General features: G+C 37.3%; 1 protein-coding gene and 1 pseudogene across 4 annotated transcripts; both read left to right on the plus strand.

Moving 5' to 3' along the window:
• Window positions 1-1,396: 1,396 nt before the first annotated feature.
• LRRC69 (leucine rich repeat containing 69) lies at window positions 1,397-119,174 on the plus strand (the record flags this gene model as incomplete). 3 transcript variants are annotated; one of them, XM_081258807.1, is made up of 9 exons in its annotated part: window positions 1,397-1,579; window positions 24,387-24,513; window positions 26,019-26,091; window positions 28,782-28,977; window positions 31,348-31,419; window positions 81,957-82,058; window positions 88,050-88,229; window positions 114,189-114,304; window positions 119,132-119,174. In XM_081258807.1, the coding sequence occupies 8 exons, from the start codon at window positions 1,397-1,399 to the stop codon at window positions 114,297-114,299; spliced, it is 1,044 nt and encodes a 347-aa protein (XP_081114933.1). In that variant the 3' UTR covers window positions 114,300-114,304; window positions 119,132-119,174. The 3 variants fall into 3 exon arrangements, with proteins under 3 accessions (XP_081114933.1, XP_081114932.1, XP_081114934.1); XM_081258806.1 differs by lacking the exon at window positions 119,132-119,174 and having other exon boundaries at window positions 114,189-114,496; XM_081258808.1 differs by lacking the exons at window positions 24,387-24,513; window positions 26,019-26,091; window positions 28,782-28,977; window positions 31,348-31,419; window positions 119,132-119,174 and having other exon boundaries at window positions 114,189-114,496.
• Window positions 119,175-119,195: 21 nt separating this feature from the next.
• On the plus strand, window positions 119,196-119,661 carry LOC308630017 (small ribosomal subunit protein uS10-like; annotated as a pseudogene). The gene has a single exon. The product of its transcript is annotated as a small ribosomal subunit protein uS10-like (transcript).
• The last annotated feature ends 24,518 nt before the right edge of the window (window positions 119,662-144,179 follow it).

Raw genomic sequence — 144,179 nt, forward strand, 5'->3', positions numbered from 1 at the left:
TTCAAATATTATGCAAAATATAATAAGAATAGTATAATCAACCCCTATGTACCCATTACTGAGCATCAATAATTACCAATGTTTGGTCAATCTTATTTGATCTGTTTCTTCCACCCACGTTTCTGCCCTGCTTATTTAAAAAAAAATTCAAGACATCATGGCTTTTCACTTGAAAATTCAGATGCATTTCTAAATGTTAGGTACATTAAAAAAATACTACCACCATGTAATTATTACACATAACAGAATTAGCAATTCCTATCATCTAATACCCAGTCCATGATCAAATTTCCTCAGTCGACTTAGAAATATTTTTATTCAAATAAGGATCCAAACAAGATTCACAGATTGCATTTGACTGTTATTTTTCTTAAGTCTCATTTCATAACAGTTTCCCCTTCTTTTTATTAATGACATTGATTTGTTGGTTAAACATTGTGTCATTTGCCTTGCAGAATTTCCCATGTTCTAGATTTGGCTGACTGCTTGTCTGAGATTAATTTAGCTTGTTTTCTAGTCCTCATATTTTCTGTAAATGGTATTTAGATATAGAAGCATGATTAACTCAGATTCAGTTTTTAGGCAAGAATATTTTATAGGTGGCACTGTGTAATTTTTATTGTATGACATCATGAGACTTAAAAAAATATGTGATTGTCTCAATTTTAGTGGTGCTAAAATTGATTAGTAGGTTAAGTTATTAGCCTGATTTCTTACTTGCAAATTTCCTCATCAACCTTTCACCTAATGCTTTTAGCACCCAATTATGATCTTTACGTATATCCATTATTTTATTAGATTTACCAAAATGGTGATTTTTTCTAAATCTATTTTTTTTCTTCCTCATTTATTGGCTTCTATTTTTCTATGAGTAAGAACTTTATTAGGTTACACCAAAATGCAGTTTGTACTGGAAAAGCAGAATGAATGCTTCATTTTTTTTTCCTTTATCATTTTTCAGTCTTATGAGTTGGTTCCCTAGCAAGTCCCAAGATAGTCAATGGGTTTCTTTTATTTTTATAATACCATTATGAATTCATAGATTTTAATTATTTTGATGTTTCGGTCCACTCATCATTCTTTCTGATTCTCAAATATTCCCATTTTAGACTAGTGGGAGCCCTTAGAAGTGGCTTCTGTGTCCTTTGATGTAATCTCATTAGTCCTTGGTAACTTTTGTCTCTGGCACAAGATATTCTAGGCTCATCTTGTACATTTCCTGCCCCAAACCCGGAATCAGTTATTTTCCTTCCATACCTTATACACAGGAAACTATCTAATGCCTCCCACCTTCAACATGGTAGATCTCAGAATGTTTTTGTTTCCATGACACACCAATTCTGCAATTAGAGGTTCTAAAGATGCGTAATAAAGAAGGTATTTCTCTTCCAAGCCCATGGCTGAAAGGTTGTTAATAAGAGCACTGAAGGGCGATAAAAGCACTAAAATTGTTACCTTAAATGGAAAGAACATGACAAAGATGCCCTCAATGTTAGAAAAACTGCCTGGCTTGAAGACTCTAGACCTTCAGAACAACCGAATCCCCAGAGTGTGCCCAGAGATAAGCACCTTGACCCAGGTGAGGAACAGCATTATCTTTTTCAATTGAGGATGGAAAATAGGAAGAGAGAAAAGAGTTGAGAAAACAAGAAGCCTTCAATCTCTGGAGACTTAGCTCCCTGAAGACTTAAAGTGGATGGTTGCTGGAAAGGGATCAGCAGGTTTTCTCCCTTAGTGAATTACATATGGTAGGGAGAGAAGATGTTTCAACTTATCCATGTGTTCTGTGACCCACATTTGGAATCAGAGGGTTAGGTCTCTGCCACACTCATCTTTCTGGAGGCTGTCATCTGGAAAGGGGTTGGGAGCCTGGATCTACTTGTCTACCTTGGGGGTTCCATCTGGAAGTGGGTTTGAGGATCCTGGCGATGCTGTTCACCCTAGGGACTATCCTGAAGCTTTTGCATATGGAATGAGATATTTCTGATGTAAGAAAGGAGTTCTTTTCAATCTCCTAGAGCAGGCTGAACATTGAAATGGAGTGTTGGCAGGAAATGGGAAGGAGGGAACATTCATTTCTTCTGAAGTAGTCTTTAAAAGAAGGTTAGTATTTTAAATAAAGAATATCCTTAAAGAGCAACAGAATGAATCCCAGATGCTTGTGTTAAACATTTCTGCTGAACAATGTGAAACTCCAGCTGCTAAAATCTTGAGGTTGGGAGAAGGCAAGGGATATTAACTTTGCAGTTTTCTTTTTCTTCACTTCTAAACTGTCATCAGTGCTGCAACAACCTTATAACCAGCCAAGTCACTGTAGTTCATTACTCTTGAGTTCAGAGTTATATAAAAAAAAAACAAAAACAAAAAAACAAAACTATTTTCTTACCTTCACCAACCTCATTTCCTCTTAGGTTTACCAAAATTATTTGAGTTTGTAGTCTGTGGCCATATCTTTCCAAGAAATACGGTAATACTCAAAAAATCCCCCTTTAATAATAGCTTCCAAAAGTGCATTTGTAGAACAGATTTGGACTTTTTCTTCCCTGAATTTTATTTATTTATTTTTATACAGCAGGTTCTTATTAGTTATCTATTTTATACATATTAGTATATATATGTCAATCCCAATCTCCCACCACCACCACCACCCACTGCTTTCCCCCTTTGGTGTCCATAAGTTTGTTCTCTACATCTGTGTCTCTATTTCTGCCTTGCAAACCAGTTCACCATTACCATTTTTCTAGATTCCACATATACACGTTAATATATGATATTTGTTTTTCTCTTTCTGACTTACTTCACTCTGTATGACAGTCTCTACATCCATCCACGTCTCTACAAATGACCCAATTTCATTCCTTTTTATGGCTGAGTAATATTCCACTGTATATATGTACCACATCTTTATCCATTCATCTATTGATAGGCATTTAGGTTGCTTCCATGACCTGGCTATTGTAAATAGTGCTGCAATGAACATTGGGGTGCATGTGTCTTTTTGAATTATGTTTTTCTCAGGTTATATGCTCAGGGGTGGGATTGCTGGGTCATATGGTAGTTCTATTTTTAGTTTTTAAAGGAACTTCCATACTGTTCTACACAGTGGCTGTATTGGTTTACATTCCCATTAACAGTGCAAGAGGGTTCCCTTTTCTCCACACTGTCTCCAGCAATTAGTTTTACTAGATTTTTTGGTGATGGCCATTCTGACCTGTGTGAGGTGATACCTCATTGTAGTTTTGATTTGCATTTCTCTAAATATTAGTGATGTTGAGCAGCTTTTCATGTGCCTCTTGGGCATCTATATGTCTTCTTTGGAGAAATGTCTATTTAGGTCTTCTGCCCATTGTTTGATTGGGTTGTTTGTTTTTTTTGATATTGAGCAATGTGAGCTATTTATTTACTTTGGAGGTTAATCCTTTGTCTGTTGATTCATTAGCAAATATTTTCTCCCATTCTGAAGGTTGTATTTTCATATTGTTTATGGTTTTCTTTGCTGTGCAAAGCTTTTAAGTTTTATTAGGTCCCATTTGTTTATTTTTGTTTTTATTTCTGTTACCCTAGGCAGTGGGTCAAAAAAGATCTTGCATGATTTATGTCAAAGAGTGTTCTTCCTATGTTTTCCTCTAAGAGTTTTATAGTGTCCAGTCTTACATTTAGGTCTTACATTTAGGTCATTTTGAGTTTATTTTTGTGTACAGTGTTAGGGAGTGTTCTAATTTCATTCTTTCACATGTAGCTGTCCAGTTTTCCCAGCACCAATTATTGAAGAGACTGTCCTTTCTCCATTGTATATGCTTGCCTGCTTTGTCATAGATTAGTTGACCATAGGTGCATGGGTTTATCTCTGGGCTTTCTATCCTGTTCCATTGATCTATATTTCTGTTTTTGTACTGGTACCATATTGTCTTGATTACTGTAGCTTTGCAGTATAGTCTGAAGTCAGGGAGCCTGAGTCCTCCAGCTCCATTTTGTTCCCTCAAGATTGCTTTGGCTATTTGGAGTCTTTTCTGTCTCCATACAATCTTCAAGATATTTTTGTTCTAGTTCTGTAAAAAATGCCATTGGTAATTTGATAGGGATTGCACTGAAACTGTAGATTGCTTTGGGTAGAATAGTCATTTTCACAATATTGATTCTTCTAATCTAAGAGCATGGTATATCTCTCCATCTGTTTGTGTCATCTTTGATTTCTTTCATCAGTGTCTTATAGTTTTCTGAGTACAGGTCTTTTACCTCCTTAGGTAGGTTTATTCCTAGGTATTTTATTCTTTTTGCTGCAGTGGTGCATGGGATTGTTTCCTTAATTTCTCTTTCTGATCTTTCTTGGTTAGTGTATAGGAATGCATGAGATTTCTGTGCATTAATTTTGTATCCTGAAACTTTACCACATTCATTAATTATCTCTAGTAGTTTTCTGATGGCATCTTTAGGATTCTCTATGTATAGTATCATGTCATCTGAAAACAGTGACAGTTTTACTTCTTCTTTTCCAATTTGTATTCCTTTTATTTCTTTTTCTTTTCTGATTGCCGTGGCTAGGAGTTCCAAAACTATGTTGAATAATACTGGTAAGAGTGGACATCCTTGAGATATGGACTTTTCTAATGAGACAGAGGAGTTTCTTTGCAAAGGAATTTAAAATTTGACTGAACCAAGAGCCAATTCTCCACCTCTGCTTGAATTTTTTTTCCATTAAAATAACAGTGCATTGTTTTAAGAAAATCAAATAATATAAACGGTTTATAATAAAAAATAACTCTCTTCTGTTCCACTCCCCCTCACCCACAGTTTTGACCTTTATTTATAACCACTTTTAATTCTTTTGTTTTCTTGATTTGTCCATTTTCGATATCATGCTTCTTCATCTTCCAAATATATTTGTATTAATATGTTTAGTTTCTCCATAGTTATCTTTTGAATTTAATATTATTACACCTTTGTTTATTTTTTAAGTTAATTTTTATTGGAGTATAGTTGATTTACAATGTTGTATTATTTTCTGCTGACAGCAAAGTTAATCAGATATACACATGCCCACTCTTTTTTAGATTCTTTTCCCATCTAGGTAATTACAGAGTATCAAGTAGAGTTCCCTGTGCTATACTGTAGGTTTTTATTTCTTATCTGTTTTACATATAGTAGTGTGTATGTGTCAGTCCCAATCTCCCAACCTTTGTTTCTTTTTTCATCAACTACAATCTCTTTTTATTCCCCACTTAGTAAGATGGCAATGTTGGCATCTGTAATCCACTTTCAGCTCTCCTTCCCTCTTCCTCTTCACAAATTATAAACTTCTTACTTTTATGAGATGTATAGTATTTAGAATCTATTCAGTTATCACCATGATTAAATCTTTGTCTCATGGAGAATTCTAAAACGTATACTGTTAATAAGTAAATATCATTTATATGGAACCAATTAATGTACTATGATTATACTTTCTTCCTCATATACCATTTTTGTTCCCTTGAAGTTTCTAATTGTCTTTCACTTATTCCTGTGCCTTTTGCCTTTATCATGGCCTCATTTTATTTTAAACGTGATCATATTACATACCCTATCAAACGTGCTTTTTCCTTGAGTAACTTCCTTCCAGGAGCCTCTGTCTTCCTGCCCCAATTTAAGCTGATTACTATCTAGGTTTGCTGGATACTGTCAGCCCGGATATCCCTTTGCGGCTCCAGAATTGGACCCACTGTTTCCTGGAACCATGTTTTCCCTCTTTTTTGTTTTACTCACTTACTTTGTAGAAATAACTCTCCAGATAGCACCCTAGTCTAGATATGTGGTAATTAAATTTTTTGAACTCTTGCATATCTGAAAACATGTATCCTTCTCTCCTGTTTAATAGTCGTTTAGTAAAAAAGTTACAGATTGTAAAATATACTCCCTCAGGAAAAAAAGCCGAAGAGTCTGATCATTATAATTTTGTCTTCTTGTGGATACCCCATTACTCTCCTCCTCATCATTTGACTATTTAGAAGAGACCCTAAATTTTGACTTCCCAATTCAATTTCCTTAAACAGGGTGTTGGCACAGCTCAGCCCTTATTTTGAAAGAAGAAGTCACGTTTTACTTTTAAAGAATTCAACTGATTAGAAACTAGGCTTCTTGTGGTCTATCTTTAAAGTGCTTTACAAGTCAGACTCGGGCTAATGGCATTATTGTTTCACTGCTATGAACTAGCAATTTTTTTCATGTAGACTTTCTAATGTTGTGGAGTTTTGAAAAAAATCTGTTTTCCCTTTATAATGGGAGTTCTAGAAGCATCTTGAATAAAATGTGCTAGAAACACTCAAAAGATGGATAGAGATTATTTACACAGTTCAGAAATGCTGCTCATTCTCCCAGCTGCTAATAGAAAGGGAAGACAAAACTTTCAGAAAAGAGAGAGCTTAGAGAGCGGCAAAGAGCCCTGGAAGATTGTCTGCAAGTCCTGGTACTTCAACCTTTTCAGCCACTCACCAACTAAACAAGATATTTAATCTCACTGGGCCTCAATTTCTGCCTTCATTTATTCAAAGCCACACTTAAGTATTGAGCACCATCTGTGTCTCAGGTAATTTGGCAATTAAAAGAAAAAACAAATGAAAATACCTGCCTTCATGGAGCTATGTTCTAGTCAGAAGAGATGCAAGAAAGAAACATGCAAAACAAGTGGGATATGAGGTAGTATTAGTACTAAGGAGAAAAATATAGCAGATAAAGCAGGCAGGGTGCATTGTGGCATTCAGCTGAAATGCTGCCAAGTGTCCTTGTGGTCTTCATATCTTGGTGATACTTATGTCATACTTATGTCATGGTGATACATGATCATTCAAAGATGATCATGATTCTTGCTCTAACAATTTTCTATAAAATCCCCGAATGTGTTTTTTAAAAGTTAGTTTGAATTCTTTCTTGTGGTGCTACAGGTCGTGCTTTTAATAATGACTGAAACTCCCCCTATCTATTTTTTTTTTCCTTTTAGGTCTATACTGTGCTGGACTTTTGGTGTTAGTCTTTCTTTTATCATTATAGGAAGTCCAGTTTGCCCCCAATATACTGATTTTTTGGGTTATATTTGCCACAGAATGCACAGAATTAAAATAGTCTTGATATTTAACTTCCTAAAACAAAAGCAATACTTAGAAAATTTTTGCACTCACAAAATGGTATCAAATAGAATAACAGCATCCACCATACTCTGAGAGCTAGGCATAATGCTAGGAACTCTTTGTTCATTTTCAAGGAAGTTATAATTATCACTCTCATATGGTTAATAAAATTTATGATTCAGAAAAATTAAGTCATTTGCCAAGGTCAACCAGTGAATACAAGTATAAAATGCGGTCTCTTTTTTTTTTTTTTTTTTTGCGGTATGCGGGCCTCTCACTGTTGTGGCCTCTCCCATTGCGGAGCACAGGCTCCGGATGTGCAGGCTCAGTGGCCATGGCTCACGGGCCCAGCCACTCTGCAGCATCTCCGCCACTCTGTGGGATCTTCCCGGACTGGGGCACGAACCCGTGTCCCCTGCATCGGCAGGCGGACTCTTAACCACTGCGCCACCAGGGAAGTCCTGAGGTCTCTTTTGAGGTTATTTTCAGCTGTATTGTCTTATTATTCTATACACTTAGTGAAATTCACCAGGGTGTGTTGTTCAATTTATAGTTCCTAAAAACAAAACTTGGATTGCCTAAAGGTGGCAGGTTTGAACAATACATGAATTGTTCCCACTCTCCATTTGTTTACTATCCATTCTTTTGACAAATATTTACCATTCATCTTCTTGTGTCTATGGCGGTCCTGAGGACACAGATGTGAAAAAAAAGTAAGGTCTTTGTCTTCATTTGGGAATTAAATTAAATGTTAACATATGTAAGCTCAATGCCTGACATTGAAACTTTGAAATAAATTAGAGTTGCTATTGTGGTCTAACTAGTAACAATGATAAAATGGAAGGAGATTCTTTAGAGAATACAGATTCTATTCTTTTTTTCTTTGCTAATTTGACTAATGAAACTGGAAATTTTCAGTCACTTCTAATGACATGAAAAAAATGGATTAATGTCCTATAATTTATGGTGAATGCATTTGGCCTAGGACTAATGAAGTGCTGGTATATCAACAATTTTCAAAGATGCACTTTATTATAACTCTTGAGGGTGGAGACCTTGTCTTGTCCCTAGTGATCATGATAGGTTTAAAATCTCCAAAGAAACAAATAGCCATGATCTCTAATTGTGTACAACATTGTTGACATGCATCATAAAGTCCAATGGTAGTACAGCAATGTTCACCTTAAGTGGTTCACACATGTAGCTGCCCAGGACAAAGATGTGGTCTGCCATAGCTTTTTATTTGACCGTAAACAATTGACAGTAAACAAAGGCAACTCTAAGCAGAGTTGGGTAGTTTGTAAATTGTTATTGCGTCCCTAGTCTCTCCTTTTCATACTTTTACTGTCCTTTTGGATGACTCCCTAACCCAATCACCCCCCTCCCTTACTCCTTCCCTCCCTCCCTCCCCTCCTGCCTTCCTTCTTTTCTATGTTTAACAAATAGTTATTGTGCCTGCTAGGAGTAAACTAGCAGTCTGCTAGATGCTGATAATACAAAAAAGAATGAAAACATCATGTGTCCCTACTCTCAGGTTTAGTGGGGAAAGGTAATCAAATATACAAATATATGTAAAATTATAATTGTGAAAAGTGTCATGAAGAAGAATTATATTGTGTTATGAGGAGTTGTAGTCAGAGAAATCAGGGAAGGTAGACCTGAGAAGTGCAACTGAGGTAAGATCTGAAGGATGGGAGTTATACAGAGGAACACAAGAGGAAAAGCATATGCAGCAACTTTCCCCATCTCTCCCTCCTTGGGCATTCTGGGTCTCACTAAGTCTGGCAGAACAGAAAGGATCTGACATCGTTTGTACTGTTTGTCAGCATCAAGCCTGTCCTTTCTCCTGTCCCATCCATTGGAAATGTGCTCTTCCTCCATCAAGTAGGTAATGCCTCCTGTTTTCTAAGCCTGGCTTTGCTATAAAAACAGGGCTTTCTTATACTTGTTTATTGCATCCTGTCCTGGCACACAGGCACCTAGTGAATTCATTCTACACTACTTTCATTCCTCCTTTGCCTCTGCTTGTATGCCCAAGCTTGCATTAAGCCTCTTGAACCCCTACTGGAACTTTTGCTTCTTCCTCTAGCTGTCAGATGTCTAGAAGAGCCCCAACCCTGTTCTATCACTTGCCAACTGAGCACATAATCTCTCTGTGCCTCCCTTGATTTATCTCATATATAGTGTCTTAACCATGTTGGTTACTCAGAAAATTTTAGCCTCTACCCCGACTCAAACATACAAATGCGTAGTTCTTCCAAACACTTGAAAGTTTTACATTTTACTTGAATGAGTTTTGTGTTGCAATTCCCCTTTTCCAATATTTGGAACTCTTATACTTGCTTCTTTAGTCTTTCCTTCAGAAGATTCTGACAGGATGCTAAAGGGTAATGCCTTGTTAATGCTTCTGCTGTGAATGCCAGAGATTCCTTGTAATACTGTTGAGTAGGAAGTGCCAATTTCATGACACTGGGATTAATTTTGGGCTCTAAGGGAGCAGGTCTTAGAGGTCACAGGGATTCTCTAGAGATTAGTTGGACCTTGAAACTATTTCCAATGAAACTATAATTGTTTTGAGAAATCTGACTTGATGTATTGGGTTGGCCAAACAGCTCTTTCATTTTTTTTTTTTTTTCTGTAAGGTGACTCTAGTAGCACTTAGTTGTCTTTAACTTCATTCAAAACAACTTTGTTAGACTGTATTGTGACAGCTGTAATATCAGCGTGCATTAAAAAAAAATACTTATCAAAATTGGTGAATTTTTACCCTCAGAATGGGAGAAAATATTTGCAAACGAATCAATGGACAAAGGATTAATCTCCAAAATATATAAACAGCTCATGCAGCTCAATATTAAAAAAAACCAAATAACCCAATCAAAAAATGGGCAGAAGACCTAAATAGACATTTCCCCAAAGAAGACATACAGATGTCCAAGAGGCACATGAAAAGCTGCTCAACATCACTAATTATTAGGGAAATGCAAATCAAAACTACAATGAGGTATCACCTAACACCGGTTAGAATGGGCATCATCAGAAAATCTACAAACAACGAATGTTGGAGAGGGTGTGGAGAAAAGGGAATCCTCCTGCACTGTTAGTGGGAATGTAAATTGATACAGCCACTATGGAGAACAGTATGGAGGTTCCTTAAAAAAACTAAAAATAGAATTACCATATGACCCAGCAATCCCACTACTGGGCATATACCCAGAGAAAACCATAATTGTAAAAGAGTCATGTACCACAATGTTCATTGCAGCACTATTTACAATAGCCAGGTCATAGAAGCAACCATCGACAGACGAATAGATAAAGAAGATGTGGTACATATATACAATGGAATATTACTCAGCCATAAAAGGAATGAAATCGGAGCATTTGTAGAGACGTGGATGGACCTAGAGACTGTCATACAGAGTGAAGTAAGTCAGAAAGAGAAAAACAAATATCGTATATTAACGCATATATGTGGAATCTAGAAAAATGGTACAGATGAACTGGTTTGCAAGGCAGAAATAGAGACACAGATGTAGAGAACAAATGTATGGACATCAAAGGGGGAAAGCGGGGGTGGGGTGGTCGTGGTGGTGGTGGTGGGATGAATTGGGAGATTGGGATTGACATATATACACTAATATGTATAAAATAGATAAGTAATAAGAAAGTACTCTATACAAATATTAAATTAAATTTTAAAAATCGGTGAATTTTTGTATAGCTATTTTAATATTGAAGATGGAAGAAAAAAGCAACATTTTCAGCATAGTATGCTTTATTATTTCAAGAAAGGTAAAAATGAAACTGAAACACAAAAAAAGAAGTGTATGGTGAAGGTGATGTGACTGATCAAATGTGTCAAAAGTGGTTTGGTGAAGTTTCATGCTGGAGATTTCTTGATGATGCTCCACAGTCAGGTAGACTAGTTGAAGTTGATAGTGATCAAATCAAGACATTAATTGAGAACACTCAATGTTAAACAACATGGGAGATAGCCGACATACTCAAAATATCCAAATCAAGCGTTGAAGATCATTTGCACCAGCTTGGTTATGTTAATTGCTTTGATGTTTGGTTTCCACATAAGCAAAAACAACCTTCTTGACCATATTTTTGCATGCGATTTTCTACTTAAACATAACGAAAATATTCCGTTTTTAAAACAAATTGTGACGGGCGATGAAAAGTGGATACTATACAATAATGTGGAAAGGAAGAGATCGTGGGGCAAGTGAGATGAACCACCATCAACCACACCAAAGGCTGGTCTTCATCCAAAGAAGGTGATGTTGTGTATATGGTGGGATTGGAAGGGAGTCCTCTATTATGAGCTCCTTCCGGAAAACCAAACAAGTAATTCCAAGAACTGCTCCAAATTAGACCAACTGAAAGCAGCACTTGATGAAAAGCATCTGGAATTAGTAAACAGAAAATGCATAATCTTCCATCAGGAAACACAAGACTGCATGTGTCTTTGATGACCAGGCAAGAACTATTACAGCTTGGCTGGGAAGTTCTGATTCATCCGCTGTATTCACCAGTTATTGCACCTTCGGATTTCCATTTATTTCAGTCTTTACAAAATTCCTCTTATGGGAAAAAATTCAATTCCCTGGAGGACTGTAAAAGGTACCTGGAACAGTTCTTTGCTCAAAAAGATAAAAAAAAAGTTTTGGGAAGATGGAATTATGAAGTTGCCTGAAAAATGGAAGAAGGTAGTGGAATAAAACGATGAATATGTTGTTCAGTAAAGTGCTTGGTGAAAATGACAAATGTCTTTTATTTTTACTTAAAAACCGAAGGAACTTTTTGGCCAACCCAATATTAAGAATTAAGAAGTTACTGAAAAATTAGGGCTTCCCTGGTGGCGCAGTGGTTGAGAGTCCACCTGCCGATGCAGGGGACACGGGTTCGTGACCCAGTCCGGGAGGATCCCACATGCCGCGGAGTGGCTGGGCCCGTGAGCCATGGCCACTGAGCCTTCGCGTCCGGAGCCTGTGCTTCACAACGGGAGGGGCCACAGCAGTGAGAGGCCCGCGTACTGCAAAGAAGAAAAAAAGTTACTGAAAAATAATAGTTTTGAAATTAGCCAAGTTATTCAAATAAATTCTTTCAGGACCAGCTGGACTCAGAAGATGCATTTGGCAATTGTACTGCACTGCAGTGCTAGATTCCTAAAAAAAACGGTATTTATAAGAATAAGCATGTAGAAAACAAACTATGATTACCAGGGGGGAGGGGGGGAGGGATAAATTGGGAGATTAGGATTGACATATGCACACTACTATATATAAAATAGATAACAGGGAACTCTACTCAATACTCTGTAATGGCCTATATGGGAAAAGAATCTAAAAACGAGTGGATGTACATATATGTATAAGATTCACTTTGCTGTACACATGAAACTAACACAACATTGTAAATCAACTATACTCCAATAAAAGTTTTTAAAAAAATTGTCCATTAAAAAAAAAAAGAATTAGCAGAGTGAGCCCTAATGCTGCTCTGTCCCACATACCTTGGCCATATACATAACTAATTAAAAAATGTAAAAGTCTTATTTTTCTTTTATTAATTTGATTCAATTATTATTTTTTTTAACTAGTTTACAGAATGTGACACTGTGTTATATACTATTTAGGTACAGTGAATGGAAATATTCCCTGTCTTTTAAGGAACTTAAGGATTAATATTTCAAATACCAACTCAAACATATTTGTACATGTTACAGGTGAATGATTTAATAGTTTGTTCCAAAATGGTATCACCAAGCCATAATTTATTTTAGAAAGACTTCCCGATAAAAATGGACATTTGAGCTGGTATTTTTTACATAAAAAAAAATATCCAAGTTAGTCATGGAAATCATTTTAAAAATCAAAAAAGTAATTGAAAGATATAATAAATAGCATAGAGTTTTCTAGTGATAATTAATAGCTACAAGCACAGCATAATTAAATGTTAGGATAGGTTGCCTGGCTCAAGTTCTAGGCATCACATTGAATTGATTATAGGGGTTATTGAGAATGAGCAGATGGTTAGAATAAAGAAGGCATGCAGCCCATTAGAAGAAAGTGAATCCAGCTGGGTAGATTGGCAGTGACTGAGCTCAATAGATACTTGATTTTGAAAAAAGACAAATGATATGGAGCCATAATGAGTATCTTCATAGTTTGAACCATTAGCTTATTAAAGAAATGATCTAAGCAGACAGCATTCAACTAATATTTATTGAACAGCTATTGTATTCCAGACACTGTTTTTTTGTATGCTGGATGAATTACAGAGACCCTATCATTGCAAAATTTCCAAAGTTATAGTAAAGGTAAGATATATACATGAGTCACTATAATACACAGCAGAAGATAATAACTGGTCATAGAAAGTACACAGTGTTATGCAACAACAAAAGGAGGATGGCTTCCAGGAGAAGGTGATATATGACAAGGGGGAGCATTAAACACAGAAATCCATTATAATAATTGGAGAACCAAGGTATAGTGATAGTTTAATGGAAAGAGGATCCTGAGCACATTATCACTGTAGAAATAATTTTAAAAAATCCAGCAAAATTAACTGATTAACAGAAAGTCATTATTCCTGTGGCCAACAGAATAACAGAGGTAATTTTCTCTTTCCTGAAAATGTCATTCATAAGTGGCTGTGAATTTAGAAATCTTTGAAAAAGAGTTAGAAATCATTAAGAAAACAGGTTTAAAAATTGAAAACTGAGTCGAAGTGTCAACATATATACTATATGAAGCATTCCTAACATCATGTATGCCTAACATCTTGTTCCATGGTCTTCTCCTGAGTCTAAAAGATTATAGTTAGCATTTCATAATATGCACTATTTGCCAGGTACTTCATTATATTGTCTCTAATCCTTAAGGCAGCCCTGAAAAGTTGATGCTAGTATCTCCATTTAAAAAAAAAAAGAGACAGGAATTTGAGTGACTTTCTTGAGATCCCATAGTGAGTACATTGCATAGCAGATGGTCTCCAAAGCGTGTGCTTTTGCCTATTGCAAAATACTGACTAAATGGTATAACCCACAGAACAAGAATATTTAAAATGAGAAATCCATATATTGCATACAATTCTATTGTGTGTGTTAATGGGTGTATGTGTGTATGAATGAATGTATATATTATGTGCATATATATGGTCATTCTGAGCAACAATAAATTCTTTTTATAAATAGTTAAAAGTAAATAGTGTAATGTAGAAATTAGGAGTATAGGCCATTTAGTGAAGCTATGTTATTTCACCATAAATCACAGCCTGTACCTCAGATCCCTTTTCTGTAAATTAGGGGTACCTTGAAGTCCACCTGAGGCAATGTACAAGGTTGCATGGCACAGTATTTGGCACATATTATATTCTATTTAGATGTTAGTCATTAGTATTAATAAGTTAATCAGTATTTTTTCTTCTCAAACTTATTTTTTATTAGTTTCTGCTTTATAACAAAGTGAATCAGTCATACATATACATCTGTTCCCATATCCCTTCCCTCATGCATCTCCCTCCCTCACACCCTCCCTATCCCACCCCTCCAGGCGGTCACAAAGCACCGAGCTGATCTCCCTGTGCTCTGCGGCTGCTTCCCACTATCTATCTACCTTAAGTTTGGTAGTGTATATATGTCCATGCCTCTCTTTCGCTTTGTCACAGCTTACCCTTCCCCCTCCTCATATCCTCAAGTCCATTCTCAAGTAGGTCTGTGTCTTTATTCCCGTTTTACCCCTAGGTTCTTCATGACATTTTTTTTTTTAAATTCCGTATATATGTGTTAGCATACGGTATTTGTCTTTCTCTTTCTGACTTACTTCACTCTGTATGACAGACTCTAGGTCTATCCACCTCATTACAAATAGCTCAGTTTCGTTTCTTTTTATGGCTGAGTAATATTCCATTGTATATATGTGCCACATCTTCTTTATCCATTCATCCGATGATGGACACTTAGGTTGTTTCCAGCTCCGGGCTATTGTGAATAGAGCTGCAATGAACATTTTGGTACATGTCTCTTTTTGAATTATGGTTTTCTCAGGGTTTATGCCTAGTAGTGGGATTGCTGGGTCATATGGTAGTTCTATTTTTAGTTTTTTAAGGAACCTCCATACTGTTCTCCATAGTGGCTGTACCAATTCATATTCCCACCAGCAGTGCAAGAGTGTTCCCTTTTCTCCACACCCTCTCCAGCATTTATTGTTTCTAGATTTCTTGATGATGGCCATTCTGGCTGGTGTGAGACGATATCTCATTGTAGTTTGGATTTGCATTTCTCTAATGATTAATGATGTTGAGCATTCTTTCATGTGTTTGTTGGCAGTCTGTATATCTTCTTTGGAGAAATGCCTATTTAAGTCTTCTGCCCATTTTTGGATTAGGTTGTTTGTTTTTTTGCTATTGAGCTGCATGAGCTGTTTATAAATTTTGGAGATTAATCCTTTGTCAGTTGCTTCATTTGCAAATATTTTCTCCCATTCTGAGGGTTGTCTTTTGGTCTTCTTTATGGTTTCCTTGGCTGTGCAAAAGCTTTGAAGTTTCATTAGGTCCCATTTGTTTATCTGTGTTTTTATTTCCATTTCTCTAGGAGGTGGGTCCAAAAGGATCTTGCTGTGATTTATGTCATAGAGTGTTCTACCTATGTTTTCCTCTAAGAGTTTGAGAGTTTGTGGCCTTACATTTAAGTCTTTAATCCATTTTGAGCTTATTTTTGTGTATGGTGTTAGGGAATGATCTAATCTCAAACTTTTACATGTCCCTGTACAGTTTTCCCAGCACCACTTATTGAAGAGGCTGTCCTTTCTCCACTGTACATTCCTGCCTCCTTTATCAAAGATAAGTTGGCCATATGTGCGTGGCTTTATCTCCGGGCTTTCTATCCTGATCCACTGATCTATCTTTCTGTTTTTATGCCAGTACCACACTGTCTTAATTACTGTAGCTTTGTAGTATAGTCTGAAGTCAGGGAGCCTGATTCCTCCAGCTCCGTTTTTCGTTCTCAAGATTGCTTTGGCTATTCGGGGTCTTTTGTTTTTCCAAACAAATTTTGAAATTTTTTGTTCTAGTTCTATGAAAAATGCCAGTGGTAGTTTGATAGGGATTGCATTGAATCTGTAGATTGCTTTGGGTAGTAGAGTCATTTTCACAATATTGATTCTTCCAATCCAGGAGCATGGTAAATCTCTCCATCTATGTGTATCATCTTTAATTTCTTTCATCAGTGTCTTATAATTTTCTGCATACAGGTCTTTTCTCTCCTTAGGTAGGTTTATTCCTAGATATTTTATTCTTTTTGTTGCAATGGTAAATGGGAGTGTTTTCTTGATTTCATTTTCAGATTTTTCATCATTAGTGTACAGGAATGCCAGAGATTTCTGTACATTAATTTTGTATCCTGCTATTTTACCAAATTCATTGAATAGCTCTAGTAGTTTTTCGGTAGCATATTTAGGATTCTCTATGTATAGTGTCATGTCATCTGCAAACAGTGACAGCTTTACTTCTTCTTTTCCAATTTGGATTCCTTTTATTTCCTTTTCTTCTCTGATTGCTGTGGCTAAAACTTCCAAAACTATGTTGAATAAGAGTGGTGAGAGTGGGCAGCCTTGTCTTGCTCCTGATCTTAGTGGAAATGGTTTCACTTTTTCACCATTGAGGGCGATGTTGGCTGTGGGTTTGTCATATATGGCCTTTATTATGTTGAGGAAAGTTCCCTCTATGCCTACTTTCTGCAGGGTTTTTATCATAAATGGGTGTGGAATTTTGTCGAAAGCTTTCTCTGCATCTATTGAGATGATCATATGGTTTTTCTCCTTCAACTTGTTAATATGGTGTATCACGTTGATTGATTTGCGTATATTGAAGAATCCTTGCATTCCTGGAATAAACCCCACTTGATCATGGTGTATGATCCTTTTAATGTGCTGTTGGATTCTGTTTGCTAGTATTTTGTTGAGGATTTTTGCATCTATGTTCATCAGTGATATTGGCCTGTAGTTTTCTTTTTTTGTGCCATCCTTGCCTGGTTTTCGTATCAAGGTGATGGTGGCCTCGTAGAATGAGTCTGGGAATGTTCCTTCCTCTGATATTGTTTGGAAGAGTTTGAGAAGGATGGGTGTTAGCTCTTCCCTAAATGTTTGATAGAATTCGCCTGTGAAGCCATCTGGTCCTGGGCTTTTGTTTGATGGAAGATTTTTAATCACAGTTTCAATTTCAGTGCTTGTGATTGGTCTGTTCATATTTTCTATTTCTTCCTGATTCAGTCTTGGCAGGTTGTGCATTTCTAAGAATTTGTCCATTTCTTCCAGGTTGTCCATTTTATTGGCATAGAGTTGCTTGTAGTAATCTCTCATGATCTTTTGTACTTCTGCAGTGTCAGTTGTTACTTCTCCTTTTTCATTTCTAATTCTATTGATTTGAGTCTTCTCCCTTCTTTTCTTGATGAGTCTGGCTAATGGTTTATCAATTTCGTTTATCTTCTCAAAGGACCAGCTTTTAGTTTGGTTGATCTTTGCTATTGTTTCCTTCATTTCTTTTTCATTTATTTCTGATCTGATCTTTATGATTTCTTTCCTTCTGCTAACTTTGGGGGTTTTTTGTTCTTCTTTCTCTAATTCCTTTAGGTGCAGGATCAGGTTGTTTACTCGAGATGTTTTCTGTTTCTTAAGGTGGGATTGTATTGCTATAAACTTCCCCCTTAGAACAGCTTTTGCTGCGTCCCATAGGTTTTGGGTCGTCGTGTCTTCATTGTCATTTGTTTCTAGGTATTTTTAAATTTCCTCTTTGATTTCTTCAGTGATCGCTTCGTTATTGAGTAGTGTATTGTTTAGCCTCCATGTGTTTGTATTTTTTACAGATCTTTTCCTGTAATTGATGTCTAGTCTCATAGCATTGTGGTCGGAAAAGATACCTGATACAGTTTCAATTTTCTTAAATTTACCAAGGCTTGATTTGTGACCCAAGATATGATCTATCCTGGAGAATGTTCCATGAGCACTTGAGAAAAATGTGTATTCTGTTGTTTTTGGATGGAATGTCCTATAAATATCAATTAAGTCCATCTTGTTTAATGTATCATTTAAAGCTTGTGTTTCCTTATTTATTTTCATTTTGGATGATCTGTCCATTGGTGAAAGTGGGGTGTTAAAGTCCGCTATTATGATTGTGTTACTGTCGATTTCCCCTTTTAGGGCTGTTAGTATTTGCCTTATGTATTGAAGTGCTCCTATGTTGGGTGCATAAATATTTACAATTGTTATATCTTCTTCTTGGGTCGATCCCTTTATCGTTACGTAGTGTCCTTCTTTGTCTCTTCTAATAGTCTTTATTTTAAAGTCTATTTTGTCTGATATAAGAATTGCTACTCCAGCTTTCTTTTGATTTCCATTTGCATGGAATATCTTTTTCTATCACCTTACTTTCAATCTGTATGTGTCTCTAGGTCTGAAGTGGGTCTCTTGTAGACCGCATATATATGGGTCTTGTTTTTGTGTCCATTCAGCCACTCTGTGTCATTTGGTGGGAGCATTTAGTCCATTTACATTTAAGGTAATTATTGATATGTATGTTTTTATTCCCATTTCCTTAATTGCTTTGGGTTCGTTATTGTAGGTATACTCCTTCTGTTGTGTTTCTTGCCTAGAGAAGTTCCTTTAGCATTTGTTGTAAAGCTGGTTTGGTGGTGCTGAACTCTCTCAGCTTTTGCTTGTCTGTAAACGTTTTAATTTCTCCATCAAATCTGAATGAGATCCTTGCTGGGTAGAGTAATCTTGGTTGCAGGTTTCTCTCCTTCATCACTTTAATTATGTCCTGCCACTCCCTTCTGGCTTGTAGAATTTCTGCTGAGAGATCAGCTGTTAACCTGATGGGGATTCCCTTGTGTGTTATTTGTTGTTTTTGCCTTGCTGCTTTTAATATGATTTCTTTGTGTTTAATTTTTGACAGTTTGATTAATATGTGTCTTGGTGTATTTCTCCTTGGATTTATTCTGTATGGGACTCTCTGTGCCTCCTGGACTTGATTAACTATTTCCTTTCCCATATTAGGGAAGTTTTCAACTATAATCTCTTCAAATATTTTCTCAGTTCCTTTCTTTTTCTTTTCTTCTTCTGGAACCCCTATAATTCGAATGTTGGTGCGTTTAATGTTGTCCCAGAGGTCTCTGAGACTGTCCTCTGTTCTTTTCATTCTTTTTTCTTTATTTTGCTCTGCATCAGTTATTTCCACTATTTTATCTTCCACCTCACTTATCCGTTCTTCTGCCTCTGTTATTCTGCTATTGATCCCATCTAGAGTATTTTTCATTTCATTTATTGTGTTTTTAATCGATGCTTGATTCATCTTTAGTTCTTCTAGTTCCTTGTTAACTGTTTCTTGCATTTTGTCTATTCTATTTCCAAGATTATGGATCTTGGAAATAGAATCTTGGATCATCTTTACTATCATTATTCTGAATTCTTTTTCAGGTAGACTGCCTATTACCTCTTCATTTGTTACGTCTGGTAGGTTTTTATCTTGCTCCTTCTCCTGGTATGTGTTTTTCTGTCTTCTCATTTTGCTTATATTACTGTGTTTGGGGTCTCCTTTTTGCAGGCTGCAGATTCGAAGTTCCCGTTGTTTTTGGTGTCTGTCCCCAGTGGCTAAGGTTGTTTCAGTAGGTTGTGTAGGTTTCCTGGTGGGGGGGACTAATGCCTGTGTTCTGGTGGTTGAGGCTCGATCTTGTCTTTCTGGTGGACAGGTCCACGTCTGGTGGTGTGTTTTGTGGTGTCTGTGGCTTTATTATGTTTTTAGGTAGCCTCTCTACTAATGGGTGGGGTTGTGTTCCTGCCTTGCTAGGTGTTTGGCATAGGGTGACCAGCACTGTAGCTTGCTGGTCGTTGACTGAAGCTGGGTGCTGGTGTTGAGATGGAGATCTCTGGTAGATTTTCGCTGCTTGATATTATGTTGAGCTGGGAGGTCTCTTGTGGACCCGTGTCCTGAAGTTGGCTCTCCCACTTCAGAGGCACAGCACTGACTCCTGGCTGTAGCACCAAGAGCCTTTCATCCACCCGGCTCAGAATAACAGGGAGAAAAAGTAGACAGAAAGAATTAGTAGAAGAAAGAAAGAGAGAGGGAAAGAAAGGAAGAAGGGAAGAAAGGAAGGAAGGACGGAAGAAAGAAAGAAAGGAGGGAGGGAGTGAGGAATGAAAGCAAAAGGAAGAGTGAATGGAATAAGGGAGGGAGGGAGGAAGGAAATAAAGAAAGAAAGACAGGAGGGAGGGAGGGAGGAAGGCAAGAAAAAGAAAGTGGAAAGAAGAAGGGTGGGAGGGAGGGAGGGAGGGAGGAAAGAAAAAGAAAGAAGGAAAGGATGAGCGGAGGGAGGGAGGGAGGAAGGGAAGGTAGGAAAAAAAGAAAGAGCAGGTAAAGTAAAATAGAATAAAGTATGAAATATTGTAGCGTTATTAAAATTAAAAAGTAATTATTGAAAAAAAAAAAAACGGACCGATAGAATCCTGGGGCATATGGTGGAAGCAAAGCTATACAGAGAGAATCTTACACAGAAGATTACACATACACATTCACAAAAAGAGAGCAGGGGGAAAAATCAAAAATCTTGCTCTCCAAGTCCACCTCCTCAATTTGGGAGAATTCGTTGTAAAAAGAGGAAAAGGGCGAGAAGTCTGAAATCTTGCTCTCTAAGTCCATCTCCTTAATTTGGGATAATTCGTTGTAAAAAGAGGAAAAGGGGGGAAAGTCTTAAATCTTGTCCTCAAAGTCCACTTCCTCAATTTGGGATGATTCGCTGTCCATTCATGCACTCCACAGACGCAGGGCACATCAAATGGACTGTGGAGCTTTAATCCGCTGCCTCCGAGGCTGCACAGAAAGATTTCCTTGTCTGCGCTCACAGCTCTCGGGTCTCAGCCTTGGACCTGGCCCCGCCTCTGCGCGTAGGTCGCTGGAGGGCGTCTGTTCTTCGCTCAGACAGGACGGGTTTAAAGGAGCCGCTGATTCGGGGGCTCTGGCTCACTCAGGCAGAGGGGAGGGAGGGGCGCGCAGTGTGGGCCGGGCCTGCGGCGGCAGAGGCCGGCGTGACGTTGCAGCAGCCCGTGGCGCTCCGTGCGCTTTCCCGGGAAAGCCGTCCCCGGGTCCCGGGACCCCGGCAGTGGCGGGGTGCACAGGCCCCCCGGAAGGCGGGGCGGACAGTGACCCGCGCTCGCACACATGCCCCGTGGCGGCGGCGGCGCCGGCGGCGGCGGCGCCGGCGGCGGCGGCGCCGGCGCGCCGGCGGCGGCCCCAGCGTCCCACGCCCGTCTCCGAAGTCCGCGCCTTATCCGCGGCTCGCGCCTGTCTCCGGCGCTTCCCCAAGCAGCCCTCTTAATGCCCTCTCCTCGCGCACCAGGAAACAAAAGGGAAAAAAGTCTCTTGCCTCTTCGGCAGCTCCAGACCCTTTCCCCGGACTCCCTCCGGGCTAGCCGTGGTGCACTAACCCCTTCAGGCTCTCTTCCTGCCGCCAGCCCCAGTCCTCTCCCTGTCCTCCGACTGAAAGCCGATACCCGAGCCTCAGATCCCAGCCCCGCCCGCCCCGGCGGCCGAGCAGACAAGAATCTCGGGCTGGTGTGTGCCTGAGGGCACTGGTCCTCTGTGCCAGAATCTCTCCGCTTTGCCCTCCACACCCCTGTTGCTGTGCTCTCCTCCGCTACTCCGTAGCTTTCCCCCTCCACCACCTGCAGTCTCCGCCCGCGAAGGGGCTTGTAGTATTTAGAAACCTTCCCTCCTTCATGGCTCCCTCCCGCTGGTGCAGATCCTATCCTATTGTCTCTGTTTATTCTTTTTTTCTTTTGCCCTACCCAGGTATGTGGGGAGTTCCTTGCCTTTTGGGGGTTCTGAGGTCCTCTGTCAGCGTTCAGTAGGTGTTCTGTAGGAGTTGTTCCACGTGTAGATGAATTTCTGATGTATCTGTGGGGAGGAAGGTGATCTCCGCGTCTTACTCTTCCGCCATCTTCCTCCGGGGTCTTCTCAAACTTCTTATCCTCTTCTCTCTTTATCCAAAGATTGCTACACATTAAATCTAGAGCCTCTAACCCAAAGGCATCAATGGACACTGACATGCTTACCTCATATCCAAGATGTAAGAGGAAAGACACACATCCATTTCAAGGCAGGCTACGGACAGGTTATAACTTAGAAGTATGAGTAGGCCAATGCAATTAAATAAATCAAATCAAATTTAGGACGAGTTGCGATACACAGACCCTATTTGGGACAAGCATACAAAGATGTGGAAACGGCTACAGGGAGCCAAGAAACATTTAGGACATACTAAGTAGGGAAATTCCTTATGGACTGATTATTTGGGCAACTCTTTAGATATAATCCAGTAGGACAGGTAAAAGGAGTTTAAATGATAAAATAGCCCATTCTTTACATTCTTAAGTTAGGTAATGCTACAGGCAGCCAGTAATGAGGACTAGTGTTAGGGTAATTGCAATGAGAGTTGGAAAAGTTGCATCTAAGAGGCATTTTAAGAATAGGACTTGGTTACTGATTGAATTTAGGTGGCGAGAGAGAGAGAGAGAGAGAGAGAGAGAGAGAGAGAGAGAGAGAGAGAGAGAGAGAGAAGTTCTAGGTGATTCCAAAGTTTGGCTACCATATGATTATGAGAAAGATGAGTGCATTAGCCAAAGTGGGGAGGGGAAAAACAGATCTCATTTGTCCACTGACATTGTCTAGTTTAGATTCTGAACTTAGAGTGACAACATCACATCCACTTACATCTTTTGAGCCAAAACGAACAAGATGAAATTTTTACAGGGATAACTGTAAATTCCTACATTTAAGTTAAGAAAAGCATTCAATTGTACAGGTTCAGGATGTGAGTTATCTCCTTGACAGTAGGTTTTTCTTGGCCACAGACAAAATTAATTATGTACCAACCATGTGCCGCATTTCTGAAAGAGTGCATGTTGTAGCCATGTTAGGCTGCAACAGAAGTGTAGTCATCTGCCTGAGGCAGATTCCATGGTCCAAACGGATCTATGTTATGAGATCACATTTCCTGTCTCACTCTAGGTACCATGTTTCTAGAGAGGAGTACTTAGAAAAATTAGAGTGTAACCAGGATGGTAAAGGGTCTGGAAATTATGTCCTGAGGGAAATGGTTAAGGAAGAATGGAACAAATTCAAGGGGAAGTTCCTTCTCTCATCCAGGGCTATCACCCATTTGTATTTTGGATCCTATCATTGCTCGTCTACTAAAGGATTTTGATTCTGCAATTATCCCTGTCCTTGTATCATTAGTTTCTCACTATCTACAAGATTATTTTCATCAGCATATAAATAAGCTGTACTATATTTTATTTTAAACAAAATACAAACCCTCCAGCTCCCTCCTAATTTTCTAGTGTCCCTTCATAACAAAAGTTCTTTAAAGAATTGTATTTTAGTCATTGTCTTCACTTTCTCACATTTTCTCCACAGCATACTTCAGTTTCCTCCTCAGCACTTCACCCCTGTTATCAAGGTCACCAATAACTTTCTTGTTGCTAAGTCCAGTGGTTACTTGTATGTTTTTATTTTACTTAACCTTCCTTTAAGATTTGACTCGAATCTTCCTCCTTAAAATAGGGGTGTGTTGGGGACCCCTGGATTAGAGGATCTAGAGGATCTTTCTAACTCCTTTTATGTGTGGTCCTTCCTATGTCTGACCAATCTGATGTTAGTAGGTACATAGGGCAGATCTTCCCTACCCTACCATATCATGTCAATAGTTTCTCTTATGAACTTTGTGATCACAGAGTGATGTTAAAGGCCTCCCTCCCACCCCATCCCCATCCATGTATTATAGAAATCTTATTGGCCTAAGTGAAAAAGCTCATTTGGGATTAGTATGACAGAAGGACCTCAGATCTTCAGCTAATTTCTGATTTCAGGAAATTAGCCCCTTTGCTGAATTTTTAATGTTAGGATACTCCTGAGTTGCTCAAGTGACTTATGAATGGATCATTAATTATGTTTTTGAATACCCGTGAAATGGTTTGTAATACAATTTTAATGAAGTTAAGTACTTTAATTGAGAATTAAATTGTGCTTAAATTAACATAAAGTGTTTGAACATGAACTCAAATGACCTTTATTTATATAGATAATTTTAGGTACATGTGAAATAATTAAGATTATGTTGATTTTTTTAGGTTATATGTATCTCAGCAAAGGGGCTTAATTATTTCTTTTTTCTCATGTAAAGTGGATAATGTATGAGTTCATTAAATCTCTATATGTTTGCAGTTGACAGCACTAAATCTGGGAAACAACCTTTTGGAAGAAGTTCCAGAAGAGATGAAATACCTTACATCCTTGAAGAAGCTCCATTTATTTGGAAATAAGATTCATAGATTTGCATCTGGAGTATGTGGTTAGTCAAAGAACAGCATAATTATAGTGTCAAACTTAATTTCCTTATATTGAACAATTTGAAAGTAAAGTGAAAAAGGAATTTTACGTTTTAATCTTTTTTGCTTGGAGATATTTACACTTGAAATTAGGGAATTTGTGGAACAACTTTTTTTCTGACTACCATATTATATATTTCTTTACATATAGATTTAAGAAAATAAATAAGCATTAGTGTTAGTAAATTTTCCCCTTTTCAGAATCAGTGTACATTTAGACTCTCAAATCTGGGCACCCTTTCTCTGGGCCAGAGAGAAAACTAGTTGAAAATCAAATCAAGAAAAGCTCTACACAGCTCTCCTCGTTCTTTATACTTTTTACACTGTCTCAAACACTAAGTCACAATCTTTGATCAAGATGTTAAGCTTAAATCAACTTGGGGAGAATTTTAAAGAAAAGATATGAGATTCAATAAATGGCATTTTTTTCTTTGTGTTTCCCTTAAACTAATAATTTCTCCATTTAATATGACATTTTTCCTATTTAATATAGGTAGAGTATGCTTAAGGACAGAACACATGACAGAGATCCAGATAATTTTTATAGGTTCATTAACTCATGTAAGGCATTTTACTACTTTGTGTCCCCAATAGTAAAATTAGAACTATATAATGGAATTTATAAAGTTCTGTGAACTTTTGAGGCATGGGTGCTATATATCATCATTGTTATCATTGAGCAGCATTTATTAAGGGTATTATTTCATGGGTCCTCAGTTAGAGGTATATAGGAAAGAGCACAAGCAGATTCTGGTACTATCTCTTTAAAGTACTTTAAAATATTAGCTCATGTATCTTGCAGAAATATTTTTCCACAAAAAATGAAACTCAAGTGCATAGTCCCCTAGTACGTCGACTTTGTCTTGAGCTCCCTGCAGAAGCTGGTGACCCAAGAGGACCTCTTCCCCACTAAATACAGCAGAGAATTCCCGAACTCCGTCCAGTCTCCGGTGAAGAAGATCAGCAAGTAGCTGTTTCACGCACCAGCGCCCATATACTCCTTCCACTTCAAGGAGACTCTGGCTCTGGAATAGAGTTGAACACACTCTACGTCCACTTCACCCTCTTCGCCAGGGAGTTGTGGGCCGTGGTGTGTTGGGCTGGTTTCCCGTGTGGTTTTCCTATTTGGTGGATGAGTTCAGCTTGTCAGGAAGACCCTTTGGACGTCATTCATGCATTTCGCAAACATTTATGGGACTACGGTTCTGAGTTTCAAAAACAAAACTAAAACCCTAGGTTCCAGTGCCTTTTATAATAGTTTCTGGTTCCAGTTTGTGGGGAGTTTGGCTGTACCCTCTATCCTCAGGTGCCAAGACTTAGCTTTCTAACTGGGATAAATTATGCCTTTTTGATTAAGTTAATCTGAGAGGGTATCAGTTACCAGCAACCCAAAGAGCCTCGGCCAAGGCAAGAAACCAGAAGGAAAACAAAGGTGTACAGAAGAGTGACTAAAATTATTTTCTAACAGATGGCTTACAAAATTTGATCCTGCTTAATCTGAACAACAATCAGCTTACAAGGATTCCTCAAGATATCGGCAGGTAATTTTGTTTCTACTGAGAGCTGGTTACCACTACTCCCCCCCATGCCCTCCCCACCAAACTGCCATTTCTCCCCATCCTGGTCATTTGAACACGGTATGCCTAGCCTCAAGTCCTTGTGGGATTTATACATAACAAAGAGGCACCTGAAGGACTGAGGCAAGCCACTGATTTTAAGCAGATGATTCTTTAAACACTTCAGAGAAATGAGAAACAGCATGACTTGGTAGTCTAAGTATGAAAGTGAGGGTTTGAAACAAAGTTCTAAAGTTGATTGTGTTATTGATTTCCTAACTGGGGAGTTCTTGGAGCTTGCTCTGCTACAGAACTGGGGACATTAAACTTTACTGTAAAGCATTTTCAGCTTGATGGAAAAGGTAATATGAAAGCAAAGACTTTAAAACCAATATGTCGTTTTCATAAAAAAAACACATTTTATTATCATTAACAAAAACAAAAACAAAATGTTATTTTTCCTTACCCTGCACATTTGCACAGATGAGCTGCTGTTACAGTGACTCTCTGGAGCCAGCTGAGGGCCTTGTCCTTCTGCAGGCAAAACACCCTCTTGGGCTTTTCTTTTGACAGATGGAGACAGAACCCTACTCAGGTTTACTTTGGAGACTCTCTTTATTGCCTATCAAACAGAAACAGATGTATTACAACATAAGAACATCCAGATTTTTAAAGAATACAAAACTTGAATAGTTCTCAACAAAGGGCTTTCTGCAACACCTAAAGTTTATTCCAATTTACTTGTCTATAACTCTAGCTAATGTATTTTTCCCCAAATAGATTTTTACAGAAAAAGTAATGTTTTAAATCAGAGCAACTAGAAAAAATTTTGAAGCTATCTAATTTATGAAGAAGAGGAATATTTATGGTAATGAAAATGCCAATAGTTGTCTGCTTGCTTTTTCAATCATTCAGCTTATCAACTGATTTATGTGTTGGTCATGTAATGAAAAAAGGACACCTTGGAAGATCTGGTGAACTAGGTTCAGATCATAACTTTGTGCAACTAGCCTTATGACCTTGGCCAAGTAATTTAACTGTCTTGGACCTTGGTTTTCTCATCTCTAAAGGAAGAATTGTGAGGAGATGAACTTTGAAATTCTTGCAGCTATAACATGATTTCACAATTTAGTAAGCATAGAGCTCTGTTTGGAGAACAAAGTACAATATTGTCTTTTGTTAAATGTATTCTTAACTATTTTAAGTGTTTTTTTATGTTATTGTAAATGGAATTTTGAAAACTTTTATTTTCAGTTGTTAGTGGCTACAATATAGACATAAAATAGATGTTTTAATAGTGACTTTGTAGTCTGTGACCCTGCTTTTAGTTCTAGTAAGTTTGTTTGGTTTTTTTTGCAGTACCTCTCTTTAACATTTTAACATTTTTATTTTTAATTTTGAAATACTCTCCTCTCATACCTTTAGAAATTCCTTGTTAACCAGGTTCATCTATTTTTCTGCTCATGCCTTCTCTGGGTGCCTTTGGTTTTTGTTTGTTTGTTTGTTTGTTTGTCAGATGTTCATATTTCTCAAGAATCTTTCCATCTGCTTCCTCTCTATCTCCTTCTGTTCTTTTGTTGTTGTTATTCTTTCTTTCAGTCTCATGTATTCACATGGCTTCCACGATCGAGTTCATAGAATCTTCCCCCAAATCTCTTTCACTAGCACTGACTATTGTCATAAGCAACAGTCCCCCATTTTAAACTGTCTAGAAATGTCACCTCATTATGTTACTAATTTAACTTCAACAGCTTGAGAGCATTATAAATCTTGATTCTTAGCTTTGCAAGAAGACACATCTGCATTTGAATCTTTACATGGTTTTCTGATGTTTAAGTTGGGCAAGTTATTCACTGCTTCTGATCCTTTATTTTCCTCATTTCTGGATTAAGGGTAATAACTCCAGCCTTAGGGTTGTGCTGTAGATTAAATTTAATGCACAAGTACATAGTTGGTGCTCAGTAGTGCTAATTTGTTCCTGCTTCTTTATTCAAAATGCTAATATTTTCTCAGTTTGCTATGCCTTCCTGTTGCCCTAATTTTACAGGTTCTATTATTCAAGGCCAAGTTCAAAATGTTGGTTCTTCCAAAATGCTTGTGAGGGACCTCAGGTACTATATCTGCAATTATAGACTCAAATCTTAACCTTTTTCTCCTTGTTTGTTGGCATTTTCTATCCTCATTTTATGACTCTATCTAATATCTCCTTCTAGACAATGATATACATAAAGGGAGAATTTGTGGCTGATCTGTCTTTGCATCTTCCGCAGCAACTAAGTGGTACAGGATGTATAATCTATATCTAAATCTATACCTATCTATATCCATGTGTGTGTATATGTTCTCCTTTGTCCTCTGGCTTCCTCTTCAGTATAGCTACTGTATATGTACAAAGAATGAAGATAGAATTTTCTTTTTCTTAAATCTCAGTTTTGATTAGATAAAATTTTAACTTTTAACATAAACCATCTGATTATAAAATATCTTTAAAAGTTAAATTACAACAAAGTTTTTTATGCTCAAATGATTCATAGTAGTTGTGAACACTTGACTGAAGAAAAGCTCAGGTGAGCTACAAAAAATATGAATTGATACGTGGCTCTGATAAGTGGGGTCTGTACAGTGGGCTTTCTTATTCTTGTGAATTTCATTCATACATTTTGTTTATTTTTTAGATTAAAAAGCCTTACATATCTGAGTATAAATCATAACCAGCTAGCCAGCATTCCTAAAGAACTTTGTTTCCTTGAGAATCTTTCTGACCTTCAACTTAACCACAATCAGCTCATTTGCATACCCAAAGAGATTAATTTCTTGAAGAAGCTCCAGAAACTTCTTTTGGTCAGGAACAACATTGAATCTTTGCCAGAGGTAAGCAAAAGATGGAACCAAATTTTCTTTTGTTGGTGAAGAACTCATTACACCATGATAAGGAGCAGTTGTAGAATAGATTTGGGCATCTGAGTACAAGAGGGCATTTGCTTTCCGTCTGATTAGGTATAATCAGTTCCCAAATCCCTATGACAAAGGAAGGTTATAACTTGGATTTTTTCACAAAACTAGGGATGCCAGATTTAGTAAATAAAAATACAGAATGCTTAAATCTGAATTTCAGATTACCGATGAAGAAATATTTTTAGTATAAGTATGTTCCAAATATTGCATGGGACATTCTTATATGATTTAAAAATCTTATTTTTTTGTCTGAAATTTAAATTTAAGTGAGTGTCCTGTATTTTATCTGGCAACTCTATATACAGCACAAAATATTAGTACTTTTTGGTTTTCGAGTATGTGCTAGTTATCTTCCATTTTTTCTTTACATCCACTCTCCCTCCTTTTCCACCCTGCTCTGTGCCTGGGAGACTGACCCGTATGGGCATCAATGAGCTCCTTTGTCCTCAGGCTTCCTCTAGGATATGGCCAATGAGGGGCAATAGCAGGAGGTGAAAGGGCAGGGGGATATTGAGTACCATATAGTTTTCCCCTGGTGTTCTCTCTAATAGGGTGCTGTGAGTTACCTGCATGCTTTTCTGGAGGGTCATAGCAAATGTCAGGTGATCCTCAATGGACATTATTACATTCCCTTGACTCTTTAGGCCTGTGGTATTAAAGAACTCCCTGCTGTTGCTAGCTTTTGGGAAACTTGTGGTTTTAGGGAACTACCTTTCTTGGTTTAGGGAACCTCGTTGATTTCCCTGAACCCTGTCAAACTTTTATAAATAGTGGCTTTATTAAACTCTCCTCAAATTTCCCAGTTTAAAAGTACTGTTTCCTGTTAAGAACCTGTCAACTGAGCCCGTGTGCTCTGGAGACTGTGCGCCACAACTAGAGAGAAACCCGTGTGCTGCAATGAAGAGCCTGCACGGCAACTAAAGACCCGATGCAGCCAAATAAATGAATACATTTTTTAAAAAAGAATATATTCCCTTTAAAAAGTCTGTGCACCCTGTAATGTGATATGTAAAAATATACCAAGGTATAGGCTATAAATAAGTATATTTCAAAAATTCTATTATTATATTCCTTAAAAATTCGACTTACTATAAACAAGTAAGAAAATGTCTTGGAATTACAGATTAAACCTATTAAAAGCATGTCTCCCTTATTTGAGGGAAAAGCAATAACAGCAGCAATATGATCATCATGAAGCATTATATTACTTAGTGTTCATAACAACTTTATAATGTATCTCTTATTATATGCATTTTAGAATAAATATCAGAGAGGTTATGTGACTTGAACATAGTTTGCAAAAGTCAGGAAAATAGCTCAGATCCATGTCTGTCTAACTTAAACGTCCATATTTCAAATCAATAGTCTTACCACAATTTTATAAATCCAAGGCGTTTAGACTTTAAAAAATTTGCATGCTAGTAAGTCCTGTCCTGAATTATCATGTAAAGAATGCCTATAATCATTTATGTCCTAGTACATTTAATACGATTCAGTCTATCATTGTTCTTTTCAGTCTGAATTATAAATGATAAGGCATTACAGAAAATACTTATTATTTTTTGTTACTGAACATATTATGAATCATTTTCTGGTACATTATAAATTATGTGTATGTCTGCACACATGCATATGAAGGTATATACCCATCCAGTTACATTGGGCATGTGGCTAGACTAACAGATTTCCCTTATAAGGAAAGGGTTGTGTTAGCACAATGCCACACAAAAGGTGGATGTGAAATAAATGCCAGTGGAATTGTTGATAGAAATAGCTTTCTAAGATTACGTCTGTGCTCTGTCTCCCAAAGGTTCTTTCTGTTTTAATGATAGAAATGTCTACTAAGTGCTCACTATGTATTAAGCCCTTTAGTAAGCACTTTTGATTAGTAATTTATTTAATGCATTCAGCATCCATATTGAAGATAGTGGCTTCCATGAACATTTCCATGTTACAAATGGAGAAACTAAAGTACAAAGATTAAGAAATTTGCCTATAGATATATAGTAAGTGTTGGAGGTGAATTTGAACCTACAAATAGTTACTACAAATAGTCTAGTTCTTGGTCACCATGTTATGTTGCCCTGGAGTGGTCAGAGGAAATGGAGAATTGAAAGAATCTGGTGATCCAGACATAGTGATCTCCCTGGGGAGATATACTGAAGAATTGACCAGGTAATTAGGAAAGGTGGTCAACTGCATCAAGTTTAAACTTACAAGAAATGTTTGTGATTCTATATATTAGACTTTTAAAAAGCTCTCTCCCTCTTTTGTTTCCTGACACAGGGACTTTGTGATCTTTTCAACCTAAGAATCCTAGACATAGCTGGAAATGTTATTCAGATGTTTCCACCAGGAGTAAGTAGAGTCTACTTGAAATATAATTGAAAAATAATTTTGTTTATGCTATTGGGAATAGAAAAAATAGGCAACCAGTAAAACCTATAGTAATTGGAACCTTGAATTATACAGATAACTCAAATATTTGCTTTGTTCTAGAATTTCAAGACCTGTTCTTTCCCATTCCTTCCTTTGTGTTCTGTGCCTGCTGAACTTGTTTGAACTGAGTGAACTCTGACTGTTATCATAAATATTTTAATATATTAGTTATGGTTAAATGTTTTTTTAAATCATATACTGTTTTTGGTTACCTCAGACTTTTTGAAAATATTATGTTCCAGAGCATAAATTTTTATCCCTTGCAATTAATCCAAAAGAGACACTTCTATTAGTTGTTTTTAAGCCATAAACAATGAAAAATGAACTTTTTTTTTTCATTTGGAGATGAATTTTGACTTTGCTTTATTTCAAATAACTGAGAAGTAGTTGGTCTTAGCAACTTTTAACTTCTGGGAAAGAAATGGCAGTTTTTCATGTTGGGGTGAGCATGTTTCCACTGCAAAGTAATAATTAGAAGCCCATCAATCCACAAGGTATTCAATAAATAGTTGTCGATCCATTAATTACTTTTTATGATTGATCAACACAAAATTGAGATTTCAGTCCTTTTAACCCACTGAGCAATATTTTACACTGAAGATGACTCAAATAGGAAAAATGAGTGTAATTTCTGTGTTTTAGAAAAAATGTAGAGTTTTTTTGTGGTAAATTATACATAACATAAAATTTACCATTTTAACCATTTTTAAGTGTGGCACTATGTATATTCATGTTGTTGCACAACCATCATCACCACCTATCTCCAGAAGTTTTCTATCTTTTCAACTGAAACTGGACCCATTAAACACTATAACTTCCCATTCCTCCCTCCCTCTAACACCTGGCAACCACCATTCTACTTCTTGTCTCTAAGAATTTGAGCACTCTAGGAATCTCATATGAATAGGATCATACAATATTTGTCCTTTTGTGACTGGCATATTTCACATAGTATAATGTCTTCAAAGTCTGTCTATGTTATAGCCTGTGTCAGATTTCCCTCTTTTTTATGGCTGAATAATATTCCATTGTATGTATATGCCACATTTTGTATATTCATTCATCTGCCCATGGACAATTGGGTTGCTTCCTCCTTTTGGCTATTGAGAATAATGCTGCTGTGAACATGGGGTACAAATATCTGTTCAAGTCCCTCCTTTCACTTCTTTTGGGTATATACCCAGCAGTGGAATTGCTGAGTCATATGGTAATTCCATGTTTTAATTTTTTTAAGGAATTGCCAAACTGTTTTCCAAAAATACAGTTTTGAATGTTTAATAAGCACTGGATGTTGTTAATGTTGACCTGGTAAATTCTGCAATATTTTATTCATCCTGCTACAAGATATTATTTATGTCTTAGTTTAACTCTTTTTCTGCCCTATGATGTCTTCTCTGATTGCCAAAGCAGCCTTCTGATGCTAATTCTTCTCTGGTACCATTATAGTTTGTACATACCACAAAGTAGAGTAAGTCTTTTCAAGTCTGTCTTCCCATTAGACTGTAATCTTACAGAGGAAGGGAGTACTCTTTTTAACCTTTATACCTGCAGTGTCTTAAATTTCAATTGAATAAATGTAAAACAAATAAAAATAATGTTCTTAAACTACATTCAGTATTTGCCTTAGTAGTATCGTGAATTCACAGTTTCTTCTACAGTGATTCTGTACTTACAATTTTGATTAAAAAAAAAACATTATTTAGATCCCATTAATTTAGAGTAATTTTGGCAGAATCTGAGTTAGTATCACCTTTGTAACATCTATTTCAGAATTTTCTGAAAACTCTGAAGTAAGATATTCTGTGAATTCATCTGAGCTTTGGTCCAACTGGTTCAAGTTAATAAAATTTCCACATTTTATTAGATGGGACAACTAATGGGGAAATGATGAACACAGAGGATAAATGACTGGCTCTAGGTTATGCCATGATTATCAGTGAAAGAGAGTAAGTTTCAGAATAATGGTAGTGAGCTTTAAAAACAATTAGACCATCCTTTTCAGGAAGCAACATAGCATAGAAATGATGAAGAACATGGACTTTGGGGTCATATACACATGAGTTTAAAGTTCTAACTTTCTATTTTCTAAATTTGTAATCTCTAACAAGTGGCTTAACTTCTCTGAGTTGCCGTTTTGTTTGTCAAATATGTATATTAATACCAATAACTTTAGGAAGGTTGTTAAGTTACATAATGATTTAAAGCATTTTGTACAAAGTTGGCATTCAAGGAATGGAAGCTCTTATGATTATATGTTGTATGTACAATATATACCAAGAGTGAAATACTACTAATATGTATAATTATAGTGATCATCCACTGTCTACTAGCATTAATAGGAAGAATTAACCTTGTGAGGTACATGTTCTAAAAACTTATTTTTATTATAAAATTTTCAAACATACATAAAAACAGAGAGAAAAGCAAAAGGAAATTCCATATACTTATTGCCCTGAAGTGTAGTATTAACCCAAAGATTTGAAAATGTGCTCTGTAGAAGTGTCTTTAAGTGGCTTATTGCTTATTGCTTACAGCTATTGCTTTTTCTTTCTTTCTTTTCTTTTTTTTTAAATAGGGCTCTATTTAAATCTGTTGCTATTTTATGACCTGAAAGTTGGTATGCTATTTGGAAAATGCAGTTGTTTCACAGAAGTTTAGTTTTTATTCATATGGCTTTTAAATATTTGAAACTGAATTTTCACCAGGATTTTTATATAAGAGTATACATTAAATGGAGATCTGCAGTAAGACAATGGGACTGTTATAATTATTTGTTCATATGTGTTGAATCAAAAGAATTTCTAGATTATTAAGAAAAATGCCATCATGATCAGATAGTGAGTTAGCTGTATTAGAAATGCATTGGTTCTTTTATTACCATGTAGTCAGATCTAGCACATTGAGACTTTAATTTCTTTCCTTCGCTTTTTTTCTCTTCTTGACTTAAACTTAAAACTTTTTTTGAAAGTTGTACAAATTGTACATTCTTCTTAAAGTTTCAAACAACAAAGAAATACAGAATAATAATAAAAGTATCCATTCCAGGACCTCTGCATGTGTCTTCTTTAGAAAAGTCTGTTAAATTATATATATATATATATATATATATATATATATATATATATATATATATATTATTTTTTTTTTTTTTTTTAAGAATTTTAAGGGAGTTTATTGCCAGAAAGTGCCAGTGTCTGAAAAGAGAACCATAAATGCTCCTAAGCAAAGTAATCACCATCCTTTCAAAATATGCCAACAGGAAGAGAGGTGCCAAAGCAATGTAGTTCCAGAAAGGGAGTCTTCCTCCTGCTTCCTTGAGGTGTGGCAGGAAGGTCCTCAAAATCAGGCTGTCCCCTGAGGACTTCATTCTAATACAGAGCAGGAAGTCACTTCACCTCTCCATGCCCCTTCTCGTTCTCTATCTTTCAAATGGAAGGTCTTTTGGTTATAATTATATTGTTTATCCTTTCCTGTGTATTGTGAGCTTGTTGGGATGATCACATTCATCATTTCACTGGACCATTTACCATTTGCTGGGCCATGAGGAGCCACATTTGAAACCCACCAAGAGGAATTCACAGCCTACAGAGATCTTAAACTCAGAGCACAATTCAGAAACTGGACATGATTTTGGTATTTTTCTTTGAGAAGAGGATGATGCATTTTCAGTTGGGCATAGGTATTTGAATGAGATTAGATGTGCCATTTTTAGAATTAGATATATGGAAAAACGAAAGTGTGTAGATGTGGGCACTGAAGAAGGTGGTTAATAATGAATAATACGTTTTTCACATTATACTATGTCTGGATTGGTTTCATAATACTTAATTTCCCAGTATAAATTTTCTTATTTATTTATTTATTTATTTATTTATTTATTTATTTATTTATTTATTTATTTATGGCTGTGTTGGGTCTTAGTTGTGGCACACGGGATCTTTCATTGCAGCACACAGGCTAGTTGTGGTGCGTGGGCTTCTCTCCAGTTGTGGAATGTGGGCTTCTCTCTAGTTATGGTGTGTAGGCTCTCTAATTGTAGTGTGCAGACACCAGAGCACATGGGCCCTGTAGTGGCAGCACATGGGCTCTCTAGTTGTGGCATGCAGACTCAGTAGTTGAGGCACTCAGTCTTAGTTCCCCGGAACCCGTGTCCCCTGTTTTGGACAGCAGATTCTGAACCACTGGACCACCAGGGAAGTCCCTGAATTTTCTTTTTAACGAAGTACCATCTAAGTATGTAAAAGGTGTCATTGGTAGTAGAAAGATCAGTAGAGAGAAAGCAAAACTCTGGGGCTGATTTCTTGATTTGATATACCATTGCACAATTTGAGGAAGTTTTCAGTACCTCAGATAAAATTATTTGATATCCAATTCCTATCTAAGACATGTCAAACTTATTCATTTTAGTAGTTTGTAAAGTGTTCTGTGCTTCTTGGATGAATAGGGATTGTTAAGATATTTTTAAAGATAACTTTTTTTCTCCAATTTATTTCTCTTCTCTTCAAATAACCTGTGTAAATAGCATTTTTCTGATTATAGAAGTAATTAATTCATTGTAGAAAATCCATAAAATAAACAAGGATAGAAAGGGCCAAATACAAGGTATCTTTAGGTTTGCCTCCCAAAGAGTATTTATTGCTGTTTTTTTTTCTTCAAGTATCTTATTTTTATATGTGCACTTAAAAAATTGAAAGCATATTTCATAAGAAATATGTATCTTGTTTTTTCTTCTAACATTATATATTGAGCACTTTCCTTAAATGAAAGTTCTTCAAATATGTGATTTTTAAGGACTGGGTGTCCTTTTACCTTTTCTAATCATATCTTCCCTTTTTCTTACATTTTTTATTATATTGATGGAATTGGATGTGGATTTTGAATGAACAAGCCTTAGAGGAAAAGGATGATCTGAAACAAAATGTCTTTTATTTGTATCTCTTTTTGGGAGAGTAACAATTTTGAGACATGGCCTGTGATGGACAGTGAACCATAAGGAAACATTGCCAGTTGCTCAGATGGTGGGAGAAACAGTGATGCTTGGTTTACGAGTTTCCTAGTCCTGCTGTAATGAGGTACCACAAACTGGGCATTAAAATAACATGTCACATAACTCTGTTATCTTATAAGGACACCAGCCCTAGGATTAGGGCACACCCTAATCTAGTATACTCTTGTTTTTACAAATTACATCTGTAAAACCTCTTTCTAAATAAGGTCACATTCTGAAGTTCTAGATGGACATACATTTGGGGGTATGTCTCATTATATTTGGGTAGAACAACTCATTATATCTGGGTAAAACAACGAGTTTTAGTACTCTATCTAGCACCTGTATGTGTGAGAGATATAACTCTCCTAAGTGAGGCTTATATGACAATTCAGTTCAACCAAGCTAAACTCTCTTCTGTGTTTTGGTCATGAAGATTTGAAGAATTTCTATCCTCAGGAAATTCTGGGGAGACAAATAAACAAATATGAATGTTGTCCTCTAAGAACTTTGGATTTCATGTTTGAAGTGCACCTTAGGGAGATCATAAGAAAAATATAAAGACAGAAATTTAAAAGTAGAAAAATTAAAGAAAGTGGCATTAATTAGCTTGGAAAGAAAAGGGAGGTAGGTAGGTGCTAATTTCATTGTTGAGTTCATTATATGAAGGGAGACAGCAACCAGCTGCCTTAATAACTTTTTTTTAAAATAACTTTTAATGATGGAGAAAAAAAAACACACTGTGATTTTATGCAGAAAGGCTTTGGATTAAGATATTATAGAGGGATTTCTAGGAGGAACGTGTTACCAAACTCTCTCTAGATTCTAAAAGAAAGAATAGAAAACAGTCTGAAGTAGTTATGATACAGCCATTTCAAAAGGGAGAAAAGTAAGTCACTGAGTTTTTTAGTTACCTTGAAGCAATTATTTATATATATATTTTAATCTTTTTATTATTATTTTTATTTTTATTAGTTTCTGCTTTATAACAAAGTGAATCAGTCATACATATACATCTGTTCCCACATCCCTACCCTCTTGCGTCTCCCTCCCTCCCACCCTCCCCATCCCACCACTCCAGGCGGTCACAAAGCACCGAGCTGATCTCCCTGTGCTCTGCGGCTGCTTCCCACTATCTATCTACCTTACATTTGGTAGTGTATATATGTCCATGCCTCTCTTTCGCTTTCTCACATCTTACCCTTCCCCCTCCCCATATCCGCAAGTCCATTCTCAAGTAGGTCTGTGTCTTTATTCCTGTTTTATCCCTAGGTTCTTCATGACATTTATTTTTAAATTCCATATATATGTGTTACCATACGGTATTTGTCTTTCTCTTTCTGACTTACTTCACTCTGTATGACAGACTCTAGGTCTATCCACCTCATTACAAATAGCTCAGTTTCGTTTCTTTTTATGGCTGAGTAATATTCCATTGTATATATGTGCCACATCTTCTTTATCCATTCATCCAATGATGGACACTTAGGTTGTTTCCAGCTCCGGGCTATTGTGAATAGAGCTGCAATGAACATTTTGGTACATGTCTCTTTTTGAATTATGGTTTTCCCAGGGTATATGCCTAGTAGTGGGATTGCTGGGTCATATGGTAGTTCTATTTTTAGTTTTTTAAGGAACCTCCATACTGTTCTCCATAGTGGCTGTACCAATTCACATTCCCACCAGCAGTGCAAGAGTGTTCCCTTTTCTCCACACCCTCTCCAGCATTTATTGTTTCTAGATTTCTTGATGATGGCCATTCTGGCTGGTGTGAGACGATATCTCATTGTAGTTTTGATTTGCATTTCTCTAATGATTAATGATGTTGAGCATTCTTTCATGTGTTTGTTGGCAGTCTGTATATCTTCTATGGAGAAATGCCTATTTAAATCTTCTGCCCATTTTTGGATTGGGTTGTTTGTTTTTTTACTATTGAGCTGCATGAGCTGCTTATAAATTTTGGAGATTAATCCTTTGACAGTTGCTTCATTTGCAAATATTTTCTCCCATTCTGAGGGTTGTCTTTTGGTCTTGTTTATGGTTTCCTTTGCTGTGCAAAAGCTTTGAAGTTTCATTAGGTCCCATTTGTTTATCTTTGTTTTTATTTCCATTTCTCTAGGAGGTGGGTCCAAAAGGATCTTGCTGTGATTTATGTCATAGAGTGTTCTGCCTATGTTTTCCTCTAAGAGTTTGATAGTTTCTGGCCTTACATTTAGGTCTTTAATCCATTTTGAGCTTATCTTTGTGTATGGTGTTAGGGAATGATCTAATGTCATACTTTTACATGTCCCTGTCCAGTTTTCCCAGCACCACTTATTGAAGAGGCTGTCCTTTCTCCACTGTACATTCCTGCCTCCTTTATCAAAGATAAGTTGACCATATGTGCGTGGGTTTACCTCTGAGCTTTCTATCCTGTTCCATTGATCTATCTTTCTGTTTTTGTGTCAGTACCACACTGTCTTAATTACTATAGCTTTGTAGTATAGTCTGAAGTCAAGGAGCCTGATTCCTCCAGCTCCGTGTTTCTTTCTCAAGATTGCTTTGGCTACTCAGGGTCTTTTGTTTTTCCAAACAAATTTTGAATTTTTTTGTTCTAGTTCTGTGAAAAATGCCAGTGGTAGTTTGATAGGGATTGCAATGAATCTATAGATAGCTTTGGGTAGTAGAGTCATTTTCACAATATTGATTCTCCCAATCCAGGAGCATGGTATATCTCTCCATCTATTTGTATCATCTTTAATTTCTTTCATTAGTGTCTTACAATTTTCTGCATACAGGTCTTTTGTCTCCTTAGGTAGGTTTATTCCTAGATATTTTATTCTTTTTGCTGCAATGGTAAATGGGAGTGTTTTCTTGATTTCATTTTCAGATTTTTCATCATTAGTGTACAGGAAGGCCAGAGATTTCTGTGCATTAATTTTGTATCCTGCTACTTTAGCTTATTCATTGATTAGCTCTAGTAGTTTTCTGGAAACATCTTTAGGATTCTCTATGTATAGTATCATGTCATCTGCAAACAGTGACAGCTTTACTTCTTCTTTTCCAATTTGGATTCCTTTTATTTCCTTTTCTTCTCTGATTGCTGTGGCTAAAACTTCCAAAACTACGTTGAATAAGAGTGGTGAGAGTGGGCAGCCTTGTCTTGTTCCTGATCTTAGTGGAAATGGTTTCAGTTTTTCACGATTGAGGATGATGTTGGCTGTGGGTTTGTCATATATGGCCTTTATTATGTTGAGGAAAGTTCCCTCTATGCCTACTTTCTGCAGGGTTTTTATCATAAATGGTGTTGCATTTTGTCGAAAGCTTTCTCTGCATCTATTGAGATGATCATATGGTTTTTCTCTTTCAACTTGTTAATATGGTGTATCACATTCATTGATTTGCGTATATTGAAGAATCTTTGCATTCCTGATATAAACCCCACTTGATCATGGTGTATGATCCTTTTAATGTGCTGTTGGATTCTGTTTGCTAGTATTTTGTTGAGGATTTTTGCATCTATATTCAACAGTGATATTGGCCTGTAGTTTTCTTTCTTTGTGACATCCTTGCCTGGTTGTGGTATCAGGGTGATGGTGGTCTCATAGAATGAGTTTGGGAGTGTTCCTTCCTCTGAAATTGTTTGGAAGAGTTTGAGAAGGATGGGTGTTAGCTCTTCTCTAAATGTTTGATAGAATTCGCCTGTGAAGCCATCTGGTCCTGGGCTTTTGTTTGATGGAAGATTTTTAATCCAAGTTTCAATTTCAGTGCTTGTGATTGGTCTATTCATATTTTTTATTTCTTCCTGATTCAGTCTTGGCAGGTTGTGCATTTCTAAGAATTTGTCCATTTCCTCCAGGTTTTCCATCTTATTGGCATAGAGTTGCAGTAATCTCTCATGATCCTTTGTATTTCTGCAGTGTCAGTTGTTACTTCTCCTTTTTCATTTCTAATTCTATTGATTTGAGTCTTCTCCCTTTTTTTCTTGATGAGTCTGGCTAATGGTTTGTCTATTGTGTTTATCTTCTCAAAGGACCAGGTTTTAGTTTTATTGATCTTTGTTATCATTTCCTTCATTTCTTTTTCATTTATTTCTGATCTGATCTTTATGATTTCTTTCCTTCTGCTAACTTTGGGGATTTTTTGTTCTTCTTTCTCTAATTGCTTTAGGTGCAGGGTCAGGTGGCTTATTCGAGATGTTTCCTGTTTCTTAAGGTGGGATTGTATTGCTATAAACTTCCCCCTTAGAGCTGCTTTTGCTGCGTCCCATAGGTTTTGGGTCATCGTGTCTCCATTGTCATTGGTTTCTAGGTATTTTTTAATTTCCTCTTTGATTTCTTCAGTGATCACTTCGTTATTGAGTAGTGTATTGTTTAGCCTCCATGTGTTTGTATTTTTTACAGATCTTTTCCTGTAATTGATGTCTAGTCTCATAGCATTGTGGTTGGAAAAGATACGTGATACAGTTTCAATTTTCTTAAATTTACCAAGGCTTGATTTGTGACCCAAGATATAATCTATCCTGGAGAATGTTCCATGAGCACTTGAGAAAAATGTGTATTCTGTTGTTTTTGGATGGAATGTCCTATAAATATCAATTAAGTCCATCTTGTTTAATGTATCATTTAAAGCTTGTGTTTCCTTATTTATTTTCATTTTGGATGATCTGTCCATTGGTGAAAGTGGGGTGTTAAAGTCCCCTACTATGAGTGTGTTACTCTCGATTTCCCCTTTTATGGCTGTTAGTATTTGCCTTATGTATTGAGGTGCTCCTATGTTGGGTGCATAAATATTTACAATTGTTATATCTTCTTCTTGGATCGATCCCTTGATCATTAAGTAGTGTCCTTCTTTGTCTCTTCTAATAGTCTTTATTTTAAAGTCTATTTTGTCTGATATAAGAATTGCTACTCCAGCTTTCTTTTGATTTCCATTTGCATGGAATATCTTTTTCTATCCCCTTACTTTCAATCTGTATGTGTCTCTAGGTCTGAAGTGGGTCTCTTGTAGACCGCATATATATGGGTCTTGTTTTTGTGTCCATTCAGCCACTCTGTGTCTTTTGGTGGGAGCATTTAGTCCATTTACATTTAAGGTAATTATTGATATGTATGTTCCTTTTCCCATTTCCTTGTTTTGGGTTCGTTATTGTAGGTCTTTTCCTTCTGTTGTGTTTCTTGCCTAGAGAAGTTCCTTTAGCATTTGTTGTAAAGCTGGTTTGGTGGTGCTGAACTCTCTCAGCTTTTGCTTGTCTGTAAACGTTTTAATTTCTCCATCATTTCTGAATGAGATCCTTGCTGGTTAGAGTAATCTTGGTTGCAGATTTCTCTCCTTCATCACTTTAGTTATGTCCTGCCACTCCCTTCTGGCTTGTAGAGTTTCTGCTGAGAGATCAGCTGTTAACCGGATGCGGATTCCCTTGTGTGTTATTTGTTGCTTTTCCCTTACTGCTTTTAATATGATTTCTTTGTGTTTAATTTTTTACAGTTTGTTTAATATGTGTCTTGGTGTATTTCTCCTTGGATTTATTCTGTATGGGACTCTCTGTGCCTCCTGGACTTGATTAACTATTTCCTTTCCCATATTAGGGAAGTTTTCAACTATAATCTCTTCAAATATTTTCTCAGTCCCTTTCTTTTTCTCTTTTTCTGGAACTCCTATAATTCGAATTTGGTGCATTTAATGTTGTCCCAGAGGTCTCTGAGACTGTCCTCTGTTCTTTTCATTCTTTTTTCTTTATTTTGCTCTGCAGCAGTTATTTCCACTCTTTTATCTTCCACCTCACTTATCCGTTCTTCTGCCTCAGTTATTCTGCTATTGTTCCCTGCTAAAGTATTTTTCATTTCATTTATTGTGTTTTTAATCGATGCTTGATTCATCTTTAGTTCTTCTAGTTCCTTGTTAACTGTTTCTTGCATTTTGTCTATTCTATTTCCAAGATTTTGGATCTTGGAAATAGCATCTTGGATCATCTTTACTATCAGTATTCTGAATTCTTTTTCAGGTAGACTGCCTATTACCTCTTCATTTGTTACGTCTGGTTGGTTTTTATATTGCTCCTTTACCTGCTGTGTGTTTTTCTGTCTTCTCATTTTGCTTATCTTACTGTGTTTGGGGTCTCCTTTTTGCAGGCTTCAGATTCGTAGTTCCCATTGTTTTTGGTGTCTGTCCCCAGTGGCTAAGGTTGTTTCAGTAGGTTGTGTAGGTTTCCTGGTGGGGGGGACTATTGCTTGTGTTCTGGTGGTTGAGACTCGATCTTGTCTTTCTGGTGGACAGGTCCACGTCTGGTGGTGTGTTTTGGGGTGCCTGTGGCCTTATTATATTTTTAGGCAGCCTCTCTGCTAATGGGTTGTGTTGTGTTCCTGTCTTGCTAGTTGCTTGGCATAGGGTGACCAGCACTGTAGCTTGCTGCTCGTTGACTGAAGCTGGGTGTTGCTGTTGAGATGGAGATCTCTGGGAAATTTTCGCCACTTGATATTATGTTGAGCTGGGAGGTCTCTTGTGGACCCGTGTCCTGAAGTTGGCTCTCCCACTTCAGAGGCACAGCACTGACTCCTGGCTGCAGCACCAAGATCCTTTAATCTACCCGGCTCAGAATAAAAGGGAGAAAAAATAGAAAGAAAGAATTAGTAGAAGAAAGAAAGAGAGAGAGAAAGAAAGGAAGAAGGAAAGAAAGGAACGAAGGAAGGAAGGAAGGATGAAAGAAAGAAAGAAAGAAAGAAAGAAAGAAAGAAAGAAAGAAAGAAAGAAAGAAATGATGGAGGGAGGGAGGGAGAAAGGATGGAAGGAGGGAGGAAGGATGGAAAGAAAGAAAGAAAGAAAGAAAGAAAGGAGAGAGGGAGGAAGGATGGAAAGAAAGAAAGAAAGAAAGGAGGGAGGGAGGAAGGATAGAAAAAGAAAGAGTGAAAGGAAGAAGGCAGGGAGGGAGGGAGGAAGGAAAGAAAGAAAGAAAGGAAGAAATAAAAAAGAAAGAAAGATAGAAGGAAAGAAAGACAGGAGCGAGGGAGGGAGGGAGGAAGGAAAGAAAGAAAGAAAGGAGGGGCGGAGGAAGGGAGGGAGGAAGTGAAGGTAGGAAAAAAAGAAAGAGAGCAGATAAAGTAAAATACAATAATGTATAAAATATAGTAGTGTTATTAAAATTAAAAAGTAATTATTGAAAAAAATAAATGGACACATAGAACCCTGGGACATATGGTGGAAGCAAAGCTATACAGAGAAGATCTCACACAGAAGCATACACATATACATTCACGAAAAGAGAACAGGGGGGAAAAAATCGAAAATCTTGCTCTAAAAGTCCACCTCCTCAATTTGGGATAATTCGTTGTAAAAAGAGGAAAAGGGGAAAAAGTCTGAAATCTTGCTCTCAAAGTCCACCTCCTTAATTTGGGATAATTCGTTGTATAAAGAGGAAAAGGGGAAAAAATCTTAAATCTTGTCCTCAAAGTCCACCTCCTCAATTTGGGATGATTCGCTGTCCATTCATGCACTCCACAGACGCAGGGCACATCAAGCGGACCGTGGAGCTTTAATCCGCTGCCTCCGAGGCTACACAGAGAGATTTCTCTGTCTCTGCTCTCACAGCTCCCGGGTCTCAGCCTTGGACCTGGGCCTGCCTCTGCACGTAGGTCGCCGGAGGGCGTCCGTTCTTCACTCAGACAGGACGGGTTTAAACGAGCCACTGACTCGGGGGTTCTGGCTCACTCAGGTCGAGGGTAAGGAGGGGCACGCAGTGCGGGGCGGGCCTGTGGCGGCAGAGGCCGGCGTGACGTTGCACCAGCCCGAGGCGCTCCATGCACTTTCCCGGGGCAGCTGTCCCTGGGTTCCGGGACCCCGGCAGTGGCGGGCTGCACAGGCTCCGCGGAAGGTGGTGTGGACAGTGACCTGCGCTCGCACACAGGCCTTGTGGCGGCAGCAGCAGCAGCCCCAGCGTCCCGTGCCCGTCTCTGGGTTCCGCGCCTTTAGCCGCGGCTCACGCCCGTCTCTGGAGCTTCTTTAAGCAGCGCTCTTAATGCCCTCTCCTTGCGCACCAGGAAACAAAAGGGAAGAAAAAATCTCTTGCGTCTTCGGCAGCTCCAGACTTTTTCCCCGGACTCCCTCCGGGCTAGCCGTGGTGCACTAACCCCTTCAGGCTCTTCCTGCGGCAGCCCCAGTCCTCTCCCTGCGCTCCGACTGAAAGCCGATACCCGGAGCCTCAACTCCCAGCCCCGCCCGCCCCGGCGGCCGAGCAGACAAGCCTCTCGGGCTGGTGTGTGCCTGAGGGCACCGATCCTCTGTGCCGGAATCTCTTGGCTTTGCCCTCCACACCCCGGTTGCTGTGCTCTCCTCCACTACTCCGAAGCTTTCCCCCTCCGCCACCTGCAGTCTCTGCCCGTGAACGGGCTTCTAGTGTGTGGAAACCTTTCCTCCTTCACGGCTCCCTCCCACTGGTGCAGGTCCTGTCCCTATCCTTTTGCCTCTGTTTATTCTTTTTTCTTTTGCCCTACCCAGGTATGTGGGGAATTTCTTGCCTTTTGTGAGGTCTGAGGTCTTCTGCCAGCATTCAGTAGGTTTTCTATAGGAACAGTTCCACGTGTAGATGAATTTCTGATGTATCTGTGGGGAGGAAGGTGATCTCCGCGTCTTACTCTTCCGCCATCTTCCTCCGTCCAGCGAGGTGCATCCTTAAAAAATAATTATATGGCTTGCAAGGTGGCTCTGGAAAAATCCTTTAAGAAGGATAAATTGAAAATGATTGGAATATTAAAAGGGGCAGGGACTAAGGAGAGAGTAAGGTGGCTGTTGGTGTGATCGAGGTAACACTTTCAAGTAGAGTGTCTATATTTTTATCTTTAAGAAAGATTTTTCTCTGGCTCCTCTTTCCCTCAGGAGACTGGTTATTTTTCAAGCTGCAGTCATTTGAAAAGAAGTTGACCTGACAAAAGTGAGAAAAAGTTTTAATGGTCATTATCATGTGGTATAATGATGATTATTTTTGATGTGAAGTTTAGAACAAAATATTATAAAAGACAAAATAGACTTTAAAATAATGACTATTACAAGAGACAAAGAAGGACACTACATAATGACCAAGGGATCAATCCAAGAAGAAGATATAACAATTGTAAATATTTATGCACCCAATATAGGAGCATCTCAATACATAAGGAAAATGCTAACAACCATAAAATGGGAAATCAACAGTAACACAATCATAGTAGGGGACTTTAACACCCCTCTTTCACCAGTGGACAGATCATCCAAAGTGAAAATAAATAAGAAAACACAAGCTTTAAATGACACATTAAACAAGATGCACTTAATCGATATTTATAGGACATTCCATCCAAAACAACAGAATACACTTTCTTCTCAAGTGCTCATGAAGTATTCTCCAGGATAGATCATATCTTGGGTCACAAATCAAGCCTTGGTAAATTTAAGCAAATTGAAATCATTATCAACTATTTTTTCTGACCACAATGCTATGAGACTAGATATCAATTACAGGAAAAAAAACTGTAAAAAATACAAACACATGTAGTCTAAACAATACATTACTAAATAAGCAAGAGCTCACTGAAGAAATCAAAGAGGAAATCAAAAAATACCTAAAAACAAATGACAATGAAAATACGATGACCCAAAACTTATGGGATGGAGCAAAAGCAGTTCTAAGAGGGAAGTTTATAGCAATACAATCCTACTTCAAGAAACAAGAAACATCCAAAATAAACAACCTAACCTCACACATATAGCAATTAGAGAAAGAAGAAGAACAACAACAACAACAAAAAAACACCCAAAGTTAGTAGAAGGAAAGAAAGCATTATGATCAGATCAGAAATAAATGAAAAAGAAATGAAGGAAGTGATAGCAACGATCAATAAAACTAAAAGCTGGTTCTTTGAGAAGATAAACAGAATTGATAAACCCGTAGCTAGCCTCATCAAGAAATAAGAGTGAATACTAAAATCAATGGGATTAGAAACGAAAAAGGAGAAGTAACAACTGACACTGCAGAAATACAAAGGATCATGAGAGATTACTGCAAGCAACTCTATGCCAATAACATGGAAAACCTGGAAGAAAAGGACAAATTCTTAGAAAAGCACAACCTTACAAGACTGAATCAGGAAGAAATAAAAAATATAAACAGACCAATCACAAGCACTGATATTGAAACTGTGATTATAAATCTTTCAGCAAAGAAAGCCCAGGACCAGATGACTTCACAGGTGCATTCTATCAAACATTTAGAGAAGAGCTAACACCTATCCTTCTCAAACTCTTCCAAAATATAGCAGAGGGAGGAACACACCCAAACTCATTCTACAAGGCCACCATCACCCTGATACCAAAACCAGACAAAGATGTCACAAAAAAAGAACACTACAGGCCAATATCACTGATAAACATAGATGCAAAAATCCTCAACAAAATACTAGCAAACAGAATCCAGCAGCACATTAAAAGGATCCTACACCATGATCAAGTAGAGTTTATCCCAGGAATGAAAGGATTCTTCAATATACGCAAATCAATCAGTGCGATAAACTATATTAAAAAGTTGAAGGATAAAAACCATATGATCATCTCAGTAGATGCAGAAAAAGCTTTTGACAAAATTCAACACCCATTTATGATCAAAAAATCTCCAGAAAGTAGGCATAGAGGGAACTTACTTCAACATTATAAAGGCCATATATGATAAACCCACAGCTAACATCTTTCTCAGTGGTGAAAAACTGAAACCATTTCCACTAAGATCAGGAGCAAGATAAGGTTGCCCACTCTCATGACTATTATTCAACATAGATTCAGAAGTTTTAGCTACAGCAATCAGAGATGAAAAATAAATTAAAGGAATCCAAATTGGAAAAGAGAAGTAAACTGTCACTGTTTGCAGCTGACATGATACTATATATAGAGAATCCTAAAGATGCTAGCAAAAAACTACTAGAGCTAATCAATGAATTTGGTAAAGTAGCAGGATACAAAACTAATGCAAAGAAATCCCTTGCATTCCTATACACTAATGATGAAAAATCTGAAAGAAATTAAGGAAGCACTCACGTACCATTGCAACAAAAATAAAAAAAATACCAAGGAATAAACTGACCTAAGGAGACAAAAGACCTGTATGCAGAAAACTATAAGACACTGATGAAAGAAATCAAGGGTGATACAAACAGAAGGAGAGATATACCATGTTCATGGATTGGAAGAATCAAAATTGTGAAAATGATTATACTATCCAAAGCAATCTACAGATTCAATGCAATCCCTATCAAACTACCAATGACAATTTTCACAGAACTAGAACAAAAAATTTCACAATTTGTATGGAAACACAAAAAATCTCGAATAGCCAAAGCAATTTTGAGAAAGAAAAACAGAGCTGGAGGAATAAGGCTCCCTGACTTCAGACTATATTACAAAGCTAGAGTAATCAAGACAGTATGGTGCTGGCACAAAAACAGAAATAAAGATCAATGAAACAGGATAGAAAGCCCAGAGATAAACCCATGCACATATGGTCACCTTATCTTTGATAAAGGAGACAAGAATATACAATGGAGAAAAGATAGCCTCTTCAGTAAGTGGTGCTGGGAAAACTAGACAGCTACATGTAAAAGAATGAAATTAGAACACTCCCTAACACCATAAACAAAAATAAACTCAAAATGGATTAAATACCTAAGTGTAAGGCCAGACACCATAAAACTCATAGAGGAAAACATAGGCAGAACACTGTATAACAAAAATCACAGCAAGATCCTTTTTTTTTTTTTTTTGCAGTACGTGAGGCTCTCACTGTTGTCGCCTCTCCCATTGCGGAGCACAGGCTCCGGACGTGCAGGCTCAGTGGCCATGGCTCACGGGCCTAGCCGCTCCATGGCATGTGGGATCCTCCCAGACCGGGGCATGAACCCGCGTCCCCTGCATCGGCAGGCAGACTCTCAACCACTGCGCCACCAGGGAAGCCCGCAAGGTCCTTTTTGACCCATCTCCTATAGAAATGGAAATAAAAACAAAATTAAAGAAATGAGACTTAATGAAACTTCAAAGCTTTTGCACAGTAGAGGAAGCCATAGAGAAGAGAAAAAGGCAAATCTCAGAATGGGAGAAAATGTTTGCAAATGAAGCAATTGACAAAGGATTAATCTCCATAATATACAAGCAACACATGCAGCTTAATATCAAAAAAACAAACAACCCAATTCAAAAATGGGCAGAAGACCTAAATAGACATTTCTCCAAAAAAGATATACTGATTGCCATCAAACACATGAAAGGATGCTCAACATCACTAATCATTCGAGAAATGCAAATCAAAACTACAATGAGTATCACCTCACACCAGTCAGAATGGCTATCATGAAAAATATCTACAAACAATAAATGCTGTAGAGGGTGTGGAGAAAAGGGAACACTCTTGCACTGTTGGTTGGAATGTCAATTGATATAGCCACTATGGAGAACAGTATGGAGTTTCCTTAAAAAACTAAAAATAGAACTACCATATGACCCAGCAATCCCACTACTGGGCATATATCCTGAGAAAACCATAATTCAAAAAGAGTCATGTTCCACAGTGTTCACTGCAGCACTATTTACAATAGCCAGAATATGGAAGCACCCTAAGTGTCCTTCGACAGATGAATGGATAAAGAAGATGTGGCACATAAATACAATGGACTATTACTCAGCCATAAAAAGAAATGAAATTGTGTTATGTGTAGTGAGGTGGATGGACCTAGAGTCTGTCATACAGAGTGAAGTAAGTCAGAAGGAGAAAAACAAATATCGTATATTAATGCATATATGTGGAATCTAGAAAAATGGTACAGATGAACTGGTTTGCAAGGCAGAAATAGAGAAATAGAGACACAGATGTAGAGAACAAATGTATGGACACCAAGGGGGAAAGGGGAGGGTGGGATGAACTGGGAGATTGGGACTAACATATGTACCCTAATATTTATAAAATAGATAGCTAATGAAAACCTGCTGTATAGCACAGGGAATTCTACTTCACTTCGCTGTGCAGTAGAAGCTAACACAACATTGTAAAGCAACTATACCCCAATAAAAATAAATAAATAAATAAATAATCTCTGGAGTGCTTGTTAAAACCCAGATATCTGGGCCCTACCCCTAGAGTTTCTGATTCAGTAGTTTGGAGAGTCCAGGAATTTTCATTTCCATTAATTTCTTAGGTGATCCTATTGCTTTAAGTCTGTGGACCACACTTGGAGAGCCACTGGTCTGACGTATAGAGCTGTGGTAGAGCTTGGACTTGTACTCAAGATTTTTGCTGCAAGCCCATATTAGAACCCTGCCTCTGAGAGAAAATAAATTCTGAGGAATCTATTCTTTGTCTCAGGAGTGACAAGGCAGGGGCAATCCCTGTTATGTTACACAAATAAATAAGACATTTCTTTCATCTCAGTGAGTATTTGGTTTCTGAGGATTTCCCTGTGTCCTTGACTAAAATGATACTCAAGAACTATAGAATTCTTGTGTACTCTGGAAAGTACTTTACATAGAAACTAGGAGTTTGGTATGTGAGCACAAGGAATGCCTATAAAGTTGAAAGCTGAATCCTCTTCAGCCACTCTGGATGTACTTGGTGCATATATGCCATTACATAACCTCTTAAACATGTATTCATCAATCTAAAAATTGGAGAGGTTTCTATCATGTGACTTTAAACACTTTTATTTTGGAGAAAGTTTGGCAAGGCCAAATCTTTACCATGTAACTTTTAGTTGTTTCTGAGTTTTGTCTTCATAAAGTTCCCTATTTACATGGGATCTAGAAGTGAAACTCAGGTTTAGCTAAAACATTTACAAGGACACGTATAAGTATGACAACTTGTGAGAAAGCACTTTGTGGTGAATAGACATTGAAGAAATGTTCTTAAAAGATATAAATCACAGCCAACACTACATTTTCTAAAGTTGCTGCTATTTCAGTTTCAAATTCATATTAACAATATTCATTTGAATCTGTGCTGTCCATAAACAGATTCTGTGTCAGAGTTAAGAATCTTAAGTATTTGTATATCCTAAAGTTTTGTGGGCACATAGTGTTTTTATGAGAAAAAAATATGTTTGGATTATTTAAGGGGGATAATGGTTATAGTACCTAGTCTATTTCATCAGTGCCCCTTTTTTCCTTCAAGAAACACCAGAGTTATCATAAATCAAATTTGAGAATAGTGTGAGCACTTTCCCTTTTACAGTATGAGAAACACAGGAGAGAAAAAATAAAATGTAAGCAACTTTCCCAGAAGCACAAATCGTTTGAATGAAGAGAAGATTTGAATATACTGTTCCCAAACAAAAATTAAATATACCTAGATTATCAATTTACCAGTTGTGTGACCCTGAGCACATAACTCAATTACTCTTTGCCCCCCCCCTTTTCCCTCTGTAACTTGAGGATATTAATAAACACCTGTATCATAACATTGCTGGGAAAGTATATGACACAACTGTTGGTGCTTAGCAAATATAGAACGAACAAATGATTAAATAAGATAACATATATAAATCCTTTAGTTATTTTCTTTTAATTTTAAAGTTTGCTCTGAGCTACCTGCTGCTGAATCCATCCCAAATTCAGGGATGTCTTTTAAAGCCATGAGAGCACCTGAAAGATTCTAACTTGCAATTTGCAGGGTAAAAACTGTTCTGTATGTAAGGGTATAGGGGGAGGTGGGGGAGTGCAGTCTCTGTTAGCAGCACACTATTTGGGGTTATTTTCCTCTACAGACCAATTTACATTCTTCTGGCCTACTTTGGTTAATCAACAAAATAGTAGTAATAAACTATCTCTCTGAAAGAGGTCCCTCTTTCCCTGCAACTTAACCTTTGATTCTCTGTTTATTTCTGTCCCATCCTTTCCCCCTTCCTCCTGGCTGACTTGATTTCTGATTGTCAAACGAGATCCCTCTGAAAACATGACCCCTTAAATGAATTCTCCTTTTCTTAGACCCTTTACACAACTTGTCACCTACTACTTATCTCTATGTCCTTTCCTTCCTTGAATACTTTTAATTTAAAATTTCTCTGACATAGAGAATGGACTTGAGGACATGGGAAGGGGGAAGGGTAAGATGGGACGAAGTGAGAGAGTGACATGGACAGATATACACTACCAGATGTAAAATAGATAGCTAGTGGGAAGCAGCCGCATGGCACAGGAAGATCAGCTCGGTGCTTTGTGACCACCTAGACGGGTGGGATAGGGAGGATGGGAGGGAGATGCAAGAAGGAGTAGATATGGGGATATATGTGTATGTATAGCTGATTCACTTTGTTATAAAGCAGAAACTAACACACCATTGTAAAGCAATTATACTCCAATAAAGATGTAAAAAAATAATTAGAGGGCCTCCCTGGTGGCGCAGTGGTTGAGAGTCCGCCTGCCGATGCAGGGGATACGGGTTCATGCCCTGGTCCGGGAGGATCCTATATGCCGTGGAGCGGCTGGGCCCATGAGCCATGGCCGCTGAGCCTGCGCGTCCGGAGCCTGTGCTCCGCAGTGGGAGAGGCCACAACAGTGAGAGGCCTGCATACCGCAAAAAAAAAAAAAAAAAAAAAAAAATTAGACAATTATTATTGAAGATCATGTGTGATCAATTATGTGGAAATCATAAAAGAGAAGGGAAAACTGAGGAATGGTCACAGGTTGGAGAGACTATGGAGACATGAGAACTACATGCATTGTGTGATCCCCAGACTCAACCTTGGACTAGGAAAAGGAAATTAGTGGGAATATTTGTGAAATTTGCGTAAGGCCTGTGTGTTAGTACAACCTATAGTATTGTATCTGATAATTCCCTGGCTTGGGCCATGTACAGTGCTATTTAAGATAACGACATTTGTGGAATTTTAGTGAATGGTTTATGGGACTTCTTGGTATTTCTTTTGCAATGTTCTGTTATTCTGATGTTGTTTCAAAATGAAAGTAAAAATTAAAAGTAAAAATAAATAAATAAATAAAAGGTTTCTCTGTTCATAAACAATGCTGATTGATTTTTTTTTTTTCACGGGACGCCGGCCTCTATCTGTTGTGGCCTCTCCCGTTGTGGAGCACAGGCTCCGGATGTACAGGCTTAGCTGCCATGGCTCACGGGCCTAGCCACTCCACGGCATGTGGGATCTTCCCAGACCGGGGCACGAACCCGTGTTCCCTGCATCGGCAGGCGGACTCTCAACCACTGTGCCACCAGGGAAGCCCCTGATTGATTTTTTTTTAATTGAAGTATAGCTGATTTACAAAGTTGTGTCAACCTCTGCTGTATAGCAAAGTGACTCAGTTATACACATAGAAACTTTCTTTTTTTTAATATATTATTTTCCGTTATGGTTTATCACAGGATATTGAATATAGTTCCCTGTGTTATACAGTAGGACTTTGTTGTTTATCCATCCCATATATAATGGTTTACATAATCCCACACTCCTAGTCCTTCCCTCCCTTAGCCCCCTTCCCCTTGGCAACCACAAGTCTGTTCTTTACGTCTGTGAGTCTGTTTCTGTTTTGTAGATAGGTTCATTTGTGCCATATTTTAGATTCCACATATAAGTGATATCATATGGTATTTGTCTTTCTCTTTCTGACATACTTCACTTAGTATGATAATCTCTAGTTGTATCCATGTTGCTGCAAATGGCATTATTTCATTCTTTTTTATGGTTGAGTCATATTCCATTGTATATTTGTACCACATCTTTATCCATTCATCTGTCTATGGACATTTAGGTTGTTTCCATGTTTTGGCTATTGTATGAATAGTGCTGCTATGAACATAGGGGTGCATGCATGTTTTTGAATTATAGTTTTGTCAGGGTGTATGCCCCAGGAGTGGGATTGCTGGATCACATGGTAATTCTGTTTTTACTTTTCTGAGGAACCTCCCCTGTTTTCCATAGTGGCTGTACCAACTTGTGTTCCCACCTACAGTGTAGGAGGGTTCCCTTTTCTCCACACCCTCTCCAGCATTTGTTATTTGTAGATTTCTTTTAAATAAATTTATTTATTTGTTTTTGGCTGCACTAGATCTTCATTGCTTCGTGTGGGCTTTCTCTAGTTGCGGCTAGCGGGGGCTACTCTACATTGCAGTGCATGGGTTTCTCATTGTGGTGGTTTCTCTTGTTGTGGAGCATGGGCTCTAGGCACACAGGCCTCAGTAGTCGTGGCACACGGGCTCAGTTGCTCCATGGCATGTGGGATCTTAGTTCCCTGACCAGGGCTCGAACCTGCATCCCCTGCATTGGCAGGCGGATTCTTAACCACTGCACGATATAGAACATGGTTTAGTGTTGCTCTTGGCTTCATATTTATCTAATTTCTAAAGCCTAAATATTTCACAAATGTTCTAGTGCCTTTTTTTTTTTTACTTTTTTGTGCTTAATCCAAAGTCAAGTGATGAAAGCCATTTTATTTTTGTATGATTCTCATCGTTTCCAAATGAGCTCAACTGACTTCAGTAGAATTATTTCCAAGTATGATCAGTTACACACAGATATGTTCACATACACACAGGGAGGTCATTTAGCTTTGGATTAAGATAAATATTTTTGTGAAATAGACTGGACACTTTGAGAATTGTTATATACAGTTTCAACATGTCTATAACCAAAAATGTCCTTGAGTGGTCAAAAGCCCAAGACGGTTGTGGGAAAGGCACTTGGGAAAATGAAATTGTGATGTTTGACTTGTACCAAAGTTTCTATCAAAACTTTTGAAACTCTTTTGCAAGTATAAAAGTGATATTCAGGAGGGCTTCCCTGGTGGTGCAATGGTTGAGAGTCCGCCTGCCGATGCAGGGGACACGGGTTCGTGCCCCGGTCTGGGAAGATCCCACATGCCACGGAGCGGCTGAGCCTGTGAGCCATGGCCGCTGAGCCTGTGCGTCCAGAGCCTGTGCTCCGCAACGGGAGAGGCCACAACAGTGAGAGGCCCGCGTACCGCAAAAAAAAAAAAAAAAAAAAAGTGATATAGAGGGAAACATTAATAAAGCTGTGGACAAGAACATCTCCAAATATCTCCACATTCTAGTGATTTGGTTTGACGTATTCACTCTGCTCAAATAGCCATGAGATATTCCAGTTGTCTACCTCCGTCCCCTTTGCTTTTATGCCTCTTTTGAATAGCAACATTAGAGATCAACTTTTTTCTTGTTCCATATTTATAGTTTATTTTCTGTCTCAGTTGAATATTAAGGAAAACTATACCTTATCCTTGAAGCTGATTACATCCTCTCTAAAATTTGACTTTAATTTGAAAACAGTATATTTTTCTTTGTCAGTACTGCCTTCAGTGACTCAATTTATTAGGAGATACACATGCAAAACAGCATTCAATTACCTTTAAAAAATGGGACACAAGTCAATGCTTGACTAATGAAAACCCCTTGTGGGCTCTATCGTTATATGTAAGTGATGTAAGCTTAGCTAATATAGAATTAGTGAGTTCCAAAACTTGACTACATTCTTTGCCTGTCACTACTTTTATGAGAATGAGATCATGTTTTCTGCTTTCTTATATGGGGGGGGGATGTGGTGGGCAAGGACAAGGATGTTGGATTATATGTGATTTCTTCTTTTGCCATTCTAATTTTAAAATTTCATGAGATAGATGTTTTGAAATGAAAAACGTAGAGAAAATCCATAAAATATTACCCTGGATGCCTTGAGGGTTTTGTTAAAACTCTGATCCAAAAATTGAGGGGCTTAAAAAAAATCTAAGTTAGGGGGTATAAAAGTTTTTTCCCTGTTTAGTTAAATTAAATAATCTGGGTTCTGCCTTTCAACTTCTATATGTGCTATGGAATTAAAGACAGGCTAGGCTGGTCCTGGATGCCTGTAAGTGCTTCAAAGGACCCTATTCCACATTTATGGTGGTTGGTGAACAGTGTTTAGCTATCATTGAGTTATTCTTGGAAATTTTTTTCTTCTAGTCAAGTATATAAAGAAAATGATTGAAGAGATAAAAGTGACACTGCTTATCTTCAAAATGGGGTTTCCAAAATTTAAGCTACACCCACTTCACTTGTTGGGAGAAAGGGAGGTTAGGGTTATTTGCCCATAAAGAGAGTCAGAGCTGCTATCTTTTACGTTTTGTGATAAAAGTGGAGTTTAAATGATTTCAAAATGAGGGCCAATATTTTTCAAGGAGTAAACATAATAAAAAATGAGAAAAATTGTAAAGAAAGGCTTTGATTGAAATCCAGTAATGCAACTCTTATGAAGCCTATTTAGGCATTGGTTTTCATTTAGATGATGAGTCCTTTCTATTGACCCCTCCCCCCATACCTCCATCAACAATGTAAATGTAAGCTCTATGAAACCCTGGTTTTAGGGATTTACTATTTATTCCTTTATGGTTTTCCAGGCTATAATTCTTATAAAATATATCCTATCAAATAGATTTTAGAGTTCATAAGAATCATCAGTGGTGCTTATTAAAATTTTGATGTCTTGACCCCATGCCCATATATTCTGAATACGGCTAATGCTTTTTGCTTTAAAGTTTAGTTTTCTTATATTAATTTAGCTATATCAGCTCTATTTTGATTCCTATTTGCAGGATACATCTATCTTAATTCCTTACTTTCAACCTTTTTATATCCTTAGGTTTTAGATATATTCCCTATAAATAGTATATGACTCTTCATTTTTTAAAATCCAGCATGATAATATTTGTATTTAAATTGCAGCATTTAGTTCATCTAAGTTTAATGTAATTGCTGATTTATTTGGGGCTAAATCAATTTATTCCTATATATATTTAATTTGTTCCACTTGTTCTGTATTCCTTTTTCTAACTTTTCTTCTTTCCTTTTGAAATGATTGGATATTTTTACAAATCCATTTTAAAATCTGTCTAAGGGAATTTTGTACAAATTATTTTTTTAATTGACTACCTTAAAATTAAAAGAAATCTTACTTGCTTTATGAAAGTTAATTATTAATTGGTACTTATACTGTTCATTTTAGACAATGCAAGAACTTTATGACAGTTTTAATCTATTTACTCACCTCCATTCTTTGATATTTGGTGTGTATTATAATTATTTTTGTATTTTCAAAGATTTTGTTATTATTTTACACAAATAATATTCAGTTAGATTTATCTGCAGGTTTAACATTTTTGTTGTTATTCATTTTTTCCTGTATCTCCAATCTTCCTTTAAGGATCCTATATTTACCTTCAGCTCAAATTTCACTTTTTAGCCTTTCCTTTAGAATGAGTCTACAGATAGTTTATTATTCCAGTTTTGGTTTGAGTTAAACTATTTTTATTTTAGCATATTCTTGAAGAATAATTCTTACATGGTATACAATTCTGAATTGACAGTATTATATTTCACTACTTCCAAAATTTCACTTCACTATCTTCTAGCTTCCATCTTTGATGTTGATGTCTACTGCAAACACTACGGTTTTTCCTCCTTAATCTGTTTTTCTTTTCCTGGCAGCTTTACAATTTTTCTCATTATCTTTATATTCTGCATTTAATTATGATATGTGTAGATGTAAATTTCATTTTATTTATCCTGCCTGGAATTTATTTGCTTTCTTAAATATGTAGATTGACATATTTCATTATTTTTGAAAAAGTCTTAGTCATTGTCTTTTCCAGTATTGCTCTGCCTTCCCCTCTCCTTCTTTGGTAATTCTTATTCCCTATATGTTATTACTTCTCACTTTATCTTTTTTTGTCTTATCTTCCCCTTCTCTGTTTTTGATCATTTTATCTCTCTGTGCTTCATTCTAGATAGTTCCTCCTGATATATTCCACAGTTTAATAATTTACTCTTCCCCTGTGTCTAATGTGCTATTTAAATTTTATTGATTTCAGTTTTATTCAGTGTTACAATTTCTGGTTGGTTCTTTTTCAAATCTGCTACGTTACTTTTTTTTTTAAGATTTATCTATTATTTATTTATTTAATTTATTTTTGGCTGTATCGGGTCTTAGTTGTAACATGTGGGATCTTTGTTGAGGCATGCGGGATCTTTCATTGTGGCGTGTGGGCTTCCCTCTAGTTGTGGCGTGTGGGTTTTCTCTCTCCAGTTGTGACGCACAGGTTCCAGAGTGTGTGGGCTCTGTAGCTTGTGGCATGCAGGCTCTCTAGTTGAGGTATGTGAGCTCAGTAGTTGTGGCACGTGAACTTAGTTGCCCCGCGGTATGTGGGATCTTAATTCCCCGACCAGGGAATGAACCCACATCCCCTGCATTGTAAGGCAGATTCTTTACCACTGGACCACCAGGGAAGTCCCCTACTATGTTACTTTTTATATTTTTCAGTTATCTACTGAAATTGTTAAGCCTGGCTTTTATTTCCTGGAACATGTTATGTGTAGTTGTTTTAATGTCTGAGTCTGATAGATCCAATATCAGAGAGTACTTTTGGGTTGATTTCTGTTCTCTGTTATTTGTGAAGTTTCATTTATCTGTATCAGAGTTCTCCAGAGAGACAGTATTCAACACAGTGCACCATAATTTCTTCTCACATGCTTGTTTAGATTTGATTGCATCCTGGACGTTGTATTTGAAAAATTATTTTTGAAAATAACTTGAGACCTCAGATGATGTAACTTCCTAGAGAAGTTTTCATTTGCTTTTACCATGCAGAAGCAATATGATACCTCTTTAGTAAGATGGAGACATTAATAATTTGGTACTACTTTAGTCTAGTTTCAATGTTTAAGAGTTACCTAGAAAATTCAAAGCTGGGCTTCTATCTGTGGGGGGCTGATTTACTCTTATTCTTATGTGAAAATCCCTTTCTGGTCTCAGTGTGGTAAAGTGGTTTTAAATGTAGGACTCATTTCTCTAGATATCTGTCAGCTCCTAGATTTTGTCTTGGTTATTCCTGATGGTCTTATTAGCTCTTTGATGCCCTTAAGAAGATTTTTAATATATTTTTACTTATGTAAAATGTACTGGGAGGTTTTGTCTGAGTTACCTTATTTTCCATTACTGAGAATTGGTCATTTTTGATAGATTTCATTAAGATACTGAGAAAACTTGTGTAACTTCATTCTGAAAAACTTACTTACCTTCCTCAATAACCTATACATTTCCTTTTCTTTAATGAACACTCACCTCTGCTCATTTCTAGGACTCTTCTACAAGTATCAAAATTTGAAGTAGCAAAAAACTCTTACTCTGGCTCAAACCATTCTCTTGGTGATGCATAGGTACTAGGTCTGGTTCTCTAATTAAGTGGCATTATCATCTCCTTCTCTCCTGCCTCTCTGAGGAATGATAATCTTCTCTCTGATTTTCCTATTGCTGGCTCTTTTGTATCACAACAGGTCTCAGGTCAAATATTAACTCTTCAGAAAAAATCTTCCCTGACCACCCAACAAAGTAGCCATCTATCTAATCATTCTGTTAAAACAGTTTAAGAATTTTCTTTATGGCACTTACTATTGTTATAAATATGTTTATTTATTTATTTGTTTACATGTTTATTGTTTGTCTTCATGCTCCATTCTTTTATTCCCAATGGAATGTAGTTCCCATGAGAACAGGACACTTACCTGTTTATTCATTGTTATATCCTTATTGCCTAGAATAGTGCTTGGCAAATAGTAAGCATGCAATATATATTTGTTGCATGAATAAGTGACTGAATGGCATGATCTTAGCCATTGTTTGATTTTCCTACTCTTCTTCTAATGCCCATAAGTCACAAGCATTGAGAAGGTCTCAAGAATCTTCTGTTTGGTGTGAGAACACTTATCTGCATTTTGTCCCTAAACCTCCACTTTATTTGCTTGGTCAGATACTGCTTTCCTGCTCCATTTATCCTCCAGAGGACTCCGTGTTCCTGTCTTCCAGACTTACTTAAGGTAAATCTCTGTTTAATGGCTGCATTACATTTCTATTAAAATACTATTTCCTTTTTGATTTTAAAAGATAATAAAAATTATAGAAACCCTTTAATAATATTTTTGCCTTGGATGCCAAGAAGTTCAGAACAACATTTAGAGATTACAGTTTTAGAATCATCTTTTCCTATATTTTTGAACTCTAATTTTATTGGCATTAATGTATAGGTCTTCTTTATATAATAAACCATCTAAAGTTCTTGGAAGATAATTGAGAATATATTAAAAGACAAACAAAAAGAAAAATAAAAACTCAAGTCCTGACTGAGAAGGTATCCCTAAGAACCTAGGGGCAGGACGGGAATAAAGACACAGACGTAGAGAATGGACTTGAGGACATGCGGAGGGGGAAGGGTAAGCTGGGACGAAGTGAGAGAGTGGCATGGACTTATATATACATCCAAATATAAAATAGCTAGTGGGAAGCAGCCACATAGCACAGGGAGATCAGCTCGGTGCTTTGTGACCACCTAGAGGGGTGGGATAGGGAGGGTGGGAGGGAGACGCTAGAGGGAGGAGATATGGGGATATATGTATGCATATGTATAGCTAATTCACTTTGTTTTAAAGCAGAAACTAGCACACCATTGTAAAGCAATTATACTCCAATAAAGATGTTTAAAAAAAAAGAATTTCAAAGCTCTCTGTGTAAAATTGCATGGCGTTTCAGAACATTTTATTTGTAATCGGCAATCAGGGTAGGTGGGAGGAGCATCAATTTTCTCATTATTCCTAGGATTTTTGTGAAGTGAGGATCAAATAAATTCCTCTAAGTGCCATTAAGCAGAAAATCACACTGCAGTGTGCAGAGAAGGCATAATGGTGAGACAGGTATAGTGATTAGTGACAGTAAAGACAGAAGGTTCTAGAACATAATAAAGGGAAAAAGTCATTTCTCTATCAAGAAGACAACTACCCAGAAGTGTCAGAGAACTAGGCCCAGAAGGCACATAATTCATTCTTTTGTTAGAACTAGTGCAGCGTTCCTTTAGGAAATTCTGGCAAGAAAATTCCATGGATAATTAGGGAAAAACCATCAGGGATAGGCAAAGGCCATCACAGGAGAGATATACTCAGGATTATTAGTGAGAGTTTCATCTACCTAGGTCACAGATGCTTGCTAGAAACAGTACTATGCTAAGGGAGATATGTAAAAGTTACTATATAAAAACAAACAATAATAAATAATATTCTTTGAAAAGTATGTGGTTGGTTTTGTGCTAATCACTTTAGGACCATCATCTTATTTAATCCTCATTATAGTTCTATAAACTAGGTACTATTACTATTGACATTTTACAGATGAGAAAATTGAGCTTTGGAAAAGATTAATGTACTTTTCCCAACATTATATAGCAGAGCTGAAATTAAAACCTAGATTGCTTCAAAGCCAAAATATACTTAATTACTAGTAGTACTTTTAGAAACATACCATGCCAGATTATCATATATTGTTCCTGTTTGTTAAGATTGTATGTTCTTTTAATTATTTTGGAAGGCATGGCTGAGCTGAACTAGCCAGAGCAAGGACTGATCTCTGAAACCTCTTTACCCTGCTGCCTAGCCCCCTATACTCCTATAGTCTCTAGCTTACTTTAGAAAACTGAAGTCAAGACTCCTGGAAATGTGTTCTTTAGGAGAAATAAAAACATAGTTTCATTTGAGGTGAGGAGTTGAGATTAGCAGTTGACTCTGAAAGCTCTTGCTGAAACAGACTTTTTGTGCCTGGTAATTAGGAGGAACAGTTGGTAGCATCCGGAGTCCCCCCTGCAAAAGGAACCTCTAAATTTAACTGTTGAGAGGAAGAAAGTATATTGGGGCTGGACAGTATTTTCAGACACCATATCTGAGAGTCTGTTGCTGGCATTCCTGGCATAAAGGGGAACTTCAAAGAGATTCCAGGTGTGTCTTTCTAGGAGGATACATGTAACAAGAAAGCAGAGCTATAAATCAAGGAAATAATTACAAACAAAAGACACTGTGTTAGTAGAAGACTTAGACAATTAAGCTGTGCAGTGGAAGTCACGGAACTGACTCAAAGATGTGAAGACAGTAGGTGACACTGAGGAAAGTTGAACGTGTCAATGTGGGAAGACAGTGAGGCTTTTGATATTGCAGTTTTTTGTTTCAAAATATAAAAGTTTTGGGCTTCCCTGGTGGCGCAGTGGTTGAGAGTCCGTCTGCCGATGCAGGGGATACGGATTCGTGCCCCAGTCCAGGAAGATCCCACATGCCGCGGAGCGGCTGGGCCCATGAGCCATGGCCACTGAGCCTGCGCGTCCGGAGCCTGTGCTCCACAATGGGAGAGGCCAGAACAGCGAGAGGCCCACGTACCGCAAAAAAAAATAAAATAAAATAAAAAATAAAATAAATAAAAGTTTTACTTACTTTCCCTTTCTTATGTTTTAAGTAGGGTGTTGGTGCTAATCTCTTAAAATCGCTTGGTGGCTAGATTCTTCCAAGTGTTTGAGTGGTTATCTGTTCGTAAGGCTTTCTTCCATGTGTATCTCTGTCCCAAGAATTACAGCTGCATCAAGTCACATGCACAACTCTAATAAACACATGCAGTTAATAAGTATTCCAGTTCTATGTAATATTGGATATATATATATATATATATATATATATATATATATATATATATATTTTTTTTTTTTTTTTTTTTTTTTTTTTTTTTTGCGGTATGCGGGCCTCTCGCTGTTGTGGCCTCTCCCATTGTGGAGCACAGGCTCCGGACGCGCAGGCTCAGCTGCCATGGCTCACGGGCCTAGCCACTCCACAGCATGTGGGATCCTCCCGGACTGGGGCACGAACCCGCGTCCTCTGCATCGGCAGGCGGACTCTCAAACACTGCGCCACCAGGGAAACCCTATTAGATATATTTTGATCTTTCTTTTTTACATTAGTGGAAAAGCATTGCATGATGGGTGAAAACAGCAGACAGACAGAATCTGGAACCAGACAAGCCTGGGTTTGAATTCTGGCTCTGACACTTATGTTTGATTTCCTATGATTCCTACAGATAACAGGCCATTGCAAGAGATCCCTGAGTTGGCCGTAGAAGAAGACAGGTTTTTCTTAGTGGATTTACAAGTTAGCTTTCTAAGGGAAATGTGGTGAGTCAAGATTTTGGTAGTGACTTCTTTTTTAGGTCATAACAGAATGAAGAGCAGCTAGTGTGCTGTCTTCATTGGAGGCAGCATTGTGTAGTAGAAGACACAGGAACTTTCATGGGCTGTATGTGAATTCCAGTTTCGGAACTTCCTAGTTGTGTGACTATAGGCAAGTTTTCTAAAGCTCTGAACTTTAGTTCCCTTATCCAAAAAAAAAAAAAAAAAGGGATATTAATACAGATGATACTGACTGCTGTGATAAATGGCTGTACTAGCAAATATAAATCACCAGAAACATAACTAGTGCTTTATGTGTTATTTTAGTCCTAATTCCTGTCTTTGCCTATCACCATCAAAGCACAAGCATGTTCTCCCACCCCATACACACTATTACAGTGATGTGAGACTGCCACCATGATGTTGAGGTCTTAAGATAAGTTGTGCTAGAAAGTGTAATTATTGCTTCCTCCCCTACTTTTTCTCCTAGGGATAGGATTCCTTACATAGTCCTTACATATACCTGGGTCAATCTGACCCAGACTGTGAACGAATGAATGGGAAAAAGGGTTGGGAAAAAATTGAACACCAGATGAATATTGTTGAAAATCTAATTTAACATTAGAAGTTTTAAAAAAAAACTGTATGGCAAGAAGAGGAATTATAATTTATGTTCCTGGATCAAAGACATACTCTGTAAAGCAAGAATAAGATAAAATAAAACAAACAAACATATATCTAGTGTTTAATATTAGAGTGGAAGCAGCCACTTAATGAAATTCTTTTACAGCACTCCCATATAATTTGTATTCAGGTATTCACTGTTTTAGAATACAAGTTCCATTGAATGTCTTTTGGAGAATAACAAATAGTCAGCCCAGCACTAACTCCTCCTCGGAGTAAGTCCAGGACTGCCAACCATGAGCTGTCTTTCAAAGGTTCTGCTCCAGCCCATTTTCATAGACACAGAGTTGGTTATAAATTCTGTTGCGCTCTTTCCCCACCTATATCCCGGTGACCTTGCCTGCTTTGCTTGTTGAATAGTCACAAGTTTTAGTTTTTATTTGCTTCACCCTGGTTGGGCTGTGATTCTTGTTCAAAGATTTAGAGATTTGGAAATTGGGGAAAGCAAAACAAGGGCATCATGCTGAAAACTCAGTGAGTTCCACAGAAGCAGCCAAATAAAGACTGCTCATAGGGAGAGAAGACTGGATAGCTCACATATGTGCTTTTAGCATTAATAGAGACAAGGAAGTGGGGTGGGAAGGAAATATCCAGTGGTTTGCTGGCAAATGTTTAACAACCAACTCTCTGGTCAGGGAAGGGAGCCCTGATTTGTGGAATCTGCCAGTTGCTGGGAGTAAATATTTCCAACATAGACTGTTTCAAGTTACCAACATGATATCACTTAAAGCTAGGTTGCAGATTGATGCTCATAATTAGCTCTCCTGAGCCAATACCAGTCAGCACATCAATAGTAGTAGCCTTGGCACTGCTGATTGAGATAAGGAGGATCTGGTATGAATTTTAACAGATAATATCTTTCTTTTGTGTCAGAGATTTTTAGAATATTAGCTTTGCCACTTATTATCTGTCTAATCTTGGGTAGAAATCCTTAAATTCCCCAAGCCTAATTTCCTCTTTCAGTATTTCATTTATTCAGTATGCATTCACATGTTTTTGTATGCCAGGAACTGTTCTAGACAATATGAAGACAGAGTTGAATAAAACAAACTCCTTACCCTGTTAGAGCTTACATTCTAGAAGGGAAGACAGATAATAAGCAAGTAAACAAAAATATTATAATTTTAGGTAGTTTATAAAGAAAACACATGGGGCACTGTAAGCCCAGGAGAGCACATTCTGTGTGTTTTGTGCACCTCTCTATTCTGAGTGCTTACAACAGTGCAAGAACAAATCAGGACATAAAGGAGGGGTCTGCTACTCTAAGTGGGACTGTCAAGAAAGGCACTTTCAGGGGCTGATATGTAATCAAAGAGACTTAAGTGCTTTTGGGTAGCTGGTTGAAGCCCCCATCTCCAACCCTCTTCTCCTGAACTACTTACAGGGGGAGTGGCCATGTGTCATAGCTCTGGCCAGAGAAAAATAAGTAGAAATCTTTTGGGTGAGACTTCTAGGAAAACTTTTATTTTCCCAGTAAAATTGGACAGACTTATCTGGTTCGCACTAATCTCTCTTACCTCTCGCCAACTTAGATCTTTCCTTCTCTAAGTTGCTTGGACTTGATTGAGAATTAACAGCTATTATGAGACTATAAAGTGACAAACATGAAGATAATATTATAATGCATACTCAATATTATAATTTATTAATATATCTTAATTAATGCATGTTCTTCATATTATAAAGGACTCAATAAGTGATTAAAAATGGTTAAGTGTTTTTAATCCCTAATTTGTGCTTTATTACAGGAGTCATAATAATGTGAATGATTCCAGAGTCAATTTTAAAAAACTTTGTCTAAGATCTTGGAGTAATGTTAATAGCTATAAGTATACACTTCTTCAACACTTTAAACACTTATATTTGCAAACAAAAAGCAATACAATGCTTAGAAAAAAATCTAGCCCTTTATAAAATATTATTTTTGGTCTAGAAAGTTCAATATAGAAGCGAGCTATTGAAGAGCAAATGATAGAGCTTTCTAACACAAAGAAACATGTGTACATGTATGTGTGTGCACATGTATAATTAAAAAATAAAAGTAGTGAATACTTTTATTCTAAGTTCTAACCAAGAGAGAGGTTATAAGAAAAAAAAAAAGAATTTGAGTTTTATGTTCTAAAGCTGAACCAGTGTTTCTCAGCCTTTTTTTCATTGTCCTCCTCACCTCCAGGAGAATTTTAGACATTTTTCCCCCTAATAGCCCCTCCCCAACCCCATTAAATTTTAGTACCAGATATATACTGTTTATGTGTTTATACTGTCAGGCAGGATTGAGTTTTGAGGGCCACAAACCATTGTAATATGTAATATTTTTATCTCCTCCCCCCAAACCAATTTTCACCTCCTTGGGGGGTGCTGTCAGCTCCAACCCTTACTGTTGAAATGTATGAGCTGAACCAGCACAGGACTTGAAAAAATATTTCTTACATTCCTACTTTTATACTTCATGGGCAAGATACGTGGGAGAGTTTCCAAACTTCTGAGAAAATCTTAGAATCACCACAGATGTTGAGATAGCTGTCTTGAAATCCTTGAAATAGTTTTAGCCCTGGGAAAATTTTATTCACTTCGGGGTAGTTGTATTTCCAGTCTTTTAACCCAGGATAGGATGAGTCTGTGTCTTCTGCTGCCATTCCCAAATTTATCTTCTGAAGGTTTGCAGATTGGTAATCAGAATTAGGGTAATGTAAGTTATATCATTCCTGGAAAAACATTTAAAAATGTCTTTGCACTGTGGTTTATTTCTTCCTGTTCTTCCAGGTTTTTTTTTTAAGTCTGTGAATGCATGTGTACACATGCACATATAGTTTTATTTCCCCAAAGTGGAATATTCACACATGTTAATGTGTTAGTATTATTAATATTATTGTATTAGTGTATTATTCATGTACGTGTTTCATAACATGCCTTTCCAGTTTTTATTGTAAACATTTCCCCATGGTTTAAAGTGTTTTCCTATATCATTATTTCTAATGGCTGCCTAGCATTGATATTGTATATATTTAAGCAGTCCTCTATTTTTTGACAGGTAGGCTATTTCAAACTTCTTGCCACAATAAAAATAGCTTCAATGTAAGCCATTGTAGCTAACCTTTGTACAGAACATTGATTACTTCCTTAGGAAAGATTTCTTGAAGTGTTGTCCCTGGATCAAAACTTGTGCATACATTTACTGACTTGATAAATACTGCCAAATTTTGATTCAGAAAGCTTATATAATTCAGCATTTCCAAGTTTTAAAATTGGTTCTTATTCTTCTTTTGAGCAAGCAAACGTTTCACATATCTAGTTTGAAGATATTAATTATACTATTTATTTTACAGTCCTGTCCTATTAGTTTTATTTCCTGGTATAAATTCTTGCATCTGTTATCTTTAATGATATTGGCACTCAATGATTATCAGGTAATTTCATATTTCAATTTTCAGCTTATTTAATTTGAGACACTCAAGATTACCTGAAAGACTGCCAGCTATCTTTTCAGTTCAAGTTATGGGAGAAGAAAAAGTTCTTATAGGAGCTTGCATTGGTCAGTGTATTGAGAGTGCAAAAATGGTTGGAATAGTCCAGCAGGTATACTGCATTCTGATAGGTCCTCAGTCTTCCCTGATGTTTCTAGCCCCGCAGGGCCCAATCTCACATTTCCTCTAGTCTTTCAATAATAAATTTATTTATTTATTTATTTATTTATTTATTTGGCTGAGTTTGTTATTCGTTGCTGGACGCGGGCTTTCTCTCTATTTGCGGCTAGCGGGAGCTACTCTTCGCTGCCGCGTGTGGGCTTCTCATTGCGGTGGCTTCTCTTGTTGCAGAGCACGGGCTCTAGGCACATGGGCTTCAGTAGTTGTGGCACGTGGGCTCAGTAGTTGTGACTCGCAGGCTCTGGAGCACAGGCTCAGTAGTTGTGGCACACGGGCTTAACTGCTCCGCGGCATGTGGGATCTTCCCAGTCCAGGGCTCAAACCGTGTGCCTTGCATTGGCAGGCAGATCCCCAACCACTGAGCCAACAGGGAAGCCCCTCTTTTTTTTTTTTTAATTGAGGTATAATTGTTTTACAACGTTGTGTTAGTTTCTACTGTACAGCAAAGCAAAGCAGAGTACCCTGTGCTATACAGCAGGCTCTCATTAGTTATCTATTTTATACATATTAGTGTACATATGATAGTCCCAATCTCGCCATTCATCCCAACCCCCTTTTCCCCCCCTTGGGGTGCATAAGTTTGTTCTCTACATCTGTGTCTCTATTTCTGCCTTCAAACCAGTTCATCTGTACCATTTTTCTAGATTCCACATATATGCGTTAATATACAATATTTGTTATTCTCTTTCTGACTTACTTCCCTCTGTATGATGGTCTCTAGGTCCATCCACATCTCTAAAATGACCCAACTTCATTCCTTTTCATGGCTGAGTAATATTCTACTGTATATGTGTACCACATCTACTTTATCCATTCATCTGTCAATGGACATTTAGGTTGCTTCCCTGACCTGGCTATTATAAACAGTGCTGCAATGAACACTGGGATGCATGTGTGTTTTATTTTTTTTAACAACTTTATTAGAGTATAATTGCTTTACAGTGGTGTGGTAGTTTCTGCTGTATAACAGAGTGAATCAGCTATACGTATACATATATCGTCTTATCCCCTCCCTCTTGTGTCTCCCTCCCACCCTCCCTATCCCACCCCTCTAGGGGGACACAGAGCACTGAGCTGATCTCCCTGTGCTATGCGGCTGCTTCCCACTAGTTATCTATTTTATATTTGGTAGTGTATATATGTCAATGCTACCCTCTCACTTTGTCCAAGCTTACCATTCCCCCTCCCCATGTCCTCAAGTCCATTCTCTAGGTCTGCAACTTTATTCCTGTCCTGCTCCTAGGTTCATCAGAACCATTTTTAATTTTTTTTTTAGATTCCATATATATGGGTTAGCATATGGTATTTGTTTTTCTCTTCCTGATTTACTTCACTCTGTATGACATTCTCTAACTCCATGCACCTAACTACAAATAACTCAATTTTGTTTCTTTTTATGGCTGAGTAATATTTCATTGTATATATGTGCTACATCTTCTTTATCCATTCAACTGTCAGTGGACACTTAGGTTGCTTCCATGTACTGGTTATTGTAAATACAGCTGCAATGAACATTGTGTTACATGACTCTTTTTGAATTATGGTTTTCTCAGGGTATATGCCCAGTAGTGGGATTGCTGGATCATATGGTAGTTCTATTTTTAGTTTTTGAAGGAACCTCCATACTGTTCTCCATAGTGGCTATATCAATTCACATTCCCACCAACAGTGCAAGAGGGTTCCCTTTTCTCCAGACCCTATACAGCATTTATTGTGTAGATATTTTTATGATGGTCATTCTGACCAGTGTGAGGTGATACCTCATTGTAGTTTTGATTTGCATTTCTCTAATGATTAATGATGTTGAGCATCCTTTCATGTGTTTGTTGGCAATCTGTATGTCTTCTTTGGAGAAATGTCCATTTAAGTCTTTGTCCATTTTTGGATTGGATTGTTTGTTTTTTTGACATTGAGCTGCATGAGCTGCTTGTATATTTTGGAGATCAATCCTTCGTCAGTTGCTTTGTTAGCAAATATTTTCTCCCATTCTGAGGGTTGTCTTTCATGTTGTTTATAGCTTCCTTTGCTGTGCAAAAGTTTTTAAGTTTCATTGGGTCCCATTTGTTTATTTTTGCTTTTATTTCCATTTCTCTAGGAAGTGGGTCAAGAAGGATCTTGCTGTGATTTATGTCATAGAGTGTTCTGCCTATGTTTTCCTCTAAGAGTTTGATGGTGTCTGGCCTTCCATTTAGGTCTTTAATCCATGATGAGTTTATTTTTGCGTATCATGTTAGGGAGTGTTCTAATTTCATTCTTTTACATGTAGCTGTCCAGTTTTCCCAACACCACTTATTGAAGAGGCTGTCTTTTCTGCACTGTATATTCTTGCCTCCCTTGTCAAAGGTAAGGTGATCATATGTATGTGGGTTTATCTCTGCCATATGTGCATGGGTTTATCTCTGGGCTTTCTATCCTCTTCTATTGATCTATATTTCTGTTTCTGTGCCAGTACCATACTGTCTTGATTACTGTAGCTTTGTAGTATAGTCTGAAGTCTGGGAGCCTGATTCCCCCATCTCCGTTTTTCTTTCTCAAGATTGCTTTGGCTATTCAGGGTCTTTTGTGTTTCCATACAAATTGTGAAACATTTTTTCTACTTCTGTGAAAAATGTCATTGGTAGTTTGATAGGGATTGCATTGAATCTGTAGATTGTTTTGGGTAGTACAGTCATTTTTCACAATGTTGATTCTTCCAGTCCAAGAACATGGTATATCTCTCCATCTGTTTGTATCATCTTTAATTTCTTTCATCAGTGTCTTATAGTTTTCTGCATACAGGTCTTTTATCTCGTTTGGTAAGTTTCTTCCTAGGTATTTTATTCTTTTTGTTGCAATAGTAAATGGGAGTGTTTCCTTACTTGCTCTTTCAGATTTTTCATCATTAGTGTATAGGCATGCAAGAGATTTCTGTGCATTAATTTTGTGTCCTGCTACTTTACCAGATTCCTTGATTAGTCCTAGTAGTTTTCTGGCAGCATCTTTAGGATTCTCTAGGTATAGTATCATGTCACCTGCAAACAGTGATAGTTTTACTTCTCTTTTTCCCATTTGGATTCCTCTTATTTCTTTTTCTACTCTGATCTCTGTGGCTAAAACTTCTGAAACTATGTTGAATAAGAGTGGTGAACGTGGGCAACCTTGTCTTGTTCCTGATCTTAGTGGATATGGTTACAGTTTTTCACCATTGAAGATGATGTTGGCTGTGGGTTTTTCATATATGGTGTTTATTATGTTGAGGTAAGTTCCCTCTATGACTACTTTGTGGGGGGTTTTTAACATAAATGGGTGTTGAATCTTGTCAAAAGCATTTTCTGCATCTATTGAGATGATCATATGGTTTTTCTCCTTCAATTTGTTAATATGGTTTATCACATGGACTGATTTGCATATACTGAAGAATCCTTGAATTCCTGGGATAAACCCCACTTGATCATGGTGTATGATCCTTTTAATGTGCTGTTGGATTCTGTTTGGGAGTATTTTGTTGAAGATTTTTGCATCAATGTTCATCAGTGATATTGGTCTATAATTTTCTTTTTTTGTGTGATATCTTTGGTTTTGATATCAGGGAAATGGTGACCTTGCAGAATGAGTTTGGGAGTCTTCCTTCCTCTGCAAATTTTTGGAAGAGTTTGAGGAGGATGGGTGTTAGCTCCTCTCTAAATGTTTGATAGAATTTGCCTGTTAAGCCATTTGGCTCTGGACATTTGTTTGTTGGAAGATTTTTAATCACAGTTTCAATTTTAGTACTTGTGATTGTTTTTTTCATATTTTCTATTTCTCGCTGGTTCAGTTTTGGAAGATTATACCTTTCTGAGAAGTTGTCCATGTCTTCCAGGTTGTACATTTTATTGGCATATAGTTGCTTTTAGTACTCTCTTATGATGCTTCCTATTTCTGCGGTGTGTGTTGTAAGTTTTTCATTTCTAATTTTATTGATTTGAGTGCTATCCCTCTTCTTCTAGATGAATCTGGCTAAAGTTTTATCAGTTTTTTTTATCTTCTCGAAGAACCAGCTTTTAGTTTTATTAATCTTTGCTATTGTTTTCTTTGTGTAAATTTCATTTATTTCTGATCTGATCTTTATGTTTTTTTCCTTCTACTAACTTGGGGTTTTGTTTGTTCTTTTTTCTCTAGTTCCTTTAGGTGTAAGTTTAGGTTGTTTATTTGAGATTTTTCTTGTTTCTTGAGGTAGGATTGTACTGCTCTAAACTTCCCTCTTAGAACTACTTCTGCTGCGTCCCATAGGTTTTGGGTTGTTGTGTTTTTGTCATTTGTCTCTAGGTATTTTTTGATTTCCTCTTTGACTTCTTCATTGATCTCTTGGTTATTTACTAGCATATTGTTTAGCCTCCATGTGTTTTTGTTTTTTACAGTTTTTTTTCTGTAATTGATTTGTAATCTCATATCATTGTGGTCAGAAAAGATGCTTGATATGATTTCAATTTTCTTAAATTTACTGAGGCTTGATATGTGACCCAATGTGTGATCTCTCCTGGAAAATGTTCCATGTGCAGTTGAGAAGAAAGTGCAATCTGCTGTTTTTGGATGAAATGTCCTATAAATATTGACTAAATTGATCTGGTCTATTGTATCATATAAAGCTTGTGTGTCCTTATTAATTTTCTTTCTGGATAATCTATCCATTGGTGTAAATGAGGTGGTACAGTGGTTAAGATTCCACAGTCCCAATTCAGGGAGCCAGGGTTCAATCCCTGGTGAGGGAACTAGGTCCTACATGCATGCTGCAATGAAGAGTTCATATGCCACAACTAAGGAGCCTCCAAGCCACAACTTAGACCTGGTGCAACTAAATAAATAAATAAAAACTTTGGACTTCCCTGGTGGTGCAGTGGTTAAGAATCCACCTGCCAATGCAGAGGACACAGGTTCGAGCCCTTGTCCAGGAAGATACCACATGCAAAGGAGCAACTAAGCCCATGCACCATAACTACTGAGCCTGTACTGTAGAGCCCATGAGCCACAACTACAGATCCTACATGCCTAGAGCCATGCTGTGCAACAAGAGAAGTCACAACAATGAGAAGCTTGTGCACTGCAGTGAAGAGTAACCCCTGCTCACCACAACTGGAGAAAGCCCACATGCAGCAATGAAGACCAAACACAACCAAAAAAAAGGCCCCCACTATTATTGTGTTACTGTCAATTTCCCCTTTTCTAACTGTTAGCATTTGCCTTATGTATTAAGGTGCTCCTATGTTGGGTGCATATATATTTATAATTGTTATATCTTATTGGATTAATCCCTTGATCATTATGTAGTGTCCTTCCTTGTCTCTTGTAACACTCTTTATTTTAAAGTCTATTTAACCTGATATGAGCTTTGCTACTCCAGCTTTCTTTTGATTTCCGTTGGCATGGAATATCTTTTTTCATCCCCTCACTTTCAGTCTGTATGTGTCCCTAGGTCTGAAATACATCTCTTGTAGAGTGTATATACGGCTCTTGTTTTTGTATCCATTCAGCCAGTTAACTTTTGGTTGGAGCTTTTAATCCATTCACATTTAAGGTAATTATCAATATGTATGTTTCTATTACCATTTTCTTAACCGTTTTGGGTTTGTTTTTGTAGGTCCTTTTCTTCTCTTGTGTTTCCTGCTTAGAATAGTTTCTTTAGAATTTGTTGTAGAGCTGGTTTGGTGGTGCTGAATTCTCTTAGCTTTTGGTTATCTGTAAAGCTTTTGATTTCTCCATTGAATCTGAATGAGATACTTGCTGGGCTATGTAATATTTGTTGTAGTTTATTTTCCCTTTCATCACTTTAAATATGTCCTGCCATTCCCTTCTGCCCTGCAGAGTTTCTGCTGAAAAATCAACTGATAAACTTATGGGGATTCCCTTGTATGTTATTTGTTGCTTTTCCCTTGCTGTTTTTAATATTATTTTTTTGTATTTAGTTTTTGATAGTTTGATTAATGTGTCTCGATGTGTTTCTCCTATCCTGTGTGGGACTCTCTGCACTTCCTGGATTTGATTTGACTATTTCTTTTCCCATGTTAGGGGAAATTTTGACTATAATTTCTTCAGATGTTTTCTCATACCCTTTCTCTTTCTCTTCTTCTTCTGTGACCCCTATAATTCAAATGTTGGTGAGCTTAATGTTCCAGAGGTCTGCGAGAGAGCCCTCCATTCTTTTCATTATTTTTTCTTTAATCTTTTTATATTTCCACCAATCTATCTTCCAGCTCACTTATCTGTTCTTCTGACTCAGTTATTCTGCTATTGATTTCTTCTAGAGTACTTTTAATTTCAGTTATTGTGTTTGTTCATTAATGTTTTTTGCCCTTTAGTTCTTCTAGGTCCTTGTTAAATGTTTTTTGTATTTTCTCCATTCTATTACTAAGATTTTGGATCATCTTTACTGTCATTACTTTGAATCCTTTTCAGGTAGACTGCCTTTTTCCTCTTCATCTGTTTGGTCTTGTGGGTTTTTACCTTGCTCCTTCATCTGCTGCATATTTCTCTGTCTTCTCATTTTAACTTACTGTTTTTGGGGTTTCCTTTACACATGTTGCAGGTTCCTAATTCTTCTTACTTCTGGTGTCTGCCCCCAGGTGGTGAGGTTCATTCAGTGGCTTGTGTAGTCTTTCTGGTGGGGGGGACTGGTGCCTGTGTTCTGGTGGGTGGAGCTGGATTTTGTCCCTCTGATGGGTAGGGCTGCATCTGGTAGTGTGTTTTGGGGTGTCTGTGAGCTTTGTATGACTTTAGGCAACATGTCTGCTAACGGGTGGGTTTGTGTTCTTGTCTTGCTAGTTGTTTTGCATGAGACGTCCAGCTCTGGAGCTTGCTGGCCATTGGGTGGAGCCAGGTCTTTGTGTTGTGATGGAGACCTCTGGGAGAGTTCTCAATGATTAATATTCCATGATGCTGGGAGTTCTCTGGTGGTCCAATGTACTGGACTCGGCTCTCCTACCTTGGAGGCTCAGGCCCTATCCCTGGCCAGAGCACAAATCACCACAAGCTGCATGGCATGGAAGAAAAAGGAAAAGAAAAGGAGAGAAAAAAGAAAAGAAAAGGAAAGAAAATGAACAAACAAAACCCCAAGACAGATGGTAAAAGCTAAACTGAACAGACAAAAACACATAAAGAAACACACACCCACACTGAGAAAAATAAAGAAAAAAAAAAGTGAAAACAAAAAAGAAGAAAGCAACCAAACCAATAAACAAAGCCAATAATGAAAACAAACGCTAAAAACTAAACTAAACAAAAACAAAGAATCTAAAACAAATCAAATGCAGAGCAAACTAAAAAACGGAAAGAAAGCATAAAAGAAACACACAAAAACGATCAAAAAAAGTAAAAACAAAAGAAAGAGGAAAATAAAAAGACAAATAGAAAACAACAAAGAAGTAAAGTAAAAATAGAAAAATGGAAAATGTAGTTAAAAATAAGACAAAAACAAAGAAAAACAAAGGAAAAAAAACAAGGAAAAAACACAATGTAACGAAAAAGTACAGTAGAATAGGAAAACAATAAGATAAAAAACATATTAAAAATAAAAGCATAAAAGAGGGGAGCTTCCCTCATGGCACAGTGGTTGAGAGTCCGCCTGCCAATGCAGGGGACATGGGTTCGTGCCCCGGTCCGGGAGGATCCCACATGCTGTGGAGTGGCTGGGCCCGTGAGCCATGGCCACTCAGCCTGCACATCTGGAGCCTGTGCTCTTCAACAGGAGAGGCCACAACAGTGAGAGGCCCGTGTATTGCAAAAACAAACAAACAAACAAACAAAACATAAAAGAGAAAAGAAAAAGTAAATTAAAAAATTAAAAGAATAATAAAAAATAACAATAATAGAACAAAATGGAAAAAAAAAGAGAAAGTATATATAATAGTAAGAGTAGTTATATTTCCCTGTGGCCTTGGTTATCAGTATCCTTGTCCCCACAGTGAGCCACTGCTATTCCCTTCCTACCCAGGAAATCCTCCAATACTTCTAAGTAGGACTCTGGCCCTGTTGTGGGCACTGTGGGGCCAGCTCAGACTCTGATCTGGCCTTACTTCCCCCATGTAATTGCTTCTAAAGTCCACAGTTGCTCCCAAAGTCCACAGCCTTGACTGTGGGAATACTCACTGTCTATTCATATATTTCACAGATGCAGGCATTACCAAGCCAGTTGCAGGGGTTTAATCTGCTGCTCCTGTGGCTGCACGGAAAGATTTCTCTTTGGTCCCACAGCCCCTGGAGTTCAGCTTTGGTTTTCGCCCTGCCTCTGTCTGTTGGCCACCCTCAGGTGTCTGTTCCCTGCCCAGGCAAGAGGCGGTGTAAGCAGTGGCTGATTAGGGCTCACTTGCTCTCTCAGGACCGGTGAGGGGAGGAAGGGATACAGCAGTCACAATTGGGATGTGCAGGGAGTGCCTGCAGAGACAGAGGCTGGTGTGAAGTTGCTACAGCCTGAGGTGCGCCTTTTCTTCTCCCCTGATCGTGGGACCCTCAGCAGTGGTGGGCTGTACAGGCCTCTGAGAAGGTGTGGGCAGTGACTTGCGCTTACACACAGGACACTTGGTGGCAGTGGTGGCAGCCATTGCTCACTATCATGTCAGAGATAACAGCCACGGTTCGTGCCCACCTCTGGAGGTCACGTAGGTGGTGCCCAGCTGTCTGTAAGCGCACGGAGCAGGAAGCTCCTATGGTGGGCCCACCTCTCTCCTCATGCAGACCACAACAATAGTTTCCTGACTCTCCGGCAGGCCTGGGTTTCTTCCCAGACACCCTCCCAGCTAGCTGTGGTGCACCCCAGGCTGTCTTCAGGCCGCCAACCCCAGTCCTCTCCCTGGGGTCTGACCTCCGATGCCCGAGCTTCAGCATCCATCTCCCACCCGCCCCTGCAGGTGAGCCAATAAGCGTCTCACTCTGGTGAAATCTGGTCAGCACTGATCCTCTGTGAAGGATTCTCTCCGCTTTCCCTCTGCACCCCTGTTGCTGCCCTCACGTCTGGGGCTCCCCTCCCTCTCATCTCCTCCAGTGAGGGGACTTCCTAGCATGTGGAAGCTTTTCCTCCTTCACAGCTCCCTCCCAGAGGTGCAGGTCCTTTGACTCTTTTTCTTCTTTTTTCTTTTGCCCTACCCAGTTATGTGGAGAATTTCTTGCCTTTTTGGAAGTCTGAGGTTTCTGCCATCATTCAGTAGGTGTTCTGAAGGAGTTGTTACACATGTAGAGGTATTTTTGATGTATTTGTGGGGAGGAAGCTGATCTCCACGTCTTACTCCTCCACCATTTGAAGCTCCTCCACCTTTCTCTATTCAAAGCATTGTTCTTACCAGGCTATAGGTGTGTGGGATTCAGGGAAAGGAGCTATAGGAGTGGGAGGTAGAGTGCAGCCATGGGGCTGAGAGTGGGTGGGTGAGTTCAAAGTGTCTGCCTGCTTCTGAAAGAGTACAGTAATATTGCTGTTTGTTGTTCTACTATCCCATACTTCTCTAGAGGCCTCTACTTACTCTGTGTATTGAGTTACCTCAATTCCATTTCTTTGTAGGAATTCTTCCTTGGGCTTCCATGTTCATTCTGAGTTGATGCTTCCTCCTTCACTTGATACTGTCTACACATAGTTTCTGTTCCTGTGAGAATTTATTATTCTGTTTTTAAGTGGTTGTTTATTTTCTTGAAAGTTATCTTCTTATCATTTCTAGGATTTGGCATGGGAGAGGGAGAGTGCTAAATGTGCTTAGTTTTGCCATCTTGAAACTAGAAGTACATGTATCAGTTTTCTAATAGATTTGCAGCATATGAAATTGTCTTTATCCTTGTCTGGTAGAGCTTAAATGAAGCAAAGTAATGAAAAAAATGGAAGACAAAATATTGGCTGGCCCTAACAAGACTCTTCTGTTGAGAGAAAAGTAATAAATATGACTTGCTTACTTTAGACAATGGACTACATGTTGGTGTAGTACCTCATTTTTCTAGGATGCCTTATAGTTTACTAAGTACTTTATACATTCCTTATTTGATCTTTAAAATCCAGTGAGATGGATATTATCATATCTATTTATACATGAAGAACAGGCTCAGATATTTGAATGACTTGTATGGAGGGGTTGTGTGGATGAAATGGATTTGAAACCAGTCCCCAGCATTTGAGACCAGTGTTTTCTCTATTCTACTATTAAGTATAGATGAACTTATATGAAAAGCTTAAAAGAAAAGAATGTTTGGTTAAAACAGCAGTCACGTAAGAGAAGGTAAATAAAAACAGTCAAGAATCCCTTGAAACAGTGATATTTAATATGAATGAAGAAGAACAAAGATATATCAGGAGGAATTAAAGGTGTTATTCCTTTGAGAGGCTTTATTTAAAACAACATTGGGGCTCATTTGGAAACCAAGGGAGAAGCTACAAACTGACGTTCTTTCTGCGGTTCCCAACATGAATTTGATCACTCAAATTTAATTTCCTGTCAGAATAAAAAAATAGAAGACCAAAGATCTCACAATTGGTTTTCAGACCATAAACAGCTTTCACAAACTCTTTGAATATCTTTCTTCTAGTTCAGTGGTCTGAATTGTTGCTTGGTCTGAATAAATTTTAAAGTGGAATTTTTCAGTTTAAATTGTAGACTATCCCAGGGCAGGGGTTGGGAACATTGATTTCTTTGTTACTGCCTTTTATAGTTTGATTAGTACTAATTTATGCTTTTTCTCTGTAACCAGGTCTGTGAGGTTTAGAAATATGGGTGAAAAAGCATCTCTAGATATATGGCTCCCCTATCCAGTGGAGAGGTACTAATTATATATTTTGTTTTCAAAACCTGAAAAGAAGACTCTTTCTAAAGAGTGAGTGACTAAAGTTTGGAAGTCTTAGCTAGATTTAGAGAAGGAAGAGGTAGATTTTTGTGTTTTGCAAATGAGGATTCACAGAAAAGCACATAAGAAGGTTACTTTGAGCAATTCAGAGACATTAGGATTGTCTATCTGCTGATGGTAGGGCAAGATAATTCTATTATGTTGAAATTCATGTGCATGTTTTCTTTTGGTTCTTTGGCTGCAATTTAAATGGAGTTTAATTAAAGTTTCAAAGGGAAGAGTAAGGAGGATCTCATGGGTATTCAAGCAGGGAATATGGTAAGGCTGGGCAGAGCTCAGAGATACTGGGGCAAGTGTGTGGTTCTCAGGTCAACAAGCTTCTGGGATTCTTAGCAGCATGAACTGTTAGTTCATCACACTTATTATACTGTTGGAATAATGTAGCCATATTCCAAATGCTTGCTCTACTTATACCTTGTTTCTGTTCCCCTTTAACATCAATCTATACATAGCCCACTGTGGACTCTCCAGCTCCTTGCCATAATAGTTGTTCTGGTCCAGTTTCCAGAGCTAAATGGCAAATTTCCATGTTTCTTGGTTCAAATTCCACAAAGAGTATATGTGATTAGTCCAGCCTGTTGGATCCCAGATGATTGGTTCAGGCCTGTGATTAGCTTTCTTTGGCTCAAGAGCCAAGTCCCTGTTCAAGTGTCCAAGCAGTAGAATCATACCATGTAAAATCTGTAGAGGAAAGGGTCCTTGGGTAGATGATTTCACGTAGAAAGTGTGTGTGTGTGTGTGTGTGTGTGTGTGTGTGTGTGTGTGTGTGTAGTAGGAAAAGTTTGGTGCTTCTCGTATGTTTAACAAATTCAAACAAGGCAATTTGATTTCTGAGTCTATCTTCTCTTTCTATAACATTTTATATTACATATTAAGCCCTGTACTAAGAACTGCACGTTTAATGGTGAGGAAACAAGACAGGGTCTCTACTCTCCCTGTACTATAGGGGAAAAACATATTAATCAAATAATTAACATTATGAATGTATGATTACAAACTGAAATCAGTACACCAAAAGAAAGGACCACTGGTCTATGAAAGAGAAAAGGAGCCTGACTAAACAGGTAATTTGGGGGAGGCTTCTTGGAAGGAGTGACAAAGCTCAAGTCTGAAGAATGAGTAGGAATCAATTAGATGAAGGAGAAGGACCCATTCCAGACAGAGTGAACAGCATGTGGAAAGGCCCTGGTATGGGAGGGAACATGGATTGTTCAGGGAATTGGAAGGAATTTAAGAAGGGGCCATAACCAAGGAATTTGCTAAGGATTTTGATTTTGATTTGAAGAACAATGCAAGTCTAAAGGGTTTTAGGTAGGAGGTGACATAATCAGATCTGTATTTTGAAAAGATCATATTTCCGAAGTGCAGAGGACACTGGAAGGGAGGACAAAGGGAACGGGGTGGACTTCTGATAGACTTCTGCTGAAACCACGAAAGAAATGACAGTAACTTGGTCTAAGGTGGAAGTTGGAATGGAAAGACCTGAACAGATTCAAGAGACATTTACGAGGTAAATTTAGAAACAGTGATGGACTTGTGAGCTTTCGATAGTCTAATATAGAAAACACTGGATAAAGACCAACTCTAGGAGGGCAGATCATGAGTTCAGTCTTAGACACAGTGAATTTAACATATATTTTAGACATCCAAGTGAAGATTTTGAGTAAGCAGTTGGCTGTAGGGTGTGGAACCAGAGTCACTGGCATAGAGGTTTCTTTGAGTCATGGAAATGGTTAAGATTGCCAAGGGAAAAAAAAAATAAAGTGAAAAGAGAATGTGCTAGGCTCAGGGGAGAACTATTTCATGGTTGGGCAAAGAAAGATGAGCCAGCAAAGAAAACATGGAGTTGTGTTGACTAAAGGAGAATTTCCAGGAATCACTGAGGGCATATTGGAAGTTGGTGAAGATGAATTTATTGTGATTCTTGCCTGCCCTAAGGTGTAACTGCAAACAGCACTTATTTGCTTGTGTACAGAGATATGGAAAGCTGATGGCATGGGTGACCCAGGCTTAGGTTTTGCTAGACATATAGATTGAAAAGGCAGAATACCTGAATATTACATGTGTAATATAACTTATCATATATTTTTTTAATATAGGAGAGTATTTTAAAATTTTAAATAATTCTGAGAAACACATATTTTGTAAAAATATTTGCTCCCATTTCAAATATTTTTTTGGATGAATTCCTATCAGTAGAATTAACAAAGAGTAAAAACAATTTTCATGCTTTTTAATGACATTGCAAATTTTCTTTTTTTTGCAAAAAACAGATTGTCCCAATCTTGTTTGTATTGGGGCAGTGTGTGTGCGACTTTTTATTATTTGCATTTTGACAGGCAAAATGAATGTATTACCCAAATTCTTGGTTTTTGTTACTCTCTTTCAGTTACTGTGTCTTGAATAATTTTCTTTGGTTAAGGTACATAGCTCATGCATGTGAGAATGTCTTTCCATTGCCTTTGCACATTAATGAAAACTTGTCTGGTTATCAAATCCTTGGGTCATAAATGTTTCCCGTCTCAAACTGCTAAACATATGATTTCATTTTATTCTGAGTGTTAATGGTATGTACAAATCTGAGACCAAAGTGTTCCAAGAAGAGGGAAGTGCAAAGGTCCCAAGGCAAAAAACGCTTGGAAGGAAAGCCAATGTTGCCAGAGGGGAGAGAGAAATAAAGAGAGAGGGAGGGAGAGGGAGAGGGAGGAGGGGGAAGGGGAGGGGGAAAGGAAGAGGGATAGGCAGAATGGTAGGATATAAGGTCAAAGAGATTGTACAGGGTCCAATCATAACAGAGTCCTGTAGGCCAGCTTGAGGGCTTTGTATTTCATTTTGAATGATAAATGAGATGGTTTTGAGCAAGGTAATGCTGGATGGTTTCGAGCTAGGTACAGCTGTGATCTGATTTACATTGTAAGATCACACTGTTGGAGGTGGAACATACAGGGCAGAGTGGAAGCAGAGGCCTCTTCAGTTACTGGTTCTCAGGTGGTTCAAGGATAGAAGTGGGGTCTTAAGCAGGTATGGATGGGGATTGTGAGGCAATAACAAATAAGTCCTCCCAGATCAATTTTCCTTTTTACAATGATGTTTAAATCAAGAGGCTGAAGAGGATGCTGGAGCTACTCTCTCATCAGCTATAAGGCCCAGAATATTGAAGGCAGGGAGAAGCATGAGCTTAAGGGCCTTCAGCTGCTTCTCCCTGGTCACCAGAATGAGGAAGGGGTGTGTGTGTTTGTGTGTGTGTGTGTGTGTGTGTGTGTGTGTATGTATGTTTAGATCCTGGGGGTTCAGTTATCTCCTTCTCTCCAGACTTCTCTTGGCCGTTTCTCTACATCTGCATCTCTATTCTTACTCAGAAGATAGGTTCATCTGTACCATTTTTCTAGATTCCACATACATGCATTAATATACAATATTTGTTTTTCTTTTTCTGACTTACTTGACTCTGTATGACCATCTCTAGGTCCATCCACATCTCTACAAATGACCCAATTTCATTCCTTTTTTATGGCTAATATTCCATTCTATATATGTACCACACCTTCTTTATCCATTCATCTGTCTATGGACATTTAGGTTGTTTCCATGTCCTGGCTATTGTAAATAGTGCTGCAATGAACATTGGGGTACATATGTCTTTTTGAATTATGATTTTCTCAGCAATCCCACTGCTGGGCATATACCCTGAGAAAACCATAATTCAAAAAGATATAATATGAATATAAGAGAATTCCTTTTTTTTCTACTCAAGGGGTAGAATCCAGCTGAATTTAGGTTTTCTTCATAGAATATTCAATATCCTTGTGAATTATATATTTTTCTTTTTTATTTTCATTGTACACAACAGAGAAATCAACTGTACTTCAATATAATGAGAATTTTTTGATGTTCCTCTGTTTCCCTTACTTTCCTCACTGATCATAAATGAATGGATCATAAGACAGTATTTGAGACCTAGATTTTGGTGTATATTAGAGTGTTATTTTTCATCATACTTGGTTCCTAACAAACATATTATTTGCAAACTGTTCCCAGCATTTGATTAATTAACCTCTCTTCTATTACTAACAATTCTCTGATCCTGAACAACTTTTCTCAGCTGTCTAGTATGGGGGATGTCACCAGTGACCTCTAAGGTCATTGCCATCCATGCCAACATAAAGAGTCTTATGCTTCTGATAACTAAAGTATGCCCTGCTGTTAAAATACTAATGTGGAATATGTCATAAATAAAGTAATTTTAGTCTAATTTTATTGAAGATGTAGGCTCAGAAATGAAGTTTATTTTGTTGTGTAGTGAAGTTTTTATTTTGTTTTGAAAGTTTCAAGATCTGAAGTTGAGGGAGTTCTACTGTGAGGGAAACCCACTGTTCCTGAAGCAGCCGGTTAATGCTGTAAAACATGAGGACATCTGGAGTCTACAGGTGAAGCCTTATAGCATTCACACAGATCTTCAAACTAAAGCCATGATTTAAGTTTTAAAGAGTTTTCTTCTAAAGCGTTCTTGCCAAGCCAGAGAACGATTCATACAACCATAATCCATTGCCATTGTGGACCCTAGCCATAAGCTTTTTGACTTGCTTGCAGAATCCAGTGTAATCCTATCTGATTTCCAGGGTGACCAAATTCAGAGACATTTAAACATTTTATTGGATGAAAACATTTTGTTGAAAACAAAGGAATCTGTTTTCACTTTAACCTCCAAGTATTTTTTCATTATTATCTAAGGATATGTTTGATTAGTTCTTACTGGGGTGTTTTGTCTCTTCCATCCCCTTTTCACTTGTCCCCATTCCTAGTGGATAAATGAATATGATCCAGAAACTGTGTTCCCTTTAGTCAACAAGTTGATGATATTAAAGGAAGGAATAGGGAAATATATTACGAGACTCTCTTTGTGTGTATTTTGGTGATAGATGAGTTAAAGATTTCAGATCTTTCCACATTTGAGTATGAGTCTCCATCGTGAATTTGGACTCCTCAGGTCTTTTTAGGTCTGTAGCTGAACATGCAGAATTGTCTTAAAACTTTCGAGAATTGCATAGGATTCAAATTTCCTGGTTACAGTAAACAACCAACCGTGTTTGACAGTTTAGTTTAAAAAAACAACATTTTCCCCTTATTGCACCAGTAATATATGTTTAATACAGAAAAGTAGAAAATACAGATGAGTGAGGAACAAAATATTAATTATAATGCCATACTTATTAAAAATTTATTATAAAACTAATATAAACTTATTTAGAGAAGTTAGAAAAAAGGCAATAGTAATTGATTAAAAAAATACTCAGAAATCCAATATGCAGAGTTACAATCACTGTTCTCTCTGACATTTATTCTGCTAGAACTTTCCATAAATCCAGAAGTTTCTGTTATCAAAGATGATTTCAAACTCCACATACTATTTAGAGACTTGCTTTTTTTTTACTCAAAATAGTGTGAATATCTTTCCAATCAGTAAGAAATATGTCTATGACATCTTTTTTGATGAATATATAATAATATTCTGGTATATGATTACACCATAATATTTTAACCTACTTTCCTACTGTTGGCTGTTTAGATTATTAATAATTTTATAACTTTGGGGCCTTTATAAACAAGGCTATGATGACTGTCCTCTTCTTATTTCTATATTATCCCTGTGAGTGACATTGCTGGGCCAAAGAACTTTCATCTTTTAAAGTCTGATTAACTCTTTTCAAATTCTTTTCCAGAGAATCAATCTATATTTCCACAAACAGTATTATTTCTCACTCTCAAGTCAAAAAAAAAAAAAAAAACTTACTTGATATTTAATTGTAAATGATTTTAAAAAACTGAAGTATTTAATTTGTTTAATTCCTTATAACCTAATTATCTCCTTGAATCAAGTATTTCAGAATAGTAGTAGTAAAATAATAACAATAATAATAGCTAACACTTATTATGCTTACCATGGGCAATGCATTGTTCTAAGCACGTAACAGGAATGAACTAATTTAGTCCTCGATTAACGCTTGAAAGATAGGTACTGTTATTGTCCCCTTTTATAGATAAACTGAGACTCGGAGAGGTTAAATAACTTGTCCAAGTTCACAGAGCTAGTAAGTTTTGGAATGCTGATGCCATTCTAAGCAGTTTTGCTCCAGACTCCATGCCTCAGAAAGGGGCTTCCAGAAACTGAGGGAAAGGGAAACAGGGGTAGTCTCTGGTTGGAAGAGGTTCTGGCTTGTGGAGAGGACTGGATGAGCGGTTAACCGAATGTGGCAGGTGTCTTACAGGGAGCACTTGAGAGCAAGAATGTTACCTTGTGCCTGGGACCCAGGGGCAGGGTGAGAGAGCAATATTTCTTCCTTCTCATTTCAAAACTAAGGACCCAGGAACACAACAGTTTTGGGTTTTTGTTTTGTTTATTTAGTAGAAGTAATGATTTTTACTTATAATATATAAATGACTTGGGTATTTTTGAAAGTATCTCTAAGAATTTTTCTTAGAAAGGTGATACATTTATTATACATTTTATATTTGTACTTAAAGTAAAAGTCATTTCTACTAGATATTTGGTTAACATTACTGATTAAATTACTTGGGCTGTCAAAATACTATAGGGATTGTTTCAGGCTCTGCATTGGTTAAGGTTTTTTAAAGACTTTTCCTCACCTCAGAGATTTCTGAACTAAAATTTAATATTGATAATTACATTATAACAAAATATTAGCTAGAATATACTGCATCAGCAGATGCCAGACTGAGTTTTACCTGTGTTATGTAATTTAATTCTCTGAACTCTATGTGATAGTATTGGAAAAAAAAAAATCCCTATTTTACAGATGAGGTATCCAAGATCAGAGAAGTTAAGGACTTTTCCAAATAGGGTCACACTAATAGGTCACAGAGACAGGATTTGCACCTATTTATCTATCCGATTCTGACTCAGTATCTTTGCTCTTCATGCTACATTTTAGTGCCTATCATACAGTAACAGTTGATCATATGATAGTTTCAAAGTTCAATATTCCTTCTAAGGATTCACATTTGTTTTTACATTTTATAATTTTTTATATTTATATAAATATAATTTGTATATGGATAATTTTATAATTCAAATGAAATCATCATATGTAAGGAAAAATAAAAGACACACCTGAAACTAATTTTAAACTATGATGGTTTAAACATAGAAATAATCTCTGACCTACATATAGTTAGCTAACAAATATTCTAACAGAATAGCATATAAACTATTTAAAGGGGGCAATTTATTTGTCACAGAAGATTCCTTGACTTTTAAATAACGTTGAGATTAGGCCATCATTAAGTTGTGTATTCTCAAAAACTGCATTGCATTTATCTTTACGAGTTTTCCTGAAATTTACTATTGGTCATTCCAAAAGTATCTTATTTTATATACACTTGTATTTTCAAGTAATAACTTTATATTTCAATGTTATATGTTATTCTTCCACAGCAACACATTGGCAGCAAGTAGGAGAAGGATATAAATATTGGGTAATGTAAGAGTTGTCAAGAGACATTCTGAGTGTGACAAACATGTTTGGTTCCAGAAATCATAAGTGGAAAAAGTGAACTGTATGAGTTGTGGCCTATTTCCTCATCCCATGTACTTCAGCAAATTCTACCACCTGCTATTTTGGGGTGTGAATTCTTGTCTATTAGTTTTCTGCAGCTTTATAGTGAGACTAGCCGTTGAATTCTGGTAGCTAAAACTTACCTCTAAAATCAGTGTTTCATTCAGAATCACAATCTATGCTTTGTGTAAGTAGTTAAAGAGGAGTGATAATAAATATCTAATTTAGGAGTCCTGTAATATTAGTGTGAAAGGGTAATTCTTTCAGAAAGGATGACCTCATTATGTAACCATCCCCGAGAAAAAGCTGAAGTGTGTAGGAGGTTATGCTGTTGAAGGATCAGGAAGTTAGGAACCAATGCTCAGGGCTGTTTTTGTATAATGACACATTTCCCAGATGTTTGTTAAGTGGAATGGATAGAGAAATAAGGGACAGGGACACAGGAATTTATAGGATTTTGTTATTATTTAAAATATTTAAATTGGGATAGATGAGTGAAAGATTATGTCTGTATGTATTGTGTTGGCCAAAAAGTTCCTTTGGTTTTCAAGTAAAAATAAAAGACACATTTTTCATTTTCACCAAGAACTTTATTGAACAATGTATTCATCGTTTTGTCCCACTACATTCTGCCATTTTTTAGGCAACTTCATAATTCCATCTTCCCAAAACTTTTTATCTTTTTGAGCAAAGAACTGTTCCAGGTGCCTTTTACAGTCTTCCAGGGAATTGAAATTTTTTCCATTAAGACTATTTTGTAAAGACTGAAATAAATGGAAATCCAAAGGTGCAATGTCTGATGAATATAGCAGATGAATCAGAACTTCCCAGCCAAGCTGTAACAGTCTTTTCCTGGTCATCAAATAAACATGCGGTCTTACGTTATCCTGATGGAAGATTATGTGTTTTCTCTTGACTAATTCCAGACCTTTTCATTAAGTGCTGCTTTCAGTTGGTCTAATTGGGAGAAGTACTTGTTGGTATTAATACTTTGGTTTTCTTGAAGCTCCCTTCCAATCCCACCATATACAAAACATCACCTTCTTTGGATGAAGACGCTTTTGGTGTGGTTGGTGGTGGTTCATTTCACTTGCCCTGTGATCTCTTCCATTCCACATTATTGTACAGTATCCATTTTTCATCGCCTGTCACAATTTGTTTTAAAAATGAAATGTTTTTGCTACGTTTAAGTAGAGAATCAATGCGGAAATATGGTCAAGAAGGTTTTTTTTCACTTAGCTTACGTGGAGCCCAAACATCAAAGCAATTAACACCACCAAGCTGGTGCAAATGATTTTCAACGCTTGATTTGGATATTTTGAGTATGTCGTCTATCTCCCATGTGGTTTAATGTTGATAGTTCTCAATTAATATCTCGATTTGATTGCTATCAACTTCAGTTGGTCTACCTGACCGTGGAACATCGTCCAGCGAGAAATCTCCAGCACGAAACTTCGCAAACCACTTTTGACATGTTTGATCAATCACAGCACCTTCACCATACACTGCACAAATATTTTTTTGCATTTCAGTTGCATTTTTACCTCTCTTGAAATAATAAAGCATTATATACCGAAAATGTTGCTTTTTTTCTTCAATCTTCAGTGTTAAAATGGCTACACAAAAACTCACCAATTTTGGTAAGTTTTATTTTAAATGCACGCTGATATGACAGCTGTCACAATACAATCTAACAAAACTGTTTTGAACGAAGTTAAAGACAACTAAGCACTACTAGAGCCATCTTAGAGAAAAAACCAAATGAGCGGTTTGGTCAACCCAATAGGTATGTATGTATGTATGTATGTATTTCCAAAGATTCCTATCAGAACCTGATGTGGACTACCTTAATACCACTGGGAAATATTTCACTTTGGCAAGGAAAAAAGTCTTATACACTCTTAAAATTCATGCAGTGTTTTTGTAACATTTACACAGAACTTAATGCTATTGGCACAAACAATAAGGGGCATTTAATGGAGTAAATCAAATGTTTATTTTGTTTGCTTGGTCAGTGAAGATATAGTTATGTATTATATATATATATATATTATATATATATATATATATATATATATATTACTTTAAGCTGATGATGTTGATGGTCATCATGACCATCCTCACCACCCCTTTTATTATTTAATATTATAATATTATTATTATCTAAAGTGAAGTATCTGGAAATATTTATGTGGATAGGTTTAATACATACTGAATTCAGAGATTTGGATAATAGAAATCAGTACTCTTTACCAGTCTGTCTCAATTCAGGTACTCAATGCAGTAGATAACTTAGTCCAGCACTTCTCAAACTTTAACATACATACAGAATACCCGGGGAACCTTGTTAAACTGCATATTCTGGTTCAGTAGGTCTGAAGTGCAAAGAAGTCTGAATTTCTAATAAGCTTCTAGGTGATGCAGATTCTACTGATCCATGATCTAAAGTTTAAGTAGTAAGGGTTTAGAGCTTAGTAAATATGACAGACTCAGTTTTTGGGTCCAGTCTGAATATTTGTACTGTCCTTGCCTATTGTAATGAGAGGTACAAAATTTGAACCTAAACTTTATCTAATAATGTAAATTTATTGTAACTTGAATTCCTGTATGTCAGAGACATAGAGATATTACAATGGAAGTAACTTCCTTTTCATATAATGTTGAACACTGAACTTACAATGCCAGTCATTGACAATATAATTCATTATATATACTATAGAAAACTAATTTAACAGAAACTGTGAAGAATAAGCCAAAAATATAAATTAGTGAAATGGGAATCAATGTAACATAAACCAGTTATTTTGAGAATAATCTGAGGAACCATATTCTTTTTTAATCTAGGAAATAACATCAAGATTTATAATGAATCAGCTAGCAGAAAAGAATCCTTTCCTAATGCAAGCCATAGAATGGTATCCACAGATCAGGAACATAATCTCTCAGGGAAGAAAATGTGCAATATGTGAAAAGTCCTTTTTAACCACATGGCTGGAATGTGTTGAGTTTTTTCCTCCATCAAAGGTAAATGTTTTTTTTGTGTGAATATGAGCATAAGACTTCCTCTTATTCTTTGTCCTTATCTAAGTCGACCAGTACTAACTTCATTTGTATCTAAGAATTGACCTCTATGATGATATAATTTTTTTCCAGCTTTATTGAGATATAATTGACAGATAATATTGTGTAAGTTTAAGGTGTACAGTATGTTGATTTGATACATTTATAAATGCAAAATGATTACCACCATAGAATCAGCTACAATCTCCATCCTGTCACATAGATATCATTTCTTTTTTGTGATGAGGACATTTAAGATCTACTTTCTTAGTAATGTTCAAATATGTGATACAGTATTATTAGCCATAATCACCATGCTGTACATTAGATCCTCTAACTTGTTATCTTATAACTGGAAGTTTGTACAGTTTGACCAGTATCTCCATTTCCCCCAGCCCCCAACCCCTGGTAACTACAACTTTACTATTTCTCTAAGTTTGTCTTTTTTAGATTCCACATATGTGTTATTGTGCAGTGTTTATCTTTCTCTGTCTGATTTATTTCACTTAGTATAATTCCCTCAATGTCCATCCAAGTTGTCATAAATGGCAGGATTTCCTTATTTTCCTTGGCTGAATAATATTCAATTATATATATATATATATATATATATATATATATATATATATATATATACACATAATATTCTTTATCCATTTATCTGTTAACAGACACTTAGGTTGTTTCTATATCTTGGCTATTGTGAGTAATACTGCAGTGAACATGAGAGTGAAGATATGTCTACTAAATCCTGATTTCAGTTTCTTTGGATATATAATAAGAAGTGGGATTGCTGGATCATATGGTAGCTCTATTTTTAAGTTTTTGTGGGACCTGAATACTGTTTTCCATAGTAGCTGTAAAAATTTGCATTTCCACCAACAGTGCACTAGGGTTCACTTTTCTCCATCCTCGTCAACACTTGTTATCTCCTGTCTTTTTGATGATAGCCATTCTAGCTGGCGTGAAGTGATACCTCATCATGGTTTGGATTTGCGTTTCCCTGATGATAAGTGATATTGCATACCTTTTCACATACCTGTTGTCCATTTGTATGTCTTCTTTCGAGAAATGTCTATTCAGTTCCTCTGCCTATTTTTAAATTGGGTTGTTAGATTTGTTGCTATTGAGTTGTGTGAGTTCTTATTATATTTTGATATTAACCCCTTGTTAAGTATATAATTTGCAAATACTTTCTCCCATTCCATTGGCTACCTTTTAATTTTGTTGAGTTTCTTTTGCTGTGCAGAAACTTTGTAGTTTGCCTTAATCCTGCTTATTTATGTTTGCTTCTTTTGCTCATATTTTGCTGTCATATCCAGGAAATCACTGCTGAGACCAATGTCAAGGAGTTTTTTCCCCTATGTTTTCATCTAGGACTTTTATGGTTTCAGTACTTAAATTTGAGCCTATAATTCATCTCAAATTCTTTTTTGTGAATGATGTAAGATAGGGCTCTGATTTCATTCTTCTGCATGTAGTTATCCAATTTTCCCAAACCATTTATTGAAGAGAGTATCCTTTCTTCATTGTGTATTCTTGGCTCCCTTGTCAAATATTAGTTGACCTTATATTCAGGGGTTTATTTCTGGACTCTCAATTTTATTCCATGGGTCTATGTGTCTATTTTTAATGCCAGTACTGTACTGTTTTGATTACTGTAGCTTTGTAGTATAGTTTGAAGTCCAGAAGTATGATATGTCCAGCTTTGTTCTTCTTTCTCAGGATTGCTTTGGCTACTTGGGGTCTTTTGTGGCTCCATATAAATTTTAGGATTATATTTTCTATTTTTGAAAATATCATTGGAAATTTTGAAAAATGTCATTGGAATTTTGATACGGATTGCATTGAATCTATACACAGCTTTTGATAATATTGACATTTTGACAATATTAATTCTTCTGATCCATGAACATGGGATATATTTCCATTTGTTTGTCATCTTCAATTTCTTTCTCCAAAGTCTTGTAATTTTCCACATACAGATTTTTTACTCCTCAGATTTATTCCAAGAACTTTATTGTTTTTGATGCTATTGTGAATGGGATTGTTTTCTTTATTTATTTTTCATATATTTTGTTGTTAGTGTATGGAAATGCAACTACTTTCTGTATGTTGATTTTGTATCCTGCAAGTTTACTGAATTTGTTGATTAGTTCTGACAGTTTTTTGGAGGAGTCTTTAGGACTTTGTATATATAAGATCATATCATCTGCAAACAAAGATAGTTTTACTTCTTTCTTTTCTGTTTGGATGACTTTTATTTTATTTTTTAGCCTGACTGTTCTTGTTGGGATTTCAAGTAGTATGTTGAATAGGAGTGGTTAAAATGGGCATCCATTATATAGAGAGAGCTTAGCAGAGTGCTTGGTACATATTTTATTTCTAAGAATGACTGATGAATCACAAGAACTGGATTAAAATATTTTTTTTATTTTTTTCTTTTATTTATTTATTTTTGGCTGTGTTGGGTCTTCATTGCTGCACATGGGCTTTTACTAGTTGTGGCGAGTGGGGGTTAGTCTTCATTGCAGTGTACAGGCTTCTCATTGTGGTGGCTTCTCTTGTTGCAGAGCTTGGGCTCTAGGCACGGAGGTTTCAGTAGTTGTGACGTGCAGGCTCAGTAGTTGTGGTTCATGGGCTCTAGAGTGCAGGCTCAGTAGTTGTGGTGCATGGGCTTAGTTGCTCCGTGACATGCGGATCTTCCAAGACCAGGGATGAAACCCATGTCCCCTGCATTGGCAGGCAGATTCTTATCCACTGCACTACCAGGGAAGCCCAAGAACTGGATTTTAATACCAGCTCCTGTGTTCCATTAGGTTATTAATATGTTACATCAAATGATTGTAGAGAAAAATATGGCAGAGCTGTTGCCAATGAGGGATAATGTCAAGGTGAAATAATGGTTGAGGAGAAATTTAAAAGTTAAACCAGCTGGACATTAAGCACCAAGAGAAAAGAGAGACCATCAGTGGAAAAATGAAAATTGAAATGTATGTTGGTTCTCAAGATGGGAATATATCTGTAATCTTGATTGCTTATGTAACCTATCTGTGAATTAGTCACATCACCATCTGGAATAGATTGTTATATTCCAATCTATATTCTGGAGTAGATTATTACACTAATGAGTATAACACATGTCATATTATTTGGCAGAAGTTTCCAAAACACTCTACTTTTCACTGGCTATGACATGAACACCTTCAACAACTTACCATGTTCATTTTTTCCCAATGAATATCTTTCTTGGGAAAGATGTTCTTGCTCTGATAGATTCCCAGTCAAAATCATCTGATGAGCTGCTAGTCTCATTTCAAGTAGAGTAATTGCAATGTTATAATAGCTCTGGCCCTCCAGAAACTTACATATTCCTAGGAGAAGTGATTTAGTAAGGTAATTGAAATCTGACCAATTGGGCTTGATGACCAGCCCTACAATTTACCACCTGTGTCACCTTAATTTCCTCTTTGAGGCTAAGTTTTCATCTATAAAATTGGTATAAAAATAGTACCTCTCTCACAGAGCTGTTATGAGTGAGACATGAGGTAGACAGTGCTTAGTACAGCAGGTGCTTAATAAAGGTAGTACATAGTAGCTACTTAATAAGGGTATTTTTAAAAATCAATACCTTTAGAAAAGAAAGAATGATTATATTCTTGTGATAGGTATTGTGATAGAGGTGTGCACAGGGTGCATTAGAAGAAGGAATCTCAATTAAATGGGAACATTCTCTGGTGTATCTCTGAGTCCTAGCACAGTGATTGTGCTTGGTACTTGGAGAATACCTAATACACATTAAAATTATTTTAATAGACATTGCTTGTAAATGTGCTTTGAATGATAGGGAGGCATCAGAATAGATAAAGAACCAGTGGACAGGCATTTTAGGTGCAGGAACTGCCTGTTCAAAGGTAATAATGTGCAAATAAATTGTACAGTGAGTACAGGGAACTCACTGAGTGTGAAGTATGGGAAATGAGGTTAGAGAGAGGTATGAGGTCAGGATGGCTCTTGTATGTAAAGTTTGAACTTAATTTCAAAAGCTACTATATTAATTTGTTACAGCTCTCATAACAAAGTACCATAGACTGAGTAGCTTAAACAATAGAAATTTATTTTCTTACAATTCTGGAAGGTAGAAGTTCAAGACCAATGTGTCAGAAGGCTTGGTTTCTTCTGCGGTCTCTCTCCTTGGCTTGCTGATGGCTGTCTTCTCCCTCTGTCTTCATATTATCTTCCTTCTCTACAAATGTGTGTCCAAATTTCATCTTCTTGTAAGTACAGCAGTCATACTGAATTAGGGCCCACCCTAATGACATCATCTTAACTTAATTGCCATTTTAAAGATTATCTCCAAGCACAGTCACATTTCGAAGTACTGAGGGTTAGGACTACAACATATGAATTTTAGGGAGGATACAATTCAGCTACTTATAGTTGTTGAAGCAGTGGAGTAGCAAGATGAGGCTTTGTTTGTTTGCTTTTTGACAAAGAATAGTTGGAGCTTGTGATGTGGATTAAAATATTGTTTATGTAAGTGTGACACTTGAAGTCATGGGAATGAAGATTGCCTGAGGAAATTTACACAGTGAAGTGAGAAAGCGAGAAGGACAGAATCCTTGAAGACAACAGTGTTAAAATGGTGGGCAGAAGCAGGACTCAACAAAGGAGAATAAGAAAATTCAATCAGTGGGGGAGGGGCAAAAACCACATAGAGTGCCCACAAATTTTAAAGCTATCAGACGTGGAGATCACCTTCCTCCCCACAGATACACCAGAAATACAGCTACATGTGGAACAACTCCTACAGAACACTTGTACTGAACGCTGGCAGAAGACCTCAGACCTCCCAAAAGGCAAGAAACTCCCCACGTACTGGGTAGGGCAAAGCGGAGAGATTCCCGCACAGAAGATCGGCGCCAACTGGCACTCACCAGCCCAAGAGGCTTGTCTGCTCGCCCGCCAGGGCGGGCGGCGCTGGAAGCTGAGGCTCGGGCTTCGGTCAGAGCGCAGGGAAAGGACTGGGGCTGGCGGCGAGAATTCAGCCTGAAGGGGGATAATGTGCCACAGCTAGCCGGCAGGGAGTCCGGGAAAACTCTGGAGCTGCCGAAGAGGCAAGAGACTTTTTCTTCCCTCTTGGTTTCCTGGTGCGCGAGGAGAGGGGATTAAGAGCGCTGCTTAAAGGGGCTCCACAGACGGGCGCGAGTCGCGACTGAAAGCGCGGAGCCCAGTGACGGGCGTGGGACGCTGGGGCTGCTGCTGCCGCCGCCAAGAAGCCTGTGTGCGAGCGCAGGTCACTGCCCACACCGCCCTTCCGGGAGCCTGTGCAGCCCGCCACTGCCGGGGTCCCGGGATCCAGGGGCGGCTTCCCTGGGAGAACGCACGGCGCGCCTCGGGCTGGTGCAACGTCACGCTGAACTCTGCCGCTGTAGGCTCGCCCCGCACTCCGTGCCCCTCCCTCCCGCCCGGCCTGAGTGAGCCAGAGTCCCCGAAGAGGCTGCTCCTTTAACCCTGTCCTGCCTGAGCAAAGAACAGATGCTCTCCAGCAACCAAAAGGCAGAGGCGGGGCCAAAACCAAAGCTGAGACCCGGGAGAAGTGAGAACAAAGAAGAGAAAGGGAAATCTCTCCCAGCAGCTTCAGAAGCAGCAGATTAAAACTCCATAATCAAATTGATGTACCCTGCATCTGTGGAATACATGAATGGACAACAAATCATCCCAAATTGAGGAGCCAGGAGTCAGTGCTGTGCCTCTGAGGTGGGAGAGACAACTTCAGGACACGGGTCCACAAGACACCTCCCAGCTCCACATAATATCAAACGGCGAAAATCTTCCAGAGATCTCCATCTCAACACCAGCACCCAGCTTCACTCAACGACCAGCAAGCTACAGTGCTGGACACCCTATGCGAAACAACTAGCAAGACAGGAACACAACACCACCCATTAGCAGAGAGGCTGCCTAAAATCATAAAACGTCCACAGACACGCCAAAACACACCACCAGACGTGGACCTGCCCACCAGAAAGACAAGATCCAGCCTCATCCACCAGAACACAGGCACTAGTCCCCTCCACCAGTAAGCCTACACAACCCACTAAAGCAACCTTAGACACTGGGGACAGACACCAAAAACAACGGGAACTACAAACATGCAGCCTACAAAAAGGAGACCCCAAACACAGTAACATAAGCAAAATGAGAAGACAGAAAAACACATAGCAGGAGAAGGAGCAAGATAAAAACCCACCAGACCTAACAAATGAAGAGGTAATAGACAGTCTACCTGAAAAAGAATTCAGAATAATGATAGTAAAGATGATCCAAGATTCTATTTCCAAGATACAAAATCTTGGAAATAGAATAGACAAAATGCAAGAAACAGTTAACAAGGAACTAGAAGAATTAAAGATGAATCAAGCATCGATTAAAAACACAATAAATGAAATGAAAAATACTCTGGATGGGATCAATAGCAGAATAACTGAGGCAGAAGAACGGATAAGTGACCAGGAAGATAAAAGAGTGGAAATAACTGTTGCAGAGCAAAATAAAGAAAAAAGAATGAAAAGAACAGAGGACAGTCTCAGAGACCTCTGGGACAACATTAAATGCACCAACATTCGAATTATAGGGGTTCCAGAGGAAGAAGAGAAAAAGAAAGGGACTGAGAAAATATTTGAAGAGATTATAGTTGAAAACTTCCCTAATATGGGAAAGGAAATAGCTAATCAAGTGCAGGAGGCACAGAGAGTCCCATACAGAATAAACCCAAGGAGAAATACGCCAAGACACATATTAATCAAACTGTCAAAAATTAAACACAAAAAAATCATATTAAAAGCAGCAAGGGAAAAACAAGAAATAACATACAAGGGAATCCCCATCAGGATAACAGCTGATCTCTCAGCAGAAACTCTACAAGCCAGAAGGGAGTGGCAGGACATAATTAAAGTGATGAAGGAGAAAAACCTGCAACCAAGATTACTCTACCCAGCAAGGATCTCATTCAGAAATGATGGAGAAATTAAAACGTTTACAGACAAGCAAAAGCTGAGAGAGTTCAGCACCACCAAACCAGCTTTACAACAAATGCTAAAGGAACTTCTCTAGGCAAGAAACACAACAGAAGGAAAAGACCTACAATAACGAACCCAAAGCAATTAAGGAAATGGGAATAGGAACATACATATCCATAATTACCTTAAATGAAAATGGACTAAATGCTCCCACCAAAAGACACAGATTGGCTGAATGGATACAAAAACAAGACCCATATATATGCGGTCTACAAGAGACCCACTTCAGACTTAGAGACACATACAGACTGAAAGTAAGGGGATGGAAAAATATATTCCATGCAAATCGAAACCAAAAGAAAGCTGGAGTAGCAATTCTCATATCAGACAAAATAGACTTTAAAATAAAGACTACTAGAAGAGACAAAGAAGGACACTACATAATGATCAAGGGATCGATCCAAGAAGAAGATATAACAACTGTAAATATTTATGCACTCAACATAGGAGCACCTCAATACATAAGGCAAATACTAACAGCCATAAAAGGAGAAATCAACAGTAACACAATCATAGTAGGGGACTTTAAAACCCCACTGTCACCAACGGACAGATCATTGAAAATGAAAATAAATAAGGAAACACAAGCTTTAAATGATACATTAAACAAGATGGACTTAATTGATATTTATAGGACATTCCATCCAAAAACAACAGAATACACATTTTTCTCAAGTGCTCATGGAACATTCTCCAGGATAGATCATATCTTGGGTCACAAATCAAGCCTTGGTAAATTTAAGAAAATTGAAATTGTATCAAGTATCTTTTCCGACCACAATGCTATGAGACTAGACGTCAATTACAGGAAAAGAGCTGTAAAAAATACAAACACATGGAGGCTAAACCATACACTACTCAATAACGAAGTGATCACTGAAGAAATCAAACAGGAAATTAAAAAATACCTAGAAACAAATGACAATGGAGACACGACGACCCAAAACCTATGGGATGCAGCAAAAGCAGTTCTAAGAGGGAAGTTTATAGCAATACAATCCTACCTTAAGAAACAGGAAAGATCTCGAATAAACAACCTAACCTTGCACCTAAAGCAATTAGAGAAAGAAGAACAAAAACATCCCAAAGTTAGCAGAAGGAAAGAAATCATAAAAATCAGATCAGAAATAAATGAAAAAGAAATGAAGGAAATGATAGCAAAGATCAGTAAAACTAAAAGCTGTTTCTTTGAGAAGATAAACAAAATTGATAAACCATTAGCCACACTCATCAAGAAAAAAAGGGAGAAGACTCAAATCAATAGAATTAGAAATGAAAAAGGAGAAGTAACAACTGACACTGCAGAAATACAAAAGATCATGAGAGATTACTACAAGAAACTCTATGCCAATAAAATGGATAACCTGGAAGAAATGGACAGATTCTTAGAAATGCACAACCTGCCAAGACTGGATCAGGAAGAAATAGAAAATATGAGCAGACCAATCACAAGCTCTGAAATTGAAACTGTGATAAAAAATCTTCCAACAAACAAAAGCCCAGGACCAGATGGCTTCACAGGCGAATTCTATCCAGCATTTAGAGAAGAGCTAACACCTATCCTTCTCAAACTCTTCTAAAATATAGCAGAGGGAGGAACACTCCCAAACTCATTCTATGAGGCCACCATCACCTTGACACCAAAACCAGACAAGGATGTCACAAAGAAAGAAAACTACAGGCCAATATAACTGATGAATATAGATGCAAAAATCCTAAACAAAATACTAGCCAACAGAATCCAACAGCACATTAAAAGGATCATACACCCTGATCAAGTGGGGTTTATTCCAGGAATGCAAGGATTCTTCAATATATGCAAATCAATCAACATGATACATCATATTAACAAATTGAAGGAGAAAAACCATATGATCATCTCAATAGATGCAGAGAAAGCTTTCGACAAAATTCAACACCCATTTATGATAAAAACCCTGCAGAAAGTAGGCATAGAGGGAACTTTCCTCAACATAATAAAGGCCATATATGACAAACCCACAGCCAGCATCGTCCTCAATGGTGAAAAACTGAAACCATTTCCACTAAGATCAGGAGCAAGACAAGGCTGCCCACTCTCACCACTCTTATTCAACATAGTTTTGGAAGTTTTAGCGACAGCAATCAGAGAAGAAAAGGAAATAAAAGGAATCCAAATTGGAAAAGAAGAAGTAAAGCTGTCACTGTTTGCAGATGACATGATACTATACATAGAGAATCCTAAAGATGCTACCAGAAAACTACTGGATCTAATCAATGAATTTGGTAAAGTAGCAGGATACAAAATTAATGCACAGAAATCTCTGGCATTCCTATATACTAATGATGAAAAATCTGAAAGTGAATTCAAGGAAACTCTCCCATTTACCTTTGCAACAAAAAGAATAAAATATGTAGGAATAAACGTACCCTAGGAGACAAAAGACCTGTATGCAGAAAATTATAAGACACTGATGAAAGAAATTAAAGATAATACAAATAGATGGAGAGATATACCATGCTCCTGGATTGGAAGAATCAATATTGTGAAAATGACTCTACTACCCAAAGCAATTTACAGATTCAATGCAATCCCTATCAAACTATCACTGTCATTTTTCACAGAACTAGAAGAAAAAATTTCAAAATTTGTTTGGAAAAACAAAAGACCCCGAATAGCCAAAGCAATCTTGAGAACGAAAAACGGAGCTGGAGGAATCAGGCTCCCTGACTTCAGACTATACTTCAAAGCTACAGTAATCAAGACAGTGTGGTACTGGCATAAAAACAGAAAGATAGATCAGTGGATCAGGATAGAAAGCCCAGAGGTAAACCCACGCACATATGGCCAACTTATCTTTGATAAAGGTGGCAGGAATGTACAGTGGAGAAAGGACAGCCTCTTCAATAAGTGGTGCTGGGAAAACTGTACAGGGACATGTAAAAGTTTGAGATTAGATCATTCCCTAACACCATACACAAAAATAAGCTCAAAATGGATTAAAGACTTAAATGTAAGGCCAGAAACTATCAAACTCTTAGAGGAAAACATAGGTAGAACACTCTATGACATAAATCACAGCAAGATCCTTTTGGACCCACCTCCTAGAGAAATGGAAATAAAAACAAAGATAAACAAATGGGACCTAATGAAACTGAAAAGCTTTTGCACAGCAAAGGAAACCATAAACAAGACCAAAAGACAACCCTCAGAATGGGAGAAAATATTTGCAAATGAAGCAACTGACAAAGGATTAGTCTCCAAAATTTATAAACAGCTCATGCAGCTCAATAGCAAAAAGACAAACAACCCCATCCAAAAATGGGCAGAAGACTTAAATAGGCATTTCTCCAAAGAAGATATACAGACTGCCAACAAACACATGAAAGAATGCTCAACATCATTAATCATTAGAGAAATGCAAATCAAAACTACAATGAGATATCATCTCACACCAGTCAGAATGGCCATCATCAAGAAATCTAGAAACAATAAATGCTGGAGAGGGTGTGGAAAAAAGGGAACACTCTTGCACTGCTGGTGGGAATGTGAATTGGTACAGCCACTATGGAGAACAGTATGGAGGTTCCTTAAAAAACTAAAAATAGAACTACCATATGACCCAGCAATCCCACTACTAGGCATATACCCTGAGAAAACCATAATTCCAAAAGAGACATGTACCAAAATGTTCATTGCAGCTCTATTCACAATAGCCCGGAGCTGGAAACAACCTAAGTGTCCATCATCAGATGAATGGATAAAGAAGATGTGCCACATATATACAATGGAATATTACTCAGCCATAAAAAGAAACGAAACTGAGCTATTTGTAATGAGGTGGATAGACCTAGAGTCTGTCATACAGAGTGAAGTAAGTCAGAAAGAGAAAGACAAATACTGCATGCTGACATATATATATGGAATTTAAGAAAAAATATCATGAAGAACATAGGAGTAAGACAGTAATAAAGACACAGACCTACTAGAGAATGGACTTGAGGATATGGGGAGGGGGAAGGGTAAGCTGTGACAAAGCGAAAGAGCGGCATGGACATATATACACTACGAAACATAAGGTAGATAGCTAGTGGGAAGCAGCTGCATAGCACAGGGAGATCATCTCTGGGCTTTGTGACCGCCTGGAGGGGTGGGATAAGGAGGGTGGGAGGGAGACACAAAAGGGAGGGGATATGGGAACATATGTATATGAATATCTGATTAAATTTGTTAAAATAAATAAAAATAAAGCTATCAAAGACAGATGTGTAAGATATAGGATTATTTTTACTTTTTCTTCTGCTGGATCCAAAGGCCCCACCTCCTAATAAATTAGTCATGGCGATTTCAATATAGGAATTTTGTGGGGGACACAAACCTTCAGCCTATAGCAGAAGGCTTAAGGGAAACTTCCCTGAGAAGGTCACATTTGAGTAATGTGAGTCCCAGTCGTCTTTATTAACTTTTTGACTTAGTTTTCATTTTCTCCATTCACAGGTGAGGCAACTAAGTTAGTTAAATAGTTTCTTCACAAATTTCATATCTATGAAATAACAGAATTAGAAGTTTAGTTTACACCTCCTGATAGCACCTTCAGGTCACTTTTTGCTGCACTGTAGATTGCATGCACGTTTTCATTTTGAACCATAAGAGAAAGTGTAAATAAATTCATTGATTGATGGTGATATCAATACAATTATTCAAACAGCTGTCTTCTTATGTTTAAAAGACTATCATATGAAAGAGATATGAGGCTTTTCTTCTCTTGACTTCTGGAGTGAAACATAGAATGACTGGTATTCAGGCCAGATAAATGGAAGAATTTTCCTTCAGGATTTCACCCATACACACTCACACACACACACACACACACACACACACACACAAGTGTGTGCACAGCTTAACATTAGTCATCACTGAAGAAACAATAAGGATGGAAGAAAGAATAGGAGAATAAAGAGATTTGGTAACTACATAATTTCATTTTAAAAATTAAAAGGAAAGTAAGAATACATTTTAATCAGTTAAATATGGCTGAGTGCACTATAAATACTGCAACACAGTGGCATAAGAATATAGCATGGTTAAAAACATAATGGTTAAAAAACCCCAAAAGATTCTGTAGGTTGTCTTTTTCATCTTGTTTATGGTTTCCTTTGTTGTGCGAAAGCTTTTAAGTTTAATTAGATCCCATTTGTTTATTTTTTGTTTTTATTTCAGTTACTCTAGGAGAAGTATCCAAAAAGATATTGCTCTGATTTATGTCAAAGAGTGTTTTTCCTGTGTTTTCATCTAGGAGTTTTATATCATCTGGTCTTACATTTAGGTCTTTAATCCATTTTGAGTTTATTTTTGTGTGTGGTATTAGGGAATGTTCTAATTTCATTCTTTTACATGTAGCTGTCCAGTTTTCCTAGCACAACTTATTGAAGAGGCTGTCTTTTCACCATTGTGTATTCTTGCCTCATTTGTCATAGATTAATTGACCATAGGTGTGTGGGTTTATCTCTGGGCTTTCTGTCCTGTTCCATTGATCTATATTTCTGTTTTTGTGCCAGTACCATACTGTTTTGATTACTGTAGCTTTGTAGTATAGTCTGAAGTCAGGAAACCTGAATCCTCCAGTTCCATTTTTTCTTTCTCAAGATTGCTTTGGCTATTTAGGGTCTTTTTATTTCCATACAAATTAAAATTTTTTTTGTTCTAGTTCCATAAAAAATGCCATTGGTGATTTGATGAGGATTGCACTGAATCTGTACATTGCCTTGGATACAATGGTCATTTTGACAATATTGATTCTTCTAATCCAAGAACATGGTATATCTTTCCATCTGTTTGTGTCATCTTCAATTTCTTTCATTAGTGTGTTATAGTTTCTGGAGTTCAGATATTTTGCTTTCTTAGGTAGGTTTATGCCTAGGTATTTTATTCTATTTGATGTGATGGTAAATGGGATTTTTTCCTTGAATTTTATTTCTGATCTTTCATTGTTAGTGTATAGGAATGCAGGAGATTTCTGTGTATTAATTTTTTATCCTGCAACTTTACCGAATTCATTGATGAGCTCTAGTAGTTTTCTATTAGCATCTTTAGGATTTTCTATGTATAGTATCATGTCATCTGCAAATAGTGATGGTTTTAATTTTTGTTTGCCAATTTGGATTCCTTTTATTTCTTTTTCTTCTCTGATTGCCATGGCTAGAACTTCCAAAACTATGTCGAATAAAAGTGGTGAGAGTGGGGCTTCCCTGGTGGCGCAGTGATTGAGAGTCCGCCTGCCAATGCAGGGGACATGGGTTCATGCCCTGGTCCAGGATGATCCCACATGCCATGGAGCAGCTAGGCCCATGAGCCATGGCCACTGAGCCTGTGTGTCCGGAGCCTGTGCTCCACAACAGGAGAGGCCACAACAGTGAAAGGCCCATGTACTGCAAAAAAAAAAAAAAAAAAAAAAGTGGTGAGAGTGGACATCCTTGTCTTGTTCCTGATCTTAGATGACATGCTTTCAGCTTTCCACTGTTAAATGTGATGTTAGCTGTGGGTTTGACATATATGGACTTTATTATGTTCTCTCTATGCTCACTTTCTTGAGAGTATTTTTTTTTATCATAAATGGATGTTGAATTTTATCAAAAGCTTTTTCGGCATCTATTGAGATGATCAAATGTTTTTTATTCTTCAATTTCTTAATGTGATATATCACACTGACTGATTTGCAGATGTTGAAAAATCCTTGCATCCTGGGGATAAATCCCACTTGATCATGGTGTAGGATCATTTTAATGTATTGTTGAATTCAGTTTGCTAGTATTTTGTTGAGTATTTTTGTATCAATTGCAGCACTATTAACAATAGCTAAGACATGGAAGCAACCTAAATATCCATCAACAGGTGAATGGATAAAGAAGGTGTGGTATGTTCATACAATGGAATATTACTCAGCCATAATAAAGAATGAATAATGCCATTTGCAGCAGCATGGATGGACCTAGAGATTATCATACTAAGTGAAGTAAGCCAGAGAAAGACAAATATCATGTGATATTGCTTATATGTGGGATCTAAAAAACAATTATACAAATGAACTTATATACAAAACAGAAACAGACCCACAGACACAGAAAACAAACTTATCATTTCCAAAGGGGATGGGGGTGAGGGGAGGGATAAATCAGCATTTCAGGATTAACATATACACACTACTCTATATAAAATAGATAACCAACAAGTACCTACTATAGAGCACAGGGACCTTTACTCAATATTTTGTAATAACCTATAATGGAAAAGAATCTGAAAAGATGGACATTTATGTTTGTATAACTGAATCACTTTGCTGTATACTTGAAACTAACACAACATTGTAAATCAACTACACTTCAATTAAAAAAAGAAAGAAGCAGAGACCTGGGTGTAAATTCTTATTAATGGAATAAAATATTAAAATATTGAAGAAAGACTTGATCCCTCACATTGAAAAAGCACATTGAGTGCCAAGTAGAATAAGAATAAATCCATACCTAGACACATTTTGGTAAAAATGTACACTACCAAAGGGAAGCTTTTTAGAGCAAAAGGTAAAATTTTAAGAAAATAGATCACCTACAAAAAAATGGCAATGAACTGAAAGCAGATTCCAGAAAAAAGATAGCATAATATCTTCAGTGTACAAAGGGAAAATAGCTCAAAATATAGAGTTATATTCCTAGATAAGTTGACAGGCAGAGTACCTGGAAGTGTTGGAAAATTGGTGAGAAGAAAATTTTGTAAAGGAAAATTGCTGTGAAACAATCACTGATTCTAACCTTTAAAATAATTGAAAAAGTTAAACAAGTAACAGTAAGTATGTGTAGTGAAAAAATGTGTCATGTAATTCCATGACAATGGGATTACAATTAGAATAAGTGTATAGTATGAATTTATAAATTATGCTAAATAAATGTAAGGATATTTAAAAATGACTAACAATTGGATAAAACTTTAGATTGGAATATATATTACTAGAGGCTTGGCAATCAAAACATTATTTTAAATTATTTTTAATTAATTAATTTATTTTATTGAAATATAGTTGATTTGCAATACTGTCTTAATTTCTTCTGTACAGTAAAATGCGTCAGTTATATATATATATATTTTTGTTTGTTTTTCTTTTTCATATTCTTTTCTGTTATGGTTTATCATAGGATATTTAATATAGTGCCCTATGCTATACAGTAGGATCTTGTTATTTATCCATTCTATATATAATAGTTTGCATCTGCTAATCCCAAACTGCCAGTCTCTCCTTCACCCCCCCCCCCCTTGGTAACCAAAAGTCTGTTCTCCATGTCTGTGAGTCTGTTTCTATGAAACATTATTTTAATGGAGTTGTTTAGTTCCCTGTTTCTAGAGTGAGAACATACACAAAATACATAGGGATGATAATCAGATTAACCGTGTTATTAAAAAGTTGCTTTTGCATACATTTTGCATACATTTGCTATTTTTCTATTTAAGGGAGAGTATACAAAGACTAGTTTGCCTAGAAGCCTCCCTTTCTGTTAAAAAAAACATTCAGCTTTTTACTATCTTTTCAGGATGCCAACCTTTAGAGTTTAGCATGAAGGAAGAACCCAATTTGATAATGCCAACATCTAGTTACCCTGTTGTGCTTTACAGAATGTTCTGTCTCTGATGGGTTTGTTATCTGAGGGCACAGTTGAAGAAGGGAGACACGATGACAAATGGGCCTTTGTTCTTGATATAAAAGGCTAGACACAACCAAATATCCAATTGTAATTGCTTCTATTCAGGTGAATGTGAAATTATGCCATGCTTATCTTATGAATTAGTGAGAAGAGGATTGGAAATAGTTGATGAAAAATTTTACACAATCTCAAATATTAACTTTTACCATAATTCATTCAGATGCTTTTGTCTTTTTCAAATGTTATAGCCCTTGCCATTCAATTAGTCCTTACCAATTACAGAATTGTCAATAATTTCAATGTAATTGATATTTAAGTATTAACTACTAATGATATAATGCTTCAAAACAGCAACAAAAATTAATCTTATTTAGTTACTACCTACTTGGGTCATAATTGAACCGGTGACTTAGAGGTTACTAAATAGTCTCATAAAATTCTTTCCAAATACTTGAGTGATCCAGTGCCCAATATATGCATTTGATATTTTCATTCCACGTAGTTACACTAGTTGAACATAACATTTCCCTAGATTCCTTTAAAGTTGAAGAGTTTAGGGATGGAACAGTATGGAACATGAACTCTCAGCCCTGTATTGAATGATGTAATGTAATTAAAACTTCATTCAAAAGAGATTAGATTGAGTAGGTTTCACTATAAATGAGTGAAAAAGCTGATCTACTTTATGAAAATAAATGAAAAATTGCAGTCTTAATTCCTTTTTTATGACAAGCTGTCAGTAATGAAACATAAGATAACATTTAATAATTTTACTCACTACTTACAGAGCAAAATCTTCCTTTGCAATAAAATGTTATTACTGTTTATATACCACTGACATTCATTTATGAAACTGATCATTTCAACCAGTCAACTGTGAAAATAAATGTAGGTCTTAAAACATGCAATGGTTAGTTAATTTAATGTAAATTGGACACCTAGAGGATCAGAAGGCATCACATTTATAATTCTAAACAATCATGAAAATAATGTGTATTTATTGTTCAGAAAAACTGAAATGGCATGAATGATTCTTATCATTTTATTCAGAAAACAGCAAAACAATTAGAGTATAAATGATCTCACACACTGTATCTTGATTGCTTCTACTTCTATGGGAATTCACTGAATTCCCTTTTCCCTTTAGGGAATTCTCCCTTTTGTTCTTAAACTTCTAGGTAGAGTTAACAGTTGTATTCATTATACATGATTTATTTTTTCTGCTAAATAATCTTAAGTTGTATTCACTGCAACACGTTTATCTGAAGCTGTGCATAACCAAAATGTTTGAACCTCCCACGTGAAATTCAAAGGACACTGATTATGCCAAGATGGTGATGAAGAGCAGGATCACTCTGTAGTGGAGTGAATGCTGCATAGCTGGATGGGTGGCTGGAACATGAGCAGGATTTTCTTTCTGGTTTCTGCCCGTACTACAGTCCAAACTATGCTAAGGGTGGAATGACCATACATAATGTATCATCTAAGCCAAGAGGTTTTTGAGAATGAAAGTGGGCAACATTATTAATAACTGGAAAATCAGCAGGAAGCCAGGACTGTCCTAGGCAATCCTGAATGTATGGTTACACTTCCTAAATGGAGCAGTTAACTTTAAAAGAGTGCTCATTGCTGGCACTTATCACTGATGGAATAGAGGAGTTGTCATTCTGAGTGTTCATCTTGTATTTTTAAAATTACTTTCAGTCATTCCATAAATATTTGAGAACCTGTTTAAAGCAGGGAACTCTGGGTGCTAAGTACAATGCAAATAAATAGGGAACTTAGTTTGTCCCAGTGGTTAAAATCTAAGAGTTTAAACTCTGTAAAGATGTAAAAGATACTAGTTATAAAAACAAAATGTTAAATGGGACCAATTGCTTTAGGGCTTCAAAGTGTAAGGTGAGATCACTGTAGGTTGTCAGGCCTAGGAAGTGCCCAGGCAGATGCTGGAACTTGTACAGGGCCTTGACATAGATAGAATTCAGATACATGGAAGCTGAGAAGATATTTTAGGAGAAGAGAACAATTTGGAGAATGAGTCATGTTCATAAGGAAGTAAATCAATTAAGTTGGTTTGTGGCTGGGAGTGGGAGAAAGACAGAAAAAAAAATAGGGTCAAATTCTATGAACCTGTCAAAGGATAGAATAAAGAGTTTGAACTTGATCCTGTTTGGAAACGGAGTCCTCCTGAATGTGTGGGGACAAGTCAATGATACAAAAAAAAAATGATGTACTTTACAAGGAATCATTTGGCAGTACTGTGCTGGGTTAATTGGAGTTTGAAGAGAAGAGAAACTGAGGCACAGAGACCTGTTAGAGTGCTTGCCTAGTGGGGTATAAGGGGTAGCAGTAGAAATGCAAGGAAAGAAAGCACCATGAGGGAGGAATGACAGCAGAACTTGGCGATTGATTGAATGTGGGAAACCTCAGAGGGTGTGAGGGAGAAAACCAGAAGATTCCAGATGGAGCTGATTTGGGAGGCAGGAACTCAAGTTTAATTTTAGACTTGTTGAGTTTCAGTTGATGGGTAGATAATTCAAGTGAATATGTTTAGCCATCAGTTGGAGACAGACCAGAACAGCAAAGCTATATGCTTCTTCTATGCTTTATTTGAAAATATGTGCACTTTCAAATAACTGTTCATTCTTGCAAACATTTTTGCAAATTATTATTAAACTATAATCAAAACACTACATTGGTGAAAGAAGCTGAGAAGCATAATATGACTAAAAATGATCTAGAATTTAGAGAAATTATATTGTAGTCATGTCTCTGCTTCGAACTATGAGGTCTAAGGTAAGTCACCTTACGTCTCATTATATCTGGACAATGAAGTGATTAGACCAAAGTCTCTTCTAGCTCCAGAGTGCCTTGATTCCATAATGGGGAGAGGGGCTCTCATAGTCATGCCTTTCTTGGTCCTGCTAATTTGGAACATGATGCTAGTATTAGTTTTCTATTGTTGCTGTAACAAATTTCTATAATCTTGGAGTCTTAAAAACAAAATTTATTATCTTATAGTTTAGTAGGTCAGAAGTCCAATATGAGTCTTATTGAGCTAAAATCAAAGTGTCAACAGGGCTACATTCCTTTCTGGAGACTCCAGGGGAGAATTTATTTTCTTACTCTTTCCAGCTTTTAGAGGCTACCCACATTCCTTGGCTCATGGTCTCCTTCCTGCATCATCAAAGCCAACACTGGCAGATCTAGTTCTTCTCAGACCCCATCCCTTGGACCTTCTCTTCTGCCTCCCCCTTCCACTTTTAATGATCCTTGTGATGGAATTGGGTCCAGCTGGATAATTCAGGATAACCTCCCAATCTCAAGATCCTTAAGTTAAAAAAAAAAATCCTTATGTCAATCACACCTGCAAAGTGTGATTAACTTTTTCCATGTCAGGTAACATATGTAGGCACAGGACCTAGACATCTTTGGGGAGCCTTTATCCTGCCTACCATTATAACATTTTTTGAGAAAACAGGAAACCATCTATCACTTCTTTCCTAGTCCTTGTGCTTCATGTAATATTGAAACCTTATCCAAAGCTTTACATTATACTGTATGATATAAATATATATGTTGATAATTTTTGATTTCTCAAAGTTTAAAGTATGGTAGTGATTATCACTTAGGCATATTTTAAAAACATCTCTCAATTCCACCATTCAAAAAATATTAAACTTAGTAAACATGCATATTCAAACTTAAAGCACAAGACTAGTTTTCCATAAAATAGAAAGAGGATTATAATCATATGTTTATTTGTTTCAGGAAATAATACATTTCACTGTAAAGAGTGAAAATTAGACTCTATATAGCATTTCACATTTTAAAGCTTTTGGTAAAAAGATATAAAAGCATGTCTAATCATAGACGAACTCCTTTGCCTCTTCTATGACTTTGGCTTGACAGAAAGGACCTTTTAGTGTTTCAGTTTCTAACTCTAAACTGACCAAAGCAGTACTTATCTTTGACAGAGTTGTGAGGTTTTATTAATTGAGGTTTGTGAAGACATGTCTACTATAAGAGTGTGTGTTGTAATTCCTTTGTAAAAGCTTATTTCAAATGGACATATTTTATACTGGTAGAAATATACATCATACTGGAGATGATGCCACAAATGGAAATAGAAACTTAAATGGATATCAAGAGATAACATATTAGAGACGTTCTTTTCTCATATAACATTATTGAGTTCGATGACTCTAGATGGAAAACTATGTTACCAAGGAATTATGATGAGCTCATTTTTCCCAGTAAAATTTACAGGAAACAATTACAAGCCATGAGAGATATTGTATCAGAAACAGTAATTATTAAGTTAGAGAATTATTACATGCAAAGTTTCCTATTCAATACAAAGCTGATAATGGCCTTTGGTAAAATATGTTCCCAGCCAACATCATTCTCAATGGTGAAAAACTGTAACCATTTCCTCTAAGATCAGGAGCAAGACAAGGTTGCCCACTCTCACCACTCTTATTCAACATAGGTTTGGAAGTTTCAGTCATGGCAATAAGAGAAGAAAAAGAAATAAAAGGAATCCAAATCAGAAAAAAAAAGAAGTAAGACTGTCACTGTTTGCAGATGACATGATACTATTTGCAGAGATTCCTAAAGATGCTACCAGAAAACTACTAGGACTAATCAATGAATTTGATAAAGTAGCAGGATACAAAATTACTGCACAGAAACCTCATGCATTCCTATACACTAATGATGAAAAATCTGAAAGAGAAATTAAGCAAACACTCCCATTTACCATTGCAACAAAAAGAATAAAGTATCTGGGAATAAACCTACCTAAGGAGGCAAAATACTTGTATGCAGAAAACTATAAGACACTGATGAAAGAAATTAAATATGATACAAACAGATGGAGAGATATACCATGTTCTTGGATTGGAAGAATCAACATTGTGAAAATGACTACACTACCCAAAGCATTCTACAGATTTAGTGCAATCCCTATCAAAATACCAATGGCATTTTTCACAGAACTAGATCAAAAAATTTCACAATTTTTATGGAAACAAAAAAGACCCTGAGGGCTTCTCTGGTGGCACAGTGGTTGAGAATCTGCCTGCTAGTGCGGGGACACAGGTTCAAGCCCTGGTATGGGAGGATCCCACATGCTGCGGAGCAACTAGGCCCATGAGCTATGACTACTGAGCCTGCACGTCTGGAGCCTGTGCTCCACAACAAGAGAGGCTGTGATAGTGAGAGGCCTGTGCACCTCAATGAAGAGTGGCCCCCACTTGCCACAACTAGGGAAAGCCCTCACACAGAAATGAAGACCCAACACAGCATAAATAAACTCCTAACCCCAACATCTTCTTTAAAAAAAAAAAAAAAGACCCTGAATAGCCAAAGCAATCTTGAGAAAGAAAAATGGAGCTGGAGGAATCAGGCTCATGGACTTCAGACTATACTGCAAACCCACAGTAATCAAGACAGTATGGTATTGGCACATAAACAGAAATATAGATCAGTGGAACAGGATAGAAAGCCCAGAGGTAAACCCACACACATATGGTCACCTTATATTTGATAAAGGAGACAAGAATATACAATGGAGAAAAGACAGCCTCTTCAATAAGTGGTGCTGGGAAAACTGGACAGCTACATGTAAAAGAATGAAATTAGAACATTCCCTAACACCATACACAAAAATAAACTCAAAATGGATTAAAGACCTAAATGTAAGGCCAGACACTATCAAACTCTTAGAGGAAAACATAGGCAGAACACTCTATGACATAAATCACAGCAAGAACCTTTTTAACCCACCTCCTAGAGAAACGGGAATAAAAACATAAATAAACAAATGGGACCTAATGAAACTTAAAAACTTTTGCACAGCAAAGCTTAAACAAGACGAAAAGACAACCCTCAGAATGGGAGAAAATATTTGCAAATGAAGCAAATGACAAAGGATTAATCTCCAAAATTTACAAGCAGCCCATGTAGCTCAATATCAGAAAAACAAACAACCCAATCCAAAAATGGGCAGAAGACAAAAATAGATATTTCTCCAAAGAAGATATACAGATTGCCAACAAACACATGAAAGGATGCTCAGCATCACTAATCATTAGAGAAATGCAAGTCAAAAGTACAGTGAGGTATCATCTCACACCGGTCAGAATGGCCATCATCAAAAAAATCTACAAACAATAAATGCTGTAGAGGGTGTGGAGAAAAGGGAACCCTCTTGCACTGTTGGTGGGAATGTAAATTGATACAGCCACTATGGTGAACAGTATGGAGTTTCCTTAAAAAACTAAAAATAGGGGCTTCCCTGGTGGCGCAGTGGTTGAGAGTCTGCCTGCCGATGCAGGGATCATGGGTTCGTGCCCCGCTCCAGGAAGATCCCACATGCCGTGGAGTGGCTAGGCCCATGAGCCATGGCCGCGGAGCCTGTGCTCCGCAACGGGAGAGGCCACAACAGTGAGAGGCCCGTGTACCGAAAAAAATAAAAAATAATAAATAAATAAATAAATAAAACAAACTAAAAATAGAACTACCATATGACCCAGCACTCCCATTACTTGGCGTATACCCTGAGAAAATCATAATTCCAAAAGAGTCATGTACCACAATGTTCATTGCAGCTCTATTTACAATCACCAGGATATGGAAGCAACCTAAGTGTCCATCGACAGATGAATGGATAAAGAAATTGAGCACATATATACAACGGAGTATTACTCAGCCATAAAAAGAAACGAAATTGAGTTATTTGTAGTGAGGTGGATGGACCTAGAGTCTGTCGTACAGAGTGAAGTAAGTCAGAAAGAGAAAAACAAGTACCGTATGCTAACACATATATATGGAATGTAAAAAAAAAAAAAAGGTTCTGAAAAACTAGGGGCAGGACAGGAATAAAGACACAGTAGTAGAGAATGGACTTGAGGACACAGGGAGGGGGAATGTTAAGTTGGGACGAAGTGAGAGAGTAACATTGACATATATACACTACCAAATGTAAAATAGATAGCTAGTGAGAAGCAGCCACATAGCACAGGGAACTCAGCTTGGTACCACCTAGAGGGGTGGGATAGGGAGGGTGGGAGGGAGGTGCAAGAGGGAGGAGATATAGGGATATATGTATACATGTAGCTGATTCATTTGTTGTACAGCAGAAACTAACATAACTTTTTAAAGCAATTATACTCCAATATAGATGTTTCAAAACATATTAATGTAACTGGTGAATGACTGCTTGAAGCAGTCAAAATGTTTGAACCTATACATAGATTATCATGAAAGTGACAACTATAAATACAGATTGGTACCACAAATTAAGAAAAAAAGTTTAATAAAACATTGTATTCTAATTAACTAAACAATAATAACCCCAAGTAGGGGAAAGAGGGACACAGATATTTTGCATTTCTGCTTGCAACAAGAGCCAAGGGAAACTCTGCCCATACAATTTCTTAATGACCTAAGGGAAAATAGCTAAAACCACAGTGCAAATAGAAAATGCCTTTAATAATTTCTATTATAAACTTTTCACCTCATGGAGAAACTGGACAAAGCAAATCTGATAGCTGTATGGCCACGTTTACTTCCTTGGTGTATGTTTGTCTTTTACCTCCTCTGTCCTAGTTTCTTAAACAGAAGTTGAGTGAAGTTCATGTAGCATGGTTTATTTTTATAGCCCTTTAGTTCTAGATGAGATATGTTACAGTAGTGGACAAGAATAGCTTGTTGGATGAGAGGGTTATCTACTATGTACACGGAAAAGGAAAAGGCCACATTTAGGTTTTGGCTTTTGTCACTAGTTCTTCAAGCACAATTTTAACATTAAGCCATTATAATCTAATTAATCAATATGATCTCATATAAAGTAGATCTGAATTATTACACATAATGTGTCTATCATTGAGCAACTACTTATGAATTCTTTTTGTCCCTGGACTAATATATTTATTGTTGATATCCCATGACAACATTTTATGATCCATTTATTGTTTATACTGTATTTTTTCCCCAGCTACCAAAGGCATATTCTTGAATTACTGCTCTCATAGTTCACCTTTTCTAAATGTCCTTTTGTACCTTTGCCAGGTAGCCACATCCTGGACATGCCTCAACATCTAGTTCACCATTTTGTTATAATGTAAAGTCTTGCTTAATATGCAACCTGTGATGGTGTCTCCTTTCTCTGTACTCATATAGAACCTATCATTGTATTGAGCCTTATGTTTCTAGTTATTTTATTTATTTTTTTGTTTTGTTTTGTTTTGTTTTTGCGGTATGTGGGCCTCTCACTGTTGTGGCCTCTCCTGTTGTGGAGCACAGACTCCGGACGCGCAGGCCCATCGGCCATGGCTCACGGGACCAGCCGCTCTGCGGCATGTGGGATCTTCCCGGACTGGGGCATGAACCCGTGTCCCCTGCATCAGCAGGCAGACTCTCAACCACTGTGCCACAAGGGAAGCCCTCTAGTTATTTTTTGTGTTTATGTCTTATCTTTCCAACTAGATGCTGAAAGATTCTTAGAGGTAGGAATTGTTTGTTATATATCTTTGTATCTTTGCCACTTTGTCTAACGGGGTGCAGGTTTTTGGTTGCTTGTAATTTTTCAGAACTCTTGGTTGCAAGTTAAAGAAACCAAACACTAATTCAAATAATGAAGAAGGTCCAGGGATGGGTCTGGCTGAATATTTATTCATGCTGGATCAGGTATCCAAATTTTTCATCAAGAATTTGTCCTCCTGCTTTCCTTTGTCTTGGCTTTGCTCTCAGGTGAGAGCTCCCTAAAGTATGCCTTCTGGTAGTAGAGGAAGAGCTTCCTTCTCTCAGTAGATTCAGGGAAAGCTTTGGGGCTGATGATTATTGGTTTTATTGGACTGTCTTGGGTCATGTGCTCGGCCTGAGTTACATGGTTATGTCTTGAGATGGGAGGTGGGATCAGTTGCCCTCTCTCTTTCATGACATTTGCACTGAAATTGGAGAATGGGTAGTTCCTTAAAGGAAAAGGTGGGCTTTTGTGCTGGCAGATGGGAAATGGATGCTGACAGGCAGAAACAAGATGCCCATTGGGAATTTCAGTAAATGTTTCCTGGTTGATCACATAAACTTCTAGGAAAGAAGTCAGATTCGTAGAGATTCAATTTTTTCACCTTCATCCAAAATACTTATTGTTAGAATAGTGCCGTGTATTCTCTGAGCCCTTCATAGTCACTGTTGGAGGTGGATGTAAATGTGATATGATGTATGACTTTGGCTCCCCATTGATTTATCACCAGAGCTGAAAGGTTATTACTCTCTCAAGGATGGATGAATAACTATGCTTAGGTGCTTGAACCTTTGAATAGGCCCTCAAAGTTCTTTTGTGGAAGAGTGAACAGAGCAGTAATGAAATCTCTCACTGTGGATTGTGATGATGATAGCCCAGTGGGTTATGATAAAACTAAGTAGCATTATCAACAAATTAAACTGTGACTCTGTTTTGGATTCTCTCTCTGAGAGCTATGTTGTTTATAAACAACTTCAAAAGTTGTTTATAAAACATATAAATGGTAAGCTTTGAGGTTGCCATTATTTCAGATATAGTGGTCAGGACATGTACACTAAGTTGGCTGACAGGTTTTTTGGCTGCCTTTTTTTTGTACATTGAGAAGTTAAGATCAGAGATATTTTAAGTACAAAAACTTAAGTCATATATTGGTCAACTTGCCTGAAACCCAGCCAGTGAAGATCTTAATGAACATTGCAGAAAATGAACAGAGTATTAGCAAGACTAATTTCCATGAGAAATGGATGCTAGACAGGTAAAACTGAGATGTCTACTGAGTGTTCAATTAATCTATGCTGATTGATCAATTTAACATCCCTGTAGATCAGAATCAGGTTTGTGTGGATTCTGTATATTTTTTCACCTTCATCCCAAACACTTTACAGCTAGGCAATATAATAATATCTTTGGATAAAAGTGTAGATAATCTTTTATCATTGAATTTTGTTTAGTGTTGCATATGCCCTTCTTAGCTAGCTGTTTGTTTACTTGTATGTGGGAAAAGAGCAAATCAAGCATAAATACTTTAGTGTGTTCTTTAGAAATCAATGGCCTGAAATCTCTGAGATAGTTAATATTTATTTTATTCAAACATACTTATTGAGTACTGCCTTAATTTTATTCTTAATCTTTACATTTTAGAACTGGAAAATAAGCAGAAATCTACAGCTGGTACCACTTCAAATATTAATTTGTTCTTACAAATGTTTTAATCAATGCAAGCCTAATCTCTTTGGAATTGCTCAAGTGTAGAGCAGGTAAGAAGCTCATTTAGAGCCTCACATGACTTTCCCCATCACCTCTGCACAGTCAGATTATGCTCTACTTAGTATACCATGCTCTTCTCTTTGTCAATACATTGAGTAAAGGAAGAAAAATAATTTAATTGTGAAGGTCCCAATTTAAGCACTACAGTATACCTTTAGATTGTTTAGACTCTAAGTGTGCTGTTTCTTCTTTGACTTAAAAACAAAATTAAAAAATGGAAAAATAAAGATCAATGTGGCAAATGAGTATTATTTTCTTCTGTCATTTTATGAATATCACCCTCCTTTTCTAAATAGTATTAAGGACTTTGATGGGGAGAAGTGTTTATTTTATGCATGTTTTGCAAATGAAAAATAATCACTTTTTAGTGCTAGATAGTTCAACTATATTTGTATGATTTCATTTGAGCTCTTATTTTCTAAGTGGCACTAACGTCTTTTTTTTCTTTCTTTTATTAAGGTGACATTAGTTTATAACATTGTTTCATGTATACAACATTATATTTCAGCTTCTGTATACCCTACTGTGTGCTCACCACCAAAAGTTTAGTTTCCATCCATTGCCATACAGTTAACCCGCTTTACCCATTTCACCCTCTTCCACCCCACTTCCCTTCTGGTAATCACTAATATGTTCTCTGTATCTGTGTGTTTGTTTTTGTTTTGCTTGCTTTATTTTATTATTTTTTGTTTTATATTCCACATGTGAGTGAAATCATATGGTATTTGTCTTTCTCTGACTTATTTCACTTAGCATAATATGCTCAAGGTCAATCATTGTTGTAGCAAATGGCAAGACTATGACTGAGTAGTATATATATATATATGTGTGTATATATATATATATATATATATATATATATATATATATGCCACATCTTCTTTATCCATTCATCCATTTTTGGGCACTTAGGTTGTTCCCATATCTTTGCTATTGTAAATAATTCTGCAGTGAACATAGGGGGCATATATCTTTTCAAACCAGTGTTTTTATATTCTTCAGATGAATACCCAGAAGTAGAAGAGCTGGATCATGTAATAGTTCTATTTGTAATTTTTTTTAAAAAAATTTATTGGGGTACAATTGATTTACAATGTTCTGTTAGTTTCAGGTATACAGAAAAGTGAATATGTTATACATAGATATATATTCACTCTTTTTTAGATTATTTTCCCCATAAGCCATTACAGAGTACTGAGTAGAGTTCCCTGTGCTATACAGCAGGTCCTTATTAGTTATCTATTGTATATATATACCATTTGCAGCAACATGGATGGACCTAGAAATTCTCATACTGAGTGAAGTAAGTCAGACAGCGAAAGACAAACATCATATCATATCACTTATATGTGGAATCTCAAAAAAGGCTACAAATGAACTTATCTACAAAACCAAAGTAGAGTTACAGATGTAGAAAATAAACTTATGGTTACTGGGGAGTAAGAGGTGTGGGGAGGGATAAATTGGAAGATTGGGTTTGACACATACGTATTTTTAATTTTTTGAGGAACCTCCATACTGTTTTCCATAGCAGCTGCACCAATTTACATTCCCACCAACAGTGCATGGGGCTTCCCTTTTGTCCACATCCTTGCCAACACTTGTTTCTTGCCTTTTTGATAATATCCATTCTAATGGGTGGGAGGTGATATCTCATTGTTGTTTTGATTTTCATTTCCCTAATAATTAGCGACGTTGAACATCTTTTCATGTGCCTGTTGGTCATCTGTACGTCTTCTTTGGAAAAATGTCTATTCAGATCCTCTGTCCATTTTTAAATCAGGCTTTTTGTTGTTTTATGAATTCTGTATATATTTTGGATATTAACACCTTATTTGATATATGATTTGCAAATATCTTCTCCCACTTAGAGGTTGTCTTTTCATTGTGTTGATGGTTTCCTTTGCTGTGCAAAAGTTTTGAGTGTGATGTAGTCCTTTTTATTTTTGCTTTTTTTCCCCTTTGCCTGAAGAGACATATCCAGAAAGATGTTGCTAATACCAGTGTCAAAGAGTGTGCTGCCTATGTTTTCTTCTAGGAGTTTTATGGTTTCAGGTTTTACATTCAAGTCTTGATGTTTATTTTTGTGTATGATGTAAGATAGTGGTCTAGTTTCATTTTTTGTATGTAGTTGTCCAGTTTTCCCAACACCATTTATTGAAAAAACTATCCTTTCTCAATTGTAGGTTCTTTGCTCCTTCGTTGTAAATTAACTGTCCATTTATGTGTGAGTTTATTTCTGAACTCTCAATTCTGTTCCACTGATCTGTGTATATGTTTTTCTGTCAATACCATGATGTTTTAATTATTTTTGCTTTGTAGTGTAATATGAAGTCAGGAGTGTCATACCACCATCTTCTTTTTCCTAAGGGACACTAACATCTTATTGACTAAGATAAAACCTTCATTCCACTTAAAAATGAGTAGAAGCTGAAAATCCAGGCTTGGTTACTCCTAACATCACTTTGTTCTTGCTTCTAAAGTTTTGAAAAAAAAATTTTTCCACAAGGGAAACTGACAGAAACCAGGGAAGTAGTGCTGGGATGAGAATTTGACTCCTTTTCTCTGAAGGACAACAGAAAAGTAGGGGAAAAATTATGAAAATATATATACAGTTTGCATAGACCAGTAGTTTTTGGAAGTGTGGTTCTGTCCAGCAGCATCCACATCACTTGAGAACTTGTTAGAAGTGCAGATTATCTGTCCCCACCCCAGACCACTGAATCAGAAGCTGGGGAAGTATGGCCCAGCAGTCTGTGCTTGAACAGCTCCTCCAGGTGATTTTGATGCACACTCTTATTTGAGAACCCCAGGGACAGATTAAGATAAATTTGCTGTGGGTTCAGAAAAGCAAGAAATATAATTATAATTTATATTTAAACCCCACTAGAAATATGTTTCTTCGTGTAACTATTTGGTGGTTCTTCTTATGGAAAGCTGAGTGATTTCTCATCTTACATATATTTTATTACCATGTTACCTTCCTAACTAGGCCCTTTATTAGTTCACTTCAGGACATACTCCTTCATGCATCAGGGTTGCCTCTGGCATACCTGGGAAGCTAAATCAATGGAGCACAGCTGAGAGGCTATCAATTCCAAAGAAAGCAAGGGTCAGTACCCACTGAGACAGAGTCGGGGCCTCGAGGTAAATTTCTAAAGGCTCCATTAACCAAGAATGCATTTTAAACAAAAATAAAAAACAAGGTACAAATGAAAGTCATAGGAGCTCACTTAAAAATGAGTTACAGGAATAAACTGTATGTTTATTGGGGGAAAACTACTGAGAAAATTGATTTTGATTAGGGAAATATTTTTATACAACCTATGTTGTTGAAAATAGTGTTTTGTTTACCATTTTAATCTCATGACTTCAGCTGCAATTTATGTGCTGTCTTCGTTCTGGGGAGAAAACTGTATTCATTTATCTATGTACTCATTTATTCAACAAATATTTCAGGTACTCTTGAAGCTCAGGGGACATGAAGAGACTCTTGACTCTCTGCCTCACATTTTCACCCCATCCTCTTCATATCTCAGGGCACTGAGACTTAGTTTCTGCCCTATTCTAAAACTGGTCTTTCAGAGGTCATCAGTGACTTCCTACAAATCCAGCTGCTCCTTATCTGGCTGTTCTTCTCTGTAGGTTTGGGCTTGATTGACCATCTTCTGCCTCTTGGAACTGTATGCCTTAGGATCATTCTTTATTTCTCTGATGGCCTCTTCCCCATACCTTTAACTGAATTCTCTTCTATACCTTCAGTCAAAAACAAGGGTTCTATGAGATTTCTCTACTTAGTCCCATTTTATTATCTCTTAGCACTTTTTCTTTAACTGAAGGAACTCACCTACTCTTATCAGTTTCATTTAGCTTCATTTATCACACCTAGGTGGGTAGCTACTAAATCTCTTTCTTCATTTTTAACCCATGTTTCCAAGCTCTTCAATTTCAACATATCTAAAATAGAGTTGATTCTTTTCTTCACAAATTATTTATTCATGTATTAAGCAAATATTTATTGAGGGGTTACTGTCTATCAGGCACTGTTTTCTGTTCTAAAGATATAGCAATGAACAAAACTGACAGGGTCTCTGATTTCAGAAAGCTTATGTTCTGATGCTGTGGGGGAGGCAAACAATAAAACCAGGAAAATAATATGGTGATATGTGCTTTGAAGAGAAGTAAAATAAGATTCGAGAGATAGAGAAATTATGAGAATACTTTTTATACAGGGTAGTGTGTCTGATAAAGTAATATTTGATAAATAACCTGAAACAAGTGAGGGAATGAGTTCTGTGGGTATAATGAATAGGAATCAATTTAGTGTTTGAAAGGCATAAAGTTCAGGATGATGCTAGAAAGCATCAAATAACTGAATGTGTGCTAAAGAGAAAGCATGACTCTGAGGTCAAGAGATATAGTGTTGCTGGATGCATGGTCATGCATCAAGTGTCACCATGGAAACTAGACTGGGGAGGACGCATCTGCTTCTGCCCTGTGGGATGACCCTGTGTTCTGAATCATTATTTAATTAAATCAGAAATTAATCTTACTCCGCATAAATGTGGGCGTCTGTATGCATGTGAGTTTGTGGTCTCCTTGCCAATCTATAATCCTTCTGAAACGTTGGAATCTGAAACACTGCAAAATATTTTTATTTTCTAACAATTACAACCAACCTTTATTTATTCAAGTGAAGTTGAAGCAATTGGAGCATTAACTTTTTGTGAATTTTTTGGATTTAATACTTTTCTTTTTTTGTCTTCTGTGGGTACTCTCTGGAATTTTTTTGGTTCACTCACATTTGCCTCATAAAGACATAGGAGAGCTCTTGGAGGAAGACGCGGTCGCTGCTGCAGCGGAGCCTCAGGCCACCCACTCATGCTCCTGACTCACCGCTGTTCGCCCTCGCTGAGGAACAAGTTGGTCAGGAAGCCGTGCCACAGCCATGGCTTTACAGATACCGGAAACACTGCCGTGGAGCCAGAGGTGGTGATTCACCGGATTAGAATCACCCTCACCAGCTGCAACGTGAAGTCTTTGGAGAAGGTATGTGCTGAACTGATCAGAGACGCTAAGGAAAAGAATCGTTCAGATGCCTACCAAGACTCTGAGAATAATTACAAGGAAAACTCCTTGTGGTGAAGGTTCTAAGACTTGGGATCGTTTCCAGATGAGGATCCATGAGCGACTCATTGACCTGCACAGTCCTTCTGAGATTTTCAAGCAGATCATGTCCATCAGTCCTGAACCAGGAATCGAGGTTGAAGTCACCACTGCAGATGCTTAAATCAACATTTTTAATAAATTGAATTGTTTAAAAAATTGTTAAAAAAAAAAGAGTAAAAAAGAGAAACAAGTCTCTTTTACTGTTATACATTGTTATCATCTGTGTTGTGGGGAAGTAGTTTCAAAGAGAAAAAATATATATATTTTAGGATTAGTAATAATTCAAGAATAATTTCTGATTATTAACATTTCTGTGTTTCCTTTGTTTACATAATCCAAGATAGATTTTCTCTATGTAATTACCCAAGAGCTCTAACAAGTTTTCAGAATGATGTTAGTTGAATCCAGTTGGTAAATAACCAGTAGATCTTGGGACTTCCCTGATGGCACAGTGGTTAAGAATCCACCTGCCTGTGCAGGGCACATGGATTTGATCCCTGGTCCAGGAAGATCCCACAAGCCACGGAGCAACTAAGCCTCTGCGCCACAACTACTGAGCCTGCAATCTAGAGCTGGGGAGCCTAGAGCCCATGCTCCACAGCAAGAGAGGGCACTGCAATGAGAAACATGTGCACCAAAACGAAGAGTGGCGCTCACTCACCACAACTAGAGAAAGCCCATGCAACCGTGAAGACACAACATAGCCAAAATTAAATAAATAAATAAATTTATTTCTAAAAAAATCAACAGATCTAGCTAAAGTACTGATAATAGTTTTTCTATAATCAAAGCAATAAGCCATTAAGGATATTTGCTCTTTTTGAAATTTATGTTGAAAAACATTGTTTTCTTTTATACTATCATAGTTGTTAATGGAGATTACTGAGAATGTTTTAAATGAAGGTAGATTTAACTTTTTATTTTTTTTATTTTTTGCTGAATAAGGCTTCTAAAATCTCTAAAATAAACACTTGGAACCCTCATTGGAATTTTTTCATAAAATAGCTCTTTGCATGATCCTTGTTGTGTAGGTTATTTTCTAAACTGCAGCTGTGAGATAATAAATGGCTTGAAGTCTCCTGCACTCGCTAAAGAATTGTTTTGCTTCTTGGCACAGTGAAAGTCCCTGTACAGATTTTCTGCACACTTCCTGCTGGAACTTTGGGAGCCTTCTGTAAGCCACAGGGCTCGATATCTCATGAAGGCTATTGAAGCTATTGGAGTTCAAGAGGGCCCTTGAGACCTAGACCATACCTGGCACACCAGGATTAATGAGGAGACTTTTAAATAATTATCATCCCACTCATTGGGTATCCTGAGGGTCCAGAGAAGTCCCCTATGGTGGAAGGGAGTCCAGGACATGTGCCCTCTTTCTAGGTACAGCATTGGAGTGAGTGAAGATGGCAACACTATAAGTAAACATGGGGGTTGGTGGTGGATCAGTGAGCTACAAAAGCTAAAAGAACAAAGCTGCTTCAGAAAGCAGGATTTTAGATTCTGTGTCTTTATTCATGCCCTGCCACTAAGTTCAACAGTACCATATTTATAGATTACATATATATGTGTTAGCATATGGTATTTGTTTTTCTCTTTCTGACACTTCACTCTGTATGACAGTCTCTAGACCCATCCACCTCACTACAAATAACTCAATTTCATTCCTTTTTATGGCTGAGTAATATTCCATTGTATAAATGTGGCACATCTTCTTTATCCATTCATCTGTCAATGGACATTTAGGTGCATCCATGTCCTGGCCATTGTAAATAGTGCTACAATGAATATTGTGGTACATGAGTCTTTTTGAATTATGGTTTTCTCAGGGTATATGCCCAGTAGTGTGATTGCTGGGTCATATGGTAGTTCTAATTTTAGTTTTTTTAAGGAACATCCATACTGTTCTCCATAGTGGCTGTATCAATTTACATTCCCACCAACAGTGCAAGAGGGTTCGTTTTCTCCACACCCTCTCCACCATTTACTGTTGGTAGATTTTTTGATGATGGCCATTCCGACCGGTGTGAGGTGATACCTCATTGTGGTTTTGATTTGTGTTTCTCTAATGATTAGTGATGCCAAGCATCTTTTCATGTGTTTGCTGGCAATCTGTATCTTCTTTAGGGAAATGTCTATTTAAGTCTTCTGCCAATTTTTGGATTGGGTAATTTTTTTTTTATATTGAGCTGCATGAGCTGTTTGTATATTTGAACATTAATCTTTTGTCCATTGATTCCTTTGCAAGTATTTTCTCCCATTCTGAGGGTTGTCTTTTCATCTTGTTTATGGTTTCCTAAGCTGTGCAAAAGATTTTAAGTTTCATTAAGTCCCATTTGTTTACTTTTTTAAAATTTCCATTACTCTAGGAAGTGGGTCAAAAAGGACCTTGTTGTGATTAATGTCATAGAGTGTTCTGCCTATGTTTTCCTCTAAGAGTTTTATATTTTATAGGGTCTGGCCTTACATTTAGGTCTTTAATCAATTTTGAGTTTATTTTTGTGTATGGTGTTAGGAAGTGTTCTAATTTCATTCTTTTACATATAGCATCCATTTTTCCCAGCGCCACTTATTGAAGAGGCTATCTTTTCTCCATTGTATATTCTTGTCTCCTTTATCAAAGATAAGATGACCATATGTGTATGGGTTCATCTCTGGGCTTTCTATCCTTTTCCATTGATCTATATTTCTGTTTTTGTGCCAGCACCATACTGTCTTGATTACTGTAACTTTGTAGTATAGTCTGAAGTCAGGGAGCCTGATTCCTCCAGCTCTGTTTTTGTTTCTCAGGATTGACTTGGCTATTCGGGGTCTTTTGTGTTTCCATACAAATTGTAAATTTTTTTGTTCTAGTTCTGTGAAAATTGCCATTGGTAATTTGATAGGGATTGCATTGAATCTGTCAATTGCTTTGGGTAGTATAGTCATTTTCACAATATTGATTCTTCGAATCCAAGAACATGGTATATCTCTCCATCTGTTTGTATCACCTTTGATTTTTTTCATCAGTGTCTTACAGTTTTCTGCATACAGTTCTTTTCCTCCTTATGTAGCTTTATTCCTAGGTATTTTATTATTTTCTTGCAATGGTAAATGGGAGTGTTTCCTTAATTTCTTTCTGATATTTCATTTTTAGTGTATAGGAATGCATGAGATTTCTCTGCAGTAATTTTGTATCCTGCTACCTTACCAAATTCATTTATTAGATCTAGTAGTTTTCTGGTGGCATCTTTTGGATTCTCTATGTATAATATCATATCATCTGCAAACAGTACAGCTTTACTTCTTTTCCAGTTTGGATTCCTTTTATTTCTGTTTATTTTCTGATTGCTGTGGCTTGGACTTCCAAAACTATGTTCAATAATAGTGGCAAGAGTGGGCACCCTTGACTTGTTCCAGATCTTAGAGGAAATGCTTTCAGTTTTTCACCATTGAGAATGATGTTTGCTGTGGGTTTGTCATATATGGCCTTTATTATGTTGAAGTACATTCCCTCTTTGCCCACTTTCTGGAGAGTTTTTATCATAAATGGGTGTTGAATTTTGTTGAAAGCTTTTTTCTGCATCGATTGAAATCATCATATGGTTTTTATCCTTCAGTCTGTTAATATGGTGTATCACATTGATTGATTTGCATATATTGAAGAATCCATGCATTCCTGGAATAATCCTCACTTGATCATGGTGTATGATAGTTTTAATGTGCTGCTGGATTCTGTTTGCTAGTATTTTGTTGAGGGTTTTTGCATCTATGCTCTTCAGTGATATTGGTTTGTAGTTTTCTTTTTTTGTGACATCTGTATCTGGTTTTGTTATCAGCGTGATGGTTACCTCAGAATGAGTTTGGGAGTGTTCCTCCTTCTGCTGTAGTTTGGAAGATACTGAGAAGGATAGGTGTTAGGTCTTCTTTAAATGTTTGATGGAATTCACATGTGAAGCCATCTCATCCTGGGCTTTCCTTTGTTGGAAGACTTTAAATCACAATTTCAATTTCAGAGCTTGTGATTGTCCTGTTCATATTTTCTAATTCTTCCTGGTTCAGTCTTGGAAGGTTGTACTTTTCTAAGAATTTGTCCATTTCTTCCAGGTTGTCCATTTTATTGGCATATAGTTCCTTGTAGTAGTCTCTCATGATCCTTTGTATTTCTGTGGTGTCAGTTGTTACTTCTCCTTTTTCATTTCTAATTTTATTGATTTGAGTCTTTTCCCTTTATTTTCCTGATGAGTCTGGCTAATGGTTTATCAATTTTGTTCATCTTCTCAAAGAACCAGCTTTTAGTTTCATTGATCTTTGCTATTGTTTCCTCCATTTATTTCTGATCTGATCCATTTCTTTTTCATTCATTTCTGATCTGATATTTATGATTCCTTTCCTTCTGCTAACTTCAAGGTTTTTTTGTTCTTGTTTCTCTATTTGCTTTAGGTGTAAGGTGAGATTGTTTATTTGAGATTTTTCTTGTTTCTTGAGGTAGTATTGTATTGTTTTGTTTTTTTTTTTAGTTTCTGCTTTATAACAAAGTGAATCAGTCATACATATACATCTGTTCCCACATCCCTTCCCTCATGCATCTCCCTCCCTACCACCCTCCCCATTCCACCCCTCCAGGCGGTCACAAAGCACCGAGTTGATCTCCCTGTGCTCTGCGGCTGCTTCCCACTATCTATCTACCTTACGTTTGGTAGTGTATATATGTCCATGCCTCTCTTTCGCTTTGTCACAGCTTACCCTTCCCCCTCCCCATATCCTCAAGTCCATTCTCAAGTAGGTCTGTGTCTTTATTCCCGTTTTACCCCTAGGTTCTTCATGACATATTTTAAATTCCATATATATGTGTTAGCATACGGTATTTGTCTTTCTCTTTCTGACTTACTTCACTCTGTATGACAGACTCTAGGTCTATCCACCTCATTACAAATAGATCAGTTTCGTTTCTTTTAATGGCTGAGTAATATTCCATAGTATATATAGGCCACATCTTCTTTATCCATTCATCCGATGATGGACACTTAGGCTGTTTCCAGCTCCAGGCTATTGTGAATAGAGCTGCAATGAACATTTTGGTACATGTCTCTTTCTGAATTATGGTTTTCTCAGGGTATATGCCTAGTAGTGGGATTGCTGGATCATATGGTAGTTCTATTTTTAGTTTTTTAAGGAACCTCCATACTGTTCTCCATAGTGGCTGTACCAATTCACATTCCCACCAGCAGTGCAAGAGTGTTCCCTTTTTTCCACACCCTCTCCAGCATTTATTGTTTCTAGATTTCTTGATGATGGCCATTCTGACTGGTGTGAGATGATATCTCATTGTAGTTTGGATTTGCATTTCTCTAATGATTAATGATGTTGAGCATTCTTTCATGTGTTTGTTGGCAGTCTGTATATCTTCTTTGGAGAAATGCCTATTTAAGTCTTCTGCCATTTTTGGATTGGGTTGTTTGTTTTTTTGCTATTGAGCTGCATGAGCTGCTTATAAATTTTGGAGATTAATCCTTTGTCAGTTGCTTCATTTGCAAATATTTTCTCCCATTCTGAGGGTTGTCTTTTGGTCTTGTTTATGGTTTCCTTTGCTGTGCAAAAGCTTTGAAGTTTCATTAGGTCCCATTTGTTTATCTTTGTTTTTATTTCCATATTCTAGGAGGTGGGTCCAAAAGGATCTTGCTGTGATTTATGTCATAGAGTGTTCTGCCTGTGTTTTCCTCTTAGAGTTTGATAGTTTCTGGCCTTACATTTAAGTCTTTAATCCATTTTGAGCTTATTTTTGTGTATGGTGTTAGGGAATGATCTAATCTCATACTTTTCCATGTCCCTGTCCTGTATTCCCAGCACCACTTATTGAAAAGGCTGTCCTTTCTCCACTGTATATTCCTGCCTCCTTTATCAAACATAAGTTGACCATATGTGTGTGGGTTTATCTCTGGGCTTTCTATCCTGATCCACTGATCTATCTTTCTGTTTTTGTGCCAGTACCACACTGTCTTGATTACTGAAGCTTTGTAGAATAGTCTGAAGTCAGGGAGCCTGATTCCTCCAGCTCCATTTTTCGTTCTCATGATTGCTTTGGCTATTCGGGGTCTTTTGTTTTTCCAAACAAATTTTGAAATTTTTTCTTCTAGTTCTGTGAAAAATGCCAGTGGTAGTTTGATAGGGATTGCATTGAATCTGTAGATAGCTTTGGGTAGTAGAGTCATTTTCACAATATTGATTCTTCCAATCCAGGAGCATTGTATATCTCTCCATCTATTTGTATCATCTTTAATTTCTTTCATCGGTGTCTTATAATTTTCTGCACACAGGTTTTTTGTCACCTTAGGTAGGTTTATTCCTAGATTTTTTATTCTTTTTGTTGCAATGGTACATGGGAGTGTTTTCTTGATTTCACTTTCAGATTTTTCATCATTAGTGTACAGGAATGCCAGAGATTTCTGTACATTAATTTTATATCCTGCTACTTTACCAAATTCATTGATTAGCTCTAGTAGTTTTCTGGTAGCATCTTTAGGATTCTCTATGTATAGTATCATGTCATCTGCAAACAGTGACAGCTTTACTTCTTCTTTTCCAATTTGGATTCCTTTTATTTCCTTTTCTTCTCTGATTGCTGTGGCTAAAACTTCCAAAACTACGTTGAATAAGAGTGGTGAGAGTGGGCAACCTTGTCTTGTTCCTGATCTTAGTGGAAATGGTTACAGTTTTTCACCATTGAGGATGATGTTGGCTGTGGGTTTGTCATATGTGGGCTTTATTATGTTGAGGAAAGTTCCCTCTATGCCTACTTTCTGCAGGGTTTTTATCATAAATGGTGTTGAATTTTGTCGAAAGCTTTCTCTGCATCTATTGAGATGATCATATGGTTTTTCTCTTTCAACTTGTTAATATGGTGTATCACATTGATTGATTTGCATATATTGAAGAATCCTTGCATTCCTTGAATAAACCCCACTTGATCACGGTGTATGATCGTTTTAATGTGCTGTTGGATTCTGTTTGCTAGTATTTTGTTGAGGATTTTTGCATCTATTTTCATCAGTGATATTGGCCTGTAGTTTTCTTTCTTTGTGACATCCTTGCCTGGTTTTCGTATCAACGTGATGGTGGTCTCATAGAATGAGTTTGGGAGTGTTCCTTCCTCTGAAGTTGTTTGGAAGAGTTTGAGAAGGATGGGTGTTAGTTCTTCTCTAAATGTTTGATAGAATTCGCCTGTGAAGCCGTCTGGTCCTGGGCTTTTGTTTGTTGGAAGATTTTTAATCACAGTTTCAATTTCAGTGCTTGTGATTGGTCTATTCATATTTTCTATTTCTTCCTGATTCAGTCTTGGCAGGTTGTGCATTTCTAAGAATTTCTCCATTTCTTCCATGTTTTCCATTTTATTGGCATAGAGTTGCTTGTAGTAATCTCTCATGATCTTTTGTATTTCTTCAGTGTCAGTTGTTACTTCTCCTTTTTCATTTCTAATTCTATTGATTTGAGTCTTCTCCCTGTTTTTCTTGATGAGTCTTGCTAATGGTTTGTCTATTGTGTTTATCTTCTCAAAGAACCAGCTTTTAGTTTTATTGATCTTTGCTATCGTTTCCTTCATTTCTTTTTCATTTATTTCTGATCTGATCTTTATGATTTCTTTCCTTCTGCTAACTTTGGGGGTTTTTTGTTCTTCTTTCTCTAATTGCTTTAGGTGCAGGATCAGGTTGTTTGCTCGAGATGTTTCCTGTTTCTTAAGGTGGGATTGTATTGCTATAACTTCCCCCTTAGAATTGCTTTTGCTGCGTCCCATAGGTTTTGGGTCGTCGTGTCTCCATTGTCATTTGTTTCTAGGTATTTTTTAATTTCCTCTTTGATTTCTTCAGTGATCACTTCGTTATTGAGTAGTGTATTGTTTATCCTCCATGTGTTTGTATTTTTTACAGATCTTTTCCTGTAATTGGTGTCTAGTCTCATAGCATTGTGGTCGGAAAAGATACTTGATACAATTTCAATTTTCTTAAATTTACCAAGGCTTGATTTGTGACCCAAGATATGATCTATCCTGGAGAATGTTCCATGAGCACTTGAGAAACATGTGTATTCTGTTGTTTTTGGATGGAATGTCCTATAAATATCAGTTAAGTCCATCTTGTTTAATGTATCATTTAAAGCTTGTGTTTCCTTATTTATTTTCATTTTGGATGATCTGTCCATTGGTGAAAGTGGGGTGTTAAAGTCCCCTTCTATGATTGTGTTACTGTCGATTTCCCCTTTTATGGCTGTTAGTATTTGCCTTATGTATTGAGGTGTTCCTATGTTGGGTGCATAAATATTTACAATTGTTATATCTTCTTCTTGGATCGATCCCTTGATCATTATGTAGTGTCCTTCTTTGTCTCTTCTAATAGTCTTTATTTTAAAGTCTATTTTGTCTGATATGAGAATTGCTACTCCAGCTTTCTTTTGATTTCCATTTGCATGGAATATCTTTTTCCATCCCCTTACTTTCAATCTGTATGTGTCTCTAGGTCTGAAGTGGGTTTCTTGTAGACAGCATATATATGGGTCTTGTTTTTGTATCCATTCAGCCAATCTTTGTCTTCTGGTGGGAGCATTTAGTCCATTTACATTTAAGGTAATTATTGATATATATGTTCCTATTCCCATTTCCTTAATTGCTTTGGGTTCATTATTGTAGGTATGTTCCTTCTGTTGTGTTTCTTGCCTAGACAAGTTACTTTAGCATTTGTTGTAAAGGTGGTTTGGTGGTGCTGAACTCTCTCAGCTTTTGTTTGTCTGTAAACCTTTTAATTTCTCAATCAAATCTGAATGAGATCCTTGCTGGATAGAGTAATCTTGGTTGCAGTTTTCTCTCCTTCATCACTTAAATTATGTCCTGCCACTCCCTTCTGGCTTGTAGTGTTTCTGCTGAGAGATCAGCTGTTAACCTGATGGGGATTCCCTTGTGTGTTATTTGTTGTTTTTGCCTTGCTGCTTTTAATATGATTTCTTTGTGTTTAATTTTTGACAGTTTGATTAATATGTGTCTTGGCGTATTTCTCCTTGGGTTTATTCTGTATGGGACTCTCTGTGCCTCCTGGACTTGATTAAGTATTTCCTTTCCCATATTAGGGAAGTTTTCAACTATAATCTCTTCAAATATTTTCTCAGTCCCTTTCTTTTTCTCTTTTTCTTCTGGAACCCCTATAATTCGAATGTTGGTGCATTTAATGTTGTCCCAGAGGTCTCTGAGACTGTCCTCTGTTCTTTTCATTCTTTTTTCTTTATTTTGCTCTGCATCAGTTATTTCCACTGTTTTATCTTCCACCTCACTTATCCGTTCTTCTGCCTCAGTTATTCTGCTATTGATCCCATCTAGAGTATTTTTCATTTCATTTATTGTGTTTTTAATCAATGCTTGATTCATCTTTAGTTCTTCTAGGTCCTTGTTAACTGTGTCTTGCATTTTTTCTATTCTATTTCCAAGATTTTGGATCTGGGAAATAGAATCTTGGATCATCTTTACTATCATTATTCTGATTTTTTTTCACGTAGACTCCCTATTACCTCTTCATTTGTTAGGTCTGGTAGGTTTTTATATTGCTCCTTCACCTGCTGTGTGTTTTTCTGTCTTCTCATTTTGCTTATGTTACTGTGTTTGGGGTCTCCTTTTTGCAGGCTGCAGATTCGTAGTTCCCGTTGTTTTTGGTGTCTGTCCCCAGTGGCTAAGGTTGTTTCAGTAGCTTGTGTATGCTTCCTGGTGGGGGGGACTAGAGCCTGTGTTCTGGTGGTTGAGGCTCGATCTTGTCTTTCTGGTGGACAGGTCCACGTCTGGTGGTGTGTTTTGGGGTGCCTGTGGCCTTATTATGTTTTTAGGCAGCCTCTCTGCTAATGGGTGGGGTTGTGTTCCTGCCTTGCTAGTTGCTTGGTATAGGGTGACCAGCACTGTAGTTTGCTGGTTGTTGACTGAAGCTGGGTGCTGTTGTTGAGATGGAGATCTCTGTGAGATTTTCGCTGCTTGATATTATGTGGAGCTGGGAGGTCTCTTGTGGACCCGTGTCCTGAAGTTGGCTCTCCCACTTCAGAGGCACAGCAGTGACTCCTGGCTGCAGCTCCAAGAGCCTTTCATCTACCCGGGTCAGAATAAAAGGGAGAAAAGGTTGAAAGAAAGAATTAGTAGAAGAAAGAAAGAGAGAGAGAAAGAAAGGAATAAGGAAAGAAAGGAAGGAAGGAAGGAAGGAAGAAAGGATGGAGGGAGGGAGGGAGGAAGGATGGAAAGAAATAAAGAAAGGAGGGAGAGAGGGAGGAATGAAAGAAAAAGGAAGAGTGAATGGAAGAAGGGAGGGAGGGAGGAAGGAAAGAAAGAAAGAAAGAAAGAAAGAAAGAAAGAAAGAAAGAAAAAGACAGGAGGGAGGGAGGAAGGAAAGAAAACGAAAGTGAAATGAAGAGGGGTGGGAGGGAGGGAGGAAGGAAAGAAAGGAGAGAGGCAGGGAGGGAGGAAGGAAAGAAAAAGAAAGAGTGAAAGGAAGAAGGGATGGAGGGAGGGAGGAAGGAAAGAAAGAGAGAAAGAAGGAAAGGAGGAGCAGAGGGAGGGAGGGAGGAAGGGAAGTTAGGAAAAAAAGAAAGAGCAGGTAAAGTAAAATAGAATAAAGTATGAAATATAGTAGCGTTATTAAAATTAAAAAGTAATTATTGAAAATAAAAACGGACAGATAGAACCCTGGGACATATGGTGGAAGCAAAGCTATACAGAGAGAATCTTACACAGAATAATACACATACACATTCACAAAAAGAGAGCAGGGGGAAAATTCAAAAATCTTGCTCTCAGTCCACCTCTTAAATTTGGGACACTTCGTTGTAAAAAGAGGAAAAGGGCGAGAAGTCTGAAATCTTGCTAAGTCCACCTCCTTAATTTGGGATAATTCGTTGTAAAAAGAGGAAAAGGGGGGAAAGTCTTAAATCTTGTCCTCAAAGTCCACTTCCTCAATTTGGGATGATTCGCTGTCTATTCATGCACTCCACAGACGCAGGGCACATCAAATGGACCGTGGAGCTTTAATCCGGTGCCTCCGAGGCTGCACAGAGAGATTTCCCTGTCTCTGCTCTCACAGCTCCCGGGTCTCAGCCTTGGACCTGGCCCCGCCTCTGCGCGTAGGTCGCCGGAGGGCGTCCGTTCTTCGCTCAGACAGGACGGGTTTAAGGGAGCCGCTGATTTGGGGGCTCTGGCTCACTCAGGCAGAGGGGAGGGAGGGGCGCGCAGAGTGGGGTGGGCCTGCGGCGGCAGAGGCCGACGTGACGTTGCAGCAGCCCGAGGCTCTCCGTGCGCTTTCCCGGGAAAGCCGTCCCCGGGTCCTGGGACCCCGGCAGTGGCGGGGTGCACAGGCCCCCCGGAAGGCGGGGCGGACAGTGACCCGCGCTCGCACACAGGCCCCGCGGCGGTGGCAGCAGCAGCAGCCCCAGCGTCCCACGCCCGTCTCCGGGGTCCGCGCCTTTAGCCGCGGCTCGTGCCCGTCTCCGGCGCTTCCCAAAGCAGCCCTCTTAATGCCCTCTCCTCGCGCACCAGGAAACAAAAGGGAAGAAAAAGCCTCTTGCCTCTTCGGCAGCTCCAGACCCTTTCCCCGGACTTCCTCCGGGCTAGCCGTGGTGCACTAACCCCCTCAGGCTCTCTTCCTGCCGCCAGCCCCAGTCCTCTCCCTGCGCTCCAACTGAAAGCCGATACCCGAGCCTCAGCTCCCAGCCCCGCCCGTCCCGGCGGCCGAGCAGACAAGCCTCTCGGGCTGGTGTGTGCCTGAGGGCACCGATCCTCTGTGCCGGAATCTCTTGGCTTTGCCCTCCAAACCCCTGTTGCTGTGCTCTCCTCAGCTACTCCGAAGCTTTCCCCCTCCGCCACCTGCAGTCTCCGCCCGTGAAGGGGCTTGTAGTGTGTGGAAACCTTTCCTCCTTCACGGCTCCCTCCCACTGGTGCAGGTCCCATCCCTATCCTTTTGTCTCTTTTTATTCTTTTTTCTTTTGCCCTATCCAGGTATGTGGGGGAGTTTCTTGCCTTTTGGGGGGTCTGAGGTCTTCTGTCAGCGTTCAGTAGGTGTTCTGTAGGAGTTGTTCCACGTGTAGATGAATTTCTGATGTATCTGTGGGGAGGAAGGTGATCTCCGTGCCTTACTCTTCCGCCATCTTCCCAGGGTCCCAGTATTGTATTGTTATAAACTTCCTTCTTAGCTTTTGCTGCATCCCATAGGTTTTTTGTCATTACATTTTCATTATCATTTGTTTCTAGGTAATTTGTTTAAATTTCTTCTTTGATTTCTTCATTGATCTCTTGGTTATTTAGTATTGTTTGGCCTTTGTGTGTTTTTATTTTTTACAGTTTCTTTTTTCCTGTAATTGATATCTAGCCTCATAGCATTGTGGTCAGAAAAGATGCTTGACATGATTTCAATTTTTAAAAACTTAACGAGGGTTGATTTGTGACCCAAGATGTAATTTATACTGAAGAATGTTCATGTGCACTTGAGAAGAATGTGTATTCTATTGTTTTTGGATGGATGTCCTATAAATATCTGTTAAGTCCATATGGTCTAATGTGTCATTTAAAGCTTGTGTTTCCTTATTTATTTTCATTTTGGATGATCTGTCCATTGGTGTAAGAGGGGTGTTAAAGTCCCCTACTATTATTGCGTTAGTGTCTATTTCCCTTTTTATGGCTGTCATCATTTGCCTTATGTATTGTGGTTCTCCTATGTTAGGTGCATAAATATTTCCAATTGTTATGTCTTCTTGGATTGATCCCTTGATCATTAGGTAGTGTCCTTCCTTGTCTCTTGTAATAGTCTTTATTTTGAAGTGTATTTTGTGTGATATGAGAATTGGTACTCCAGCTTTCTTTTGATTTCCATTTGCCTGGAATATCTTTTTCCATCCCCTCACTTTCAGCCTGTATATGTCCCTAGGTCCAACGTGGGTCTCTTGTAGACAGCACGTATATGGGTCTTTTTTTGTCCATTCAGCCAGTCTGTGTCTTTTGGTTGGAGCATTTAATCCTTGTACATTTAAGGTCATTATTGATATGCATTTTTGTATTATCATTTTGTTAATTGTTTTGGGTTTGTTTTCATAGGTGTTTTCCTTCTCTTGTGTTTCCTTCCTAGAGAAGTTCCTTTAGCATTTGTTGTAATGCTGGTTTGGTGGTGCTGAATTCTCTTAACTTTTGCTTGTCTATAAAGCTTTTGATTTTTTTCATCGAATATGAATGAGATTCTTGCTGGATAATCTTGGTTGTAGGTTTTCCCTTTCATCACTTTAAATATATCCTGCCACCCTCTTCTGGCCTATAGAGTTTCTGCTGAAAGATCAGCTGTTAACCTTAGAGGGATTCCCTTATATGTTATTTGTTGCTTTTTCCTTACTGCTTTTAATATTTTTTCTGTGTTTAATGTTTATTAGTTTGATTAATGTGTGTCTCTGCGTGTTTCTCCTTTGGTTTATCCTTTATGGGACTCTCTGTACTTCCTGGACTTGACTATTTCCTTTCCCATGATGGGGAAGTTTTTGACTATAATCTCTTCAAATATTTTCTCAGACCCTTTCTTTTTATCTTCTTCTTCTGGGACACATAATTTGAATGTTATTTTGCTTAATGTTGTCCCAGAGGTCTCTGAGCCTGTGCTGCATTCTTTTCATTCTTTGTTCTTTATTCCACTCGGTGGCAGTTATTTCCACTATTTTATCTTCCAGTTCATTATCCAGTCTTCTTCCTCAGTTATTCTGCTATTGATTCCTTCTAGAGTATTTTAAATTTCAGTTATTATGTTGTTCATTACTGTTTGTTTGCTCTTTAGTTTTTTTAGGTCCTTGTTAAACGTTTCTTGTATTTTCTCTATTCTATTTTCGAGATTTGGATCATGTTTACTGTCATTACTCTGAATTCTTTTTCAGGTAGTTTGCCTATTTCCTCTTCATTTATTTGGTTTTGTGGGTTTTTATCTTGCTGCTTTGCCTGCAAGATATTTCTCTATTTTCTCATTTTGTCTAATTTATAGTATTTGAGGTCTCCTTTCCCTAGGCTGCAGGGTTGTAGTTCCTCTTGCTTCTGTTCTCTGCCCCTGGTGGTGACGTTGGTCCAGTGGCTTGTGTAGGCTACCCGATGGGAGGGACTGGTGCCTGCATTCTGGGGGGTAGAACTGAGTCTTTTACCTCTGATAAGGGCCCTGTCAGGTTGTGTTTTGGGATGTCTGTGAGCTTAGTGTGACTTTAGGTCATCTGTATGCTGATGGATGGGTTTGTGTTCCTGTCCTGTTTGTTGTTTGTTATGAGGCTCCCAGCACTGGGAGCTGCAGGCAGTTCAGTGGAGCTGGGTCTTGGGTTCAGATAGTGGCCTCCATGTGAGCTCTTTCCCTGGGGCCTGGAGTTCTCTAGTGGTCCAACGTCCTGGACTTGGTGCTCCCACCCCAGAGCCTCAGGCCCAACTTCTGGTCGGGGAACCAAGGCCTCACAATTTGCTTGTCCTGGAAATAAAGGGGATTAAAAATAATTTTTTTAAAGACTAACAGAACCCCAGAAAAATGGTAAAAAGTAAAATCAAACAAACAAAACAGAAACAAGGAAACACACACACAAAAGAAATAAAAAAGAATCAAATAAAACAAAAAGCAAGAGAACAACAGACAAACAAAAGAACCCAAGAATGAAATCAAACAATTAAAAAGAAAACTAACAAAAAGACAAAACCACAAAACAAAACCAAAGCAGAGTGCCAAGTGAAGAATGAAGCAAAGAAACAAAACAAACTGAGAAAAATGATAAAAGAAAAGAAAGAAAAAGAAAAAGTGGAAAGAAAACCAAACAACAGAAAAGCAACATAGAAATAGAAATTAAAAAAATATAATATTAAAGAAAAAAAATGACAAACAAAACCCCAGACAAATGGTAGAAACAAAATCAAACAAACAAAAACAGAAACAAGGAAACACACACACATACAAAAGAAAAAAAAATAGGACCAAATAAAACAAAAAGCAAGAGAACAACCAGACAAACAGAAGAACCCATGAGTGAAATCAAACAATTAAAATAAAAAATATCAAGAACACAAAACCTAAAAACAAAACCAAAGCAGTGTGTGTACCCACTGAAGAATAAAGCACAGAAACAGAACAAATTGATAAAAATAATTAAAATTTTAAAAATGGGAAGAAACACAGAACAACACAAAACCAAAGTAGAAATGGAAGTATAAAAATTATGTTAAAGAAAAAGAAGAAGAAAAAAAATAAGGGAAAAGAACACAGAACAAAAGAAAAGCAAAGTAAAAATAGAATACATATTAAAAAAATAAAAATGATGTTACAAAACACGAAGATCCCAAAAGACTAAATTAAAAAAGTAAAACAACAAACAAAAAAAGCCATAACCAACAGCAGAATGAGTCAAAACATATTAAAAAGAATAGTAATAATTATGTTTCCCTGAGTCTCAACTGTAAGTGTCCTTGCATACACTGTGAGCCACAGCCCACTTCTGCCTCCCCAAGAGGCCCTCCTCTGCCACTGGGCTGGTCTCTGGACCTGCTGTGGGCCCTGTGAGGACCATTCAGACTCTGATAGGACCCAATTCCTGCGTGTACTTGCCTCCAAAGTCCTCAGCTTCCAGAGATAGACTGTTTTCACTTGTGGGAATACTCACTGTCTGCTCAGATATTACATAGACACAGGGTCTACCTAGTTGATTGTGGGGATTTAATCTGCAGCTTGTGAAGCTCATGGAAAGATTTTTGATTCTCTTCTTTAGTCGCCCCATCCCTGGGGTTCAGCTTTGGTTTTATCCCTGCCTCAGCGTGTGGTCCACCCAGAGGAGTCTGGTCCTGAGGCTGCCTTGGAGACCTTGGGTCTGCCCCAGTGAGAACAGGGTGCAGAGGTGGTATGACTGCTTGGATCACAGAAGCCCTGGGACACACCAAATGTTCAGAGAAGCCAGTGGCCACAGGCACAAGAGATATGGCCCTAGTGAGGGTCTTTTCTAGCTCCTGGCATAAGTGCGTGAGGACCAGCCCTGAGGGGGTTGTTTTTATTGCCCTGAAGCTGGCGTGTGAGGGTCAGCCCTGAGAGGGCTTCTTTTATTGTCCATGCAGGCACTGGTGTGTGGGGAGAGAGAGGCTACAATAGTGGTTCCTCTCCCTGCGTGGGACTCAGCAGTAGTGTCTGCTTCCATGGCAGTCCAGCCTTCCTCCATAGACATTCCTTGCTATGGATTTCCTCCCTCCCATCCCCTCAGTCTGTCTCCCCACAGCCAACAGCAGTTCTCACCGTGGGCCTTTTCTCCAATCCCAAGTCTCCAGCTCCCAGCCCCCTTGCACACCTGTGAACACACATGTCAGTCCAGGGTACATACGGCTGTGGTATGGACCATCTGTGTAGTTCTCACTCTGTCACATCTGCCACAGATCGGCTGCTTCACCCTCTTCCAGCAGCCTCAAATGCTTCCCTTCTGTCCCAATAGATTTCCCTATCAGAAGGAGGTTTCCTCAAATTCGGGAATCTGTCCGCTGCTTTAGCTCCCCTGTGCCAGGGTGCAGGTCCCATCCCGATTCCTCTCCTCCTCCTTCTCCCTTCTTTTTCTTGTCCTGCCCAGTTATGCAGGGATCTTTAGAGTCCTTTCCTTTGTCCACGGTCTTCTGCTAATGTTCAGTCAGTGTTCTGTGAGTATTGTTGCATCTATAGGTGTATTCCTGATGCATCCGTGGAAAAAGATGAACTCCACATCCTCCTACTCCTCCACCATCTTAACTCTCCTGGATATATTTTAAAAGTATGTGAGTACCTACCTGATAGAAACATTCATGGAATTAAATTCTTTCAATTTAAGCACTTTCAGAGGTTATCTATCCAAGCGAATCTGTTCGTAATATGTTATTTGTATTTTTGTTCATATGAGGATCTGTGTTATGAACTAGAATTCTGATACATTATATTTTTAGAGAGGTATTTAGAGAAAGTGAGAGAATCTTTCATGTAACACATACCAGTTATCTTACCACTAAGTCCAAACTTCTCATCTCATGAAAGGAATTATTTGTTAGAAAATTAGTTTTCCACTGTACTGTTTTTCTTACAATGCTAAGGGGATTCCTATTTGCTTAGTACGGATATATTTTCCAAGGTGTATGTCCCATAATCGGTTCTAGTTGAGAATGTCTTGCTGAATTTCAGAAGCATCTAAGGAAATCATAGTGGTTTGGCATGGGGAAACCATAGTGCCAGAATGCTTGAGTAGGTGACAAGGAGGGGGGAAAGTAGTGAAGATGTTGCCAGGCATGCTAAATTTGTTTATTTTGTGGTGCTAGTATTTGTTGAATTAACACTCACAGGACTCTAAGTATTATATAAAATATCAGGCACTGCCTATGCATAGCAGGCTTATGATGCAACTCTGTGTAGCTTCAATGTATATAAAATGTTGATTTTTCTAGGGGGAAAAACGTTTAGACAATACAGATGATTGAACGAGGTGATCTCTTGAATTTTTTTTTGGTCCTGTGGTTCCAAGAAGGGCTATGCATTTCTAAACCTGGTGATTACTGACAAATTAAGGTCTGACAACTCTAACCAAGAATGCTACTCAGTGCTCATTGGGAGAGCTGAAGTATATTGGGAATATTCCCAAGTTGGTGGAGAACACCCTGGATTTGCAAGATGCTTTCATGACTGATTGATTGTATTTAAATTTTGCTTTTTAAGTATGCTTTTGAGAGCCTGATGAAGAAGCAACCCTGAAACAAAGAATAATTTATTTTAGCCTAGTTAAGACTTATCAGATTGACCCTTTCATTAAGGGGACTGTAAAGCACCATAAAGCAGAGTGAGCCCCAGAAGGAAAGAAGAGGAAATGTAAAGAGAAAAAGGAATAAAGAAGTTGATCACTGAAGAGACAGTGTGGAAAAACAGTAGGCAGCTTTTCCCTCAGAAAACATGGGAGAGGGACATATAACCTGACATCTTGCTTTTCAAACAAATATGTTTCTGAAACCTGAGAAGGTAAAGTAACTTGTTCAAAATCATACAGTGTATCAGTGGAAAAGCCTAAACTCTTAGCTCTCTGCTTAGTTCAATGTGTTTTATTTCAACTATGCCTATACCTTGCCCATAGAGTCTTCCAGAAAACCAGAATTTCTACAACATATCTCTTTAATTTCCTTGCTGATACACAAATGCTGTTCTTTAAACACTTAAGTGAAGTTATTGCCTTTTAGCCCTGTGACCCTCTTTTACTCTGTCCTTTATCTCTTTTCTTCTCCAACATCCTTAAGGATGGTATTCTAAATTTGAGTTTTTAGAAACATCTCCTTATTCCAAATAGATTAGATGACAGATATAGAAGACTGGGACAATGAAAAGAATGGATTTAATTTTGCTGTGAATCTGAAATTCATTCTCATATTTAACTTAGTTTAATTTCTTTTCAACTGGTATACATATAGGCATACCTTGGAGATATTTTTGGTTCTAGACAATTTATGGTTCTCTGATGTAAATTATAGCAATATTTTTTTTTGGATCTGTCTTCTAAAGCAAAGGAAACAAAAGCAAAAATAAACACATGGGACCTAATCATATAAACTTTTGCACAGCAAAGGAAACCATTGACAAAACAAAAAGACAACTGTTGAATGGGAGAAAATATTTGCAAATGATATGACTAATAAGGAGTTAACCAAAATTTATAAACAGCTTGTACAACTCAACATCAAAAACAAACAACTTGATTAAAAAATGGGCAGAAGACCTGAATAGACATTTTTCTAAAGAAGACATACAGATGGCCAACAGGCACATGAAAGGATACTCAGAATGACTAATCATCAGAGAAATGAAAATTAAAACCACAGGTGGCCTCACACCTGTCAGAATGGCTATCATCAAAAAGACCACAAATAAATTTTGGCAAGGATGTGGAGAAAAGGGAATTCTCATACACTGTTGTTGGGAATGTAACTTGGTGTGTCCATTATGGAAAACATTATGGAGGTTTCTCAAAAAACTAAAAAATTAAACTATCATATGACCCAGCAATTCCACACTTGGGTATTTATCAAAAAAAAAAAAACCCCACAAAAACACTAATTTGAAAAGATACATGTACCGCAATGTCCATAGCAACATTATTTACAATTGCCAAGATATGGAAGCATCCTAAGTGTCCATCAACAGATGAATGGATAAGGAAGATGTAGTATATACATACAATGGAATACTAATCAGACATAAAAAAGAATATAATTTTGCCATTTGCAACAACATGGATGGACATGAAGGGTATTAAACTTAGTGAAATAAATCAGACAGAGAAAGAAAAATACTGTATATCACTTATATGTGGAATCTAAAAAAATAAAACAGGTGAGTGAATATAACAAAACAGAAACAGAGTGACAGTTATAGAGAACAAACTAGTGGTTATCCGTGGGGAGAGGGAATGGGGGAGGGGCAAAATAGGGGTAGAGGATTAAGAGGTACAAACTGCTATGTACGTATAAGATAAATAAGTTACAAGGATATATAATACAACACAAGAAATATAGCCAATATTTTATAGTAACCATAAGTAGCATATAACCTTTCAAAATTGTGAATCACTAAGTTGTACACCTGAAATTTGTATAATATTGTACGTCAACTATAACTCAATAAAAAAGAAACAAAAGTTATGTTTACACCAGACTATAGTCTATTAAGTGTGCAATAGCATTATTTCTAAAAAAAAAGTACATGCCTTAATTAAAAAATACTTTATTGCTAAAAAATGCTAACCAACACCTGAACTTTCAGTGAGTCTGACAGTAACATCAAAGATCACTGATCACCATGACAAATATAATAATAATGAAAAAGTTTGAAGTATTGCAATTACCAAAATGTGACACCGAGACATGAAGTGAGCAAATGCTATTAGAAAAAATGGTGCTGATAGATTTGTTCAACACACGGTTGCCATTAACCTTCAATTTGTGAAAAATGCAATACCTGTGAAGTGCAATAAAGTGAAACAATAAAAAGAGGTATGCCTGTAATTCTCAGTTCTCTGAAATTTTCAGAGTATTTTTTTTTCTCTTCACAGTGTGACCACCATCCTTATAGGTGTGGAATGTTGGTCAAGAATATATTTTGGAGATCACTAGCTTATAAATTAATTGGTTTTAATAAAATCTGTTGGCCTTATAATAAATTTATTAAAAAATTCTTGCTGAAAGTTTTAAACCTGTTATTTTTTCATAGTGGCTCCCCAAAATCTTCATTAGTTGGTTTGTGTATTAGGAAATTCTTATAGATTCCTTAAGAACTAGATTATGAAGTAGAATAGTTGCTTATCATTGTCATTACTAAAGCAGTTATATATGTATGTATATACACACACGTATATGTCATAGTTCTTGCATCGATTAAAATTGGGTGGCTCCTCTGTTATTTATGAAAATGTTGCAGAGAGACTTATCAGTGAAGGGCACATATCTTTGCCTTCTTTTCATCTGCATAAAATACCTGGCCCATTCTCAATTCTAATGAAGGAATTGAGAAGTTATTTTTTAAGTGTTTGGTGCTTTTAAATAAGACAGCTAAACCTGAATGAGACCCTGTATTTTTTTCAGATGGTAAGTGATCATGATTGAAAACAGTCTTATTCAATGAATACACATGTTATGGAAAAACAGCCATCGTATTGCTACTTGGTTTTCTCAGACATATTCAGATAAGCAGTACATACATTCAAGGAGAGCATGTCATTCTTTTCCTTGACTGACGCATAAATTAGTTCAAGGGGATTTTGTGATATCTCCTGTTACTTCAGATTTAGCTTTTCTTCTAGTAGCAGTCATTGATGTCCTGCAAATAGACGTGACATGAATTAGTGAGGTGGTTTCCCAGGTATGCTGGAGTTGGAGGTTTTTATGGGATGAAGTGCTCTGGCCTTGTTGCTATACCTGGGATTTCTGCATGGTAGAATTTTATCTAAGCTATCTACCTCTGGTATTGATAGCTTAGTCTCCCTAAGTCCTAAAAATAACCATCAAGAGGAGAAAGAACAATTAGAGCAGATGGAAAGAAATCTTACAGGATTTTTGCTCATGTTTAAGACTGGTTTTAGGGACTGTGGCATGTTCTTTCTAATAAATTATCCATGTGAATATTTTTACTCATTCTTATCAGGAGAAAAAGAGAAAGTCATAATTCCCACCAGTCCAGGAACATTGTGAAACAATGTCAGTCATGAAATATTTATGAAAGCTTTTGGATGGAGTCTGGGGAAGAAAGAACTGTGAAAAGTCTGGGAGCCACAGAAATATTTTGATAATTAAGAATCTTTGGGAATTTAAAATATATATCTAAGAAAGTTTGGTTCTTCAAAATGAATGATTCCTAATGGATGTTTGAAATGTGTGTGTGTGTGTGTGTGTGTGTGTGTATTTCTCACAAACTCAGGAAATATTTCTAGTAGTCATTGATTAATAAGTCTTGAGTCATATCTGAGTTGATATATTACCAGTTTTAATGCAATGTTTACTTAGTTTAACCATCTGTTGACCACTAGTCCATGGGATTCTGGTTTGGGACTTCTATAATAGTCTCATATAAGAAGTAGATTAAGTAGGGTCAGAGTAAAATCTCCCCCAAAGGCTACTTGGGATTCTTAATTTCTCTTGACATTTTTGGAAGTGATCACAAGCTACATTATTCATTACTTCTTAAAAATTTTACTTACATACATAACCCTAAGAGCTATAAATCTCTTATTTCCTTGAGAGGCCCTCAGGACAGAAGCTATAAAATATAACTGGAGTAGACACTGGTCCCCAGCTAATATAGAAACAAAATTTGTAATTGAATATTTATATCTCAGTTTGAGTTTTAGAAAAGCAACATCTTTTCTTTTCCCAAAGAAAATCATAGATCCTCTTGACTGTATACAAAAGAAAAGAGAAAGCTCTAACCTGAATAGAAGGAAAATAAATTTGAAGCTGGTAATTAAGTAGGCCTCAAGCTTCATATTTCCAGTTCTCCCCACCATCTCCTCCCCTTCTGCTGAGGTTTTCAGGGAATAGTAGAGTTAGGAGATGCTGTAAGAAGTTCAAAAACTATGAGTAATTTTATAATTAAAACATCCTGGGCAGCAGGAATTTGTTTCTTTAACAAAGTATGTTAGACTGTTAGAGGAAGTTAGGTAAAAGCAGCAGATAGCCAATATCCTTCTGTGGGTAGTGTGTGCATCATTTTAATGCAAAGTGAGACGACTTTGATATAATATATTATGGAAAATATCAATTACCATCAGTCATCACTGACATAAATTTGTTAAGTTCTGTGCAGATTATGCCCTAGCAACCTTTATCCAAGTGTTCATAATCGTTCGTTGTTGACAACCACTAGGTGACACTCTTGCTTCACCAAGTTAGTGCAGGAAGCTCCATTAGCTACACAAGTTATGCAGGAAGCACTATTGTTTATATTAGCCTGAAATTGGACCAATACTGATCATCAGCATTATTACAAATAGTTCTGACAGTACTATCTATTATATAAAATATACACATGCTTATAATAAAACAAAATACTAAGTACTGCTACTGCTGCTGCTACTCCTAGTACCATATACCACCAGACCAATGTCTAAAATTTATCAACTCTGTGATGATCTTTGTGCTTTGTACTTAATTTAATCCTTCTCTCAATCAAAGTTGTAGGAGATTACAAATCTAAGAAGTGGCAGAACTGAAATTCAAACATTGTATGACGGCTTCTCTGGCCCCTTTAGTCACACAGCAAGCTTAGTGATAGGCTGCAACCTGAGCTCTGTGATGGTATGTATTTCCAATCAAGTTGTCTATATCAAAATAAGAGGGCCTATGGAAAAATAGTATGGTGAGTTTAACATAAACATAATAGAGTTTCCTTTCCCTTACTTTTTTTTTATTGGCATATAGTTGCTTTACAATGTTGTTTCTTTTGTACAACGGAGTGAATCAGCTATATGTATACATATATCCCCTCTCTCTTGGACCTCCCTCCCTTCCACCCCCACCCCATTCATCCCACTCATCTAGGTCATCACAAAGCACTTTTTAAAAAGTTTTTAAAAAGTTCTTGGAGACTCATATCTGTGAAAAAACTCTGGGTCTATTTGGTATACCTACTAATATTTTTATTCACAGGAGGAAACCTTAATTTAGGATTGCTAGATAAAACACAGGATTCCCATTTAAATTTGTGTTTCAGATAAATGATTTCTTAGCATAAGTATGTCCCATACAAAAATCTGTATTTCTGGTACACAATAAACATATACATTTTTTGTATAAGTATGTCCCCAATATTGCATGGGGCATATCTATATTAAAAATAAAAATTATTTCTTATTTATCTGAAATGCAAATTTAAGTAGGTCTCCTGCATTTTAATTTGCTAAATCTGTCAACATTACCTTATCTATTATTTCAGTTAATTTGGGGCAGCTTAACAAAACTCACTCAATTTTCTCCCTTTCTGTCTTGGACTCTCTCCCTTCACTATTTCACCCTCCATTCCTGAGGAATATATATTTGTCCCTTTAGAGGATGATCCTATGATCTGTATCCTTTATTCTTTTGCTTCCTGCTTCTCTTCAGACTTGCTCCATTTGTTATCATTATGCCTGTCTCATTTTCACTGTTTTTCTCACTACCATGTCTTTTTCCCCTCTATAAAAGTGGTTAGAGATTTGTACCTCAAAAAACCCTCAAGCTTCTTCTGTACCCTATTTGGTTATACTTCTTCAAAGAGCAGACCCTATTTTCTTATCACCCATTTACTCTTCAAACAACTGCAACTGGTAATAAAACTTTTCTCCCCAAACTCATTCAACAGCTTTCTAATTGCTAAATTCCATACTTTTCTAAGCCCTTGTCTTTCTTTTTTTTTCCTCTCTATTATTTGATGGTGTTCCATCTCTAATTCTTTATTTTAGTCTCTCTGTATTTTTTCTCATCGATGAATCATCACTTTCTTCTTGTGACAGATTCTCAGATTCTCATTGTAGAATGAGAATTGTATCTCCATTGTAGTAATGACATCACTATATAATATACTCAGTAACATAAAAACATTCCTCTTTGACATTTTTTGGCCTCCAATTTTTCTGCTGTATTATATGGCTTCTTCCTCTGCTACATTCTTGCATCTCTCTATTCCTTTTGATTTTCAATCTGATTACATTATCATCAAAAGGAAGAGGATTCTTCAAAAGGATTTAAGATTGACAGTAAAGGAATTGTATTTCATCTTTCTCACCTTCATCCCCCTAACTGATTATTATCCTGGGACTGCCAGAAGTAAAAGTCATATTCTGTGGTAGGGTTCTTTTTTCTGGACTTATGAATAAGTTGATAATCTCTCTGCTTTCAGCTGGTCAATATTTGACAGTGATCTTCTAGTCCATGAGAATGAGAATGGAGGTTAGATATGAAAGTAATTATTTTCTCCTATACCTGAAATGGGTCATCAGATTCAGAAATTGCTTTGTTGCTCAATGTGATATAGGTACTTTCACTACATTCACTGTTTTGGGCATTATCTGCTTAAGATGCTGATTAGAATGTGAGAAAGATAATACATACAATCTACCTTATTCCTAATCTCAGAAATCAATTCCAGAAGGGAAGTTTAGATCTTGAATTTTTAAAGCTATTGTTCTTGGTTTTACAATCCTAATTATGTTAAG

Source organism: Mesoplodon bidens (assembly GCF_964165515.1).
Source record: "Mesoplodon bidens genome assembly, chromosome: 16".
In the NCBI taxonomy this organism is placed as follows: Eukaryota; Metazoa; Chordata; class Mammalia; order Artiodactyla; family Ziphiidae; genus Mesoplodon; species Mesoplodon bidens.